Source organism: Pholis gunnellus (assembly GCF_910591455.1).
Source record: "Pholis gunnellus genome assembly, chromosome: 2".
Lineage (NCBI taxonomy): Eukaryota > Metazoa > Chordata > Actinopteri > Perciformes > Pholidae > Pholis > Pholis gunnellus.
The window spans coordinates 19,640,789-19,771,362 of NC_136536.1; the positions used below are offsets into that span (position 1 = coordinate 19,640,789).

Consider the following 130,574-nt stretch of genomic DNA (forward strand, 5'->3'; position numbering starts at 1 on the left):
ACACAGGGGCAGTGCTTTCAACACATCCTATACCTATCTGTCTGTCTGTTTTTTAAAATAAAGCTAAGTTCTGGTTGCTAATCCACCACCAACATCTGCTATTTCCTTACTGTACGCTGAAATGTGAGTGAATGAGTGTTGGTGGGTTTTCACTCTCTTACTCAAATCCATGTGTGCACACACTCCTCCATACAGTACTGTACAGTCACTATAGGGAAGGTGTCTCTTGCCAGTGATGTGTGGTTACAGAGCTGACTGTCCCACAGCAGAGGCTTGTTTATACAGCATAGCTGGGCCAGTTTCCTCCTACAGGTTTGAGATTTAAAGACTTGGCAGGAGCACACGCTGACTGAGACAGAAAATACACATCGACCGATGATTTTATTTGGACACATGCTTGTTCGGAGTGTATTTATCGACCATTTCGACTGCAACATGGGACTGTTTGGGAGACGACGGAAAAACAGATCCGGCACAAACAGTGCATCCCCAAATGCTGGGCTACAGCAGAGAGAAGAGCGCTCTCTCAGGAGCGGTTTTCATGCAAACCGTAGCTGATGAGGCTTTTGTCTTCCCCCATCACACCAAGCACCATACACACTTTGTTGTCCCGGCGGACGGCAAAGTGTTCCACGTCTCCAAGTAACGCCTTACCCCGCTGAGCATTATCCCCTCCTCTGAGCACTCTACCAAGACTGCTGGTGATAATGATCAAGTCATCTCTGTGCTGCAGTGAGGGCCCACCCTCAAACACTCAGCGCAGGAGGTAATTCCCCACTGATTTCTGGTCTCGAACTCGGGCACATCAGTTCATACAAATAAAGTATGGCGAAGTTAATATCGCTTGTCAACAAAAAGTTCCATTGCCAGCCTGTGTTGACCAAATGTCTGGGGACAGCGACTAATGACTGTTAAGGTACATAAATTATGTGACATAGATCATTAAACCATCAGGTTATATTAGATTTACTATACATGTAAAGAGTGTTTTGGATTCGTGCCTGCTGGCAGGAAAGAACATACAGTGCTGTAGTCAAATTGGTGGCACAGTCTGTTTTGGTTTGCAAATGAGACTGTTGTTGGCTTGAGGTAGCGGTTGTTGTACTGACATGAAAGTCATAAATTGAGGTTGTTATACCAACTTAAGAATCCCCTTTTTTAAAAGTTCCCAAACTTGTTCATGTCACAGGTTCACAGAAAGCCAAAGGTCTCATGTGTAATATGGATTTGAGATTTTATACTGTATATACTGGAGTATATACTGTGTGTGGAGAGATATGATTGGCAAAATATACTAGTATACAAAAGTAATTTGTTCCTAAATATTTAAATCAATTATTCCTGGTAAATGATAATGAACGTACCTTACAGAACCTATGGAGTTGTGTAGGCCACATATCAGAACCACTGGCTTAAACCAGGGCTGTATAGGAAGGCTGTTGTTCTAACCTACTTTGGCGTGAGAAATGCTCATTCTCGTGTCACATCTGATATTAACCCATACAAATACACAACGTTGTAGAATAAAAACACTGTGTTTTGGCAAGTAAACGTTATGTAGGTGTGTTGTTGGTGTTACCAAAAATGGCAGTATTTCCTGATCTGTTCGTCGCCGACCCTTCGCCGTGCGTTGTGACGCTGCCGTAACGTGGGGTTTCCCAGACCTGAGTGCAGGGTTACCGCGCCCATCTCTGCTGTTTGATGGCCGGAGGAAGAAGCGACTGAGAGCCTGGCGTGAAGGAAGAAAAAAAAAGAGGGACGACGACGGTGGGAAAGACGAGAAGGGATTTTCGCTTTGAGTTGGAATTTGCGTTGAGACGGAAGAACGCTCCAACGGGACCGTGCCACGTCTTTTCTGGGTGAACCTTACATCTCTGCGCCTCTGTGCCGGTGTGTCTCCCCCCTCGGCGGGTCAAAAACTGGGTTCTGGGAGTGCCGCTCCTCGGTAGCTTAACTCACGTTAGCTCAATCTTAGCGCCTGGGCGGAGAGAGGAGAGACGAGATTCCGCTGTTTCCAGTCAATGTGATATAAACAACGGATACCCTCGACTGAAAGCGGGTAAGGACGTGTATTGATATTTTACATTGCGCTTCAGGAAATGCATGAAGTGTCTGTGCAGTGTGCTAGCCTGTCGAGCGGGGAAGATGAACGAAAGGGGTTAAACCCGAGATAGTGGCTCCTACGTTAGAGCTAGCTGGGTTAGCCTGCTGCTAGCTAGAGAGTGGGTGGGGGTCACTGTTAAAGAAACTTAACGCACTGCGTTAACCCAGGTGTCCGTTCAGCAGGTTTAGCTGGTTTTATATCTGCTGCTTCTCTCCGGTAAGCTGGTGGCGTTAGTTAATGTACTAATGTAGATTAGAAGGTTAACGCTAGTTAAAGCTGGGTAGGTTAGCCAGCACCCCTCTGCAACGTCCGGGTATCTTTCTCCTTCTCTGAAGAGATATCGTTAAACTATTTGGCTTAAACTCTATCAGCGTTGCTTTAATGGTCCATTTATCCAAGCATTATACAAATTCGGGGTTCACTTAAGTCCTAATATTGAGCCCAATTACCCCCAACACATTGGGTCTGTACGTCGGCACACATTTCACACCGTTAACGTTACCCGGTGAGCTAAATGGTCGCACAGTTGCTGCTCAAGAGTATTGTTGACTAACCCGAGGCGAGCTGTGATAATCACATAGCTGCAACTTCTTGTACTTGCACAACTCAAACAAACGTGTACAGAGTTTGGCTTTACTTCCTCTCGTGTAGCATCGTGCAAATAACAACGAAGCGAGTCTAAATGTGGCTCCTTCACCACCACCACCCCCACTATCTCACAGCCAGTCCACACCAGCTAGCCAGCAGTGGCCACAGCCTACGTTTGCGTCCTGCTCCGGCTGATCTGTGATCTGTGCTTGTTCAGAACATGGCAGCCAGAACAATCTGCCCGTAACGTTATATATCAGTGAATACGATCGGTGTTGTAGTCTAGTGTCGCTTTCATGTACAACTCGTGCATTGAATGGTTCATATTTCTCTTTCTAAAAATATATATTTACACTGCGGCCTAATTTCTCAGTTGCAAACTCTCATTTTGACAAACTGTGTTTAAACGGGTTTGTTGACCGAGCAGCGTTTAATCCGGTGAATCGAAACCAACCCATCATGTATTATTATGGCTGCTGTGTGCCACAGCCAACGTTACACGTTAACACACGTTCAGTTACAGTCCGACGGAGGCACTGACAAGGAAACATCGTGTATGCGATTATGCACAAAGTATAAAACTAACAAGATATTTAGGTATATTATCGAGCGGAAACGCAGGTTTTAGGATCGCATTGAGGGAATGAGCGCCGCCGTGGAGCTGGTGGGGCAATAGCCATTTTAGTTTAGTGTTAAACCAAACGTCGGTGAGCGAACACACCGCTCGGTCTGAATGTGAACTTCTCACTTTAATGATGTGAAGACGAGATTGGCTGCTAGGTAATTGGATTTTGACAATCTGTTTATCTCGATCACGGGTCTGTTTGTTAGCAGCTACACCTACAGCCCCGCCGGGCCGCGCGGCTCCACGGCGGTCCAGGCTTGTAGCCCGGAACACGGGCACATTTCACCCACGACGAAGCACTAAATCACAGTTAAGCACAGCGGCGTGGGGCCGGTACAGTAGAAGAGACGAGAGGAGTGCGGAGATTTGTGCTTAGTGGCGACGTTAAATAATCCGAAAGAGGCTTTTAGCGACGAGTCAGACGTCGCAGGAAGTGGAGCTGAGCGCCTCCTCCAGATATACGTAACGTTAGCCTGACATGTTCAGATGTGGCTTCTAAATATCCGACTTCTACTCGACTACATGACATGTTCGGTGTTCGTTAACAGAGCTATTTGTATTTACTGGTTCACAAAGATGAATTCATTTCGCCAGTGTGCCCCCCCCCCCCCCCCCTCCGCCTCCTCGAATGAATGGGTTCCTGTATTCAGGGCCCAAGCAGCTGCAATGAACAAGATGGCGTTCAAAGCCTTTCTCATCGCCGCTTCTTCTCAGACGGGGAGAGACAGATGCCGAGCATCGGAGGGGTTCAGGCTTGGCAGACTAGATTTCTTTTGATTTCCTCCATCGTTAAAATAATGTGCCGAATGTATTTGTGTCGAAACGTGTTTAAAGCGGAGGGAGAGTCCTGCTCAGAGGGATCCGGTATGTGTGCACCTCAGAGCCAGGGCGACATGGTGGGGAAGGGCCGTGAACGTTAACGCCACGGAACATGGTCAATATTTTAATTATTTATTCGAAATAAACATTTGTTTTACTTATTTTGATATTAAGCTTAATGGCATGTTTTAGCATTTGTAACCACATCTCAGGGAAGTTGAACATATTTGTCTCAATCCTCACAGTTAAATGTGACTAAATAGATAAAAATAGATCTTTAATTGTGAATAAAATCTAGTGATTAAGATTCCGCTGAGCTTTAATTGCAGTGATCCCTCCGCATGTTTTGTCAAAACACGTGAAAACATAAATGTGACATTTAGTCAACTTTATTTTAAAAGAAAACAGTTTGTTGTGCTTTTTTCTGTGCCCTTGATCAGCCACATTCCTCCAATTCATAGTCTGTTCATAAGTATGTATTTCCTATGTTGGTTATGTAAGCAGGGCCACCCTTCAAGCAGAGGATCGGCGGTTCGATCTCAGGCTCCACTAGTTGCATGTTGATGTTTCCTTGAGCAAGACACTTAACCCCCAAAAGTGCTCCCGTATCTGTGCCTACAGTGTAGAATTGTGATAGAATCTGAATTGTAAGTCGCTTTGGATAAAAGCGTCCGCTAAATGACTGTAATCTAATGTAGTCTAATGTCTCTCTCTTCACCTCGGAATCCACTGTAAATATATTATGAAGCTTATACGTAGCACTGGACAGAGTGCATTTTTGATCAATGATCGGTTTGATTAGAGGGAAAACCTGTATGGACGCGTAAGAGCATCCAGTTATGTAACTAGGCGTTAAACATTGTTCCGTTTAATGTTAATCAGCTTTCGTGGCCGTAACCCAAACAATACGGGCACCCAGAATGCATTTGACAGTCTGTCTGGTGACCCTGGTGGACAGTGATGGCATAATCTACCAGCGTTTCTGAAAAGTCGTACCGATGTAAGCAACGATACAAGTGGTGTATGACCAGCTTATCTGAAAGCCTCGATGTCGGTAATGGGTCTGAAAGACATTTGTCGCTGGATTTGTACACAGCCGAGCTTCTCAGTAGGATGAGTGTCACCACAACATAATGACCATGTGTTTAAAACCCGAGTCATTGGCCTTTTGCGCTGGGCGCGGGGGGGGGGTCCTTTGTTTTTATCCCGCTGATGTGTATTTTCTCTTTTTAATCTGCGAGTGCAGGATATGAATAGGATTAAAATCTCTGGGGATTTCACTCGTTGGGATTATGTGGATTTGGGCAGTGATAGTGCTGATTTCACTTCACTTCTGATATGATGCTGCTTTCAACTATATGTCCACGAGGCATCTTTAAAAGTGGCTTTACCACATGGTAGCTTGTCCAAACTAAACTTAAAACTGCTCAGTGTGACAGACCGTGCTCATATCTTAGTTACATTCATTAGTTAAAGTCTCTTATATTTTACTGTGCGTAGCAGCACCATGTCATACCATTTTAAATAAATTGTCTGTTAACACCAGAACATTGGCGTCAGCCGATGTTAACCTAAGATGTGTTTCTCTTTTTTCTCCAGCAGATTGGGTCTAAATGCTGTTTAAGACTTTTTGTTTTCACTCTGTGTGCCGTGTTGGACGGTGCTCCGTAGGGCTGCAACCAACAACTATTTTTATATCGATAAATCTATATTATTGTACCGATTAGTCAAAATTCATGTCAAAAATTCATTTCCACTCCCCCCAAAAAATCTAAATTGACCATTCAATGTTATTTCGACAAACTGTATGTCATCACTACATCTTAAAGTGCAAAACTCAACTGTAGGGTCATTTTTGATGAACTGTGTATCACCGTATGTTGCTGCACAAAACAAAATGTAAACAGTGGTTTGCATATTAAAGTGCACAACTTAACTTAAAGGAGTGCCTCTCAGCAGTTCAACAAAATGTAATTCATATTTTCTATTAAAGCCCGTAACAAAAAAGTAAGTTCTGCAAAGTGGATGCTGGTGTCCCCAACTCAAATGTAGGAATCAAAGGTGTGTTAGACGTTGGGTGTGTGTTGTAATGAAGTGAACTTCAACATGTCCACGTGTTCTGTACTTAGTCTGGAAACTATTTCGAGCTGCGGAGAAGAGACGCTCACAAGGTGTCGATGTAGCAGGCACACACAAATAAGACTTTGCCAGAAAATTGCCAGACAGGGAAGCAGTGCCTCATTTGCTTTCCACCGCTGCAAAGGATGTGTGTCTTTAGGCAGAGGCTGTTCCCCAAACTACTTGAGAATCTGGGTTCTCACTGAAGGGCTGGTGGCGTTGTGCCTCATCCCCACCGTCCTTCTGGCTGGATGTTTCTTCTAAGTCCTACCAAAGCAGTGAGTCCAGCATAGATGCAGACCTGTGTCTGAAACCTGGGATCCAGGGGATGTAGGCCATCTCAACCTCCCACCATGTTGAGATTTCCTGTCCTGCACATGGGTGTTGTCAGAGGTGGTTTTCTGTGTGGACATTCTCAGTCCTATAATGAGTGCAGGTAGAGGGTCTCGTGACTCCCCACTGAGATAAACATGAGCACCCAAAGGGCTCGAGAGCTTGTTCTAGCTCCTCCAGCAGGCCTCACTGTTCAGGTTTGAGGTCTTTGCTCTTTATGTAACTTCTGGGTCTGACAGAGTTGCTTTAACGGACCACCTCTGCTCTAGCAGGCGGCTGATCATGTGGTGAGAGCTATTCCGTCTTCCGTCTTGAATTAGCTCGTGTTCAGGAATGCCTGTTTGTTTTTGTTTTGTTTTCAGCTTTGAGCTGGATTCTTCAGTGCTTGATTTACCACCAGTTGTAATGTGTGGCCAGCACAATTTCCAAACTTCTAAATTGTTGTTTCGATCCAGGATGCAATAATCATTGTGGTGTGTCGCTCTTCATGTAGCATAGTAGTTGAACTGTAGCTTCATTGATAAAATGTGGCTCGTCTCTGCATCAGTCGTTAATGATGCAGCCGACCAATGACTGGAGCCCAAAACGACTGACATCATGAAGCAGCAATTAGGCTACGTTATGATATCGAAGAATAACGTAAAACATCAGGTCGTTGTCATTGATGACGTCAACTAATCGCGGCAGCCCCAGTGCTGCATCAGGTGATACGCTTTCCTGTCTTTATTGCCGATGCTGTTCTGTACACTTTACAATGTACATCACCACTCTGTTTCGCTGCAGACTTTGTTTATCACAACCCTTTTTTTGATGGCGTTATCAAAGGTGTGGCTAAACAATAAGTAGCCAAATTGTCACCAAACCACTGACGTCCTGTTACCGAGTTTATCAACTACAGCTCTTTGCGTTTATGGTTGTGATTTTAGGTGCTCATACTTGAAGCACTTCGACAGCGTTGGTGCTAAGCTAACTCAACGCGTGGCTTCAGGGAAGTGGGCTGTATTTCATATAGACTAATGCCTTTTTTCGTATACTGTCACGATATCTCATATGATTGTATCACAATGTGATTGTTGGAAAGACAATGCATCCTAAGACGGAGAGGTTTGAAGTCGCTGCTGAAGTCGTTTTAGTTTGAAAACTTCAGGGTTTTATTCTGGATGGGCGGAGTCAGAGACCTTTTTAAAAGGGGTTTTCTTCTTGATTGTGTTATTAGTCACGATGTGTCTACTACTGGTGGCCTCTGCATTATGGCACTCATTACTTCACTCTTAGTTCTGGTGTTTTGTGGTTTAGCAATCAAAATCCTTTTCCTCTTCACTCACGGAGCTTCTCTCTGAACACAACTGAAACGGTTTCGTCAGGGGTGTTGCACATCCATCGTCAAATGTGGGGCTGAAGATTGTGTTGCTGTAGCTTTCTGTTGCTAGGTCGCCTTAGGCAGAAGCTGTCAAAGTTTATTGTTAAACGATCTGCTGGCAGCTGAGTTTGACCTGTATACCGTTGAGCTAATTATTAGTCTAGCTGTTTAAGTTATATTCACTTAACTCAACATCTGTTTAGCACACACACACACACACGTTATTTTGAACCGTAAGTACCAGTTGAAGGCTCAGGGCTCCAGTAAACTATTTTCCAAATCAAATTTTGGTGTATTGTTAAATGTGGTTAAATGTAGCACAGGGTGGAAATGCCAGTACACTCATAAAAACAGGAGGTCTGGCCCTCGACACCAGAAGGTGGAGTTTGCGTATTTCAGTGACGGGGTGATGATGCTGGAAAGGATCTCAACAGCAAAATCATAAACCAATACAATTCAAACTGACTGCACTGAGTGTCACATCTGATGATGCAGGTGGAGGAAGATTCTAGCTCTTTCCTGTCAGAGGAACTTTTTTGGAACTTGGGGGTCTTTACTTGCATTGCAACAAGAAGTCTTGTTTGAGATATGTCAAACACAAACCCAGAAGTTGTAAGAACTTGTACAAAGCATTTATTCACATAGTAGGCAAGAACTTGGGGACAGTAGATTCAACAGTGTCTAAAAGTGGACATTTCATATGTTTATTAACCCTCTCAACCCCAAAACCTGCCGGCGGGATAGAAAAGCATGTGTTCTTTAAAAAATTGCCAAAACCATAGCGTTTATCATAGTCAGACTGTCCTCCACATCATGTGTGATGAACACTTCCCTCTAATAACACAACCGAAACTAAGCTTAAAATTGTGATATTTCGTCAAAAACATTTAAAAAAACTTATTTAAAAATGTTGCCCAAAATAAACCGTTTGCTCAAAACAGATCCTGTAAAAAAACTAAATGTTGCACTCGTCAGCGCAACTTTGAAGCCATGATTCCTCCAGCTGACACCAGCTGTCACGTGACAAAGAATCTGTGAAAGTTCAACTGAACTGCAGGCTGCTGAACGCAGCGCATTGAGGAGAGAGAAGAGAGGAGAGGCTGTAAGAAGAGGTTGTACAAATGTGAATAGCTTCATGTATTAATTCATGTATTATCATCATTTTTTCAAACATTGGTAACACTTGTTGCAACTTGGAAACATTTTGGATATATAGATTCCATTGTTGCCAGTTCTTGTAAAAAGGAATTATCAAAGAAATGAAATTTGCGTTTTGCGTTTTTATGATTTATGACATTGTAACTGTGTTATCCTGAACAAAAGACATTTTTGAGTTCTCTGTACTTCTAGCCATGTTTGTGCGGTTTCCATTGAGGTGCAGGACTTATACATTGCAATTAAAACCAGGGCTACAGAGAGAAACATGTGACTGGAGCAAAAAAACACCCAGAAACTGCCCGGGGTTCAGAGGGTTGAAGTTAAAAACAAAGTTGTGGATCCACTTTGTGACTTATCTGACATGACATGTTAACCAATTGCAATTGCACATTGGGGCAGTGAATGACTGAGCATTCTCACTGGAGGCCAGAGACCATTGTGGCAAAGGAAGCCTGTAGCAATTTCTCCTTTTTGGGATCACAGACCTTTGAGAACAGAGCAGTTTAGATGTTGAATGGAGTTTACTAGCTTGCTGTTGAACAAACTCCACCAACACTAAACAATCGCATCTTTAACACATGATTTTTAGCGCAGACCACATGTGACCAGCCACATGTTTGCCCATATGATAAACATATTACAGTGCAGTGCACATGCCGGACCTGTTCAATTTGCAACAGTTGGAAACCATATCACAGCAAGGTGGCGGCAAGATCTGCCCATTAGGGCAAGGTATTGGTACTCCATACCCTTTTTTAAGGAATTGGAATAACCCAGTACAAAGTAGTATCAAAACTTCTCCAGTCAGATGATCCCTTTAGTGCCCAGATATAAGAACTAATTACCATTTGTACGCAGCAGCTACAATCCATACAGCGTGGATCGACTGCCTGCACACTGCTCTGAGCACAGATATGTCTGAGCAGGCGGCTAGCAGCTAATGGTGCTAACAGCGCTAATAACATCAACAGTGCTGACATTTTTTACCTGTGGGGGGACCGGAGATGGTCCCCACACCGTAGGTTTCAGCGGTAACCGCTATATGAACGTAGCGCAGTTCATCTGTGACTAGCTACTGGGACACACAGTGATCTTCCATTCACACGAAGTGTATCGAATGAAGCACTCTATTGGTATAACTCAAGGGTGTTGGCACTGGCATCATAATTGTTTTAACAATACTCAGCCCTGCTGCCAGATATTTACTCTGGTTACTTAAGTCCCAACCTATTTTTACAATACTTAAGTACATGTTTGCTTGTTGGTTTGTTTTGATTTCAGAAAAATCTTGGCATTAGTAGTTTGATTTAGGAATTATATGTTGCTTAGAGCTAATGTTAGTTAAACCGGTCATAATTCTCTCTCAAATATCTATTTTATGTTTCTGGGAAAACATAGCGTTTCGACAGGCAGCCGATCAAAAGGTGCATGTCTATGCTCTACCAGTCAGTTTCTGTCTCATTCCGCAAATTGAAACATTTGGGTGATGCCGTCTGAAATGAATAGTTTGGAGTGTCTCCATTGATATACCCGAATTCATTTGAACGATGTCGGCGTACAGTTTCACACAAATCGTTGTTTATGAGCTTGACTAGCCGGGCTAAGCGGACTAGCATGCTACAGCACTCCTACAACTAATAGGACTAAAACAACTGGTGCGCTGCCAACCCTTTAGTAGGCCTAAACGGCTGTTTGGGTTTCAGGGCGTATCTAAAATATGTTGCATGTTGATGTTTGATTGCACCAATCCTGTAACGAAAGGGTTTGGAATGAATACACATACTGTTGCATCGCTAATAGCCTGTCACCACTGGCCAAAAGGTCGTAGCCACTGTTTTGAATAGTCAAAGTGACAAAAGAGCAGCTTAGTGACCCACACACAGACCTGTCACCACTCAGACACCGTGTGGAACCTGCTGAAAGCCCATCACAAGCCCTAGCAGAGCTTTGCCTATGCACCTCTTTGAATAGAGACCAAGGTTTATTTACATTTTAGCCACGGGGAAAACGTGACCAATCCTGAGATAACGGTAACGGATGGCCAGTATTAGACTTTTCTTTTGTCTTTAAAGCAAGAAAGGCAATAGTCACTTGAGCAAAAGAGTGGGATGTAAGGCTGGATACCGCCACTGATTTCATGAATCGATTAGATTCCGATTCACAAGATTTCAATTCAGTATAGATTCGATGAGGGATGTTTCAGTTGCAACACCAATATTGCTTGGATATGAAAGATATTCTCAGAGAACTAATGCTGTAACTTGACCAAAGAACCCTCTAACCTTGTGCATTAATAGTATTAATGTTTACATTAAGAAACCTCGGTCTGAAAATGGCCGAGGCGGGGCTTAAGTGCAATCCAAATGTTTACAAATGACGTGGGACTCGTTGGTGTTACAGCAGCGTCATGTGTGCCAGCAGCCAGTAAGTATTTGAGCGACACAGAGAGACAACAATGCGCCCACAGCAGATCAGCTGTTGTTGAAGAAATTAGCTGTAAAGTTATATCGTGCTATTAAATGTACAGTGTCACACACTCACTGTACATTTGAACAGTGTGCGTGCTTGGCGGTGCCTTCAGTAGAGCAACTCCCAGCATAGTTTGATTCCACTAAGCTTCTTCTTCATGCATCTCCGGGAGAAAGGCTTCTTAAAAGATCGATCTCTGGGTTTTAATAAGTAGATATCTGATCATTCAAACGAAGATCGATTTGAATTGCAAAATGCAGCTCTAGTGGGCGAGCTGTCATGTGACTCTTCACACAGGCTTGTTCCTCTCTTGGAAGCTTGGAGAGAAAGCTCGGGGGGAGGGCTATGATTATTAATGCAATCAAAGGAGTGTGTTTTATGTTTTAAATAAAGTCATGCTTTTGGCTTTGGGCTAGCCTGACCTTCCTTTCCTCTTCTTTTTTCCCCCTCATCCTTTTGAATTTAACTCATTCATTTATCTGTATAAAAAGCTGGTTGTGCAACTGTCCGAAGCACAGACCATACCTTTGTTAATGTATGCGACTGCTTTTCATGATACTCGCAGAACGTCAGCCCACATTAGTGCGAGCCTGTCTGTGTGGCATGAGCCCGGCTGCTCACAGGATTGTATTACAGACCAGCTTATCCTGAATTATATTGTCAGATACTTGTTTTCATTTAGCTAATGTCTGCTATTTCTACCAACAATGCACCCTGTCTCGTAAGAGCACACCGCATCATGGAATGTTTCACTAATCAATCAATTAAACTCCACTGTCGGTCCCATTGATGTTATGTCCCCTATCGTCAGACGTTACCCGCAGTTGGCAGCCACATTGAGGGAGCCCACACAAAATTGTGCCCAGTTAAAGGGACAGTTCACACAAATTCCACGTCTAGCTTGAGGGATGTTTGCACAAAGGCCCAAACCTTTTTCAAGTCTGTGTATTTTAAGATGTTTATTTAACAAAGTTAAGATTTAATCTGCGAAAGTGTAAAGAATGTATGCATGACAGACGTACACAAACTTATGTTTCTTTTTATATTTGTATATTATGCATTCATACTTCAGAATTAGTCACCAATGCACCTAACCATGAGCTGATTAAACATTACATAAAGAGGCAAAATATATTATCATATGTTCAGTAACAGAAGCAAGGTTGCGGTGCTTGAACTTTTAGGTAAAGTGACTGTTGTTCAGGAAGGGTTTCACCATACACTTATTGCCCCTGGCTCCAAGTCCGCTGATGAGGAAAGGTTTTTGTGTCACGCATTCAGCTTCAGTGTGTGTGTCCTATGAAATGTTTCTTTTTCTAAAGCCCTCCTCATCTATGAGGCTTCAACTCACTGAAACTGTATCACATAAATTGAAAGATATTTAGTCAGTGCATGTGTCCTTCTTCTGGGCCCGTGTTTGTCCTGTCGGGATATTTCAGGGGCCAAAAGATGTCTTGCCACAAACGGCTGAAAAATGTAACTATCTTTCTGGTACGATTCCACTCAGAGTTCACACCAGAATGGAACGTAACACATTCACCCCAAAACTATTCAGGGCAACGGTAAAGGCTGCCTCTTCATGTTAGAAAATGCTGAACTGTACTGTTTCTTTTTCCACCCCTCAAATGAATTGTGCACCCAAATTCAGTGGAACATCGTGAACAGAACTGTGTCAGCTTATGCATACTCATTTGTAGCCCCGGGATTTTGCTCCACTTTCAACGGAGCAAAATGGGTTGTGGGGCCCGAGGCGATTCATTTTCATTTTCAGTTCAGCCATTCTTCTTAAGACCCATAAGGATTTGAAACCCACCTACTCCTCAGACTGTGGTTAAAGGAATAATCCACATTTAGTTGCCTGCTGTATGACATTAGGAGGAGTGGCCAGTACGTGTCACAGTGCTAATCATCACACTCTGCATTGTCAAACTTAGACGTGTTAAATTGCCTTCATGGTGATGCTGTTGTACAGACATTAAAAACAAACTATAGCCACCAGGGGCAAAGCTGATTAAATATTCCAGTTACTTCACTATAATTGTTGTACTGTCTCTACCTAAATGTTTGTTTTCAGCCTAGATGTACCCATGTAGTTGTGTTTTTGAAAATATTGCAGTAAACGTATATAAAGCAATAGTTTTGGATCGTCGATTAATGGTGTTTGAACTTTGGAACGGCATCATTAAAACATTTCACAAGATGTTCATTCATTGTGATGCTAGCCGTACAGGGAGAGTAAGATTTGACCTCCACCACGGTGCTGTAGAGGCCTCCTGTGTGTGTGTGTGTGTGTGTGTGTGTGTGTGTGTGTGTGTGTGTGTGTGTGTGTGTGTGTGTGTGTGTGTGTGTGTGTGTGTGGCAGAGAATGGAGAGAGGCTGGATGAGGCTTTTAAGAAATGTCCAGGAGCGATCCCCTTCTGTCTCCTTGTACTGCATCATCAGCTCCCTTGTTCCTGCCTTCTATGTGACCTGGTTGTGTTTCAGCTACATTTACCATGCACCACTTCCCCGCAGCACTTAGTTGGACTCCCACCCACCAACCAGACAAATGCACTTACAGTATCATCTCGCATCTGTTTTTGCACTAGTCAAAACTTTCAAAATTGGATCACTTTAAATGTAGTGAATGAGAACTGACAAGTTAATTCGTTTTATCTATTTATTACCTAGTTCTCTCATATTAAGGAACCAAATATGATCAGATTGTTTCTTTTCTACATCAACCAGCTTCACAGCACACATTTAGTGCAAGAAATGACAGCAAAAGTTCAGAGGTGTGGTCCCCCTAAAAAAAACAAGGAATGGATTGGGCATTATTAAGCCAAGACAGCCCATCACAAATAGATCAGGGCAGCTTCCGATGTACACTACTAGCTGTACATTTTGACGTTGCTTTGACTAGCTAGTCAGCGTCACTACTGGTTGGACTGGAGGCTTTTGAGCACAATATGGGCTAGCCTAACTCAAATTGAGAGGGCACAGCGGTGGGAGAATGCTTTTAAATAATGCTTTCTTCAGATGGATGGATGGAGAGAAGAAGAAGTGAGATGGTCTCTCTCCAGACAGAGTGCTTTTCTAAAAGCCTTTCCGGTTGCATCAAGAGCTGAAAGTGCAGTCTCATTGTAAGCCCGGTATAGGAGTGTTGGAGCTATTTGCCGTTTCACCATTCTGGCTTTGATGTAGGTACAATGATGAAAATTAACATTTTACAAAACAGCTTTTCATGGCTTTTATATTGGGTCGGAATGAGATCCAGTAACCTTGTTTGCTTTTGAGGTTTCTGTGCATATTGGCACCTTTGATGTCGTCTGTGTGGCAGAATTTATCACAACTGCAAATCCAAAATAAGCTCCAAAGAAACACCTTCTAATACGTGTCTGATAAAGTTATTGTTTCATTTCTATGTATGCTGCTCTTGAGTTATTGCTGTGACCAGCTCGTCTCCCTCCCACAGCCCGGCGTGACATCTACATTCTGTACACTCAGCTTCTAGCCATCAGTCAGTTTTGATTATTAGTTTACTAGTGTGGTGGGCTCGGCCTAATCTAAGCCAGACTGACCTAGTTTAGTGTGAAGTGCCAGCCGATCCTCTGGTGTTGGAGCACCACACACACACAGCGCCTCCTGCTGATCCACCGCCCTCCTTCCTGATTTCATCCCTCCCATTTGTCTGTTAGCATAAGCCTGCCTGTCAGGATGTCCTGTGCAACCTGCTATTGTAACGCAGCTGATTGCATAGCCCGGTTCGACAGCCTGGACGGACACCGACGAGTGCAATGGAAGTAGCAGAAACCACAGAGCGAGTGTATTTGTAAAGTGTGCGCGCTGTCGCCACATCCGCTGAATGTTTTGACAAAGGAAGAGAGAGAGAGAGAGAGAGAGAGAGAGAGAGAGAGAGAGAGACGAGCACAGCTAAGGAAACACCCTTAAAAAGGAAACGCCTGCTTCGAGAGGCTACGCTCTCGCACTAAGGTGGAGGCAGCATGCTGACACGGATGATCGGTAGCGGAGCACTGCCACAGCCAACTGCTGAAAGTCTCTCCACAGAAAACAGTCCAATGCATACCCATCTGTACCTCGTACAGCAGATCAGCCACAGCCTTAATGCCACTCTAACGCTCTAGAATATAAGATCCCACAGAGAAGTGAGTGAGTAGGAACGATCAGAAACGGGATGCGACCCTCATGAAGGCGAGGGGCAGGGCAGATAGTGTCCAAGCAGGAGGGTGTAAATTATTAAGCCCCCCCACCTTTCAAATACTACAGTACTGTGTGCTAAATACATGTCTGTCTCACAGCTGGGCGATATGTAAACAAGAACCATTGATTAGACTGGAAATATTGCAATAGTTTGTTGTAACGCCCCGTATACAGATCCTCTTCAGTAGTAGTAGTAGTAGTAGTGTCGCATTTATGTCACCTGGTGTACCCAGAGCACATGAATTAAAGCTTTGGGATGGTCCCAGGCTGGTATAGCAGTTATTACTCCATTAAATATCTTGCCTGTATCAGCCCTACTCACAATTCTTTGCCATCAATGATTCGGTCACTTACTAACTGCTTGACACATCTTACAATACAACAATACAATGCAGGCTTTAAGTCCATGGAAGACACATTTTGGGCTTAGTAGAAGGATATTATAGGGTCCCATATGTGTATTGTCAGCCTGCTCATTCTGCATTATAAGAGAGACACACAGTAGTCAGGACTTGTTTTTCATTACATGGTACGACAACATCTCTGAGTGTGAGTCTAACCTAAAAATACAGTGCAGCAACTTTAAAGTGGCTTTGTACTCGAGGGGCTAGTGATGACCTCGTGACTGACAACTATCATTTGCTTTTGTTTGCCGTACTCGTCTATCACGTCTCATACATCATTAGAATATTGCGACAGGAGTGGTTCATTTTTTTGAAAAGACAGTTTTTTTTAGTGCAGGCTTATTGTACTGGACTGCATTATGTTGTGCTGCATTTCCTTTGCTGACTGTCTGTACAATATGTACAGTGCTGTGTGCTGTACGTGCTCATTTGTACAGAGTATCTGGCTGAGTACCAGATGAGCAAAGCTATATTTTGGGAAGGCCAGAAAACACGGGGGCCAAGTAAGCGTAGGCCGTCTCTGCTCAGTCGTTGACGCTCAGAAGCAAACCGAGCCTCGCTCCTCTTCACCAAAGGGTTAATTAGCAGCTCCCCTCCCAATTGTCCTCTGCTTGTTCACTCTCATTAGTTTAATCTGCCTCTGTCCTCCAACTCGCCTCTCTTGCCTCTCTATCCTCTTGTGCACCAGAACATCTCACTGCCCACCCCACTCCTTAATGTCATCAGGGTGGAGCCTCTAGTCTTCCCCAAAAAACTACTGTCCAACCCATCATGAGATGTATATCCTTTCACACCTGTATTCATTTAGCCATCATTGTTTTTTTATTCAGATGTTTTAAGTGTTCTCGGTCTAGTTATCGGAGGTCTTTTGATGGTTATGGTGCTAATCAGCAGTGCAGTATGCGATTGGACAGATCGTCTGTTAAGTCTTGTTCTTTTCCACAACGCTGCACATTTATGGTTTCAGAACCTAAAAAGAGTCATTTAAAATGTTCTTTTTTTACTTTATATTTATTCCCATATTTAGATTTAACATTTAATGCAAGCTACTATTTTTAAAAAGGGTTAAACAATCTGAAATTCACAAATGCACTGCTCTTAATTTCCAGTCCTTTTATTTGAAATTCATTTTTGTAGAGATTAGTTTTCTCGTCCTGTGCCCCGTATCAGCAAACCTCTGATGAAGACGCCCAACCAGCCAACTGAAACGTCCGTGTGCTGTAGAAAATGAATGGCGCTCGCATGATCGCTGCTATTCAGGAAGGAGAAATACCAATGAAGTGTGCTCGTGTGTGGAGTCAAATTACACTTCCTCTCTCCTTGTCACTGTGTTGTGCTCGAGATGTCGGAGCTGATAGGAGTGGCTGGAAAATGTGAAGTCTGCTGCCCTCCTCCTCCCGTCCCCCCTCCTCCTCCCCCCTCCTCCCCCACCACCTCTCTAAAAATAGCTGGCAGAGAGAGAAGGCAGTGCAGTGGAGGCTGTATGTGTTGGGCTGCCAGTGGTTTCAACACTCCCACTACCAGCACAAGGGAGAAAGACTTCTCTAAATCACACCTCTGAGACTAATTGCCAGTAACGACTTGCCTCCTTATTATGTTTTCTTGTCGGTAGACGTTCTTTATTCTTAAAATCTCTACATTTCATCAATTAGACATGAACTTGCTTTTGGAAATGTTGCATTTTAGAGAATCTGTTATATTTGATCGACGAGTAAAGCAGAAATATATGCAATTCATTGATACAAAGGAAATTAACCTAATTTTGGATGAGCTTTTAAAGGACCAAACCGTGGAATGTTCTTGACGGGCTACATTGATCACCTGACCTCAGCCCAGCTGATCATGTGTTTCTCTTGTTTGAACCAGAAGTGAAGACAAAAAGTCCCTTAAATAAGAACAAAGTGAAGGATATCAAGCCTTCACTCGTGTAGAGGGATCGTAGACATCTCGCAGTTATTGATTCAGACTTTTTGCAACTAAATATATTTTTCATCTGCCTACAGCGCGGAGCACCGTCCTGCTTCTAACGGAGCTAATAACTAACCTACAGTGATTCTGTTCAGTTACATTTTGGTGCGTTTAAAACTGTAAAAATGTGTATTGATCATGAGTTTTGGGTTAGGGTAAATTACGTTGTTCAAATGTAATCTTGTAAAGTTTAGGTGAAGAACCTTGTGAAATACAGGAAGGAGACATTTTCACAGCAAAATAAAGAGGGAATTTTGACCTGTTTAACTTCTAACACTAGCTCTAAGCAGCTTATAATAATAATAATAATAATAATAATAATAATAATAATAATAATAATAATAATAATAATAATAATAATTTAATACTAGTGCCCCCCAAGAAATGTTTAATCACAGTATTTAAAGAAAATAGTTATTTCTCTAAAAAAAGGATAAACAATCAGATTTCTTTTCCTTTATCTTTTTAATATTCTTTTTCAAATCTCTGTTGATTTATTTATTAATAGGCCTACATTTTCCATTTTTAGGACAAGTAAGTTTGGCTATCGTGCTAGTAAAACATCTCAGCTACTTGTCCGAAGCTTAATGTCGAGCCTCGACCGCTTAAAGCCGGGACAACCAGCGCTTGCTTGCAGACCGAATGGATGCGGTTCACATGTTGTAGCTTCTCGTGTGACCATTCAGCAACGTTTAGCATTGCAGGACAACAGAGTGTTTACAACGTACACATTTGGACTCTAAAACATTCATACGTTTCAGTGTATGTGAATCACCCTAGCCTAGACTTCATCAATCGGTGGAACATATCCTCGGCCCAACACACCTTTTTGCACATGTTCAGGTGTTACCGTTGCTTTCAGACTCCATAACTCTGTTGACCAGTTGATGTCTTTTGTTGAAAAGGGCACCGGTAGGTTACATTACCTCTTAAATCAGTGGGATGTTACAGAGACGACAAGAACTAGCGTGTGATATTACCGTGAGATGTTTTTATCACCAAGATTACGGTAGATAAGGCGCCTTGCTTAGATGCAGACCCAGTTAGCGGCGCTGGCCAATCAGGTGACGGGAAGCTGCTGAGATGTCAGGGGCTTGAGGGATAAGGTGTTCATTCAGAAGGTCTCAACACTCCCCGAGACAAAGGACTCGTATCGAGACAGGGAGGTAAGCTGTGTTTGCAGAACTAATGGTGCTGTAGTTGGCTTGCATTTGACAGAAGGGCAGTGATGTTACTTTCGGTTTTCTATCAGGAAATTTAGTTTTGGAAAGAGTTGTGATTGTAGTTTATCCTAAAAATGAGTAAGAGGAGAGAGTATCAAAGGAAGACGGTTCCTGAACTTATTGTCACTGGATGGGGGTCACTGAAAATACCCATCATCCTGCAGTTAACCGTTCCAATGAACGTTGAAAGTTCGCTGACTTTCTGAGACTTCCACAGGCGCCTCTAGTAGTAATGGTGCTCACACTGCGTATTCCTTCAGTGACCAACACGCCAGAGTTCATAATGGTTCCAATAGTATCTTTCTTGTCTTCTTCCTACGGAGAGTGAAAGTGTCGGCGCTAAGAGTGTCAACCAGAGGATTGAGGTCAGCAGGATAGCCGCTGCTTTTAGGATCATCAGCAGGTTTTGTCTTAACCGGATTTGGCTGGAGGAGCTGAATCAACTGTGTCCCAGGATTACAGGGATGACATTGGAGGATGGTTTAGAGTCCAGAGGCCAGAGCGCTGACAGCCTCGTCAAACCTCGCCCGCCGTCCGAGCTCTTTGGGGTCCCAGTAGAGCCACCGAACCAGAGCTGGTCTCTTGTAGTGCCTCTCTGCTTCCTCCATATCTGGACTCCTAATCCTTGCTGCTTTTGCCAGTAAAGGGGTACGTGTTGCCCCCTTATAGCCGAGTGGGCTCTTTCATTAGTTTTTTGCCCTGGCTGTTGAGTAATGGTTATCAGCTGCTTAGTGTGGCCCAATCTCTGCCCCAGGGTTTGCTTATTGTTTGTGAGGGAAGAGAGAAGAAATTCAACGTCGCCTTCAAAAATGTTCTCTTAAGCCCAACGTAGCTGCCGAGTGCTTGTTGCTAGGTAACGGCTTGAAGCCGGCAAGGACGAGTCTCGTCTGGAAAGTGTTGGACAGTTGTGACTCCCTGTAACTTCTGTCTGGAGTCAGGAGACGCTATGTGATACTCTGCTGCATCCGGAGTACCAGAACTTCACAGTATAAATGACTTCATTGTGTATTTTGTTTATTACCACCTTCAGGAGATGAGCAGCATCTTGTGTGTATGTTGACCTTCTCGTTTCTTGTCTCCCCAGATCAGCAAGAGTCTAGGCGGCGGAGCGAAGCACACCATTAGCAGAGGAAAATGAGTGAACTGGATCAGCTACGCCAGGAGGCTGAGCAGCTCAAGAACCAGATCAGAGTAAGGCCTCCAAGTCCTCGAATCTGACTTTTTATTTTGTTCCTTTAGTTTACTAATCCACAGATGTCGCGCTAGAGACCGATATTTCAAACTGGTGTTTGATGAAAGCAGATCGTTCACCGAGAAGCTCCCTCTCCATGTTGACATTATAAATGTATGATTAATGCAACTTTATAGTCCGCTAAAGGTTTCTATTTGCATCATTGTAGTGAAATGCAGCCTAATGAGGTCTTAATTGCTGTGATGCAGAGTTTAAATGCCGGCATTTTTCTGACTGTTATTGCTCCATAATTGCATAATGAGATTTGTTTTATTTTTTAAATGGGTGCTATTATTGCTACAATGCACATCAGCTGATTATATATATATATATATACAATAAAATTATATATTTATTTTTTCATTTTGACACAGCGCATTGATTTAGTAATGAAGGAGCCTCAGAGCCCTCTGGCTTTGAACCACATTATAATATCAGTTTGTGACAGACGAGTACACGGGGTAGATTGTATTACTAGTACTGAAACTGTACTTTTTTTTTTTTGTACATTTTGTGCTATAAACACAATTTGGTTTATTGGGTGGTACTCAAAAAGTGTGGGTTGTTGTGTTTCAGGATGCCAGGAAAGCGTGTGCGGATGCTACCCTGTCTCAGGTGAGATATTTATATATATATATATATATGAATAATTATTAATGACATGATTTCCACTTTTTTAACTATGATATTGTCAAATGTACTAAAATCGGCGTTAATGTTTGAAACTCAAAGTGACTCTTTCTCTCATCTTCATCTTCTCAGATCACAGCTAACATCGACCCTGTTGGCAGAATTCAGATGCGCACTAGACGGACACTGAGGGGGCATCTGGCTAAAATCTATGCCATGCACTGGGGCACTGACTCAAGGTAATCTCATTCAACTCCGTTCTGTCCATTAACTAAATATGTCATCCTATCAGCCCCCCCCACCCCCCACCCCCCCTCGCTTAAATACAGGAAATGAGTATAAAAGCAAGCTTGACCGTCTTTGTGCTCATCCCTTCTCCCGAGGGTCCTCGTCAAACCACGACGTTCTACAATAGCTCTCTTGACATTTGTACAAAGCGATCTACCACATTAACATATACTCAGTGTTGCAAAAAGCAGGATGTTTGTGCACATGCACAATAGGTAATGCATTTTTTGTTGAATGCACATTGGGCACGCATCAGTCGCTCTATCTGTGAGTGTGTCTACTGTGTTGTGTGTGTGTGTGTGTGCTGTGTTTGTGTGCATTGGGGGTGGGGTATGTGGGTAGGGAAAATACTCAAAATGGAGTCAGCCTTTTGTTAGAGCTGTGTTGAGGCGAGATAGCCAAGGAAGATGAAGCAACACTCCGTTCTTCACATGGAACGCCTTTCCCCTAGAGGAGTCTCACCTGAGCAGCCAACAAGTTAATCACTGCGGTGCTGCTGTGCGTCAGTCCACAGAGAGACCGTTACAGAACCGCGATGTCACCTCATCATCCTTCCAGTCCTGTAGCTAAGAAGAAGTCTACCCCCGTGTTTGTTTGTTTCATCGGTTGATGTTTGACCTCCCGGAGGAGTTGGGGTGTTTATCAGACTACCTGCTGAGATTCAGCCGCCCAGAAAGAAGGTCACACGAAGATGTTGTGACCCGTAGTCTCAGCTCGGTCTGCTATTCTTAGCCCCGTGGAGACACTAGCATTCAGTCTGCGGTGGTCGGTTCCCAACAGTTTGAGAAAGAAGTTCAACTTCCCCTCGTAAGCCGTTAATGTATATTGAGTTAAATGTTCAGGGTTTTGTACTCTGATGTACCAAAAATCATTATCTTATAAATTGTTAAATGCCTGTAAAAGGCAAAGCTTTGTAGTTGTACTATTATAATTAAATAATAATGAAAAATGAACTGCTGATCATCTTGTTGGTTAAACCCCTTTACAAGCAACTTAATGCCAGCGTTTTATGAATCTCAGAAGAATCCCACAAGCAGGCTGTGGATGAATACAGGTGGAGAGCAAAGAGGCGGAACGCATCGACCCAAATGTAATCTGGGAACCCAAACGGTTCTTGTGTGGTCTTCACAAAACATTTATTTCTGGTCGGACAAAGTGAGCTATTTACTAACACTTGTGACAATAGTTGTTGGTTTTGGCGACATGAGCGGGAGGCTGGATGACGAGCATTGCACTCGATAACTTTGATCTACATGAAATCAGTGAGTCATAACTCGCATCCAACATGAAACGTTTTCTTCATAACAGCTAGTTTAGTTTGTTTGGCTTTGCTGATATAATACAGCATATTCACCTCGTGTTTCTCAGGTGTAGAATTAAGATCATTTTCCAATGAATGTTTATTTGAAGTACTCACTAAGAATGTGAAATTGTGGCTACATCTTATGATTTCCTTTCCTTTTGCTGCTATTCTCTTAAGCTAAGGCTGAGCGATATTTCAATATTTATCTTTCAACGGAGCCGTGTTGTGATGAACTCATTTATCAAGATACACAGTTACGTTGTCTAAATTCATAATGACAAGCACATTGATCATAATGCCACTTATGGGAACACCCACCCAGTGTAGTTTATATCAAACTAATGTATTAATGTGATTACTCTGTATTTATGTGCATGCATGTAAACAGTCAGTGTACAGCTGGAAATAATTATACATTTTTCACTATAATTTCAGTTGAAGCTGTTATGTTCAATTTGCGCACGAGAAAATACTCATAACTTTACATTTGTCAAGTATTTAATTCACACAGAACTATACAAAAATAGACTTCACCGTGAGGTTGTTTCATACAGACTATTTATTGACTCACCAGAAATCATGCTATATACTGTATATATGTATATATATCTATATCTATATCTATATCTCCAAATTTTGGCCATATAGCCCAACCCTAACTTGAGCAGAGCTCCAGCGGAGCACACGCTCCTCTGCTTGTGTTTGATTAAGTCACTCGACGGCATCACAGTTACTCAAACAGACCTGATGAGTAACGAGCAACACAAACTGATTGTGAATTCATAAATCAGGGCTTTTCCAAACATTGGGCGTCTGTTCCCAACCATGTTGTCAGAGCTCTGTTCTGACGAGAGAGCGAGCGCCTCATTGCATCATTGTCTCCCAGCTGAGACACACACACACACACACACACACACACACACACACACACACACACACACGTGCACTTTTACTCTCACGCTGGCATTGCAAAAAGAGAGCCTAATTTATAGTTAATACATGTTCCTGCTTTTGACATCATCTGATAATTTTAAAACCAGGAAGTTGATGCTCTGCTTTCAGACTATAATTCCCAGCACAGGCCCTTCTGTCCCTGGCTTATTATCAGCCGGCGTGTGCACATTCGAGCGCGGTAGTTAAGATTGGCGTAGTCCCAGCAGGCCTCGGTGTGTTCACTCCTTTTCCTGGTCCTGTGTGTTTTGGGACTGTCACTGTGGTTACTCTTGGATTCACCCCAGATAGCGGAGCACGGTCACAGACGTACCTGAGAGCCGTCTCTAGAATGCAAAACAGGGTTTGTAACGGTTCCTATTAGAATAACTGTGCTTCCCACACAGACTTTGCAGGTTTGTGTTTCTGAGGCACATGAAACATTGAAAGTAAATACGCGATCTTGAAAGTACTCGATGGTGTATTAGAATTCCACAGAAATGAGTCGCTGTGCCTCGGCTCTCTGCATCAGTCCGTGTTGGGATTAGCACTGTGCATTCTGTGGAATACTGTGTTGTTGATGCAGCAGCAGCTTTAAAAATAATGCCGTGACATATTTATCTGGTATACAGGTGCTGGATTAAAAGCTTTTATATTCATTACCTGCTTAAACTCCATGCAGCGTCGTGCATGTCCATCAGTCAGTCCACGTTTGTTTTAATTCACCGTTGTGGCTTTTGCAGTTTTTGTTCTCTGTTTCGAAGAAAGTTGAAGTATGGTCACAACAACATTTTATTTATATATTCAAACAGCTATACCTTGTGTCAGTGTCAATCACTGTTATTTGCATTACTGAAAGACAGAGATGACCGAAACTGAGTATCAATATATAACGAATATATACATGAACATATCCATCACAGAATTGGATAAAAGATGCCATTTTGGGATGTGATAAACTATTCAAGATGGGCAGTTGACTGGTCATTATGAATTATTCTGAACTTTAAACTATCTTCTCTTCCTCTTCGTCAGGCTTTTGGTCAGCGCCTCCCAGGATGGCAAGCTCATTATTTGGGACAGCTACACCACGAACAAGGTAACAAAAAAAAAACAACATTTCTAAAGAACTGAAACAATCTCAACGTGGTCATTCATTGTCTTTACCTGCTAATCAAAGCCTAAGCAATGCTCATTACTCCCCCTTCTCTGGAAGATACTTTCATTTAGGTTGACAAAGAGTGCCGAGTTCATAATAACATAATTCACGAGTGTTTGAGGGTGCCAAGTAATGCTATTTATAGTGTGTTGTGCCCTTGAAAGGTTAAGTTAATATTGCGGACCAACCTTGTCACATGTCTCTCTCTCCCTCTGTCTCTCCCTCTGTCTCTCCCTCTGTCTCTCCCTCTGTCTCTCGCTCTCCCATCCATCTGTCACTGCATGCAATCTAATATTGAATCTTCCTCGTCTCTTCCAGGTCCACGCCATCCCGCTGCGCTCCTCCTGGGTGATGACGTGCGCCTACGCCCCTTCTGGGAACTACGTTGCCTGTGGAGGCCTGGACAACATCTGCTCCATCTACAACCTGAAGACCCGCGAGGGAAACGTGCGCGTCAGCCGCGAGCTGGCCGGACACACAGGTAGGCCGGACACATCCGCTAACATGAACTCGTTTACCCATCAGTCCCAGGATGTTTTGAAGGTCAGATCCATCACTACAGATACATTTGGAACCTTCAGGAGCACTGAATTTCCATTCGCACCCAGCAGGCTTAGCTTAGCAGTGAAGCGACAGAGAAGTTTGCTTTCCACACTCAAGATTCAAATTGTCTCTTCATTTATGCGATGAGGAGATAATACCCAATAACCAAAGCCATTCTGTGATTGATGTCTGATATTGACGTAGTTTTAACCTCATGTACCGGTGTAAGCCCAGTCATATTCATGTCCCAGAGATTCCAGTCACATGTTGTCTTTCTCCATTAACAGGAGTTGTTCGAGCCGTGTCCCAGCTCAAACTAATGAAAGTGTTGAGCTCTTAGGCAAAGAGCATTCATCTGATCAGCGTCACATGATGCAGGAAGTGTGTCAGCATTTTAGTTCTAGTTCTTGCTATAGGGAACGCACACTCTGCCAGCGAGTAAAAGATGAATTGGGAAGAATTATGGAAGCCAGTCATGAACCGGGAGATACCCTCCAGCTTTCCTTTCTGTTCCTGGGAGTGAATTAGTCAATTCTTCTCCTCCACTTCCCAAACTCAGCCCACAATGAATTCTCTGAGGGTGTGATGATCATTTTGAATATAACTGCTTCCTCTGTGCAGACGCTAAAGAACTGAAGCCTCTACTTCTTAATGCTATGAAGAAGACAGTCTATCATGAATGAGTTGTTAAATCGGTGTGTTTGATTACTGTCAGGTTACCTGTCCTGCTGTCGCTTCCTGGATGACAACCAGATCGTCACCAGCTCTGGAGACACCACCTGGTGAGTTGTGATACTGCAGCCAATGCAACCCAATACTACACCAACACAAACTAGAGCCCGATACAAATCAATTTAATACAATTGAATAGTTGTAATAGAGTTGTATTTGTTTGTGTTGTATTGTAAGATGTTCCTACCCTCCACCCCTTTCTGGTTGTCAACACTGTATATGGAGACATTACAGCCGTCAATTTAAAACATTCTCAGTCAGTACAATCTATATACTGGTGAGATAAAAGCCAAGTCAACCTTACGCCGACAGACGTCGTACAGCTACCAGCATCACGTCGCGGGACGATCCGTTTCCTTCTTGAATGTTTGAACATTTCAAAGCGCTCTAGATGTTTTGTATTTTGCAGCTGTAATTTGACAGTGTGGTGTAAACCGGTATTAAACAGGCAAAGGTGCTAAATTATTAAATACTGTGGTATTGATAAACTGTGACGTTGTTTTATCTGTGCTAATTTATTATGAAGCTGCAGCCTATCTAGCTCTCTGCGTCATGGCTCTTCCACACACACACGCACACAGAGCGAAGTCGACAGGCAGCAGAGAGGCCGCCGTAGATTACATGAGTTGACAACAAGTAAACTCGTTACTGTCTGGGCAATAAGACCTTTGAGAGTAGAGGCCAATACTTACAGTACACAAACAGGTGTAAACGAGTAGAAAAGCGATATTTCAATCTGCTCGGTCAGCAGTTTATTATATATGTCTTATAGAAGCACAGTGCGCTAGCTCGGCTAATAGCTAATTGCTAAAACAAGCTGTCTGTATGTAGTCTAACTGTTTAGCATTGTTTGGCCACGTATCTTAAAATTTGGCAAATTCTTGTGAACGTATCTGCTGGCTGAGACAAAGCAGCCGTCCTCCGTCTACCGTCGGTAGCTGCAGGCAGTGATGACTGATGTCTGCGTTCATTCTTTCTAGACTCAACTCAATCTGGGTTGTCACCGATATTATCTATTTTATTGACATTGTAGATATTATTGTCTTTATATAGTGAATTTGGTGTTGTAAGCATTACTTTTGCTGCTCTAGAAACAAAATAAACACACAAGTAAATTCAAATCCTATCTTTTTCTAATAATATATTATTTCTTGCAGCGCTCTGTGGGACATTGAGACCGGTCAGCAGACGACTACCTTTGCCGGTCACACCGGTGATGTAATGAGTCTCTCTCTGGCGCCCGACACCAGGCTGTTTGTGTCTGGGGCCTGCGATGCCTCGGCCAAGCTCTGGGACATCAGAGAAGGAATGTGCCGACAGACCTTCACTGGCCACGAGTCGGACATCAACGCTATCTGCGTAAGGCTGCAGACGCAAACTCTCTTTTACATGTTACATACGAATCATAGGAGGGTGTCAGGTCTCAAATCTTTCTTGGCGTGTCCAAGGTCTATCCGAGCAAATCTCAGGTCCTTGAGGGCAGGTTCAATTCATGAACAAAATACAGTCATTTGAATATTTTATCCATCACTCAGAAGTAAAGGATGTATGCACAAAAGTATCAAGACAAAAAATCTCCCTTTGACCTTTTGTTGCAGTTCTTCCCTAATGGCAACGCCTTTGCCACGGGCTCAGACGACGCTACCTGCCGGCTGTTTGACCTGCGTGCCGACCAGGAGTTGATGGTTTACTCACACGACAACATCATCTGTGGGATCACCTCCGTGGCGTTCTCCAAAAGCGGCCGCCTACTGCTGGCCGGCTACGACGATTTCAACTGCAACGTCTGGGACACTTTGAAGGCCGACCGCGCAGGTAAGCCGCCACACAAGACGAGAGAGAAGAGCTGGAGGATCATGTTCTGATCAACTGATTTCAAAATATGTCATGAGTCAATGTGTCCAGGTCTGCTCCATTGAGCCGTCTGAATAACCAGCAGTAACTGTCAGTTTGGTGTCAGCCCCGGTCAGAAATGTGGAGAAGAGGTGTGGGAAGAAATTCACCATATCCGTCCCAGCTGTTGTTCACAACCACAGATTTTGTTTTTTAAAGTAAATTTGACGTTACAATTTAGCGGTAAACACAGACAGTAGATGAAGTTTAAACATAAGAAATGTGGAGAACTAATCTATAGCTCGGCTTTAGCTCTCCTGTTTGTTACACCTCTGTGCACCTGCTCAGTTACCTGAAGCATGTTGAGTGTGTATACTGAAGTTTGAATTACAGATTTATAAAACAGACTTTTTGTTGTATGGACCTTCACAGATTGAAAACGTACTAATTGGTTTGGCGTGGATCTGTCAAGACTCCCTTTAAAATGCCACATCAGAGAAACCGACCTCTCGTCTAATCGTGTCTTGAAACACACTTCATTTAAAAACTCAAAATCGAGCAGCAATTTATGCAAACTATCGGCTCGAAGTGGTCGTATAGCAGCAGCTGAGTGGCAGTGCTGACTCAGCAGTGTGTGTACTGGTAGTTCAGTTAGCTGTTAGCCAAACACACACAGCCAAAACAATAACTAGCTGCCCGTACTGCCCGGTGGCGGTTTAGAGTTGTGATGGAGGAGCCAGCAGGCAGTCAATGGCAGTACAGTCAATAAAAGATGTTTTTATATCTTTATGTGGAATATTAAACAGCTGAACAATGTCCTGTTAGAAACCACACCATGAAGGCAACAGAACATTTCCAAAACATAGTTATGAAAAGTTTACTGAGTATTATTACCAGTCAGGAGAAGCATAGAACGCTTTGAAGGCACTGAATCCAGCCGGCCAGCCAGAGGTTCAAGAACACCTGGTTGGAAGGGAGACGCTGTCATACAACAACGCCTGCCTGGCTGCTTCACAAGTTGAGCTTTAAAAAACTCGCATCTGGACTAGCGTTTGGAACACAGCGAAAGAAAGCAAAAGAGAAATAAGTTGTGATCATACTAAAGTTAGCTCTTTGGTCATCGCACTAAATGTTACACTAAACATCAAAGGCCAGGAGAAACCTGCAATGCTTGTGAAGGTTAACATGAATATAGAAAGAATCTTAGAGGGAAAACTTGCTGCCGCAAAATTCACAAGTGTAATGTAAAACAAGGACCGTAACATTTGTATTTCTATTAAATGTCACTTTTTACTTCTACTCCAATGTACATTTTACATTGCTTTTTTTAACCTTACAGATTCTTAAAAAATTAAACTGACTACTAAACTATGATGTAGTACATAAAGCGGTAAAAAGTGATAAACATTAAAGTGATGATATAATAACCACATCATTTATTCTGAAATGGGCCATTCTGCACGAGTACCTTTACTCTTGGTAGCTTTAAGTATATTTTGATCTTTAAACTCAAGTAGGCTAATATTTAGAATGCAGGACTTTTACTTGTAATTTTTACAATTTGCTATCTGAGTTGTTCTTCTTCAACTTCTTTCCAGTTTGATGTTAGCCGTTTGATATTGATGATAAGTCTAACCCTGAATAATGCCCTGAAACCTTCTTCACCTCGTTCCCCATCTTTCACTTTTAAGGAATCCCGTTTCCAGAACAGTCATTTAGAAATGATGAATTTACTGTTTTGTCACTTACACTATAAGTTAGTTCTGATCAGACAGGGCAGGTGTGTTTCCGTGTCTCAGCCTCTGGTGTCTCTGCAGGTGTCCTGGCTGGTCACGACAACCGGGTGAGCTGCTTGGGTGTGACCGACGACGGCATGGCCGTGGCAACAGGGTCCTGGGACAGCTTCCTCAAGATCTGGAACTAGAGTCTGAAGGTAAACGAAGGGCTGAGGAATGTTCAGTGATGTGTGAGAGTGAAAGGGGGGGGGGGGGGGTTGAACCTCATCTAGAGTTAGTATTGACTGCCATCTGGAGGTTGGGAATGAAGGTGCAACATATAAAACCAAGAGAGAAACCAAACATAATATCACATCAGCTGTTTTTAATCCTGTTAGATGTCTCTTTACTATGCCTGTTCTTGTTCGCATAGCTTCAAACGTGTCTTGTGATATTGTTTTGGACATTGAATTTTAACACAAACACGAGTGAAATGTAGTAAAGTTAGCAGTTTTTGTCTGATGAGCGATTACAAATATTCACACATGATCAACCCTGATCGTAATGATTTTACCGTACGGTGGCCAATGAGTCATTTAGCTGAATAATGATAATCATATATTTCTTCTTTGTTTGTCTCCAGATGGCGTCTGGACTCCAAAGTTGAGTGGAAGACCATTCCAACATCACAATGTTCAATTTTATTGCATATCCAATCTTTTCAAAAACACCATGATACTGACTCCAAACACCCCAAAAATCTATCAAGGGCAAAAATTCTCTCTCTCTCTCTATCTCTCCCTCTCTCTCCCCCCTTCTCATTTGAAAGAGCACAATTGTCTGTCACTCATTTAGCTACAAAAAAATAAAAAGCTTGAGGAATTTAGTGGAGGGGAAACTTGTGCATTCCTCCCATGACCATGGTCTGGTATTGTAGTAAGCCACCTCCAAGCTAACATGTCCTGCGTCCTCATTATACACAGGTCTGAGTGAAGGTTAGGACGTGACGGGGATCTAACTCTTACTAGCTTTTTGGCAATGTTTCTTTTTTTTTTTTTTTTTTTTTTTTTCTGTTAGAGAGAAGTAGATCAGCGAACTGTCAGTTAATGTTTAAAATGAGGATCAAAGCTTTGTTTTATTTCCTTGTCTTTACACATTTTAGAGAACGTTTTTAAGTTTAAAACTAGAAGAACCTCCAGATCACGTCATTTTAAATCCAGCTTTATCCCACTGGAGAACAAAGCGAGAGAATTGAGCTTCAACAGGGAGTCCTCAAGCCACTACTGGCCCTTCTGTATATTTAGTCCCATGATACTTTTACCGTTTCTTTTTTTCCAGTGTAGTCCACAAATCTTTGTTTGCACAAAAATTAAACTTTGCATATATAGAATAATGTCTAAAGGAAAAAAAAAGTTAACTAACCAAGCACATGCTGTTTATGATGATGAATGCTCGTTTTTAAAACGAAAAACAAACACAAAAAAAAACAAAAACCCGTTTTAACCATTCTTACACCTTTTTGTCTGGCGACAGTGTAGAATAATTAAATGAAGATTAACCCATCGGATCATAATCCACCCCGCCCCCCCTTTTTTTAATTCATTTTTTTCCCTCCTTTAATTTCGTTTGGTTCCCCCTGGTTTCTGTTGCCCGTGGTTGGGACCGGTGATGTGATTTGGTCGGGTAGGGAGTACCGCCACTTTAGCCCGGTTGCAATCCGGACGTTTCTCTTTTAACAGAGGTGCCCATTCCGTGCTTGGAAATGCAGTTACTACTCTGTGAATGACATGTTGTATAAATCAATGTTTGAAAATAATGATATTGAAACTTTTTAAGTTAAAAATGAAAAAAAAAAGGTTTTGGTTGTCTGCCATGGGTGGGTTATCTCTTAGAATCGCATGCTGTAGAATTGCTTAAAAAGGTGCATATGGAATTAAGTCCTTTGATGTTTTTCTTTAAGAAAATAACCTGTTGAATATATCAATACAATGGTATTTATATTTTTCTTTTCCTTTTTTTTTTCTTCCTTTTTGTTTTTGGCTACTCCGTGCATACATGATTCAACTAAAATGTCAAAGCTATGCACTTGAGAAGCAAACCCTGCAACATAAACGGTTACTTGGTCCATACTTGGGAGGGATTCCACAAATTAAGAAGTAACGTAAATGTTAAAATTGTACACACATGCATACGTACATTCATTCACCTAAACATACACAATCTCAAATGGAACAAATTGTCATTCCTTCTGTAGCAAACAAAATTCCACTTACAAAGAAAAACATTTTATAACAGGTTTTTTTCTGTCCTTTAATAAAAAATGAAAAAAAAAAATCTTGCAGCATCTGAATGGCAGAACTTTCTGTTGTTCCCTTCTCCTTGTAAACAGAGGCGCTCTTTCTTTAGCAGTAGTGACATTTTTTTCCATTCTGTTTTTTCTCTGCGACATTCTGTACAAAAAAAATGTGCTGTAATTGTGCGTTAGGCCTGGAGTTGGCAAAAAATAAAATGAAATAAAAAATATTAAAAATTAATTAAATTCCCTTTCCTTTTCTCTCTTTCTCCATCAAATAACTGTAGAGCTCTGCACCCCCACTCTTCCCTTTTCACCTTTTGTATTTAATTTTAAAGTCAGTCAGTGTACAACCGAAAGCTGGATGCAAGATAGAAACTATATTAAAATGTACTGTTATTTAAGATGTAATAAAAAGCAGTTTGAGATGACCTACTGTGTTGAGTGTGATTCACTTAGAGCGGTTACCACTGAAGCTAGAATGTTGCAGACTGTTTGGTTTCCCTGTAATTATGTTCAAGTCAAATAAACAATTTCTTATCCACTGTTGAATCAGCCTGGCTTCTCTGTACAGTCAGTTACTCTGCTACATGTGGTTTGTTCATCAGCCTCTACACGAAGTATAAAAGGACGCCTCACAGTCCAGTTTGTATTTAGAGTTATTGTGAGGATAGAAATTAAAACTGCAGACTGTGGCCATCAACTTGTGATGTGACAAATAAAGAAGCTGCATTACTGTGTGCACAACTTCAGAGATCTACGCGTCTCTTGGAAATACTACCTGATCTGTGTACACCCCCTATTGCACATAAGTACGAAATAGAATGAGGGATTTAATATTGATTTAGTGTGATTTTAACCATAATACAGTACTCTAATCAAAGATTCTGATTAAAGTTATTGTGAGGAATTTGAGAGTGCAAAATGATGAGAATTCTAATGAATATCACTGAACTGGGTTCATTATTCACCATTTGGAACCTTTATTGATGAATGGCTGATGGATTGCGTTCTTTTAAAAGGTGAAATACTTTTTTCCCCATCTGTCGTGTCTGTAAGGGGAAATAAATGTATTGTATCGCACTTTAAATTTAAAAAGCATTATTCCAAAGGTTTGGTACATGAATAAGCTAAATGAACAACCATGAAGTGGTAGATTTGTGTGCAATGAGTCAGACAGTGGCGCTATCACATTGTGGTTAACAGGTTGGGCCATAACTTCTTTACTGTATGGCCCACGTCCCCGAGTCAGATTCACATGGGCCAACAGGGGGCCAGCACTGGATTTTTGCCCCAGGGCCCCCAAGCAAGGTAATTCTGGCCATGCACCACAGTTAGACCACAATCAGTCTAATTGCATCATTGTTGAATCACTATTCACACAAACTGTAAAAAAGTTCCAATTGCCACTTTGGGATGATTTGACGTGTCGAACTTGTTCAAAATCACACATGGAGATGGATAGATGGAAGGGACTCAATTTGCTTTCCTTCATTTTAAATGTAGAATTATAAATTAACAATTGAGCAATGTATAGGCATTTAAATACATGAAAGCACAAGAGAAACAATAATAATAATAATCGTTGTAACAAACACGATGACTGTAGAAAAAACAATATAGTGCTTTACAAGCTCACTAACTAAGCCTGTGAAATGATATTTCTTTGTCGTAATGTAATTGCATAGTTAATTAGTTCCCTCTGATACAATCATAAAGCTATAAATACTGGTCTTCCTGACCCTTTGGTCGGTCTGGAGAAGTCGTCCAACACTACGTCAGCAAGGAGAGAGCCTGTGATTGGTCGGCCCGTATCAGGAAGTGATGAGCTGACTGTTGACAGGTCTCTTGCAAAGTAAGATGGTGTAACAGTGTTTTCTAATGAAATAATGGCGAGGCTTTGCTCCAACGGCAGTTTGCTGCGCTCCTAATTTGTGTCGTCCCTTGTAACGCTGTGGGTGAAAGGTATTGTTGGCAATAGAAGTGAACGCTTTGTGTTGAGCATGCCCAACTACTAGCTTAGCACGCTAACTAGCTTAACACTAGATTAGTTAGCTCACTGTTGAGTCTTCTGCCATCTGGAGCCGTCTCCATTCATCCGCTTAACAGCCATGAGTGTGGTGGCGGAGGTCTTGTTGTAGCGAGCGTTGATCAACCATTCGACATTTGGGATATTACTAACTTAGTAGGCTAACGTTAACCGTTAGCTAAGCTAGCTTTAGTGACAACGAGACTGCTTGTCTTACGCAGCCGCTTAATAATTATTAACCTGTATGTAGCTAAGTTACAGCTAGGTTAGCTAACCTATTTATCCAGCTGGTTAGTCACCGGTAACCTCACATGACGGAACTCTTAAAAACCTTTAATTTCTCAACTGACTTCATAAACTCTGCTATTGTGCTGCCACTTGACTTGCCGAACTTAAGAGTTTCTCCGCAAAAAAAAAAGAAATTGGGTAACGTCTCAACTTTATTTCGAGTTGCACAAGTTGAAGTGACCGGAAGTGATTTGACTCGTGCTTCATTAATACTTGATGTGCCTCTTCAGGGTACTTGCAGCCTGGCTGTCAGAGATGGACGGTGGAGAGGAGGTGCGAGTGGAAGCTGCCCCGCACTGCTGCTCCACCTGTGATGGAGGGGAGGTCGCCGGACGCAGCTTGACTCGACGCAGCAGGAAGACCCGCAGCCTGAGCACCTCCTCCGCCGGCTGCTCTTCCGACTACAGGTGGGTGTTGACCACGGGGCCCACACATATGTGATACGGGCATGGGTTGTCTTTTCCTGGTTTTAAAGTTATGTCATTTTCTGAACTTACCAGACTGTTCTAGCATTTCTGGTTACCTCTTAAAGTCAATGTTGTTTTTTTTAATGCGTTTTTGGCTAGAGGCCTGAAATAAGGTGTCTGCTTAATACAAGCTTAAGAGATTGTTACGTTTGGTTCTACAATATAGACTGTCATTAAATAACAGTTTTGAATTTTGAAGCTTTTGCGTGTCTTAAAAAAAGGCAGCTGCTAACAAGTAAGTAAATAAATATAACTAGTGCACGTCATCATGCTGACTACTTCACCTTTACAGCCTCATTGTTTATCCTCGCTCCTTGCAACCAGGTGTAGGTTGTTTACGGCCCATGTTCGCTGTTGTCAGCCGATTGCAGTCACTCACGCTTCACTCGTGTGGAACCGGCCGTCGGTGTCTCACTGGCCTTGTCTGAACTAAGCTTTGAGCAGCCATGCCTGGATTTGAAGCCTCTACATTTTGGTATTGTTGTTTATGATCTTTGTCTGTCAGTTTTGCATACTCTCTCACTTGTGTGAGCAGCAATTACAAGCAAAGGCTACATAAGTACAAACATTCATTCATTCATTCATTCATTCTTTCCTAGGTGTGGCTGGTCGCATGCAGAAAGGTTATTATGCAACAACACAATAACCTGTGGATGTTGCCAGGGCTTTGTTTTTTTTATATTTTGTCAATAGTGGATGAGGTTTCTTACAAGGAAGAGGGAAAAGACTTTCCTACCATGTCCTTAAAGTACCAACCAGGACTTTCCCAGGAAATGAAATGTCACTCGGAGGTAACATTTGTCCAAGATGTTGAAACGCACTCCCACGTGATGTTCATGACACTTGGCAGAAAGGTCGTTGTGATGGATTTATGTAAACAAATGGCTGTTTGGCTTTTGTAATAGGGAGGTGATTAATTTGCTTGAGCTACTTGAGCAGTGACTCATAAATACCAAACATGAGGGAAGTGGGTTGTCTTGGCTGAAAGGTGCTACGGATCCGAATCTAATTTTAGGTTAGAAGCCTGAAATAAAGTGAGATTATTAAGACAAGCGGATCGCAGGCTTCTCTCTGCTCTGATTTCTTTGGTCGTCACCCAAAAGAAGAAAGAATACTAAAAACATTGATTTTATCAGGATAGCTTTTGGTATAGACTCGAGCATGTTGACTGTCCCACATGTCGGCCTTTGTAGCTGCAGTTAAGGTTTTTATACTCTGGTGTTTCAAAACATTTTAAGACACCATCCTGGACTCTGATTTTTTTTTCCGCTATTTATTGATCAATTGAAAAAATGATCGTTAGATGAATCGGTAATTGCAGTGTCAGTGTGCGGGCTTGTTTGTCCTTTTTGTTGATGAGCGTGTAATCAATATTTGCATCAAGTCCAACTCCTAAACTGTCCGTTTTTACAGGAAACCTCTAAATATGTGGAAGCTGTTTCATGGGAACTTTAAAGCTGCATTAAAACCTTTTGATCCACTAACGGAGCAGGAGGACTCAGCAAACGGGGCGGCGTTATCGTCCCATCCTGTTTCTGGCCTCCTGACTAATTTCCAAAAAACAAAAGGGCTAAAAGAGGCTCAAAACTCCAGCGAGCTGTGACACGCATTCATTTCAGTGAGTGTTGATATGACAACATTGACGAATGCAGCTTAAAGAACCAGTAAACAGCAGATGGGGAATTCACAGAATCAGTCCGCTAAGAGGATTTGTTGGCTGAGCGAGCTGGAGAAGCGTGAAGGCGTCTGCAGTCGGGAGGCCATCGTCTTGTGGTGCTGCGTCACGGCTCAGTGTCACTGACCTTTCATCCCCCCCACCGACGCAATCGTATAGTTTTAACAAACATTTTCCAGCCGTCCCTTTGTCTATCTCTCGCTCCACTGCACACTCGCTACGCTTGCACTACGCACTGAGCTGTTCTTACGCTACGCCTTCCAGCACGTGTTTCCATCCAAACATTTTTATGTAAATGTGTTTTTTTTGTTTTGTTTTTTTAAACCCGGATGGAAGCGATAGCTGCAGCATAACTTTCCCCAGAGCTGTCAAAAAAACACTGCTGCAGCTGTAAGGGAGACTTTCGGCTATTAATCAAGAGAGACGTCATCTGTCATCATCTTGAGCTAAAATTAAAGGACCTGTCAAACAGCAGCAGTCAGTCAAGCGCTCTCTCTTTTTACTGACATTGGAAGCTTGTGCTCAGGTAGACACTTTATTTCCCCCATTGGAGCTCCTTTCCTATTGGTCGCCACATTTGTAACATTGTGGGATTCGCCGGTTCAACTGCTGGTGATTTACTGATACAGTGTTTGTGGTGCCGGTAGGACTGATTTCACAATGCACGATTACTATTTACCACCTGGGCCCCATTGTTCAGTACCAAAGGTCACAGGCAACATGTTTTCAATGTTGTGTAATACATTAGGGTGGAGTAGTGGCTCGCCACTGTGCGACCCGCAGGGTAAGAAATGATCTCGTATCTGCTGACGATGAATTAAATTTGGGAAATCCTCATGCTGACACCCTTTCTCTAAATGTCTCAGACTGTTACTGTGGCTTCATTTCTCCTTTTTCTTTAAACGAGGAAATGAAAGTGGAATTTATTTGATTAGAAAGCTTGCCTGAAGAGGCATTTAGACATGTAGGAGTTCTAGAGACGTCCATCAGCAACATGCACTGGGAATTTCACACTTATCTCAAATATCACAACTGAAACAAACTCGAACATGTACTTCTTCTTTTTACTGTTTGAAAAACAGCGTGTTTATTTCTTTAACAAGTTGTACAGATGTGTTTGCCTACTTTGTCGTCCTCTCTTCTAGGAGGCCTCAGTCGCTTCATGGACCAAGCCCTGTGACCACATTCGGCCCGAAGGCATGCATGCTGCAGAATCCACACACAGTGATGTAAGTCGCACAGAGCAAACGCTCTCCGCATCACAAGGAGTGTTTGTACTTGTTGTTCTAAAGTCAGTGTACAACTTTGCATAAGAGTGGCAGTTTAGTCTGTGTTGCACCCAAAACTGAAGAAAGCCACTTTGCTGTTGCTTTAAGATCTTGTTGGGGCAAAACCGTTGTGACGGTGGGAAAAGTTGAGTCTGAACTAAACTTTCTCCATACTACATAAATAAGTTTAAAAAAATTGTTTTATATTCCAACAGCTCTTGTTAAAAATACAATATATTTGGCATATAACACAGTGCCAGTGCAGACGCTGTTAAAGAACAAACTGCCTGTCAATTCATGGTTTGTTCATCTCTTCATGTAGCTTTAGCAACAAGCTTCCTCCCCATTTAAAACCAATGTGAAGTAATGTAACGTCTTTATTGTGTAAATACAAGTATTGAACCTCTGACTCGTTCCCTGTCGGTGCTCTGGTGCAGTTTGCTTAACGCTAAAAAAGATAAACGGACTCTCTTCTCCTTATTCACCTTTTTAAACTTGATCAAGAAAGAACATTCAGTTGTCAGCTTGAGTGGGGTTAAAGTTTACCGTTACCTGACCTCACAGTGGTGATGGAACACCGCGTGCTAGCTAACCACATTAGCAAGCACAAGTTTGCTTTGCTTAGTAAATATTGGTCACATCATTAAATCAGACGGCTTATCCAAAATATACAGGACCTGGAAATATAAAGACACAGACATCAAACACGCTGACGTGTTTACTTTTGTCTTGAATTGTACACAAATCTGTACAAACAGACCGAGCTTCTGAGCATTATTGAGGCGAAGTGACACCACTCTTACTTACATTATGAATTCATATACATTCTCCCTGTAGTAGTATTATTGTATAGTACACTGGTCTATATGGTACTGTATACTTCTCCTAAACTTGTTGTTTATGAGAAGCTTGTAACATCATGAGCCCAGTCTTGCACTTAAATGTCTTAATATCCTCTTGTGTAACTTCAGAGTTAGCAAAACTCCAAACATTCCACGCCATGTGTTGCATACGTGTTCTTGATCTGCTTGTTCCACTGCTCTATGGCGGTACTAATGCATCAAATAGTGTACATTTTCAGTGAATTCGGCATAATTTTGGTGGATTTTGAACAGTGTTTGGCAGGTTGTGGCTTTCACTAGAAAAAAAAAAAAGATCCATACTAATAATAGAGCTCAAGCTCGCTCACACGTCCCATCATTGTCTCTTTGCAAACGGGTCTTACTTTTGATATGATGCCAGGGAAAGTGATAGTGACATGTTTGACTTTGTTTTGGCTCTGCTCCAGCAGGACGATAATAATCCTAAATATTAAAAAAAGGCAACAACGGGGGAATGTCTGTCACCCGACCTCAATCGAACTGAGCGTGTGTCGACTTGCTGGAGACCAGACAGAAATCAAAAGGTCCCCAAAACCAGTAGAGCCACATACTGACAGAATTTTCCATTTTTATTATTAGCATTATTATTTAAAAAAAATTGTTTGTCCTAAAGTACGGTATCAAAAAAAGTATAGTTTTTGTATTGATGCCAAAACTCTGCTGTTGTATTGGCAGCACTGTTTAAATGTTATTTAAACAGAGTTTGGATTTTATTTGTTTAATTTTAGATCCATTTTCAATACACATGAATGTATCCATAATTATAACCATATGACATCAAACACGTTGTTGCAGAGCTATGACATTTGGAGTGCGTTGTCGCTAGCAGGTGTCCGTAATAACGTGTTCAGCGTTCATAAGTCCGCGTAATGAGTCTGCAGACGGAGCATGGACTCGTGATGTATTTACCCGTCAGACTGTTGGCCTCTTGACTCCCTCGGCTATATTAAGTTGCTCCCGGCACTGTTTGTTTTCAGCAGCAGTAATTGAAGGATTAGCTTCTTCAAAGCTGCTGGACGGGTTAAAAGTAGCAAAACCAGTCGATTCCTGAGCCTCTGTCAGTACGCTATGTTCCGCATTGTTTTCACCGTGTGTGTTTGTGGGTGTGGGTGGGTGGGTGTGTGTGTGTAATTATGGCAAAATTTGTCCTGGAGACGCCTACTATAGCGTGAATGACAACAGAGAGGGGGGTTCTGGGTACTTAGCCAGGTGTTGATACGTCTGTCTGTCTTTGGGCAGATTCTGTGACAGTGATGGTATCAGTCATGTAGCTGGGATTAAAATGAGGGCATAGTTTGAGGATGTGCTTGTCCGTCCGTCCGTCCGCCCCCCCCCCCCCCCCCCCCCCCCCCCCCCCGTCCCCCTTTTTAAAAACACACACTGTGCCAACCGACTGCACAGAGGTAATGCGTTCATTGCATAATAACAGAGCCAGTTGATAAGCACTTCCTCTTCCTGCAGGTCGTCAGGCATCGTTGTCTTTTCTTGGAAATGAGTCATAAAATAAAACATTTATTTTTTCTCAAGGAAACAAATAATCTGTTTATTTCTACTTATTGCTACTTTCATTTTGATGTTTTTTCCCTTTATCAAGGTTTTTTTTTCTTCTTTTTTAAAAAAATAAGTTGAAATGTAAACCCTAACTCGATACATCTTATCCAGTAATAGTGTTTATGTTATAGGTAGCATCTATCATCCTACGTCATCTTAGATCATTTAAATGATTATGTAATTAATTCTAAATATACAGAAGAAGAATTGTGGTTTGATAGACCTATTGGGTCATAGTACTTGCCACCACAGTGGATATACTAGTTTCAGGAACAGCTTTGTTGTGTTTCAGTAACTCACACCCGTCCTATCAGGAAACTCTTTCCCTGAACTGGGCGTGTTCAGCACAGCCGAGTGGGCTGAACCAAGATAAAGTCAATTTTAAGATGAGCGAGAGCCTTAACTCGGCAGCAGAATGCACCAGGAAGGTTTAGAGTTAAGTCCTCACTGGGACAGAAATAGCCCCAGTGGATCCAGTCCGAGGGCTTGTTAGCCGAGCACCCGGAGCCTCGACCACATGCGCATGGAGAGCGCCTCATCCTCGCTCAGCCTCTCAGACTGCCCGCTGGCTGATTCACAGCTTGACCGCCGAGAAGCCAACTGACTCTGTTCCTCCACGCCGCTTCGCCATGTGTGGCAATCGAGGAAGTCGTTGGAGGTAGACTGAGCCGTTCCGTCAGCGCGAGCCACCAGGACAGAGTCCCGGTCTCCAGCTGAACCCTGAAGCGGCAGCCCTTGTTGCATGTGTACAGCCATGAAGTTCAACCAGTGCGTGCCGCAGGACACTCCCGGCAACCTCGGCGAGAACAAAGTGTGGAAGTGGTGAGAGCAAGTTTCCCCCGCTGTCTCTTTGTCAACACAGAGGATGTGTTGGATTACTGCCAAACCAGATGATCAGAGCGCTGCGCTGCGCTGCGCTGCGCTGCGCTGCGCTGCCTGCGAGCTAATGGCAGCGTTAAAACTAATGTCACGCTCCAGTGGTTCCCACAGAGCGGAGAGCTAGTTTAGGCTTTGGCTTGAATGAATAAAGGAACATTTTCTATTTGTCTTGGAAGTCCAGGGTTGGACTGATGTGGCCTTTTGGAGGCCGATATGCCGTATCAAGGTTCAGCTGTACCCTGTCGAGCGGTGGTTGTAACACTTAAGAAGTGCCGATGTTTGCGTGTTATCGCAGGCTGGCCCTGTGTTTAGGACAGAGAGAGGTGTTGATGATGATGAATGAATGAAAGGGGAAGGTCAGGGTGTGGATGCTTTGAGGTGGACAGAGGAGAAGCTGTCCATGAATAGATCACCGCTTCAAATGCTAATGAAGTATTGCTTTTGTCTTCCTGTGTTTGTGTTGGGAAAACAGGCCTGCACAGCTTTCATTCTGCTTCAATCGGGCTCACTTAAATTAGGAAGTGGTTTATTGTATTCGTGCGTTTGTCTCCACCTGTGGTGCTTTTTTAGAAGTCTAACTGCCGCAGGGAGTTCACTCAATAACCTGTGCAGCCTGTCTCACACTCGTATCTACTGCCTGGTGAGTAATCTGTGGCAATTACAATAAGGCTGTAGTTAGTGGTGTTTGTTTTGATTTGACGTTTTGAGTCGATTCTGCTTTCTTGTTTTATTTGTTGGGACTGAAGGGGAACCTGCAGGATTACGAAGAACGCTGTCTTAGCATTTTAAGTACAGTAGCAGAGTCTGTTTCCACATGTGCGGCTGTTGACATTCTGCTGAAACCTGTTCGGCCGAGTAGAGATATCACAGCCAAAGAAACAAACAAACAAACCTGTACAGTAAATCCCCACTGGAAGGCTAATGTGAGGGCATCAGCTGGTATTCACAGTCAAACCGCCGAATCATGAACGTAGCATTGACGGCTCTCCAACCGCAGAGAAGCGTTTCGTGACCAGAGAGAACGAGCGTGGAGTGGAACTAAAGCTGAATGTTATGATGTTTTCTGATATAACGAAATCGGTTAGTTATGAATCCCCTCCGTCATTCTCTCGTTCGGTCTCAGCGACGGCCACTGATTGGTACAGCCGGTTCTAACCGGGCTGGAAACGGCAATTTTCCACACGTGATTGGTGTAAATGTTGTGTGAGGCAGACGCTAACTTACAAGCCGTCTAAAGCGGAGCTAATGGCTGACAAGTACAGCATTGAGTGTGTTTGGGTATGTGGGCATGTCTGTTTAACCATGCCTGCGAGCACTGAACAGTTGACTCTTTCACAGCACGGTAACATGTACGAGAGCAGCGCTCTAAGATTTAACGATACCAAAGTCTAGGATTTAGTCTAGTTAATCCTAGACTAGGATCCTTTGGATAGGAGCTTTATTTATCATATTTCCATGGTGTTTTTTTTTTTTATTATTAGTTTCATCCCTCTGGAGTTCATCCTCACAACTCGTGGCTCTTTGCTTGCCAACTCAGAATGCCTTGTGGTTTGAAGAGATATTTTCACCCTCCTTTTTATCTTCAAAACTCGTCCATTTCACAGCGTTTCCTTTTAGAAACACTGTGGGGGGGGGGGGGTTCCTGATTAACTGAAGCATCCTACTGTTCATCATAGTTAACAGATCCTACATCAGCCGCAGTCTGTGGGTTCAGCGCTCAGTTCTTTGCCCGTTCGGTCCGTCTTCTCCTCCTGAGGTCAAAGTTGTGTCTTTGTGTGTTCAGGCACATTCAAGACCCCGCCAGCCAACTGCTGACGTGGAACAAGCCACCGAAAAGTGTCCTTGTCATCAAGAAGATACGAGACGCCAGTCTGCTCCAGCCTTTCAAAGAGCTCTGCATATTCCTCACCCAGGTATGCCCACGTGTTCACCCACACTGCTTACTCTGGTAGTGATACGTCGCAGTATTTAAGGGCGGGAAGTTGGTAATGGATCAAAGGGGAACCAGTTTGTGGGATGCTGTCTTTCTTTCAAAGTCCTTGCTGGCAGTTGCTAATCTTGTTTTGTGTGTGTGTGTGTTGTAGGTGAAAGACTTGATTGTTTATGTGGAAAATAAGGTTCTGGAGGACCCGGCCATCTCGGACGATGAAAACTTTGGGGCCATTACTAAGAAATTCTGCACTTTCAGAGACGGTATGAAAACCAGTCGTCTTTGCTATGACAGTATGCACACTACATATATGAAAACAGTCAGGAGCTTAGATGAGATAATTAAAAGGTTTATTGTCTTCATATTTCCCAGATCTTGATGACATCTCCAATCGCATAGACTTCATCATCTGTCTTGGTGGAGATGGAACTTTGCTTTATGCGTCTTCGCTCTTCCAGGTATTCAGCCTCATTCCTCCTGTCACTTTAAAAACGCCCTTCATGTGCTCTTTACATTTACTGGTATGACACTACAGTGCTCTCCTTCCTTTGTTTATTTGTAGGAGAGCGTTCCACCAGTTATGGCCTTTCACCTGGGCTCCCTGGGATTCCTGACACCTTTCAAATTTGACACCTACCAGTCTCAGCTCACCCAAATTATTGAAGGTAGTGAGTGTTCTCCAACCTCTGTCTTTCTACACCTCTTTTTCTGTTTGCAGAACACGTGTTGTGCTCCAGTTTTCATAAACAAAAGACACTTCGTATATTTGTGTGTGTTGTGGACGTAGGTAATGCTGCCATCGTCCTGCGAAGTCGCTTGAAAGTCCAGGTGCTGAAGGAGAACTGCGAGAAGAAGGCCAGAGTTGACGAAAACTGCATCATCCTGACTAACGGGGACATTGAAAGCAGCCGGAAAGCCGTGGAGTATCAGGTAATATCTGCAGCCAATGGGGACCAACCAGCTAAGCCATGTGCTTACAGTATAATGACTCGCTTGACTTCTCCCCCCCGATGCTTTTCGGCGGGTAACAACATGTTGTTAAAGAACCCACAAACGTAAACACTGTCGTCAGCTCCATGACAAGAAATGCAGCTCTGACTGCAGGTATGAGGTTAATACTCAATAATAACACAGGTGTGAGAGGGTAGACCAGGTGCTGGTGGTGTTTATGACAAACTGGTGAACCTGTGACTGTGCGTTTCAGGTACTGAACGAGGTGGTGGTGGACAGAGGACCCTCCTCGTATCTCTCAAACGTCGACCTCTTCCTGGACGGACACCTCATCACCACAGTGCAGGGAGACGGTGAGCGGTGTTCAGTCGGGAAATGTGAATGCTTGCGTTGGGTTCGGTGTAGTTTGCGCCGTACTGCCACCATTTAACAATGGTAACTGAATTAGATCAGTGGTGAGCCGTACTCTGAGTGAAACCAGTCCGACAGCCCAAACAACACGCTCTGTAGCTGGAGAAACCTTTATTCTCCTTCACATTCCAGCAAGCATTGCATTTGATACAGCTGCATTTGAATTCTTTGACTCGCACAGAGAAGCTGCAGGTTGCAGGAGGTTCATGTAGCTTAATGATGACACATTTCATCCGCAATCCTAACTGCATGTAACAAATTCACATGGTGGGCTCATTTTGTATATTAGTTGTAACTAAATATACAAATGTATTCATCATGTGGGTTCATATAAAAAGAATAAGGCTCTGCACACGCTCTCATCGAATTCCATGTTCTGATGAAAATTGTCAACGTGGGAGCTCAACTACAACATTTAGCCTTTTTAACAATGTTATATAAAAGTATAATTTCTGTATTGTTGTTTTTAGAAAAACACACACTGTACATGTTTTTGCATGTGTTCACTTCCTGTTGGACTGTTCTAAATTAGTGCTAAAACAATTACTAGATTATTGCAAAGGTAATTGATATTCAGTCCATAGTTTCTCTGTATGATGAAAGAATTAAGAATTAATCTATTCATCAAAATGATAATGACAATAATTGTGGGTTGAGGTCCTAATCTAGTCTAGAGTTTAAGTGTGAGATTAAGATGCAGGCCCATGGGTGTATTTCTATTCTACATATAAATTTGTTTTTGTGCCATATTAAACCTACTTGACCTAGACGTAGTATCGTGCCTTAACCCTGTGTCTCTCTGTCCCCCTCAGGTGTGATAGTATCTACACCCACAGGTAGTACAGCGTATGCTGTGGCAGCAGGAGCCTCTATGATCCATCCCAACGTCCCAGCCATCATGATAACCCCCATCTGCCCTCACTCACTCTCCTTCAGACCCATCGTGGTGCCCGCCGGGGTGGAGCTCAAGGTAGCGACACGGAACAGTTTGAGTCACTTTAGGAAGTGGTTTGTTTTGCACTGTTTTTTTACCAAATATGGTGCATATGATATCAGCTGCAAGTGCTACTACAACAACCACTACATGAGCTTAAGTTACATTTTGATAAAGATTGTACACATCGGATTGTTTGACTGTATTTTGAATCAATTGTGCAAAGAGAGACGGGCAGGTTTTACAGGATGTAAATGATTAAAAAAGAGAGAGTATGTTTATTGAGGACAATAACACAACCTTTGTCCCTTCTGTGACTTTTCTGCACCTTTTGCTTGATTTTTCAGATAATGCTGTCACGTGACGCAAGAAACACAGCCTGGGTGTCATTTGATGGAAGAAAGAGACAAGAGATCTGCCACGGAGACAGGTTAGTCCGCATAACGAGCTGGTCATCGCACCTCAGACAATGAGAGAGGCGCTGAGTAAATGAAGCGCAACAAAAGCCCAGAGACGCCGCACCAGATAACGAGTTTAACACTCCCCTGCCTCCACCCTGCCCGGCTTTGTTACGTAACCGCATCAACCCGCTTAACGGGCGTGAGCCGAGGAGTTCACCACGCGTCAGATCCATGTTTTACCTTTAGGTAACTCGTTCAGAGATCACCGTCCTGGTTCTGCCATTGTTTTTGAGTCACTGAAGCAGACTTAGACAGATACCCAGTGTTGCATCAGGAGGAAGTTGCGTTACTGCATCTGATGTCAACATCTCCTCTTTTGTTTGTTCCATTGATTGCACGTACCTGGACTTCTCCTTCTTGTTCGGCCTGCAGCAATTGTGACATAAAACCTGATTCTTTTTTTTTTTTTATCCAGTATTACCATCACCACTTCCTGCTTCCCTGTTCCCTCCATCTGTTTCCGGGACCCGGTCAATGACTGGTTCGAGAGCCTGGCCCAGTGTTTGCACTGGAATGTGAGGAAGAAGCAGAACTACCTTAGCTCGGAGGACGAGGAGTTCTGAAGGCACCGGGTGGCATCTTCAAAGTCTCAAGGACTCCTTCGTCTTGGTTTTAGTTGTTTTGTCTTTTTTTTTTTTTTTGGGATAGTTTTCATCAAACTCCATTCAGAATCGCCTGTCGTAATAACGTTGCCCATAACATTGAGAATTGTATTAAAATTGCCAAAAACCTCAAATCACTATTGTAAAATTATATTTAATCGTACCTGTTTTTTCATAGTAACAGTTTTATTTATTTCATAAGGCCCTTTTTCAAAAGTCTGTCTTCACTCTTGGTGATAGTGGAGTTGTCACAGCCTCGTCATCCCTCAGTCAGTCACCCAAAATCCTCCCTACAAGCTTTACAACAGCTACCAAATTATGACCACTAGCTCGCGTTAGCTAGAGTAGAGCTTTGAGTCTCTTCCCTAACCCGATCGGGCCGGACCTGATCTGCCGGGTTCGGCTGTATTGTCTCAAAAATTCCATCTGGCTTGAATTCATGCCAGTGTCCCAGAGTTTTGTTTTGTTATTCAATGCAGACCTTACAGACAGTTTTTAGTCTCTGCTGAACATTCGGTAGGAGAAGACGACACGTATCGCAGATTGTGTCACAAATGTCTGTTACCCCACTGAAGAGACGCGCCCAATCATAGCTCGACACTAGAGCACCGACGACGCCAAAGTCATTTAGAATCAAACACCGAGCTGCAGCAGTCAAAGACACTCAAACGTCTACTTTCATTTGGCTCAACAAGGCTACAAATGCTACTTAGCTAGGCTAGCTTCTCTAGTAGGTTTGGATTATTACTCATCAAAGTGGAAATCCAGTGCTAACGGCAGCTGCTAGCTTAATTTACATAACTCTGCGGAGAGTGAAGGGAAGCTTATCTACAGTCTATTGGGTGAACGATGAGGAGGCGGGAGACTGGTGACAACGCCACTCTTGAATAATAACATTTTTAAATAAGTGTAATTTATAAAAAAAAATGCTAGTAAGACATATACAACAAACATTTGAAAAAGGGGAATTTTGAGATGAAACTAATAAAATCCTATGGAAATGAGGAAATAACCTTTCATAAAAAAATGTTTTTTAATAATACATTATTTTTCACAATATTGGACACTTGTTGCCTCATCAAGCTACTCAGAGAACCAGCAACGTGTGTATGTTGGAGGTATGCAGCATTAATAATTCTCTGCTCAGGTAATCCTTACTCCGCTATATCGTTGCATAGTTAATCGTTATTAATATCCTTTCAGTCTGTAGAATACCCCAGAAGATATGTCCTGTTCTAATGTGTAAGCACGTTAACATGGTGACTATTTGAATGGAGTTTGGCCCCACTATTGGTCCAGGATTGTCTTTGTGTGTTTTCCGTCTGCATTCCTGACAAACTGGCCTTTTGAAATCAAAAAGCAGTTTGAAGAGATGGTGTTTCGACTCGTAATCAGGAGGAAATGCAAGGCTTGCACTGAAGCTCTGAACGTCGGTTGTGAATGGCAGTTATTGCATTACTCTTGATGGTCTGCTTTGGCACTTTTTACTCTGCGAAACAGACCAGATGGACGGCAGGGACACAGCTACTACTTTATAAACGAGTTAGCTACTTCAGTAGAGGTTACAGATTTTCTTAAATATTCTAAAACATCTGTTAAATCAAACGTACCTGAATTATCTTAATCAAATCAGGAGAAACTGATGTAATATCATGAATTTATGACAAATGATGTCTTAAACACTTTGTTGGTGCATCTTTGGGGGGGGAGCAGATTTACAGTACATCTACTTGGCAATAGTGACCCAAATGTACAGACTGTGCCTTAAACACTGCTATCATTAATTTATAGAAATGTAATTTTTCAAGGTTTACATCATTGTGATGATGCGATTGCACACGTGTGATTTGTGCATTTCCATTGTAGCCACATGCTGACTGTTGTCTTTGCTGTCAGCTGCGCACGACACTTGAGTTATTTAGTATTCGTCACATAATCTCTGTTCTGCTGTCATGTAGTCGCTGCGTTGGATCACATGTCAACAATGCAAGATGATGATATTCATTCCAGTTCCCATTTCTTCAGTGTCTTTTTTTTTTAAATTTTTTATAAAATGCCGTTTAAGCCATAGCTGAACTCTGTGTAGGTTTTATAGACCAATGGCTGTGGGCTGTAGGTGATTGAAAGCTTTTCTCTGTGTACGTTTTTCAGACTTTCAGTTTGCTACAATTCTGCCACTGTGTAGTCTTTGCTGAAAAACGTGTGGCCTCCCGTACGTATCTGTTCGCGTATGTTTTTCTAGATGTTAAAATATATATATACATATACATACACACACACATACATACACGTTTATAAATTGGCTCAGCAAATTGTGTCTGATGGAAAACGTGGACGTGGTGTCACCTGTTGTTACTCAAGTGGACCAACTAAGCTCTGAAAGGCAATCATTCCTTTAACTCAGAGTATATGTATATATTGTATGTGATGCATTTTGTAAAGTCAATATGTTTATTAATCTGTTTACAATGCATCATTGCTGAAAATAAATCTATTTGATACTTTTTTTTACATTAATAAGCTCTATAATTAATTATTTTTGTCGACCAATAAGACTGTCGCAGTCTCGCTCTAATTTTTCAAAAGCTTGTAATATATCAGTATTTGTAGAACAGTGAAATACTTTTCCAGGACAACTTGAAATCTTTAATCCATGTGTCAAAACAGTAAAGGATGGTTTGTTTCCAGTGTTGGTCTGAACTGTAGAGCCCCACTAAACTCCAGTTCTGCAAAAGAAAAAAGGCTTTTACTTCTATTTTCTATGAAGCATTGTCAACTCTTCTCTCAAAGTGCTTTTCACTTTTGTAACTCTGACTCTTATATTTATGTATGTTTGTTTCTAATATGAATCTTGATATTTTTTTTTTCTTCCCAGAGCACTTTAATAAACAGAGAAATTGTAACTAGGAAGTGTGTATCCTCCTGTTTGCTCATCGTGCTTCACTCCTGAAACCAGTCCCTGGGTTCATGTTTGCTTTAAATCATGGAAATGTGGTGGAAGTCGTGCAATAGCCACTAAAAAGAGAAAGGACAAATAGTAACCTGGATGTAACTCCAGTTCTGTGAGTATGTACATAGCGAAGGGCATTTACATCCAAATAACTTTTTACTCTTCTTATTGAGCAACAAGCCAAAACATTAATCTTGTTTTGTTATTTTATTAAGAACCTTAAATGAAAAAAATACAACACTTGTGTAACAGTACTTGCGTGCTGCAGAAAGAGGTACAAATATTCCAGTGTCTCCCAAAGAAGTAGTCAAAACGATGCAGATTCCAGTTAGACAGTTACTATTTCAAAAAGCAAATTAAAGTTAGTCAACATCGGATGTAATTTACAGTAAAAAAGATATTTCAAGTTAAAAGCTGCTTTGATATCAAAGATGTTAAGACAAAATCGTTGGTGTCTACGAACGCCAATACATGTAACATGTTACAATACTGTAATAAAATAAAAAATAATCAGGCATGTTATGTAGATCCAGTTGTAATGCTTTACATCCTGTAGATAGGCCGACTGACAAACCAGTGTTGGCTAAAATGAAATAAAAACTAACGTAAACAGCACATCAGTAAAAAAAAAAAAGTCATCGACCGACTGATCATTTCGGTGGAGTTGACATTGAGCTCTGTATTTATCAGCACAGTGCTAAAGCTTCTTATAAGGCCCTCTGCATGAAGCTGTGTCCTTGGTCCACAACCACCGGCTGTGATATCACTTGCTGTGGGCAAACACTGCAACAAAAAAAAAGAAAGTACGGCTAATTACAACATTTTGGTCGTCTGCCGCTTTCTAGCCAACATAAACACGCTCAAGCGGAGTACAGTTGGACAAAACTTAGGTTTCTCCAAAACATAAAGAGGGTGAGTAGTTCATGATATTTAGAAATCTGTAACGCTTGGTTAATATTCCCCCTGGTCTTCTGCCCAGAGTAACGTTTGAAGGACTGAAACCAAGAAAAGAAGAGAAAAGCAATGCTGTACTCACTCCTCTCCCTCAGGCCTTGTCCAAAGCTGCGCACCAGCCTGATGAGGCCCCAGAGTAAAACCACTTTAATCACCAGTGAAATCAAAGCTCCGGTGACGGCGGCTGCCTCCAGGGTGTACGAGCCGTCATGGAACCATTTCATTACCACCTGTAGTTAAAGCAAACCATTTTTTCAGCAGTAATCCAGCGATGTCATACTCGTATAGCAGCTACAGATAAGATGCTTTATCGTCCCCTTGAGGAAATCTCTTCTATTTTGACTGAATCCCACGTGCACCATCTTGCTAAAATTGTCCCCAACAAATGCTCTAGTCACTCCTGTTTGAGTAACGTTTCCTAAAAAAGACATGGATGGATCTGTTTGTAAAAGCCAGTCCACCTACAGATTCAGAGAAATTTAAATATTGAATATTTGAAATCTGGTAAAAAATCTGTCAGCAGCTCACCGTGTACATCAGATAAACAGAGAAGGCTAGTTGAGGAAGGTTCTGCACCATGAAGACCCAGACTAAGACCTTGACTTCCTTTATAACCTGAAGAACAAAAAGATGTTACAACCACTAAATGCTTGTGAATTATACCATCTGTACTCTTAATGATTTAGAATGCATCATGCATGATGTTTTATTATCAGTTAGTGGCAGAGTTAGTCCCTCTGCGTGAACAGCAGTTTTACTAGTGAAGACAATGGATGAAGAGCGCTCACCGCAATAGCCCCAACAATGGCGGTCAGCAAGGCCCACCCCACTCCGACGCCCAGGATAATGCTGTTGGTAGCAGACATGGCTGGATCCACCGCCGTAATCAGGATACAAAGACACAACTGAAACAACAACTGTATGTCATGATTGAGCTCATTTGAAGAAATACTTGTCCATGAGTTTGTCTTTTTCACGTAGTTCTAAAATCACACACAGGCATTCTTTTGTACCAACAGATGTTCAATAAACACCTGATGAGAACCGTGTTGCAGAAAAGTCACACAGACCAGCTCCTTGAACAAAGGTAGCACCATTCAACCTGAAATGAATGCATGAGCATGAGCCAATGTGGGACTCAACCAGAAAACTAGCTCTGTAGCTATTCTCACTGACATCACTATTTTTAATCTGTCCATGGTAGTACGTGTATACATACACTGCATACCATATTGTGACACTTATTGTAAAATACTATGCTATGGCTTTTTTTTAATGACATTTTATGACAAAGAATACTGCACTATTTTTATGATTGTGTTTTAATATACTACACTACACTATTACTTTTTATGAATCTTTTCGACATATACTATGACTTTATGACTTTTTCGATATACTATACCAGGGGTGGCCAACCCGCGGCTCGCGAGCCGCATGCGGCTCTTTGCCCGGTTTCATGCGGCTCTTACGTTCATATCGAAGTTTGTATTTGTGTTTTTTTAATGTTCGTGTTCGCTTCGCTTGAGTTAAATACGGTATTTTCGTCAAACGCGCATGTGCGGCCACAGATTACGTTCCTCGTCGACCCATTTAACGCCGAGACGGACTGTTTGAAAGCCCCGCTTTAAGTAAAAATGTAAAAGTCGGACAATTTACAAATATCCGTTGTATCGCGCAAGGCGGAGCTCCTCCCCGATCCGCACGCGCCGCGCACACCTCCACCAGCGTATGTGACAGCAGCAGCAGCACCCCCCCCCCCCCCCCGCCGACAACCGGCCCTTTGGGGGCAACCATGATGCTGATGTGGCCCCAGAGCGACAATGAGTTTGACACCCCTGGTGTACACAATGTTCATTGTTGAAAATGACTGGCCTGTGGTCTTAGGAGTCAATTTCTGTCATTATCATATTGGTGTGTGACATTTACAATAAATCTGGCTGAGCAAAGGTATGTGTGTGTGTGAGGAAGGGATAGGGTGATGTTCATGTGTGCCCATGTGTATGATGTGGCTCTTTGCGGTAACACAGTAAAAAATGTGGCTCTTGGTCTCTGACTGGTTGGCCACCCCTGTACTATACTATGATTTTTAAAAACTTTTTCGGCAAGCTATATTATGACTTTTTCGACAGGTTATACTATGACCTTTCCACATGCTATACTATCGTTTTTTTCGACATGCTATCCTATGATTTTTTTTTACTTTTTCAACATGCTATAATATACTATGACTTTTTCGACATGTTACACTATGACTTTTTTATGAACTATTTTGAAATACTATGATTTTTTTGACATACTATACTATGACTTTTTTAAGACTCCTTTCGACATTCCATATTATGTCTTTTTTAAATGCTATACTTTGACTGAACGAATTTTTCAACATACTATACTATGACTTTTGTACGACTTTCGAAATGCTATGACTTTTTAATATCTTATTTCGAAATACTATATTATACATTTTTTGCTAGTTTTTTTTGACATTCTATACTAGGACTTTTTCCAATAAATTATGAATTTTTCACAACTTGTTTTGACATACTATACTATGAAATTATGACTTTATTCAACATCATATACTTGATTTTTTTGATGACTTTTCTCAATGTATTATACTATGAATTTTTCATACATACTATATGACAGTATTCTACGACTTGTAAGACTTTTGTCAACAGATTATAGTATGACTTTAACATAATATACTATACATTTTTTGTGACTTTGTTCGACATACTATGTATGACATCCTATGACTTTTACACATTCATAGTACATTGACTACGGATTCTTTTTTATGAATTTTCACCAACATACTATATTAGTACTTTTTCAATACAATCATGGCAGACAAATATTTATTTAAAAACAAAACTATACTATGACTTTTTCATGAAATGCCATTGCTTTTTTATGACATACTATACTTTAACTCTTTTGAATCATAATCAGCTTTATTGACCAGGTATGAGTACACACATCAGGACTGGAATAAATATTGAATGACTAACGTACCAGGTTGCTATTTATACATCAGGTCGTTGGATATGTACAGCATATGGACATACACATCAGTTTACAGTATATACACCTCACCTTATAGGCCTATTTGACAATTATATGTACATGTTACAAAAAACAGTATCTATTTAAACAACTGAATTTAAAATACAAAGTATAATTTAACTGATGCGTGACGACCTGTGGGAACACACTGTTCCTGTGTCTGGTTGTTTTGGCGAACAGTGCTCTGAACCTGGGACAGGTTGTGTCCAGGGTGTGATGGATCTGCAGTGATGCTAACAGCCCTTTTGTTGACTCTGAAGGTGTACAAGTCCTGAATGGAGGGCAGGAATGTAACAGTTCTGGTGTGCAGTCGTTGGTGTAGAAGGAGCAGAGCAGTGGGGAAAGCTCACATCCCTGGGAGGCACCGGTACTGATAATCTGGGAGCTGGATGTCATCTTCCCCAACTTTACCTGCTACATCCGGTCTGTCAAAAGATGTGTGATCCATTACAAGTGGGGGGGCTGGCACAGTAAGCTTGGTGGGTTTGGAGCAGAGGACTTCTGAGATTACGATGTTGAACGCCGACCTTAAATCCACAAACAGGATCCTTGCATATGTTCCCGGGGAGTCCAGCTGTTGCAGGATGTAGTGCAGTCCCATTGACTGCATCATCCACTGAGCTGTGAGCCGGGTAGGCAAACTACACGGTGTCCAGCAGAGGTCCTGTGATGTCCTTCAGGTGGGCCAACATCAGTCTCTCAAAGAAATGTTATGACCACAGACGTCAGGGCGACGGGCCCGTCGTCATTTAATCCTGTGATAATCCAGGTTTGATTCTGACTCACAACCCTTTTCTGCATATCATTCACTCTCACACCGTCTCCAGCTGCTCTACTAAAGACCATAAAAGCCTTAAATAATCTAAAAAAAACTGACATAGCATATGCAGACATATGTAGACAATCAGCACTAACAATTAAAACGTGACAACATAAATCATATGACATTACAGAAGACGGGTAAAAGTACTGACAGACAAAAAGCAAAGCAAACGGGAGCAGAGGGGGTAAGCATGCAGTGACTAGGTATCATTATATTTGGGCCAAATGAAATGTTTGGACTCATTACAGTCCTGCAAAAGCCAGAGAGAGATTTTTTTTTTTGTCAGAGCATTTGATTTATTGATTGTTGTCGGGATGTAAAGAGAATTTCAACAAATATAAAAATGTATCTGAAAACATTACGAACCCTAGCTTTAAACATTTATCTGAAAGAAGACGGTGTTAACCGGGGGAAGTGCTGATCCATTGAGATTTTTGAATATAAAAAACAAGCATTGTGAAATTTGATTTTTCCAGCAAAAGGAGACTATATATATATATATATATATATATATATGAAGTATATTACAGTGACGGTAGCCTTTAGGTTTATTATACAGGAACATGAGGGCTTTATATACACATTGTACAGGCTTGACTATTGTATCTGTGGTTAAGGGACCAAGAGGTTGTACAGTTGTACGCGAGGACATCATGGCATGGAAATCAATCTTAGCAGTTTAAAAAAAAATCTAAAATTGTTCCGTTGAATTTTGTTTTTGCAACAGCTTGCTTAACTTCTTGAAGCACAGAGTTGGAGTCTAAGATGACCCCGAGGTATTAGAAACCACTTGTAGCTGCTCACCTGATACATAAACAATGTTGTTGAGGAGCATCACTTGCGCTTTCTGTCGACTGTATTTTTACATTAAGATGAAAGCAAGAATCTGCAAGTCACTTTGCGACAGCCTCCATTAACCATCAAGTCTTTACAGTTTATATTTTTGAATCGTTCGCGTATATTTGGACATCAGCTCAAAAACATGCTGAAGGCAGATATTGATGTATAAGCTAAGAAGGAGCGGATATAAAATAAAACTATCACACACTGATTTCTGTTTGAGGGAAGACTTGAAGCTGCAGAAGAAAAATAAAGTGACATTGTTGTAAGGAGGATGTTGTGATAACCTGCGTCGAGGGCTTTTCTTATGCTAAGATGCACCACACAGACTTTTAGGCATTTGTAAGTTGCTATAGTATTACCCTTTGCTTCACCTTTAAAAATCAAGCTTTTCATTTTCAAATGTATTTAGTGACCATGATCCTCAACATAAATGTTTGATTGTCAGCATTGTAATTGCCGTTTTAAGAACACTCTTCTGTTCCTTCATTTCAATCCAATGAGGTGAAGAGCTGAGTCATTATACGACTTACTTGTCCTCTCTGGTTTGTTGCTACACACAGTACAACGTCAATTTATAGGTTTCCATTCCGCTTCATTTTCCCCAGTTCATGTTAAAAAATCACCAAATATAACAACCTTTTAATCCAAATGACATTGCCTTAGCAAGTCTTTAAAATGCTCAAACAGGATCATTTTAGCAGAGGGTGGCTGGTAAATTCCAGTAATGACCTATGAAGAAGCCACTTGACATGGGCTGCTGGTAGCGCAGGGTAAACACCATCCTAGCATCATTTACAGGGGGAAATATATATATGAGGTTTCTTTAACGGTGCAATTGCTGGGTTTTTAGGTGGTCTTTATCCAGTGTTTTTGTAATATATAGTATTTACCAACTGACTTGTTAGTTTTTTTTATTTTTCAAGGATCATTAATTGTCATTATGCAACACACGGATGGGCTTGATGGAGAGATACTGGGTAACACTCACTGGCACTGACGGTTGAAGGTTTCCCCAATGTCATGCGGATTCCACACATTGCCAGCAGCTGCTCCGGTTAGCCTCCCACTCCCCAGTTAGATCCACACCTAGCCAGCACTAGTCCCCGGCAGCCACCTTCTCAACGATGCAGTACGCCTGCTGCCAGACCGGTAACACCCCGGTCCCTTTAGTGACAAGCAGATGTGTTTTCCTCTCCAAGCGTTGGTCAAATGTAACTCGAACAGGTAACAGGAGCGAGGTTAGGCTGCCGATCCTTACTTCCGAGGGTAGCATCATGAAGAGGAAGTAGAACTGGAGTATTAGGCTGCTTTGCAAATTAAATGTTCGAGACCCGGAGTGCTGACGCTGGTTAACAGGTGTAGATCGTCCTGGGCATTGGTGAATGTCACCGAAAACTAACAAGGTATAGAGTTATCAATAGTATTTTAGTTCTTGAAATTCTTTTTTTATTACCGTAGTAGACAATCCCTCTGATTAAGAAGAGTCACAAGATCCCAGAAGTCAAAGCAGGTGAAGGGTGTGAATGTGGGTTTATTAAACGCAGGTTCATGTTGTCGGCCAGGTGATGGGACTCTACAGTGTGAGGGTAAGGTCCAGCAGGCCACACAGACGCAGCGTCGTTGGCTGAAGATCTGTTAGTCAGGTTTTCAGTGTAGCTCCTCTTTTCTTGGCCTGGTTGTACAAGATTCAAGTTTCTGTCGGCTTCATCTTTGGCTCGACAAAGCCGCCTTAGTTTTGCTGTAAACCAGGGTTGTTTGTTGTTTTCATGAGCACGCACACATTTCTTCACAAAAACTGTTGTACAATGTCACATTGTCAATGAGTTCATCCAGATCTGTAGCTGCAACATCAAAAACACACTAACCAGTGCAGTCAAAGCGGGCCTGTAACTCCAGCTTTGCCTCCTTGGTCCATCTCGTCACTCTGGACCACAGGCTGAGCAGGTTTGAATTTCTGCCTGCGAGTTGGGAGAGGATGAACCAGCCAATGATCAGAGTCCCAAGGCTGCACGGTGAACAGAGCAACAAGTGTCCTTTACTGTAGTGTGGCAATGATCCGGCGTGTAATTATCACTGGTGGGACATTTAATCTGTTGTCCGATATTCATGAAGTTCTTTGCTGAGGTTTGCTCTGTTAAAATTAGCTAGAACAATGAGCCAGGAGTCTGGGGTTTTTGTCCAACCGGGTGATGCAAAGCCTCGCTGACACACGCCTCAGGCGGGGTATAAACACCGGCCAGAACAAACGAGAACTGCTGCGGTGAATAAAACGGTTTGCCCCTGTGCTTTCCCCGATAGCTCCTTTACACTGTCCACTGTGAGCTATCGGAAGCCCGGCAGATGGAGCGAAGTGTCCAGGATGTGCTCACCAAACCAGGTCAGTTGCAGTGATGCAGAGGGCAGCGCCTCTGGAGGAGTCTGTGCTTGCTCTGTTGAGAAGCAGCAGCTCATCCACGTTGTTGGCCAAGGAGCAGAGGTTCACCACACGCATTGACGGAAGCTCAGTTCTAGATCCCCGCTGTCGCAGTTTAACAAGTGCTCTGGCCTGTTTCCATCCGTGTCTCCTGCTCATCTAGCAGAGAGCTGCTGCTGCTTTGACCTAAAACTTACTGGTTGGATGAAAAGGTTTGACAAGTTATTTGTCGGATGTCCCAGGTCAAGGAGGGATAGCTTTAAAAAAAAGCCCGCCCCCCGTTGCTGCACAGTTCGCTTCCTTATTTAGATTTTTTTTTAAAATATATATATATATATATTCGTAAATAGTTGCAACCATTGATAAGCACCTAATGAGGGTACAAAAAAGTCACATCATCCGCACTGTGGAGGCTGTCTATCACATTTCTGTAAAGAGGAATGCACATGAACCTGAGCCTGAAGGTCAAAGGTCACCATGGAGAAACACAGGTTCAGCAGGAAGTATTGCTCCTGGAGGCTGTCCAAGGCCCCGCCCACACGGAACGCCATCATGTTGGGCCTCTGGATGAGCAGCAAGGTGCAGAAGACCTGGATCACGCCGAAACACATGATGCACACGAAGCGAACCTGCGACAAACAGATCACAGCTGGTTAATCAATGTTGGTCGATTCTTAATCACATATATAAAATATCCTTTATGCAATTGTGATGAGGGATGACACTTAATACTACTACATTTGAGTCTGGATCAAAGTGATGGACTGACTGACGGACCAATTGTCATCCATAGTAATATTATTCAGGGCAGGGGTCAGTAACTAACTATGAGAGTGTGCAGATCACTAATCAGCAAACTATTTACTAAACAGGAGAAACTTGCACAGAACAATGACTTGACAGCGATATTCTCCCATCTGTACGTGTCATTATCGCTTTCTCACAAGCTACCATCAGTTCACTTTCACAAAATCAAGGCAATGATAAAAGGTAGATAATTCAGCATCAGCAAACATCAACAAACAGCGATACTATCCAGCCAGAGATATAAAGACACACACACACACACACACACACAGACACACACACACACACACAACAGAACTGACATCAAGTGCCGGAACAATGACTCCTTTCAACAGGATGAAAGCTATGAGGATCTCCTGTTATTCACCCTCATCATTAATAAAGTGAGATTATTAGCAGCAACTAGTATGAAACTAATCAAATTGCATCTTAATCTTTTACAGTGTTCTTAATGTTGACAAGTTCAGTTCCACTAATCATGATGTGTGCTGAAGGAATTCAGCTTCAATAGCAGCTGATTATAAATCCGTGTGCCCTGGGTTTTGCCTCTCAGGCCAAACGCCCAAGCTACCAGTGTGGTCTGTTCACTGATCAGGGTGTTTTAAATAGAAGTCAATGGTGTTGACAACTGGTTACAGCTGCTACTGAAAAAGGAAAAACAAAACGCCCTGATTTATACAGCTGTCCCCCCTATTATATATCAAACTGTCCAAGTCCAGAGGGAGTTTAAAGTCAACTCGTCTTTAGGACATAGTGACAGCCATTTATACAATCCCTTACAATTGATCTTGAATGTTGATGGGCTTAAAATGTTGAGTTTTTTTTATAATTTGTCTATATACTCTTTTTAATTATCTCTAAGAAAAAGACGCAGATTTGAATGATTGAAGAATTAGAAGCCCAATTGTAATTTCAATCAACAAATGTTTTAAATATTTATTTTCTCAAATGTTATTCTGTATTTCATGTCATGTTCATATTTTTAATATATTGGGGCCATGACTACATGTGTTCTCATTTAAACATGTTATATTGTGGATCCTAGATTGTTTTGTAAATCCTTAAGTCAAATCAATACATCAGTCAAATGAATAAGAAAGTAGGTCGTGAAAACATTTCAGTCTGCGACCTACCAGCAGCTCCTGCTTGAACCGTGACCCCAGCACGGCGAAGTTGACCACCGATCGAGCCATAACCAACGACACGCCGAGTGCAAACACCACCAGCTCCTGTCTGTTCTCCTGCAACACGCCCCGGCTGATGTAGTAGACGCAGAACGCTGCATGCATGGGACAGACGAGTCACTGTATTACAATAACGCTTTCTTCATGAAGCTAGTAGCTTTGTAGTTGAACTTTTACACTCTGTATATCTGAACGTAAAGCCATTATGATGCAGTGTTCATTCATGTTTTATACTAATTATGGTCCCGATACTGGAACTGCATTGGTTCCATTTGCTATATTCTTATGTTGGATGAAGGGCGGCAGGTGATAAATATTAACTATTTATTTATCTCTATGATCGTTTTTCTTTACCATTTAGTGTATATATGTAACATAATAAAAAGATTAGAAGCTACCAAAACTGTATTTGAAGTTTTCTTAACTTAATCTGATCAGCAGGAAAAGAAAGGTATTCATTTCTAATAATACATATGGCTGTATACATGGCTTTCTTCCTTGTGATGGAGTCATTGCACTCACATAATCCAACCAACTGGATGAGGGATACAGTGAAGTTGTCCTCCTCAGACGAGTCCCCCTGCGTGTAGATGCTGAACACCGTTAGGCCGAGCAGCACCAGCAGAGACGCTATGGTGAAGCAGAAGTAGAGCCTGAGCAGACATGACAGCTCTGACCAGGGCTTTATCTACAAGAGGGTGGAGATGGAGAGGTCAAAGAATGTGAAACAACAAAGTTTGAATTGACTTTAATGATTATTTAGATGACATTCAAACCCATCTTTACGCCCACACAATTCGTTTCAGTTTCCCTCCATTTCATGACACTTAAAATAAAACTTCCCTACTTTCAGAACTACTCATGCTTTAGCTTCTTTTATGTTGCAGCAGCTCACCGGTCCACATGGTGTCGCGACCAATTCCTGGTGTCTGGGCCTCAGGTTTGGAGACAGAAGATCTGGGCCTTCCTGGGGTCGCCCAGAAATCTGGTTGCCCAACAAAGGACTGCAGTGTAACAACAATGTAATAATTATACAGAGGTTCACATTGGGTACACAGAAGAGCAGTCCAGTAGAAAGCAGAAGGAGCACAAAGATCAAATACACCAGTTGGAAAGAGTAACGAGGGACAGGTGAAACCAATCAGGGCGGGCTAGGTAATTACACAGGCAGGCAGGACAAGTAGTGAAGCAGGTGAGTACTTAAAAATAAAACAAAGCAAAACATCAATAATAGTTGTGTCTGCAGCGCACAAGGATTTCAAGTTCTATTTGAAAAGTCCACACTGCTGACCGTCCCGGTGTCTTTAGGAGGGCCTTACCGAGCACGGCGGGGGGCCAACACAGCGAAGGTTTAGTCAGGAGAATCCTGAACGTGATCCTGCTGTGAAACCAGAGGGAATGTGGTTCTACCTAAGAGCCAGCTTCCCCATTAATGAGTTATAGAGTCATGTGAACAGTAATTAATGACAGACCCGTGCCTGAGCATGACGTCTGCAGCAGGTCTTTACAGGCATGGAATGCAGTTGACGTTTGCTGCTACAAGAAGTCACAACCAAACTCTTCTTTATTTTCCTGGAGTAAAGTTTGCAAAGTTTGTAAACGAAGTGAATTTACCATCGTGCTTCGTGAAGCAGCACTTTTATAATCCGCTTTGGGGGATTAATCACAATAACGTTGTTGTTTTTTTTGTGTAGGACCGAATTGAAAATATTACCAAAATAAATATGTGAATGAAATGGACAAACATTTTTTGAAAGTTTAAAAGTAACTAAATAACGTGATGAATGGCTACAAATCTATTAAATTCAAGCAGGAAGACCATAAATCTGTACATGTGTACTTTTCTATACGAGTTTTAACAGCCCGTCCACCTCAAAGACAGTCAACAGATGAACCACAGACATAAACACACACTTTATATAAAGCCTGTACGATTCAGTGAATTCACATTATCCGTTGTTTGATTAAAAATTTGATTAAGCGTAATGAAGGGTGTGGCGGGTTGAAGAGCTGATAAGCATAATTGCCACTACTGTTACCAGACATCTTTACAGAGTTTGCCATTACATTTCCTCGTGACGCAAACAGAAGAGAGACAGACAGAAGAGAGACACATGAACTGCAACAGTCTTCAAACTTCTCTACGGACCTTGTCTCGTCCATTTCCTTGTCAGCCTGTAGGAGCCGGATCTAACATTCCTTTTGCTGACTGCCAGAAAAATAACCGATTTTCAGTTTCATATTTGACACAAAAACAAAAAAAAATGTAAACAGGAACAAGAGCCCGTTGTATCACGAGTTCTTCTTCTGCTGCTTTACATTTGGCTGCATGGCGGCTGCTGCCCCCTGGAGGACAGAGAAGCTTTCTCTGGCTAGTGGAGTGATTGTTACTTAATTCCTTGTGGCATTTGTGATATTTTGTATGTTTATTTGACAAAATCAATTACTCCTTAACATGCTGCTGTTAAGTGTAGGGGTGAGCGAAGGGGTATTCAGTAGCTTGCAATCTGCAACTTCACCGCTAGATGCCGCTAAAGCCTACAAAGTGGACCTTTAATTTGACGCAATGGATTCACTGAAACGTGCAAAGTGAACGGCCAGGCCGATTTAAATGAACCTCGTAGCGTCTCTCACACCCCCGAAAACGATTGCAAAAAATGTCCAAATCTGTATCTGCAACATTTCTCTGGAAGGTAAATGTACAATGCTTTCCTCTGATGTAGAAGTACACAGTATGTATACAGATGATTTGCATATATTTCATGTGCTTTCGGGGCCTTTTATTTCGGGAGACAATGAGTTTGAATAATGACATAATTCAATATTTTTCTTATCTAAACATCATAATAAATCTATCGCTGTTTTGGGCCCTTCTAGTTGGGCCCCCCCAGGCCCAGGGTTCCTACCTTGCCCAGCAGTAAGGTCCACCCCTGGTGGTTTTTCCTGTACCAGAGTGTATTTCACTGATGTTTCTGACCAGGAGTAGCTGTGGGTCATGATCAGAGATGGGCAAAAATACATCAAAATGTATTTTGATACAAAATACAAAATACCCCCAAATAAATGTATTACAACAAAATACAAAATACAAAATACTGGTGCCAGAAAATGTAACAAAATACATGTATTTTGTATTTAAAATATAAGAAATACTTTTTTCTAGATTTTCTGTTTTCTCACAATTTGGTATAGCAGAGCATTCAGGTTTGGCTTATATAATGCACACAAAGCTCTGGTGAACCCCACAAAAAGGAAGAACAGTCACAGAATGTCAGTGTAACTAAGCAAAGCTATTGAAAGACAACAACTTGATTATGTATATATATATTTTTATTAATGGGACTTAACAGCCCATAAACTTTAGCTTTGTATCAACAAGAAAATATTCATCACATATGACATACAAGCTCCCAATCTCCCTCTTCCTATAGCTAGCTACTCGACTGATAAGTTAACTTGCTAAACACTGGCTATGCACTAGCCCAGGGGTGGCCAACCCGCGGCTCCCGAGCCGCATGCGGCTCTTTGCCCGGTTTCATGCGGCTCTTATGTTCATATCGAAGTTTGTATTTGTGTTTTTTTAATGTTCGTGTTCGCTTCGCTTGAGTTAAATACGGTATTTTCGTCAAACGCGCATGTTGCGGCCACAGATTACGTTCCTCGTCGACCCATTTAACGCCGAGACGGACTGTTTGAAAGCCCCGCTAGTCACAGATGAGGCTGCGGCTGAGTTGGAGATGATCGATCTTTGTGAGGAGGACCAACTCAAACCTTTAAGGGACGGGACCATTGAGTTCTGGAAAAGTGTGCCAATGAAAAAATACCCCAATGTCAAACGGGCTGCGCTTAAGATACTGTCAATGTTTGGGTCAACATACGTCTGCGAGTCTGTGTTTTCTACCCTGAAACACGTGAAATCAAAGCATCGATCTGTTCTGACTGACACCCATGTGAAAGAATTGCTTCGAGTGGCAACAACGGAATACAAGCCAGATTTGAAGAGGATTGTTCAAGGCAATGAATGCCAGAAGTCCCACTAAGTAACATGCATAGTAAAAGAAAAACACTATTGTAAATTATTATATTTTTGTTTGTGGACTTGGTTGAACTGAGAGTTTGTCTGTGTGAGACAGTGTACACAATGTTCATTGTTGAAAATGACTGGCCTGTGGTCTTAGGAGTCAATTTCTGTCATTATCATATTGGTGTGTGACATTTACAATAAATCTGGCTGAGCAAAGGTATGTGTGTGTGTGAGGAAGGGATAGGGTGATGTTCATGTGTGCCCATGTGTATGATGTGGCTCTTTGCGGTAACACAGTAAAAAATGTGGCTCTTGGTCTCTGACTGGTTGGCCACCCCTGCACTAGCCTATACAGCATGCTAGCATCATTAGCATGTTAGCATCGATTGCTAGCTTGATATTATAACCATCACCATGCATATATAATAGGCTATGTAGCCAGACCCAGCATAAGTTATACATCAAGCTAGTTGACATCTGTCACTCAGATACAATATTTAACTTAATCCGTTGAACTTGAAGATCTGAAGACTGAACTCGTGAACTGTTTTTTGATTTGTGGAGAAAGTATTTTGAGTATTTTAAATACAAAATTACTCCACTCTAAAGTATTTTGTTACAAATTACGTTAGATTTTGAATCGGCCCTATCAAATACAATTTACAAAATACTCAAAAGTAATTGAAATACATATTTCAAATACAAGTAATAGAAATACTGCCCATCTCTGGTCGTGATGCAACAGCTGTGTGTCATGGCAGGTGTTTTGCTATGGACCCATAGAAGCGCAGTGGTCAGTGGGAAGTTGTTTGTGTGAGCGGTTCAAGCAGCAACACCACAGGCCAAGCATTTGGCCCATTGTGAAGAGGCATGTTTTGAATGGACACCGCACTATTCAGGACAAATGCTACCAGCATGGAAGCTAACAGTAGCCTACCTGTATTCAACTCATAATAATCAATTGAATAAACAAATAATACATTTGAATGAATTCCAATAATCATGCAATAAATACCCTACTATCATTGCTCAGGTTTTCTCTGGTTTTTGACTGCACCATTTTAAAAAGATTTGTTGTCATTAATTTATTACAGGCGCTGAAGGGAAACTCCGACACCAATTTTGCACACAGAGATCAGTTTACAAGTCGTGGGCAGTGCTGTTAGTCTCCCTGTGAAAACAGCCGTATCATGTTGTATGCTGGCTCTGGGAGAACTTATTAAGTCTGGGAAAATATTGGCTTTGGAGATTTCAAATTATTAACAGACCTGTATTACAAACCAGGGGCACTGAGATTGAGAGACGTGGAGATTTACCAGGCAGGATCTAAATTATTATTAAAGGCAGGTCTATTATGACCCAAAGCAGACAGAATATCTTTTGTTGCCTTGCTTCGACCATTAAAAAAATGTATCTGTATCTTACAATCCCCACCTTTTTTGAAAGTGCAACCCTGAATCACTATTGTCCTTAAAATATTACTGATCATCAGTGTTTGCTGCCCTCCAGTGGTCACTTTGGAAAACTACTACTCCTCAAAAATGTTTTACAGTATTAATATTGGTAATTAATTATTTCATATAAATATAATAACAAATTAAATTGTTAACAATGTCATTATACCAAATTGAAAATAAAAAATAGCAACACTAGTATTCGTAAACTTAACAAGTCGTCTGGTCTAGTTAAATAATCTTAGTTGAGAAAATGAACCCACAAATTGAAATAGATTGTGGATGATCATTTCCCCTTTGTAGTCACAGTACGAAAGTACACCACAAATTAATAAGCCGATCGACAGATAGTAATGCTGATACTCATGCCATTAATGTCAGTTACAGGTTCAGTAGTGCAGCATAATGTATTATTATACAGCAGAACTACAATACACTATCTTGTGAATAGCATGGTGGCTTCTGGCAGTGGAGTCCACTGAAATACATGTATTTGTAATAATAACCTCCATACTAGTCACAGTTGGGAACTACAGATTTCATGCAGACTCTTTACATATTTGTGTTGTTTTACGTTTTCAAAAAATGCTATTTTTGATCTACAATTCAAATAATACATTTCAAAAAAACATCTATTTTGTCTCGTGGCAGCTGCAACAAGTGAAAGTGAGTCTTACCGGAAACGCAGCGAGTGTATCTTGCAAAAATAAAACCATATTCTTTTATTCTGGCAAAAGACACTCATTTACAGTCTAAAATATTTAACATTTACAGAGCAAAAACTGCCATTTGATGGGTTAGAACCCCCGCTAAACTTTACCCATGGGTTACCTAACACGGCCAAGTAAGCCAGTAATGTGTACTAAATATAATTCGCGTATTTCTGTCTTATTTTGAAAGGGTTTGCTTGAATTGTGTTGTTCTTTCGGATTAGCTTGACGCGGCGCATCGATTGTTAGTAGCCACGTCTCAAAGTCAGGTGCACACATTCTCGATATGGGTGACAGATAGATAGGTGATGTTTGTGTACAGGGGGTGTGGTGGTATATGGCGCGCAGCACGGCGGGCTCTGTAGCCGCCACTCATTTCGCTCCCATGCTACCGCACGAGACAGCGGCTAGCTAACGTCAATGGGCAACTTCCTCCTTTCACAACGCTCTCTGTTGTCTCGCTGACCGGCTGGGTTTTGCAATATTTCTCACTCCAAGTTGAAGCACCCAGAGTCTAAGAGGTAAGAGTTCTTTATATTTTGAGTTTGCATTTAAATCCTGATACATTGCGTCCTAGTTAATTCACCTACACGAAGTTTATAGGCTCTGTTGTTTCATTAGCATCAAAGCTCAGGTTTTCTTTTAAAGATACGGAACACTTCTGTGTGTGCATTGACAGTTAACGGTACACCAAGGAGCACAGTCCGTGTGACGTGTTTGGTTCGCGTGTTATTCTCGGTCTTCTTTCAGCAACACGCTCCGTTAAGTTTACGTTAGCTCAAACGACTGCTCACTTTAATATGAGCAGCTCTGTAATGCTGTAACTGTGCGCGTGTGTGCGCGCGCGCGCGCGTCTGTGAGAGAGACAAGATTACGAAATAGGGTTCAACATAGGTGTTTGTAGCATCAGTGTTGTAGTTTACAAATGTACAAAGTTATGCAATATTGACCCTTTACAATGCGTGCAGAATCAATGAAAGAAGTGAGAATGTTGACATAAGTAGTATCGTCATTCAGGAGACTCTTATACTACATTGTCAAGTACTCGCGAGACACGCAACACGGAGGCTCTCAAATTCAACACACGCCAAGCCAATAAAGTGAGGGATAACTATATTGAATAGAAACATGGACTAAAGACAAAGTATGTTAAATATATAAGTCAGTCAGACACAGCTAAACAACAAAGACAGGAGACAGACAGATTTAGGGAAGTTCAACACGGACAGTTATTGTGTTATTTAAATGGCTGTAGCAAGTGAATGGACAATCATTAATGTGAATGACACAGTATGATACCAACATGTGATGTTTACTAGTGTATGCACAGAGGATGATGATTTGTGTCTCTCACCTGACAGAAGACTTTTCAGCTTCTGCAGCAGAGGACCGGGGACACCGGGACTTAAAGCGTCGACCGCAAAGACTGACAGACTGATCAATCAGAAGATGGGCTAACGCTCAGAACTCTCATCGAACCCTCGCCTCCCGCTCTCTCTTCACTCACCTGTCGGAGGGGAGAGAGGGGGGAGTGGGCCCCTGGGGGCCCCACGGCCGGTAGGCGGGATGCCGGGCAGCAAGCAGACTGGCACGCTCCCGCTGTGGCGCCTGCTGTCGCCGCTCCGCACCCACCAGTCGCGGATGGTGGTGGCCCGCAGCGACAGCCTGTCGGGGGAGCAGATGCTGAAGCTCACGGTCACGGAGACGACGGTGATCGAGGCGGAGTCCGGGGTGTGGAACTGGCGCTCGCTGACCTACCTGGGCCTCTGGTACTTCTTCAGCTTCTGCACCCTGTTCCTCAACAAGTACATCCTGTCGCTGCTGGAGGGGGAGCCCAGCATGCTGGGTAAAGAAAAGGATACATATGCTTATGCTACTACTAGCTAGACTAAATAAGGCATGGAACTTTATTGTGACACAGAGTGGTACAGTCATGAGCCCCTGCTGAGCTGGGGGACGGGGGGGCTGGTGGTCTGGGGCTGGTTGATGGAGCTGTGGGGGATGGAGTCAGGACTGTCCCATTGTCTTTCGAATCTGCAGTAGAACTGGTTCAGCTCGTCTGTGAGGCGGAGGTCATTCATGGAGTGGGGGGGGGTTTTAGGCTTGTAGCTGGTGATCTGTCTGAGGCCTCTCCAGACAAAAGCAGAGTCACTTGCTGAGAGCTGGTGTTGCAGTTTCTCAGAATACAGTCGTTAAACCTGTATTTTGCCTCTTTGTACAAGTCCTTGTCCCCACTCCTAAATGCCTGATCCCATTGCAGCCTTAGCTGTCTGAGTTCTGCTGTAAACCAGGGTTTGTTGTTGTTGTAACTCACCCTGGTGCTTGTTGGAACACAGCTGTCCTCACAGAAGCTGATATATGAATGTAGCTCATTGGTTTTCCTCTAAAAATGATTTATTTCCAATACTACATTTTGTCATTTGTGCAAAATCTATTACGGTGCGTTACATTACATTTGATGACGATGTAACTTTGACATCAAATATTAGTATTTTAAATACATCAAATTGTTCACTATGATGGATTTTCTGAAATCACGTATTTGTATGTTGCTGCTGCTCCCCAGGGGCCATTCAGATGCTCTCCACCACCGTCATAGGCTTCCTAAAGATGTATGTGCCCTGTTGCCTGTACCAGCACAAGACCAGAACTGAGTACCCCACCAACTTCATCATGATCATGCTGTTTGTTGGGCTCATCAGGTGGGTCCTCTCTCTCTCTTGTCATGTAGCAAGTCATTTAAGTAATAAAGTAGTTTAGAGTTGCTAATAGATTTACAAATACTGACGCAATCACCATATTTTTTTAATTTCTTTATACAAAAAGTCCATTATTTGCGTCATCTTTATCTCCATTTGTCAGGTTCACTACAGTGGTTCTGGGCTTGGTGAGCCTGAAAAACGTGGCGGTGTCTTTCGCGGAGACGGTGAAGAGCTCGGCACCCATCTTCACTGTCATCATGTCCAGGCTGATCCTCGGGGAGTACACAGGTAGAGGACACACGGATGCACGTCTGTTTAACGGGTCGGGGTACCAGGGCATTAGGGGATCTTTGGTTTCTGATCTTTGGTTTTGGTCTCCACTCAGGATTTGTTGACGATAAGAAAAATAAAGTAAAACACCAGTCGTATACTTTTAATGTGACGTTTTCTGAATCTTACTTGTACAACATGTAACGTGTCAAGATGCACTGAAAGCATTGTCACACATAACTCGCTGTCGGCATCCAAACAGGTGAGAAAGAAATGGACAAGCGTCTTAACACCTGTCTCTGTGCAGACTCTTTAAGTAGAAGGCGGTTAGCTCCAAAGATGACTCATGACTCATGATGATGTATAAAACAGCAAATCTCACAAAATGGAGCTAACTTGAAAGCCGTTTGGAGTAAAACATTTTATTTCCCAACACTTCCGTCGGCCTGTTTGCAGTAATGCACGAAATATACGGTCCTACCTTTGGACTGCCACTTGGGACAAGCATATTCAGGTCAAAGGCTGCGTGTTGCTAAGCGTGATGACTCACCTCATCGTGTGTGTGTGCTGTTTGTCCTCCGATCTGCAGGGCTGTGGGTGAACCTGTCCCTGTTCCCTGTCATGGCAGGCCTGGCCCTCTGCACCGCCTCGGAGATAAGCTTCAACATGCTCGGCTTCTCTGCCGCTCTCTCCACCAACATCATGGACTGGTACTGCAGCGCTCGACGCAGCTATCCCACGGCAGTGCGATGCTTTCTCTAACCCCCCCCTCCCCCCCTTTTTTTTTTATGTCTGACTCCTCAGTTTGCAGAACGTGTTCTCCAAAAAACTGCTGAGTGGAGAAACGTACAAGTTCAGGTAAAAGACTGTGAACCCTCTGATTCACTACGGCACAATTGTTGAAGTGTGTGTGCAATCAAACTCTTGTTATAAAGACTTTCTTCAGCCCTGCAGAACTGCAGTTCTACACCAGTGCGGCGGCAGTCATCATGCTTATACCTGCCTGGGTGTTCCTCTTGGTAGGTCAACACATAATTGCTCCAGTTATTGCTGTGCTGAATTACTGCTCCAGTTAGGCGAGTGTATGTATAGTATATTGTCATTTGGGGCGTTCGTTTTCTTAAATAGAAAGCCATTTCTATCCGATGTTAAGCAAAACAAAAGCAATATTTACATAAGAAAACCGGCAGGGAGCCTGTAAAACAGATGTGTGGATAGTTTGTTAATTAAAAATACATTTTGTGACGTCTCTTTGTGTCCAGGACATCCCAGTCATCGGGAAGAATGGGCGGAGCTTCATCTTCAGCCAAGACATTATCCTGTTGCTGCTTTTGGACGGCGGCCTGTTCCACCTGCAGAGCGTCACTGCCTACGCTCTCATGGGACGGATTTCCCCAGTAACCTTCAGGTGGGAGGCGTTCATGACACGGCTTTTAATCTTCACCGAAGCCGTTGACAACCTTTTTGTCTCTTGTAGTCACTTGTGTCACCATTCCTTACCTTTGTCCCAACTAGCTCACACCAGCTGCAGGGTTAGGTGGTCTGTGCTCATTGGGTAACAACATGCTGCGTGCGCTTATTTTCCAGCCATGCATGCATGCTGCAAATCCTCAATTTCAGTTTATCTTAAAGGGGAACTGCACCAATTTTACACCTCAGTGTCTGTTTACTGGTATATATGCATTCATACCCTCTACACACAATACTGTGCCCACTCTGACCAATCTGTCCTATTTCCACTGAACTCTGACGTCATGATGAAAGTCACATTTTGTCATACAGACCTGTAACCAAATGGGCGTGAGCCCGACGTCTTCATCATGTTTCTCATAACCGATAACGATCTCGTCCAGGCCCTGGATTCTGATTCATTTGTAGTTAAGTTCATGCCGACAGTAAAAAAAAAACCCTGTCTCTTCCTCAGTGTCGCCAGCACTGTCAAACATGCCATGTCGGTTTGGCTGAGCATCATCGTGTTCAGCAACCAGATCAACTTCCTCAGCGCCATCGGCACCCTCTTCGTGTTCGTCGGCGTCTTTTTGTACAACAAGGCCCGGCAGAGGCAGAGGGCGACCTTCCAGGCCATGGCCGCCGAGCAGAACTACAAACCACTCCTGCAGGACGAGAACGTCCACGCCCCTCAGTCGCACTGAGGACGAGCAACTGGGGACTGAAACAATAATCCTTAATTGCTTTCCTGTGGCTGACTGGATATTTGTTTGTTCTTCACCGTGCACACATTCCAGTTGAAGAGGATCCACTTTTTGTTTTCTTTGTAGCAGGATACATTTAAGTGTCACTGTCATGTCTTCGAGCTTGAGGTAGAGTTTGGGAGACTTGACTTTGTCCCAAACCTGATGACGCTCCAACACATCTTTGATCCTTTGCTTTGGGTCAGTAAAAAGGGGGAAGCTCAGGGTGTCCTTCAGCTTTTTGAAGGCAGTGACTTCTGTCAGCCCCTCGGTCTTACGTTTGCGTTCCAGAGTGTGCTGGTTTATCTCTCATCTGTGGTTCAGCAGCTGCTTAATGTATAAATATTTTTAAATCATTGAAGCTGTAAGATTTTTATTCTATGTTTGTTTTTCCTACACTGTATCCTAAAATGTCAAATTGATCTCGACTGCATCTGAGTTGAGATGTGAATGGGGCGCTGGTGCCTGAGACGGGAGGCTTGTCTGACACATGTTTTTAAACGATGTGTGGAACATTTGAAAGCCACATACTGCATTCCAGGAATGCTCATCCTACAAGTGTGGCAGGTGTATGTAAGGGTTTATGTACTTACATTTATTTCTTTTGTAAACTGACTCCTCCCCCAGTGCATGCTGGGATAGCGGCCTTAGAGAATGAATGAATGGATCGATGAGGTGCTGTACATCACACATTCATAATCTTTTAGAAAAACGGTTTATTACAAGTTGGGTTTTTATTTTCGTAGCTCGGTCCATCGGCTATCAAACGGATTTAAACAGACCACCAAGTTCTTCACAAACTGAATAAATACTCGGATTGTCTGTTGAAAACATCCGTCACAGTCTACAAACCAACTTCCTGGATCAATGACCTACTGTACTTACTGTAGTAGTTTGCACTCAGTTTTCTTGTGCAATGAGGGATTGGAGGCGACGTCGCAAATGCGCTCACTTTAGTTTTTTTCACCCAAAATCGAGTAGATTTATTACCACAAAGAACCAGACCGTCAACATAACAAAGATAATCCCAACTTGTAATATACCAGTTTTCATAAAAAGCTAGGATCAAACCACTGTTCATGTATCCCAGTAGGAGTGTAAAACCTATACCACTCATGACAGTGTCATCTCTGTGAGCCCGCCTGTCGTCGTTGCTACTTTCTAACACCCATCGGCTGCTCGTGAACAGGTCCATGGTAAGTGGAGATCCCCATGCGTTTTCTCCACGTTGACACTTTGCCAAAACCAGTCGCACGGTGCCAATGATCTAATGTGCATATGAATCTTATTCTGACCCTCAAGTCTCCTGCTCTGCTGGTGAGCGCGTCCAGGCTTCTCTCCAGAATGTGTTGCTAGTAACTAACTAAATCCATCAGGCATCTGGTTGGACCAATCTGTGTTAATCTCGTCCGTCTGACAATCGCATCAGTTTGAGCATTTTAGTGATGTTCTACTTTTGCTGCAGTTTTTGTGCCTTGAGAAGCAATCTTTTTGTTGTTGTTGTGATGTGCTATGCTCATACTGTTTGAATGTGAACATGTGAGTTTTCTGACTTTCTGACACATTTAGGTTTTTTTTAAACTTAAAAACAAAAATGACTGTTTTGAGAATTAGTTTCTTGGAGAAGGGCTTATAAAACCCAAGCCTGGGCTTCGATTTGATATCGATACGAGGATGTAATTCTGTTTTTGATGGACACTGCAGAAAATTAAAAAATGTTTTCTCTACAGCACATTGTGTAAACATTTGCTTTGTATTTTCAGTTACAGCAATCTCGGGTTGCTTTGTTGATTTAGATACACACTAGTATTCTAATTATAACTCTCATATATCCAATTCATTTCTATGTTTGCAGATGTAAACGATACATTTTCATTCATTCTTCAACTTGGAAATTGTGTTTTCACTCACCACTCTTAAACCCGCAATGACCACTAAGAGGTAGCTGTAAATGCAAAGCACGGACATATTATCACCTGGAGAAGTGTGTATGAAGAACGTGGAGGACCTGTAGAAGCACTAAGGTTCAGTTAGAGTCATGTTTTTGGTCTCCAGGCAAATGCAAATCCAATATTTGCTCTCTGCCTATAAAGTCTCAGTATGCTCACTAACGAGTTGCTAACTGCGCTTACTGTTGAAGGGCTGTAGAGCTGAGGGAAACTGCAGCATCAGTTGAGGTTTTTTCTATTTTTCAGACTTTGTCACTACAAGTGACCCTTTATCACATAACCCAAAGTCATTTGACCTATTGTTAAGGTAATGCTGTAAACTATAGCAGCTCCACCCAACCCCGGGGCCGACTTCTAAGATCGGAACGGATACTGCCAACTCGACACTTCAAATCACAAGGAGACGGGACTGAACTGCTAATGCAAACAGCACAAACTGGTCAGGGAAAACAGGACCCCTAGACTGACCAAAAACATCTGGAGTGAAGTTTCACATCGCATGCAACAACTGCAAAAAACACGACATGAATGATCCAGGGCAGAGACTGGATGAACCCCGGAGACATCAACATCTGCTCTCTGAGAACAGCAGAACAATACCGGTAACCGATCTGACCTGAGAGCAACAGATGATGGATCTCATTTCCACACGCAAACAATGGCAAGAATACAGACCGCAATAGCAGTATGTTAAAATGACACGAAGGCTGTTAATCAACAATGAGTTGAGTCTTAACATCTGGAGACTTTGAATGCATTGTTGTCTTCCACCTATCTTTATTCACAGTTTATTTACGTGTGGGCCTTCAACTTTACTTGAATGACTCCATGGACCAGTCACCAATAATCATGTATATTCTTTGTGTTGTTTATTTATTATGAAATAATTCACTGTATGTGTGCATAAAAAGCTTTGTAATTAAATAAAACCTATGGTGAAAAACAAGTCTCTGTCCACAACGAGGTTATAGCATCACATGCTTTTTCAAAAACATGAGCAGCTTAACCAGCAGATCAAGTCTCAGGAGCCGAGGTATGTTCAGCTTTCAGACACTAGCTTCATAGTTGACCCATTTTCACGTTTAGAAATTCCAACAGTGAGTCAACACTCGTCATCGTAAAACTGTCAACAACTGAGACTGTTTCAACCGGTAATGTGAAGTAACCCTGAGAATATCCGACCTACAGTCAAATTGTGTTTGCATATTAAAATCTCCACACCTCGGGAAGATCTTTTTTTTGATTTTCAACGGCAAGGAGTGCCCCCATTCCCCGTCGAGAGTGAGGTCATCTCGTCGGTGGGCAGTACATCCTCATCAGACTCTCGTAGCTGAGGAACGTGACGGCGTTGACGGGGAAAGCCCTCAGGCTGTTCAGTAGAAGGCCTTTGAAGAAGACCCTCGCTCCCTCCTCTCTATAGCTCACTCTCATGCAGTGGAGGATCCCTGTGTACTCCCTGCCGCCGGCCCCCGACATCTGGAGCCGGGCTTTCACCACATCCATGGGCGTGGCGAAGGACCAGGTCACCACGCCCGCCATGCCCCCTGCCATCATTATCGCAAACGTACCTGAGCACAGAAACGTTAGTGAACAATGTGAATCCTGGAAGGTGTGCCTGTTTCTGAAAAATGACTTTAGATTCAAACATTACCCGGACATTTAGAATTGCTGAATGAAAACTAAAAACAAACTGTCTCCTGGATAGCAGTTAACAAAAAGCTCCATCCAGAGAAAGCTGGACTCACCAACGCTACATCATCCCTTTTTAAATTTGTTTTATCTGTTTCTTAAATATAGAAACCCACTTACACCTGGACAAGACAAAAACAGGTCAATTATGAGATAATACTGTAAGTCAAACGTATGCAAGACTAAATCAGATGCATGAGATACCGAGTCAATATTAAGTCTTGTTTAAATTATGACTTTTCCAAAACTATGTGCAAACTAAATCAATATCATGAGACACTATTTGAATTATGACGTATTATCTCTGGGGTTTTACTACTTAATTTAAAAATAGCATAGTATACATTTCTAGTAGTATTTCATAATTTTGACTTAAAGGAAAAAGTTGGGCTTACCATGTCATAATTTAGATTTTCCATTCATATTCCTTTATTATTTCCAACATTTCATTCATTCACTTTCCTGACACAATGACCCTCCATATTTCACACATGTAATGTTGCACTTTTCCCTCCGACACTGACCTGGCTCTTTGCCGCTCTTGGTCAGAGCCTTTCGAGTGACTTCGTAGGGCAGAAAGTAGAGTCCATAGCAGGGTATGTCCCTCAGGGCGATGGCCAGCCCTCCCCTGAACAGACCCTTGGGTCCTTCCTCTTTCAGGATGACGGTGACACAATGAACAGGTCCACGGTATCTTTTAACTGTTGTTTGACCCTGCAGACGCACCTTCACCAGGTCAATTGGTGCGTAAACACACACCTGAAAGCAGTTTGAGTGTTACTACATTCCAAATTATACGTGCTTAATAAAAAAAATTCTATTCAGTATTTAAGGTTTTATCTAAGGTTTTAGGACATAAGCTGGAGATATGCTTTCTTTTAACGGACAACAAATCCCATGAAAAGACTAAACAACAAACCAACAAACAGTTAAACAAGTTCTTCCTGTTGTAGCCAGATATTTGCTGACAATTACGTGTTTGTTAACCTGTCACACCAGTTCCAGCAGCAAATAGTCGATAGAGGCTAATTACATGTTATTGTCTGAAGTGTCCTGAAGTGAACTAATAACTCTGGTTACCTCCACTTTACTATGGTCACACAAACCCCTCATTGCAAAGGCAACAGCATGTGTTCCTCCTGCTTTTGTAGTTTTACGAGGAATTCACCAATTCATTCGAATGATTTTGGCGCCCGCTTGACTGACACTTCTGTCAATGACTAGGTGTGTTGACCACTATTTAATGATACTTCAACCTTACAGCCCAAGCATTAGGCTAAATCTCTACCCAAACACAATAAATATCTTAATGTACACGGTGGATTGCTGCAAGTTTCATGAACCCTTGGCCTCTCCTCAGTCGCCTGCGTCTGATCACATTCCTGACTCGGCTCTGACAAAAGCTTTTAGTTTTGTGGGATGTGATGAACATGGCAACCTCCAGGGGCCAGTAGCACATTACACTTGTCTCGTCTCCACACACAGAGATGGGCAGTATTTCTATTACTTGTAATTGAAATACGTATTTCAATTACTTTTGAGTATTTTGTAATTTGTATTTGATAGGGCCGATTAAAAATCTAACGTAATTTGTAACAAAATACTTTAGAGTGGAGTAATTTTGTATTTCAAATACTCAAAATACTTTCTCCATGAATCAAAAAACAGTTCACGAGTTCAGTCTTCAGATCTTCAAGTTCAACGGATTGTCTGTCAAGTAAAATATTGTATCTGAGTGACAGATGTCAACTAGCTTGATGTATAATTTATGTCTGGGTCTGGCTACATAGCCTATTGTATATACATGGTGATGGTTATAATATCAAGCTAGCGATCGATGCTAACATGCTAGCGATCGATGCTAATATGCTAATGACGCTAGCATGCTGTCTAGGCTAGTGCATAGCCAGTGTTTAGCAAGTTAACTTATATCTAACTGATACGAATTAATATGAGGATGTACTGTATGCGCTTATGTATCATGTACTATATATATGTGTATATACAACTAGGAGTTTGAATATGCGTGTGCAAATCTGTGTATGGGCATATCAGTATATGTATTATTCATAATCAGTAATTCAATCAATTGAAGCAATGAAAATAAATTGTGTGTGATTCTCTCTATTCTTATCATGAGTCCACCTTAATCATTTTCTACAATAATGATATGCTGTACTAATAATACATATAATTATGAGTGCTTTCAACCATCATGTAGTTGCAACCCAGCTATCAAGAGGACATGGGAGCGAGTAAAAAGTAAGCACTAAAACATTATTCAGAATGGTGAGTCAATATGAAGGCAAATCACTGTCAAATGAGATCCATGCGCGCGCGAAAATCAAACAGCCGCGCTGTTACTTTGACGAGCGCTTTTATATCACTCAGCGAGCAAAAGTCCGTCTCGCGCGAGCGAAAGTATATTTAAAAATGTTTGAAAATTATCATCCCACAAATATGAGTTGCTGTCAAGTGCACCTTTAAAATTTTAAAGTGATATTCAGAGATTATTGTTATTGGATTGTTATTGATTGTTATTGGGGTGGATATGTATAGATATGTTAATTTATTATAATCTTCTAATAAATTAAGTATATTAAGGGGTGAAGGGGTCAGTTTGTGTTTTCTTCAGGATTTAGTTTGGTTCATTTAAAATGATCAATATTAAATAACATTTACAATGCACCACCAGTAAACAACATTTTCCTTTATAATGTATCAAATCTGGAGTCGGTTGTTTTAAAACAGTTATGTGAATAGCTCTGAAATGTAATAGTGTAGTTAGTAATGTTAGCAGGTTGTAATTAAGTTATTTTTAAACCTTTGTTCTAATTCTAACTGATGTCAAAAGAATGACTGAAAATACAGGTGGATGGACCATAATAAAACCAACAATAACAACTTAAAGTTAAAAGGAATTTTATTCACAATGTAATACAGTTCAACATAACATGTAAATGTTTATAATATGTTAGAAAATGAACAAGTACATTCAGCATTTCACATCATAATACCGCGGGCACCGCTCCGCCGTCAGCAAATGTCATGGAAACGACGTGTATAGTAAAGTATGCTCATCTATTTTAATGTTGAAATGTTTACATTATTGTAAATTATGACGTGAAATGCCGAGCCGACAAGCTCCGCTCCGCCGAGTCTCCAATTTCAGATGCAAAGTGACAATCTGAGGTCCGCTGACCTTTTATAGCGCCGTGGTGGTGTCGTTTCCATGACATTTACTGAGGCGCGTCCATTGTCATACACCCCATAGCAACAGAGACTCTGTTTTTATTTAAAAATCTCATATTTGTTAATATATATATATATATATATACATATATCAAGGTTCAAGATCAAGGTTCAAGGTTCTTTATTTGCCATTTGCACATAGACCAACAGTCCAGGTACATTGGAATTATTTGTGCAGAGCTCTCTGGGTCAACATTAGAAGATAGTGAAGATAAAAGTAAGGATAAAAACACTTTATAAATAGTAGAAGGATATACAAGTATAAAAACACTATACATAATAAATAACATAATATGGAGAATGAGTACCGTATGGGAATATTGCACATTTTGAGAGGTGGAAGAAGGTTATGGTGGGGATATTGCACAGATAAGAATATTGCACCTTTTCATATATAATAATATTGCACATGTTAGGTGAGGTGAAGTAAAGTGGATTATTGTTTTACACATGTTTCAGCCTTTTTATTTTGCCATCATTCTGACTGTGGCAGGGAAGAAGCTGTTGAAAAAACGTGTTCTGTGGGTGATGATGCTGTCCGCTCTGCTGTGCCTCAAGTTATAGGTGCAGTGTTTGTGTCTGAGCAGAGAGTGAGCTGGGTGGAGTGATCTCTGATGATTCCCTCTGCTCTTTTCCGGCAGCGCTGCCCATACATTGAGTCCATGGAAGGAAGTGTTGTCCCTGTGATTCTCGCCGCTGTCTTTATGACTGCAGAGCCTTCCTCTCTGCCTGTGTGGTGTTGCCATACCAGACAGTGATGCCTGTGGTGAGGGTGCTCTCTACCAGTCCTCTGTAGGCCTGGGTGAGAGGGCGACGGCTCAGACCAGCTTTCCTGAGCAGCCTGATGAAATAAAGCCTTTTCTGGGCTTTCTTTACTGTGGCTGTGCTGTTAGGAGTCCAGCTCAGGTCCGAAGTAACCTGCATTCCCAAGAATCTGTAGCCGTCGGTCCTCTCCACCTCGGTCCCCTTGATGATAAGAGGCTAGAGGGGGAGGATTCTTCCTGAAGTCTATTATTATTTCTTTGGTTTTGTCTGTGTTGAGGATGAGGTTGTTCTCTTCTACGTAGACAAGAATGTTATTTACCAGGGTCCTGTACCCTGACTCGTCCCCTCTGTATATATATATATATATATATATATATATATATATATATATATATATATATATATTTGTGAGCTGTGGCCAGGTTTTAACACGTCAAGCACTTCTACATATCACAATTAGAAGAGCAATATACACTCTAAAAAGCACAACACAGCAAATGTGTAAACCATTCGCCGTCAAGTCAAGGCTCCGCTCCGCCGTCAACTGCCGACAGGCTCCGCCCCGCCCCGTCCCGCTCCGCCCCACCCTGCCCCGCTCCGCCGTCAAGTGCAGACAGGCTCGACGGGCTCCGCTCCGCCGTCTAGTCCGACAGGCATGCCGACAAGCTCCGCCGAGCCACAAGCTCCGCCTGGCACACAAGCTCCACTGAACCGACAGGCCTCTACCATTGCCAACAAACTCCCGAATCCGACAAACTCCGCCGATGCCGACAGGCTCCTCCGATGCCGACAGGCTCCGCCAATGCCGACAAGCTCCACCGAGCCGACAGTCTCAGGAGACTGTCGGATCGGCGGTGCTGCTCCGCCGAGGCTAACGCTCGGCAGAACCTGTCGGATTGGCAGAGCCGCTCGTCGGACGCTCGGCGGATACTGTCGGATCGGCGGTGCCGCTCCGCCGAGCCTGACGCTCGGCGGAACCTGTCGGATTGGTGGAGCTGCTCCGCCGAGCAGGCTCGGCGGAGCCATGAAGGCAAAGCTCCCGGCGTCAAGGCTCAAGCGGCCGCCGTCTAGGCTCAAGGCTTCACCGTCTACACTCAGGCTCCAGCGTCAAGGCACAAGGCTTCGCATTCAAGGCTCAGGGCTCCGCTCCGCCGTCGAGTCAAGGCTCCAGGCGATCCGCTCCGCCGTCAAGGCTCAAGGCTCCGCCGTCAAGGCTCCAGGCGATCCGCTCCGCCGTCAAGGCTCCAGGCGATCCGCTCCGCGGTCAAGGCTCCAGGCGATCCGCTCCGCCGTCAAGGCTCCAGGCGATCCGCTCCACCGTCAAGGCTCCAGGCGATCCGCTCCGCGGTCAAGGCTCAAGGCTCCGCCGTCAAGACTCAAGGCTCCCCGGCGTCAAGGCACAAGGCTTCGCCGTCATGGCTCAAGGCTCGGCTCCGCCGCCAAGGCTCAAGGCTCCGCTCCGCTCCGCTCCGCCGAGTCTCCAAGTTCAGATGCAAAGTGACAATCTGAGGTCCGCTGTTGACCTTGTATAGTGCCTTGGTGGCTTCGTTTCCATGACATTTACTGACGTATGCGCGTCCGTTGTCATGCACCCGATAGCAACAGAGACTCTGTTTTTATTTAAAAATAGATAGTTACACTGACATTCCGTGACTGTTCTTCCTTTTTGTGGGGTTCACCAGAGCTTTGTGTACATTATAGCCCAAACCTGAATGCTCTGCTATACCAAATTGTGAGAAAACAGAAAATCCAGAAAAAAGTATTTCCTATATTTTAAATACAAAATACATGTATTTTGTTACATTTTCTGGCACCAGTATTTTGTATTTTGTTGTAATACATTTATTTGGGGGTATTTTGTATTTTGTATCAAAATACATTTTGATGTATTTTTGCCCATCTCTGTCCACACACTATCTCAATTCTCCTGAAGGTGGGGAACACACAGGGCTAAGTGAAACTAGAACTAATTAGCTGTTATCTCTGTGAATAGAGAGATGTCCCACTGAAAAATGTCTGTTTCACAGCACTTGTGGCCCTGTGGAGCCCTAACAGTCATCACTACGTTACATATCTGCAGCAATGTTCCTGCAAAGGTGCTTTGGATGAACCCAGGCAGTGAACATCCGCCAGGTGTGTTCTTACCTGCATCATGCCCGAGAAACAGCCGGCAGTGAAGACCTGTGCAGCAGAGGCCGGTTTGCCCTGATCGCGGTCGCTGTGCTGGGACTGAGTGAGGTAATCTAAGGCATTACTGTAAGAGCCAAAGACAACAGAGTTGGTGATGCCGGTGGTCAGCACCGGAAATGCCATGCCCTTGAAGAATCCATGGAGCTGATATAATAATAAAGCATAATAAACAGATGAATAAGCACGCATCAATACTTTCTGTCATTTGTTTTCTGGCGGAGGCAGCTGCGTATGCAGTGATGTCATGGTGGAACAAATTTAAGAGGACATGACACCTACCCCTTCACTAGAGTATGTTTTAGACATACAGTGAATTATCCCCGTATACACAGACTGGGCCTGCAGGCGCACCTACAAATGAAACACAAGGTGTGAGCATGAATATAGATATTAATGCATCTGGTCATTTTTACAGATTTCAGTGTGTATAATATAGTTCATGCAACCTTCACAGTGTCTAATGGATGTCCAACTGCCAGTCCCAGTGCACCTACGATGACCAACGAAGATGTGTTATTTCTCCACATGAATAAAAAATACTGCGTTCAGTCAACAAATAAAGCATATAGTTTTTCTTACCGGAAATGCTCCCGGCTACGAATTCCATTAAAGGCATGTCTTGCAAAACTTCACAACCTGCAAACAACGTGTTTGTGGTGTTACAGATGTGATAACCTGAGGGTCCTGCTTTACAGCTGCTATAAAGGGAACCGACTTTGGACGGAATCCTGTTAAACTGTAAGAAACATGTAACACTGAATGTCTTTCCCCCCCACACAAGTAGTAGTACTATAACGATGTCACCGGAGGAGAGGATTTAGCATCATATGACAGGACGTTTCATTTTCCATAGGTTAATTCTCATTGACTTCACTTTAAACGTTATTGATTAGCGTTAGCCTGTCTAACGGTAAACATAACTACATTTCGCGTGCTTGAGACAGCTCGTCTACACATTATCATAGCATTATCATGCGAAAATAAATTTAAAATAGACTGCATTGCCTACCTTTGTAATTAGTCGGCTCGTTGTCAGAATACCGGTTCCCTCAGAATAATCCTGCTCAGTGTCAACCTCGTCGCCGTTTTCCCCTCAGTGTCAACGTCCATAAACGATCTTTGACTCTGTGGACTCTAAGCTACCGACATTTACATCAGCATTTCCTGTTTGACACGTGTGCCTTACATAATAAAGACCACCTTAGGGTCCAAACAAACAAGTGATCAGTTGATCTCTACAGTATAACAACAACATGCAATAATATGCCAGGTAGTTATGCACAGTAACAATTGAAAGTATGACATTCCAGACCATTCAAAAGTGCAATTCGAAGTGTAAAATGCTCTCAGTCGAATATTTTTGCAGCAAACCACTTGCAGAGTGAGAGATTACACAGGCTGTTAATAATCCTGTGGGACTATGGGATAGCCTACTTACCTTCAACTCAAATCTAGGCTTCTTTGTTGCATATTTCATTTCTTAAACACCTCGTCTTCCAGGTATGTGTGGTTTTATTTGGAAGGTGGAATCGCAAGATTTCCGCTCATTTTATTCCACTATGTTCGACCTTTGCTGCGTGGTTGAAGTCGTCTTGTATTCCAAAAGTTTAGCAAAATAATCGATGGATTTACTTGGCATATTTCTTTTATTATTTCTAATGAGTTGCACACCAAACACGCCGCATTAAGTCAACAGACACTGTGCGCAAATTTGCCGAGCCGCACGTTAATTGTTGACTGATGCGCTTTTTTCAAAGACGTGATATAGTACAGTCTACAGTGTGTAATTCATGAGTATTTTGACAGTGAGAAGCTTATTCCGTTGGCTTTGTATTTCAACACAATGTAGTTGAAATCAAACTAAGACTGTGAAGTTAGTGCTGCCAAGTCTCCTACATGGTGTGTGCGTCCAGGCTGTTTTAATCATTGTCAGTTTGATAATCATATCAGTTTGAGCATTTTAGTAATGTTCTACTTTTGCTGTAGTTTTTGTGCCTTTAGAAGCAATCTTTTAATGTGATGTGTTGTGCTCATACGGCATCTATTTTGAATGTGACCATATGGGTTGTCTAAAAACTAATTTAAAGACACACTAGTATTCTAATTATAACTATCATATATCCAATGTATTCTATGTTTGCAGATGTATTTTCATTCATTCATTCTTCACCTTGGAAATTGTTTTCACTCACCACTCTTAAACCCGCGCAATGACCACTAAGAGGTAAAACCACGGACATATTATCACCTGGAAACGTGTGTATGAAGAACGTGGAGGACCTGGAGAAGCACTAAGGTTCAGTTAGTCATGTTTTTGGTCTCCAGGCGAATGCGAGTCCAATATTTACTCTCTGCCTATAATGTCTCAATATGCTCACTAACTATAGTTGCTAACTGTGTCTACTGTTGAGGGGCTGTAGAGCTGAGGGAAACTGCAGAATCGGTTAAGGATTTGAAAACTAGAAATAATGACTAGAAATAAAAAAGGTCTGGGATTCACTGTCCAAGCAATAATCGCTTTCATTTAAAATGCAATGTGCTGGAGTGGAGTCTAAAAGTAGAATACAAAATGTGTCATTATCCAAATGCGCATGCATTCCTCTGTCTGTCAGTCTGTCTGTCGTTAAGAGCCCTGGACATCAGTTATAGAGTAATTTGGCACATTGAAAGTCGCTCTCAACCTTTAACTCTTCTCAGTATCCCGTGTTCACAAAACCAGTAACTTGAGTTATTGCACCACACTTTTGGATGGCATTATGGGGCATGGTGCTGCTGAATCCAAAACAAGCTTAAACCACGAGGAAACTATTTGTTGGATTAGGAAACAAATTGAATACCGTATTCCCGTTCAAATACAACGCAATAAGATACAAAGAAATAAAGTAATTATTCATATGTAGTGGAGAAGAGTTTAACATCTGACTTTAAAGGCTGTGCTGTAATCAAACATTCAATGTGCACTTCAGTAGCAACCGACAACTCGTATCCCGTTTCTAGCTTTTCACAAATATGTCCATAGCCGAAGGCGTACTTTGCGTTAACTGTTCTCAACAGGTTCAAACAAGCCACCAAGAAAGTAAGCCCAGACGTGTACGGCACAGCGACGTAATCACCAGTCGACGGTAGGAAACTTGTAAACAAATAATGACGTCAATAAAATGCGCTGCCAAGCTTTGAATACGGCTTGGTAACGGAGGAAAAGCCGCGGTTTCGGGCTGTGGAATTAATTATGTCCTCGGGTCGTTTTGAGGCATGCCTCTGCATTTTTAATGTTTTTCCGTAGTTCTTTGTGAAAACTGACATTCTACTCCGGCCCTCCTGTCGGTTGTCATCGTCAATCCAAGCGGCGACAAAAGAAGGATATCAACTAAAAACAGCCTCGAGAGAAGGAACGCTTGACGGACAACCGCTTTGCTAACGTTAGCTAGCTATACTATTAGCTATTCGTTTCACTTGGACAGTTTTTGAGATCGGAAACATGACAACTTTAACCAGGCAAGATCTCAATTTCGGACAAGGTGAGTCAACCACACAAGCCAACTGCACGACGCAGTCAGTCATCCGTCCTTTAGCGGTAGTTTATAGCCCCAATTGTGTTAAACGTTGCCTTGACAAAATTCAGTTGACAAATATTTGGCAATTCAATCTGATTTAGCCAAACTGAATCATGGCTACATGCTGTCCTATTACAGGTACATGCTGTCCTATTACAGGTACATGCTGTCCTATTACAGGTACATGCTGTCCTATTACAGGATGCTGTGCTATTACAGGTACATGCTGTCCTATTACAGGTACACAGTACACTGTCCTTTTCGGCATTGCATAAAACACAACTACTCTCATTATTTGAATCGTTTCTGTCAGATGCATTGAATGTGTTGTAACTCTGTAATGATCTATTGCACTTCTGGCCATCCTGATAGAGGGATCCCTCCTCTGTTGCTCTCTCTAAGGTTTCTCCCTTTTTAAAAAAAAAATCCCATTAAAGGTTTTGTTTGAGGGAGTTTTTCCTGTACAGATGTGAAGATCCTGTTACAGATGATGTCGTATGTGTACATATTTTAAAGATACAAACTATATTGAATTGAATAACGTCAGTTTATTTCTGTAGGTTCTTCCTTACTTGACGTCGCCCTGTGTTGCTTGAGACGTCATATCCGGGTGTTTGCATTGAGTTTGGTGTTTCTTTGTCTTTGTAGAAGAACAGATGACATGCATGGAGATGTAATTAACCCCTTGACTCCTCTCCTCCAGTGGTTGCTGACATCCTGTGTGAGTTCCTGGAGGTCGCTATTCACCTCATCCTGTATGTCCGTGAAGTTTATCCCTCGGGAATATTTCAGAAGAGGAAGAAATACAATGTACCTGTGCAGGTACAGATGAATAGATGTGCAACTATTGCATGCTCACACTGTTAGGTAGGCTCACCTATTTGTATCTGAAATATTTGGTCTTCAGTGTTTGGTGTGTTGATTTCCAGATGTCATGTCACCCAGAGCTGAATCAATATATCCAAGACACACTTCATTGTGTAAAGCCCCTCATTGAGAAGGTAAGTCATGACCTGATACTGACGTATATTTAAGAAACGTGACCGTCTCTCTTGTACGCGTACGCACTTCTGAAGTCTTTCATTTCCTTCCCAGAATGACGCAGAGAAGGTTGCGGTGGTCATCATGGACAAAGAGCATCATCCAGTAGAAAGATTTGTGTTTGAGATTTCCCAACCTCCACTACTGTCCATCAGGTTTTCCTCTTCTTCCTCTCCTTATATTATATACTACAAACGACGTGCTTATTTTGTCATACATTTCCAGGCTGATCTCTAACTACCTGTGGTTTTGTTGTTTCAGCTCCGACACATTACTGTCGCACGTGGAGCAGCTGCTGAGGGCGTTCATCCTGAAGATCAGCGTGTGCGATGCTGTTTTAAATAATAACCCACCAGGTAACGGATTACACAAAGAGATGCACATGACAGACGCACTCAAATATGTGTTCCCATCATTTTTATGAAGATTGTGAAAAATCATTTGCTCTAAATCCCTGACATGATTCAGCCCAATATCCAGTATTAGCAGCTAAAGAAATCAGTCTCTCCGACCAGTGGTTCCAAAAACCTTTTCAGTGATGCCCCTCTCTGTAAGACTAACTTTACAAACCTTTATATAACTTCGTGTACAGAAAGTTATGACACCAGATTGGCTAAATAAACGAAATCCCGGCGATAATGGACATTTTACTTGCAATGTCTATTAGAATATTAAATAGTGGCTTTGGTTGGCATTAAGGCCAATCTTGGCAAAAAAGGCAGGATTTGGGAGTCTGTGAGGTGTTGTTCAGGGTATTACATTCTCAGACACAGCCCTACAGTAGCAATAGCCCGACTGAAAATACACCAGGCTTATTGGACAAGCATGCAAGGAAATAAGTCCAGGGACTAGAGAATCAAATGTGTAATGACAATAGCTTTTAATGATGCATAACTTACAGTCCGGTAGGAATGGGTACGAATCATAGACTTACTTGTGACTTGTTGTGTGTCACAGGGTGTTCATTTACAGTACTGGTACATACTAGAGATGCTGCTACACGCAACATGGAGAAGGTTCAAGTGATCAAGGTGAGGTTCTAAAACGCCGCAAACCCACAGATCCAACGCGTGATGTGAAAACAGATTAGCCTGCTTTTGCGTCTTAATAGTATTGCAAGCAGTTCTAATTACTATGTAAACACTGAATAATGACATGCTTCTGTTGGGTCACATTTGTGCATTTCCCTCTCCAGGATTTTCCATGGATAGTTGCCGACGAGCAGGAGGTCCACATGCAGGAGCCAAGACTCATCCCACTGAAGACCATGACGTCTGACATAGTGAAAGTGAGCAGAAACATCCCACCCATCGATCCGCTTATCCGCTCAAAGACAAACACACGCACATAAGCGCGTGTGTGACGTCGTAATCTGCTAAACCTCACCTAAAGCAAAATCATTACGTCATGTAATCAATCTTCATTACGTCATGTTGAAATTCCTCCACTTGCACTTACTGATTATGATTGTTCTCTCTGTCTTTTAACAGATGCAGCTCTACGTGGAAGAGAGAGCCCAGAAAACGTAGGCCCGGGATGATGTTGAATCATCCGCAAAGTATATAACCCAGTCAATCAGAGCTGCCTGGAACCACCTGAGTTTTTGTTGAACACATGGGATCATCAAGAAAGATGTGGAGCGTGTGTGTGGGGGAGATGTGCGCAACATGCTGCAGCTAGCGTTGAGGGTTGGACAGATGCGACACACAGACATTTCATTAAGAATCACAGCTGGCCCAGATTGTTTGCTCTCCGCCTGTGATTCGATCGCATGCCATACAAATATGCATGAATACGGTTGTAATTTTATTGCCATGTATTGTGTTTGATTGCTTTAGTTTCCATGCAGATCTTTAGTACAACAGAATGATCCAAATGTAGCCGTTGCACCATGACAATAAAATTCCAGAGAAAAATTGAGTAGACCAGTGTCATCGGATATCAATTCAAATATCTACCACATCTACAAACCACAGGTATCAGTCATCCTTAAATGGGTTGTGTGTTCACTGTGAAACATTGTTTCTCTTTGTGGGGAAGTTGTTTTGCTAGAGGTTGTCTTTTCACGTCCACAGTGAGGTCAGAGATTTTTTTTTTTTTTCACCCACTATAATGTCACACCGAGTCAGCAGGTCTTTCATGGTGTCTACGGTATCGTCGGTCAGGGATGCAGTGTGAGGGTTTTGGGTGGCGCTCCTATGAAATCAAAGCGGATGTTTGTGTGTTTTCCCATGTTTGTGTGTTTTCCCATGCAACCAGTGGTATTGTTCTCCTCCATTGTTATGTGACAAATTCAAAGTTTTTTTTATGTTACTGCTGAAAACTATGAAAAGATGAAAAATGGAATTGAAATTAAAAAAGAAAAGATTTTTAAAGTACGACCACTATAAATCTCTGTGTTGGTGTGTATTAAAGCAAACGCTTTGTAGAATGACTCTTGGTGATTATCTAATTGTTCTATATGGAATAACCCTTAATGCAGATGTTTTAAAGTCTTCAGCACCAGCACTACACACACACACTAATAGTTTCAGACTGCCTTTCCTGATATCAGATTGTCCTGGTACAGCTGATTTAGTAACAAACATAAACAGCAATCCATCTCCAGAATGTTACATTAAGTTAAGATAAGCTAAAAATCTATAGGCATCCAAATAACTGCATTATGTTCAAAGTTCAGTCATTAGACGAGAGCTAATGTTTTCACAGTTCTCTCAAATTCGTCAAGAGCACATCGAACCTTACAGTGATCCTACAAGGTCACAGACGCTGTATTATTGTATCACTTCTTCTCTACATTGCCGTGACATTTATTAAGCAGACATTTTGCAGGTTCCATCATAGTTTGCTACAGTTGCCTGGTGGACTCTGAGGCTGCTCAGGCACAGCTGAAGTTGAGTTGTTTAGAAGTAAGCAGAATATAATGTTCGAGTCAAATCAGGCTCAGAGCTCTCTCTCTAGTAACCAGAGTGGTTTTGATGTGAAGAGTCTGGCCCAGTGACGGCTGTCTTTGGCTATCCAACCTGAATCCTGGACATGCAACTCCCTCGACATGAACACATGATGACAGATTAGAAGGCATCACAAGCTTATAAAGGTTGTTTTAAAAGCCAATTCTACATGAAATGAACCTTTCTTTTTTATATGTCCATTCATGTCCATTCATGTCCCAGTATATGGTTTAATCTCATCCACATCTTCCTACATTTTGTTCTTCGGTAGCATCAGAAAATCCTCTAACAATATGAAAGCTTTCAGTTTGATGGTTTGTGTCTCTTTGTCTCACCTCATCACAGCAGACTGCAATCATATTGCACGCTGCCGGCACTGTTGGAGTCCATGAGGGAAGTCCTTCCTCTCCTCAGAGGTTTATCTGCTGCCTGGAATCAACCGGTCACTCAACGCGTCACTGCTCAGCCTGGACACACAAACTGCTGTGACACACTGAAGATGAAGACAACACTACAGCATCTTGACTACAGTAAATACAAAGGAGAAACAGGAGAGTTGAGTATGGTATCAATGTGTGTAGTCATTTTGAAAATTAAAAATAATCTAATCTAATCTACTTTTAATACATCATAATGGCCTTGAAGTGTGAAATAAAGTAGTGTTTAATCAGTCCAGAGCTGAATCGGAACTGAAATAATCGGACTCAAAAGCAGTGATTTGATGATTGTCACCCAAAGAAGAAATCACTTTACATCCCCACATTCAATTGAACATAATTAGTACTCATGAATGTTAAACACTTAACCTGCCAAGAATACTTTGCTGCTCACTTTTAAAGGCACGGCTGAGACCGAGGGAGCCTGCTGCTTGGTATGAGACCTCGGTCGTATAGTTCACTGGTTGACTGAGTTCAACCTGTCATAAATCCACTGGTTCCACTCCAGCGTTTCTGCTTATATGATTCCTTCCCAGTGATAAAGGGCAATTTATGCTCTGTGGGGGTTTGCTCGTCTCTAGTTTCATCAGACCCTGTGTCGATAATGGACCTCAAAGCAAAAACACTGTCGATTTTCACGATACTCCCTCCCCCTGTATGAAAATGTGAATTGGTTGAATATTATAATATCACTTTGTTGTTTCATAGATTTTCTCTTTGGCTCTATAGCAATGCATTAAGCCCAGTGACCTTAACATGTCTCATATGGCACCTTGTGGTTTCTGTATGCGTTGACAGACACTGATCAGTGCAACAAACACTTTAGAGTTAACATGCATTCACAATGCAAAAGGAGCTGGAGAAGTAAATACAATTATTTCCAGTAACACTCATGTTGGCTCTGTGATATGCATTGGATAGTATTGCTACAGTGTTTGTATCATCTGTTAACAGGCGGCTTCAGAGCCTAGAGCTTACAGGAAGACTGTAGACAGGGCTTGTGTTGTTTTTGCTGCCCCCTCATGGACAGGCATCAAGCTTATGACTTTGCTCTAAACACCTGCTACACCTCTTCTAATATACCTGAAATATGAGCCCATGTATCTTTGTTTTTACTCTTATGATGTAACATTTTAAACACATTCACATTTTGCATATAGGATCAGGCAATGCATAGTAATTCTAAGTAACATGGGTTTCCTTGGTACTCCTATTGTAAGACATTTGGTTGACTTGCTGCATATATTGTACCTAAAGATATCGTTTGACCGAAAACTATATGAGTTCCATTTCATCCAAAGACGAGCATACTTCCTTTTTTTTTTAAATTGACCATCATAAACCCTTTCCACATTCCAATCCAAAGACTTATAGACTTTGCTTTACATATTTTTAAACTTAATACACTTGGTATTTAGATTTATAATTTATTATTGTATTGTTATTTGTTAATAATGTAGCTCTACGTGCATGTCTTTCCTAGAAGAGGGATCCTTCAAATGTCAGAGCTTTCTCCCTGTTCTTCCTGTTTTGTGTGTGCGTGTGTTAAATTGGCCTTCATCCAAATCAAATATCTAAACTATACTGATAATAAAGCCTTCTGTGATCAAAACAAAATATCTATGACACGAGCAATGCTTACATTGTAGCTTGCAGACAACTTGAGAGTGCAAACTAACACCTGCCGCCCTCTGTGTGAAGCGTTTCCCAAGGCGCAATAACCTCCACTATCTCGTTATGACTCAGGCGGCCCGAGGGCCTCTGCGCCACCGAAACTCCTGGCGACCTTTGGTACGAGGCACCGCACATTGCTCCTGCGTGAGCAAAGCTCAACGCTGAGGCAACAGAAATAAACAGTTGAGTTGAGCTGATACTCCACATATTTGGAACCCAATTTTGGAATATCCACAAATCATGGCTCCTTAGTGTGTGTGATTGCTAAAATCACATTTACATCCATGCAGTTTTCTAAACACCTGTGACATTTAAAAGTCAGAGGCAGCACGATGTTCTCCTTTATTACATCGCTTATTCCGACTTCCTACTTCCTACCAGAGTGGTTGACTCTCGATACAAATCCGGTGAATAGTTTCCTTCAAGGTGAGCTCCTCGTTTTCTCTCACGTCCACGTTGCTACAGTCTGTTTCTCAACTGTTTTGGTGGTTGGAGTGAGTCGTTGGCTGAACATTAGTATTATGTGACCTGCAGGACTGGTCGGTTCTTGTGGGATCTTGGTGCTGTGCTCCCTGATAAGACTGCACTTATTTCTAGAAGAAGAGAGGTGAGGAAATGACCCTATAACAGATGAGTGCATTAATGCGATGTTCATTTTTCATAACCTGGCTAGTTTGTCAAGTTGTTCACCATTCTCATCCAAAATACATTATCAGCGCTGGTGCAGAGACATTTTACTTTCATGTTTCTTTCTTGTATTGTTTCCCCACAACCCACAGTTGGAGTGAGAAAGATGACACATCAGGCCAGAGGACACCCAGTCATCAAAGCAGAGCGAACACAGGACTTGTTGGGACGCTCCAGTTCTTCTTTGTGACTGGGACGCTGGCTGTGGTGGGCTCCCGCGTTGCCTCCCTGGTGGTGCTAGAGTTTTGTCTTCGAGCCGTCTCTGGATTGGTTACAGCAGGACAAGTAAGGAAACCATTCATGTGATGAACAATATGCCTGATATACGCCCAACTACAGTATATCACCCTATTTGCTCAATGAACTCAGTTAACTTCTGGAATGTCTCACATCATGATGACTCATGACATCTATTATAACAGTCTTACACATCATCTGTTTGGATTCATCCATCGGTTTTTGTTCATAATGCTCCTTTATTCCCTCAGGAGTCGAAGAAATTTGTGCGGCAGCTGCTGGTTCAAAGCCAGTTCTCCCTCGGCTGTGCCTTAAGTTGCAGCTTGCACTTTCTCCACGAGGGGGCGTCCCAGCGCTGGCTATGCCTGCTCCTGGCCGCAGCGCTCAGCTGGTTCCTGGCGAGGCAGGCCGCGCTGCTGCTGCACCACGTCCTGTCTCTGTACAGGCTCCACAGCTCTCAGCGCTACTGCGGCACTTGCATCAGCCTCCTCACGTCGGGCCGCTGCCTGCTGCCCATGCTGTGCAGGACGATGGTCATTACGTTCTCCGTGGCGGTGGTGGCCGCCATCTCGATCATCAATCAACACTTCCTCTCTGCAACCGAGGCCCTCAGGTTTTGGACACCACTGACTATCTGCTACACACTGTTGGTTGTGTACATGCAGGGTGAGATAACATGTAAAAAAAAAAGAGAGATTGTGGTGCAACACTCATGAGACACTGATCAATCTGGCCCCAGAGTTATAGTACGGACCCCTTCTCAAGAAAACCATCATTAATTCATCAGTTGGACGCATCTCTCTGGATTGTCTGACCATTATTACATCTTTAATTTGAGCATCATGATGTTTGATAGACCTGTACTAAATTGTATACATTTACACCAAATATTCCCCTTATAATACTGCGTGTATTGTTCTGCAGAGGAGCAGCACCGCATGCCCGGCAGCCAGGTGGTCCTGAACACAGTGCTGGTGCGACTCGGTGGTTTAATGGTCCTGATGCTGACTGTTGGTCGTTGGGCTGACGTGCTCCACATCCTAATGTGTTTCCTGGGTGAGGCCAGCTGTCTAATCCCCACTAAGGATCTGCTAGATGCTGCATTATCACAGGTCAGTGATTCTCCCTGGAAGCGGCACACGGGGCCCGAAAGCACTTTCCGTCCACCGGGACCCCAAAAACTGGGGCAGAATATCAATGTGTTCGCTAGACTGGGTCCCAAGATGAGAATGAACTTCTCAAAACTTGCGTCCCAGGTGGAGAAGGTACAAGATCCCCAAGACAGATTCAGGTCAAAGTAGTATCTGACTCAGAATACTGAGCCTACTTTTCCTTTCACTGAGCTGTAGCCTGGTTAAAAAGTGTTGCACCTGTACATTTGCTTTAAAAAGGTGGGTTGAACATATCCAGCATATCAATAGGTTGATAAAATAGGTGTTAATAGGATTAACCTTAAAGACAACAATATACGATTGGAGCCAAGTTGAAACCCCACACGAATGTTCAATATAATATTGTTGGTACTAATATAATGTTTAATATTTTGGGTGAGTAATGATGGTTTTACTGTCATACTTGTACACACAGGAGGAAGAGGATTACACACGCTACACGAAAAGAGAGCATCAACGAAGACCACAGACACAAGAGAAGGAGCATCGGACATAGACACTCTGGGATTTCAACACCTCCTTTTAATGACACTAATACGCCCTATTAGGGCCACACCAACAATGAATACTTTTGTATTTATAATGTAATATTTTTTCATTTAAATGTCCAAGGAGCATATCACAGCAACTCCGAAATTAAATATCTGAAAAAAAGGTTATGTTTGTATGATCCACGGAATAATGTGCTTCATCTTCTTGTCTGTTCTTCTCTCATGAATCTGATTTTCTTGGTGATTGACAGCTCATCAACACTAACTCAGGTGATACATCTTCTGGATGTCACTAGGAGTCTGTGTTACATCTGGGATAAATCAATACTGTACTCGTTGGGAGATGTTGGCCAGTTACTCCTCATTGTTCCAGGCTACCGATAGATGACAGTCAAAATGAGACGGTCTTGTATTTGGGTATATGCTTTGTCACTATATTCAAGCCTTGCTGTCGAGCAACCGGCTGATTCTTATTAGCCCACTAATTGGTGTGATCAAAGGAGGATCAAGAATGTATTGCATTACCTTTAAAACAATAGAAGTGCCACGTTCTCTTCACGTTTAAAGAGCCTACCGTGACCACACAAAGACAGTCTACACAAATAAATGTAAAATACATATGTAGGCTACATTACACACATTGTGAATTTCACAGCGGGTTAATTCCATGAGACCGTCACACGCGGTTCACGTCTAGTTTTTCTTCTTTTTTTTATACAGTAAAACAAATACGTGTTAGTTTGGATACAATGCGAGCACTAAAAACACGTTTATCAAAGACGCCACCGCTCGTAATTTTCACCTGCTATGCGGGCACCGAAAGCTGGAAACGTGAAGAAATGCAGACATTAACGCCATTCCAAACAGCTTAGGCAACGGGTGAGTTTATTTTAATTACATTTTATTACAGTTAGCTCAATCTCAACACACCCTATGGGCCCTAACAAAAAATAAGGGGCTGTCATTACACTTTCTCTCCCGTGGCTGTGTACTTAAAAAAAGGGAAAGGCAAAATGGCTGACGACAACATTAGTGCTGTAAAGTCACACAAAATGGCGTTAGACAAAGAAAAGGATAGGTTACTTGGTTTCCTCTGAAATTAACTACCTCTAAAACACCTGCGGACAAGACGAGTCGCCGTCAACAACTCGCATTGGTGGACGTTGTTTTCATACACACTATATTCGCTTTATAGCACATTTTGAAGAGATGTTTGTAACTCGTGTTATCGCCATTTTTTTTCAACCAAGTCTTTGCTACATTATCTCAATAACACACACTGAAGCCTGGCCTGTTGTGACCATTTATAAGCACCCACGTCTCATTACATCCTCATTTTGACGCCGGTATATGCCCAATAGATGTGTCTTTATTGAGAGCTGTGGACTGACAGGAACATATTCCAAGAGATGGCTTTTGTTTTATCAGTCCCCGTCATTCCTTGTCAAAAAAGACAGACGTGTGAAATTACAGTGGGCACATTAGCCTGACGGTCCGGTTCCCAAGATAATCCAGGTCTGAGAATCACTGAAGCGGAAATTTAGTTTTGGTGTCTAGTCGATCCACCAAAATAGGAAATTGTACTCCCATAGGTTTATTAGATTTTGTAACTGAATACAGTTCCACATCAGGACGAGTTGAGTAGACACAGGGAGGACGTTCTCCACGAGCACCCGAGTACGGTGCAAATGCCCATTTGAAATGACTGTGTGGTGGTTGTTGTTGTTCAGCTCCTCAGTAGATTTCCAGACGTTTCTGTTCTCATCTGATAGGCACGCTGCACGCATGCGCGGAACGGTTGTGCGTGTCCCTTGTTACCGCATTTTAACGCAAGCGCACTTCTGCCTTTCCATGTGCGTGCTTAATATAGTAACAGAAGCAGAATAATGCCGTAGTGTAGTAACAGAGCTTCTCTGGAACAAACTTCAATTCAACAATCGTTTTTTTTCTATGTTGCATTCAGCTGGTGCAGAAATGTACTAAGAAGTAAATGAACTGAAACTCAGGTCACCATTTGATTCAGATGTAGACCCACAGATTATAGGTTAATAACGTTTACATTTTTTTTAATAATAAGCTACACAAGCATGTATCATAAAAACAGAGATAGTCTTTCAAAGAAAGATATTAAAAAAACAGTACCGCTTTTATTTACCCATCATTAATGTTTATCACCACTGGTCTTTTGTACCTTTGGACATGGACCTGATTGCTCATGTTACTTATTAGCTTAAAACAGAGCTCAGACCAGGTTTTTGACTGAAGTGCCATCATGCCATTTTGTAGCCCGCTACTGGCAGTAAAGTAGTAAATTAGTGAAAGCATTATTTGTCCCTATGGACTGCAGGTGCTACAAGCAAAGGGAATCAGACCAGTTACAAACCTCATTGTTATAAAGTAACATGCTTATGGATACATTTTGCTGTCTCATGCCTGTTACATTCCTCTCTTGCCCAATTCTGTGTTAAACTGTGGCAGGATTTTGGTTTGTGCATTGTTTGCCGTGCCATCATGTCAGCCAGCAAACACGTCTAAAGCGGGATTGTTTCATTTGTGGTACTTGTTTTTAACAATGCACTGCTCAATAACATTAAGGGGTTTCTTCTTCTGAAATAGATCAAGTCAACTCAAAGACACATCAAAGGCATTTGGTTTGACTGGATTGCTTTGTTTTTGCCACACATGTCAATCCCACAGCTGTCAAACCGTCCTATCTTTTGAGAATATCTTTTTAAATGATGTCTGATGCTTTATTTTTGGTTGGACTAATGGAAAAGCCTTACTCTTTATTTGCACTGATGTGCTCAGCAGTTCCATGTTTAATGGATGAATCAGTTGTGGTGATACACAAGTCACTGATTTCTTTCTCCCAAAAAATCAGGCTGCATATTTTGGGCATTTGAGCTCACTCTTTCAGTGTGCAGACTGTGGCAACTGGTTTGTTTAATTGACAGGTGACAAACTAAATGAAAAGAATGTCTCCCAAGTCTCCTAACACTTGTTTCCCTTTGGCTTGTTTGAACTGTATGTTTCCTGTTACATACATCTACGGGCCCAAAAGAGCAATTATTGAGAAGAAATCTCTTAAACATGGAAATAACGTTTCTAGACCGTAATCTCTTCTGTTGACAGAATCATGAGGCTGTTCCGTAACCTCAGAGCAATAACTGAGATAGTGAACTTTATACAGATCTTAACTTAACAGTATGTCACAGCACATTATCTCACTGAAGCTCATCACAGCCTCAAATGTTCTAATCATTAACATTCAGAATGACCCACAATTGGCTCTTAATGTCCTGCAGGCTTAAGTTTCCGGTTTATATGTCAAAATGTTCAACACAACCTTTTCAGACTCTTTAAATGAAGGGGAGTCAACTCACCAAGCCTTCATGTATGACCTGCATGTAATTTAGTCTTACCGATGTAAAATGTTAACAAGTGGTGACTAATCTGTTGGTAGTCCATCTATCTATTTTTCGAACAGCATGTTCTGTACAGATTCACAGGAGGCTGGAGTCCATCCCAGCACCAAGTACATACAGTAATTAATGGTATTTAGTCAGGGATAAATGATTGTCATACCTCAATCAACTACCAGTCTAAACAGAGCAATGCCTGACTGCCCCCTCTGCTACTGTCTTTTTTTTTTTTTTACCTGAGCCTATGACTCACCTGATAAATATAGGGTGCTGATGTTGCTGTGCATTGATACAAATATAAAATTGGTCTATTAACAAAACATTCTAAAAAAGAAAAAATCTAAATCGGGTTAATTTAGTGTGTTACTGTATGGAAAGAGCAAAACATTGCCGTACAAAACTAGCACTGATGGGATCCTCCTGCAGAGTCAAAGCCTCTCAGATGTCAAAGCACCTTCATTCAACCAGGGGTTTTCTCACGCATGCGCATGGGCGGGAGACTATCTCATCAGGGAGGGGGAAAAAAAGAAGTTCACACACATAGCCACGCCTGCGCGGTGTGCCTCTCATTACAAGCGAAGTTGCTGCATCTTTTTAGGAAGCTACATGCTTTCTTTCGACACCCAAAAGGTCGCATGGTGTCAGGGACGCGCCTAGTCACGGGAACAGTCCGGAGCGCGTTCACGAGGTGCAAGATCGCGCTTTAACAGTGAAGAGTATCTTAACAGCGTGTGGGGATCTAGCCTAATGGTTTACATTGGGTCACAACGACCAGTCAATGATTTGCGCCGAGTATTTTTTGTTTTTTTGTTTCTTGTCCGGCGTTTTTATTTTGCAAAGCTTTTCTATTTTGCACGGGAAGAAACTGACATAGCCAACTCATCTGTATGATAGGGGAGCAGGAGCACACAGTATGGTCCGGGAAACCAGACATTTATGGGTGGGAAATTTACCCGAAAATGTGCGAGAAGAGAAAATCATTGAGCACTTCAAGCGGTGAGTGGAAACACTAATGAAAGATGTGCTGTGTGTGTGTGTGTGTGTGTGTGTGTGTGAATTTTGTAATTTAACGACGAGTGCATGGCCAGCATCTTCCTCTCTCTCTCTGTGTCACATTTTACTGAAGTCGGGATGAAGCAGGAGGTTCCCCCTGTAGCAAAGTCCCATTCGGCAACCGCGCTGTCAGCTCCCCACAAGCACCAACGTTGTGCTGCGTTTCAGCTGAGATTAAAACCAAAACGGCTATAGCGCGCGTCAACCGACCTGCTGGCGGACATATGTTTTTTCTGTTTGTTAGAATTTTGACACGGGTACTAACTTGTATAGCTAGTGATAACTTTACATGTCCCTTTCAATGCTGTGCAGTTGTTCATTCGCCTCAGGTAACCGCTTGACTTTCCCCAGAAACCCATCTTTCACCTGGGCACCATGAAAATAAAACACATTGTTGTTGTTTTTTTTTCTACAACGCTAGCAGCACACAGTAAACAAACTTCAGGCTGCCTGGCGAGCTGCTAGCATCGTAACGAGCCATGCATTTCACAGTCGGCATCTTTGGCAGACAGCATGAAGTCTATCGCCGTGCGTGCGTGTGTGTGTGTGTGTGTGTGTGTGTGTGTGTGTGTGTGTGTAAACCGGGGACCCGGTGTTTTCACGCGATCCTCCGCGAGTTAGTCAGGTCAGCGCTTCCAACCAGACCTGTGCACAAAGTACAGCCAATTAGCACACTACGTACCCACTTCTCAGCGTGCACTGTAGCTGTTGCAAGAACCGGAATCTTTTTGTTTCCAAATGTCACACCAGTCAGTGAAAGCTAAAAGGTGACGCGACATCCACGCTGCAAACATTGTTGCAAATTGGCTGCGATCGAACGCAGCCAATTTGGTGGAGGTGGTGGGGGGTCCGCGTTAACTCGTATGCAACATCGTAACGTTATAGTAGCTACTCGTGTTTACTTTGTGTCCGGCGTATGAACACATAAATGGTTATCTTCGCTACATTATTACCGCGTTTGCCCCCCCCCCCACACACACACACAGCTGCTGACTTGCACAGCCCGCAGCGTGATCTGATTTGAAAGAAAATCAGCCAACACATCGATATCTTAATTACGATATTCTGATCGAGCCCTACTTGTGCTTTTTGTATGGAACAGATAAAACCCATGCACCATGTATGGGCTTTCGGCTCTTTGTTGTCATCTCCGGAGGGAGAGAAAAATGTAAATATGATTTTGTGTGTGTGTGTGTGGGGGGGGGGGGGCTGGCTATCACGGTTGTCTGCGCGCCCTCGCCTCTCTCTTCCCGGCTGTCAAGGAAATAGCAGCCCGCCTCTCCGTCCATATGCGCCGGAGACCAGACCGCTAAAAAACACCAGTCTACCTATAGGCTATGACCAACGTGTAGGCGTCGCCATATCGGGCGAAGGCTGCTAGAATCACCAACAGAAATCACACATGTCTGTTTAAACAAAATTGTAACCGAGAGGCACGTTAGTCTCTCATTATGTATAATATATAAATAAACGGATGATAACACATTTTCCTTGCGCTCTCTTCGGTCTTGTTATTTACGGTAGAGGGATGCAGTGAGTGCACTGCAAACATGGTCAGTGATTCATGCAGCCTCGCACAATAATGGGCTACCTATATGCCGTTTTATTTACATAAGCCCGTATGATGTGCGTAGCGTTATGTTTTTTTTTGGGGGGGGGGGGGGTGACTGGCAGCATGTTATTGCAATAGCGGATGGGGGGCGGCGGGGGAACTGAATCTGCGAGTCGCTTTCAGCACGCTGCCTCAGCTCCAGCGTTAACCCAGAGGTAGTCGGAGTGTGCAGGTGCATGACAGCCCAGTGTGTGATAGAAGTCATTGAAGATGGGGGACGGCAGAATGAGTAAGCAGTGTGAACAGCTTTTCTAAAATGGCGTCGGAGGCTGTTCAATGTTGGGAACTGGCATGCCAATAAATTTATGGGCACCCTACTGTCTGTCCGTCGGAGAATACAGTTTCTTCGGGGGGGGGGGGGGGCAACGCACAAAGATGATAGCAGGCTTTGTAACCCCAGACTGGGCTTGCACATTTGATGTAATTCACTTTCCATCAGTTAATATTAATAATAATTACAATAATAATAATAAAAACAGCAACAATAAAACAATATACCTTATTTTTTGTTAAGTTGGGGGCAAAAAAAAAGGTGGAATAATGTTCTAAATGTAGAATTGAATTAAAAGTAACTTGCTAATAATGCAACAGAAGAAGCTATATAGACATGCATAATGCATTTTGCATTTGAATTGAATTTTTTTAAACCCACACAAAGCAAATCGGTAAATGTCACGTCTCTCCTTTTTGTTCTGCCCAAACCTCATCCATGCGCTTTCCAGTAGCTATTATATTATGAGCGCCCCCCCCCCCCCCCCCCCCCCCCCCTTCCTGGACAACATGCTAATGTCAGAGAATATATACATTTGCTAATGTGCAATGTGCCAGTTGCTGGGTTACTGTTGCCTTGAAAGAAAGTACCACAGAGCAGAACATAAGGGAAGCAAAGCCACCATACCTCCCACCCCCCCCCCAGACACGCACACACACATTCTCTTTGACATCATTTAATAAAGTATAAAATAAAAAAATAAGGTGTCATCGTTTAGGAAACTGCATAATTTTTGCTGTTAATTAAAACTGAACACTGTTTAGAAATTCATAAACACTAAAACCCCATAATTGCAGTTCAAAACCGAGTGATCACCTCCATTGTTTCCATTGTTTTCTCCTCAGATATGGACGTGTGGAGAGTGTCAAGGTCCTGCCCAAGCGGGGTTCAGAAGGTGGAGTCGCAGCCTTTGTGGATTTTGTGGACATTAAGAGTGCTCAGAAGGCTCATAATGCTATCAACAAGATGGGGGACAGAGACCTGCGCACTGATTACAATGAACCAGGCACAATTCCTACTGCAGCCAGAGGGCTGGACGATAGTCTGTCCTTAGGCTCTCGTGCCCGGGATGTATCAGGGTTCACAAGGGCGGCAGGGGGGACCGTGTATGGGCCCCCCGCGTCGCTCCACAGCAGAGATGGACGCTATGAACGCAGACTAGACGGGTAAGTGGACAAAGTTTCTCTGAAGACGGGGGGAAACCGTGGTTTCTTACACCTTACCGCCAAGCATCTTCCCACCATCTATTCATTTACTTGTTTGGGGTGGAGGTGGGGGAGGGGGGGGCGTTCTCAGGTAGACCCGGATATATTCCATAAGCGATGAGAGCATGATTATACAAAAGTGTATCCATTACTTAAAGCAATAGTTTATTCTGTTGGGGATTATCTTTGTGATCTTAAAACATCTCTGTTTGTGAAAAATATGATGCAAAGATTGGATTCCGTAAAATTTCCCAGGATTATTGGAGATTGCTGGGGGGGCAGGGGGGGAGGGGGCAGGGGGGGGGACGAGACGAGAGAGTGGTCCAGCAGCCATCCCTGGGATTCCCCTAATCTGGAGTTACGCGCCCTGCTCGGTGGATTAATGTCACTCTTTTTCCTCATGTAACAAAACAACCAAGAGCACACATTATATGTAAAAAAAACAAAAAAAAACACCATTGTTTGGATTAGTCTAATTTGGTTTTCGATTATCGTGCACACCTCACGGAGGTGTTCACTTCTCTTGCGGGCTGGAGTCACGAGGATAACCTACACAGGATATTTATCCCTCTCTGTTGGATTAACGCTGGCCACACACCTTGAGGATAAGCTATCATGCTAAAGGTATGGGTTGCTTTCTTGGTTCTTTTGTTTTTTTTTGTTTTATTTGGAATCTTATCTAAAATCAGGGCATTACAATTTGAGTGCTGGGAGACCTCTACTGGTGATCTCAACTAAGTACAGACAACATAAACAGTGAGCAAATGACTTCTTTTATTTTTCTTTTTTTTCTTGCCTCATTTTTGTGGAGATTATTTTTACCTTTCGACGACTGAGACTTCCATATTTAACGAGGACCAACACGGACTATGTTTGGATCGTACAATTCAAAGAAGAACGCCGGAAATTGAGACTGAAAAGTAGCAGCTGGAGATAACCTACCTCATGTCTGTGGATTACCGGCTCCTTTCCTGAACGTGGAACTATAATTTAAACACGGATACAAACGCACAGAATCGGTGAACAAAGCTGCACCAATGAACTGCATTTCCCATCGACTCTGCTTCGGTTTGGACAGCAAAGGAGACTGACAACAGACATGAACACCCATGAGCTTCAGAACTGGTATGAATGTTCTTCCACCCTGGGAATGAATACGGTGCTGCTACGAACAAGAATCTGGATTACCATTAAGAGACATGTTCTTTATTCTTAATCTGTCACGGGCAGATTTCCCTCCCTCTGCGAAAGGAATTTGACGACTTTTCTACTGGGCACCAACGTGGAACACCCAGGACTTCACAAATTGAAGATGCAAGACTTCATTTTTTTTCCATCATTGCTGTTGGGGAATCCATTGTGCACTACTTTCTGAAGAGGGACTTATGGATATCATGTATTAATTTCACTGGACTCATTTTCCCCCTGCGTTTGGATCATACGAAACATCCTTCCCTGGATCCGTACATCGTTTTAATTAAAAGTGACACTCGTCTAAGTACAAGAGGACCCTTGCCCTGAAGATGAGGATTACATTTTCTCATGTGAACGATTTTGCTTCATATTTTTTCCCTCTCCACTCAACATTTTTGCCCATTTTTTTTTCTGCTCACAAAGTTCTATCTCCCTAGATTGTATTTGGAATAATAGGTCAAGTTACCACTCTCTCAAAAGGTTGGTATGTCCTGCCCTGTGTATTTTAGCTGTCCTCTCTAACCCCCTAGTTTGAACCCCTGTCTCTCTCCATTTCCCCCACTAACCGAAGTATCCGGCACATAGACTGCTACTACTGCCTGTGTGTCTATATGCCGAAATCTTAACCTTACCTTGTATTGTTTTCCTTTTCTCTTCCTCTGACCTGACCCCACCTTCAGCTCATGTCCTCCTCAGATAAAAAGACCCAGATCCACCATTTCAGCTGTTGTTCAAGGTTTTAAAAAAATAATATAACACAAGGACTGGGCTGTGGAAGATTCAATAGATTCGAAGACTCAAAGATTTGTCACATACTTATATTTACAATATGTGCTGTGGAAAGTGGGGGCGGGGCACTACAATAAGAATAAGAGTAGGAGTAAAAACAAAAAGTATTTTAAAAAAGAAGATAAAGGGATACAATTACAAAAAATAAAGAATATAAATATATTCATGCAGTGTGTACATTTTCTAACGTCTTGAGACAGAATGAAATAACTCTTGAATGAACCTTGAATCTTAGATTGCTTCTAATTCAAGCTTTGTCGAGGTCAGTTTAGGATTCTTTACTTGTCAGTATCTTATATGGTGAACATGATCAGTTGATTAAACAAGGAACAAAAGATTTTTTTTTATTTTATTTTTTTTATCAAGCAAAAATTCCAAACATTTGCACAATTTTCTGCTTTTCTGTGTTGTATATTTTCTAATTAAATATGTGAAGTTGGAAGTCTGGGCTTGTGGTTGGACAACTCAATTTTAAATGTGGCTTTAGGCTCTGGGGTGGGACAAACATGGACCAAAGCACTTTATATACTAAATGATTGATTGATTTAATTAAAAATAATAATCATGATATTCATCAATAATGATAATATTCATTAGTTCCAGCACCAGTATCTTTTGTTCCTGCCTCGCAGCTGCAGTTTTAAAATGTCCTCAGCTTCCTTTTTCTGGGACAAGAGAAGAATATGAATGCGGTATAACCTGTCACAGGGTGCAGATTCAACACTATTAAACTCCTGAGAAATATAACAAATTTAAGATTATTTCTTTGTATAATTTCACTCTTATTCGTGAGTCGGCCACAGTCCTTGTCAGGAAATGTGCAGAAAGAGAGACTACATCCACCCAAAGTCCCTGACTGGAGTTTAACGTCTCCATGTAGGGTTGGCCAATAACACGATAATTTCCCAACGGTCAGAGATTTTTCTCTACCATTTTATACCGTGCTATCTGTGCCTTCTTTAATTTCTGATTGCATTGGACTGTTGAGGGGAGCATTCCAAATCAATAAACCGGACTGATTCATGGCAGTGCTGTCTTCACAGGATGGTTGCTTCAGTTTGATGGATCACCTTAACTCGTAGTTTATTCACTGGATTAACCAAAATCCAGTTCTTCCAATTATTTGGTATATATATATATATATATATCTATCTCATGACATAAAGTGATAGAAGTCCAACCAAGGCTCTGTGGTTTGTGGTTTAGCCTCCAAGGACAACCGGGTGCTCCACAGCTGCACAGTTGAACTGTTAGGATATTTAACATTGAACTATGTATAAATAGTTTTGGAAATGTTGAATTGATATGCATGTATTGCCCCCACACGAGTCTCCCCGTAAGATGCCTTTTTAGCATGCTGCTGGAATGCATCCATATAATTATGCTGTTCCCGTAATCCCAAAACAGTTGATGTGTTCAGCATGCACCAGAGCAGACTAATAATCAAACACTGATGGAAAATCTGCCAAAAAAAAAAAAAAAAAGTCCAACTGAATTATTTTAAGCTCCATGAATAATGTAGAGCCTGTTTTGTGTAAAGTGAAATTGAAGGCTATCTATTGAGCAGTGAGCCTGCGCCACCAAATTAGCATTTTCGGGAGCATCTAGGGGTCAAGGTAATCCATCAATTTCACTGCAGACATCGTTATACCATAGATGTTATTCATGAATCCAGCAGACGGATGATTAAATCAAATGAGATGAAACAGAATTTGCCCCTGACCTGCTGTACTTTATGTATAGTGCAGTGAAATACAGACATAGTGCTAGCTCATCCAACCAATTTATCCTCAACATCCAGTAGACTATGTGCATCCCGTGCACTCTTTTGTTCTCGTGCCCCATGGCAAAGGCCTTTTGTTGGAAAGACTTAATGAATGACTTCCATTTATGAGCTAATACATTGAAGTTGTTCTTTGTCTATAGGTTACATTTATGGTAATGTTTTACACAGAGTATCCACACAACTTAGTGTTCAATTATTGTCACTTACCTTAGGCGTTGGGAGTCGCTGTGGACTTATATTTTTGCACGGTTAAAACAAAAACCTAAAACCTGTGTATCCTTGAAAGGGTTAAAAAAAGAAATGTTCAGCTTATCGGATGAATGAAGTCCATCAAAGTCCTCTCAAGGAAAGCCTGTGAATATGAGTAACACATTCTCAGTCAGTTGTAAAGGTCAGGTTGGGCATTTTAAGAAACTCATCTTATGGATCATTTACCAAAATGCCTTTCAGGGCATCAGTGATGCAGAGGAAGACGCTTGTGCCATATATCTTCAGAGAAATGGCAGCAGCCTCCTGTTGGCCCCTTGTATAACCCACATTAAAGCTCAGACGGGGACCCGTTTCCCCATCAACTGGTCATTTCCCACACCATCCGAAACAATTTGTAGTATTTCTGGTGAAATATCTTTGAAATATCTTTCAAAGTTGTAGCACAAGAAAGTTGGAAAAACTAAAAACATAACGTGAGGAAGGCTATACAAATTGATTACAAATGTTTGCTTGAGATTGAAAACAAAAAGCATTGTGGCCTCATTTTCACCACCAAAGGCTGCTGCTGACGTCTCCTTAAGGAGATAAACGGTTTCAGAAGTTTCCTCGTGTCTTTGATTTATGCTCACCGTTCTTTGTTGGCATAGACGGTTAAGCAGCATGCAACCCAGCAAGCAAAACATTTGCACAGACGGATCTATTCACTGACGTAATTAAAACATCTCTGATGGTCCAAATCAATCAAAGATCCAAAAGGTTTGGATGCCTTTATCAATTATCAGCAAGGGTAATGTGCAAATCCCATTTAGGGAATTGGCTTGATTACCTTCTTTGTCATCTGATATCATGAGCTGAACTTCTAGTTATGTTGTCAAGTTCTATAATACTTTATTCCTTTGTTTGGAGTTGGAAGTAGACATTGGCAGGACATCTTGGGGATGGGAGAAGGAGGAAGTGAGGGTCTTTAAATGTTGCCCTCACTACCTTCTAGGAAGTTGCAGTCAGATAATATGGGCATTAAAACACTAGTCCAACAAGATGCTGTGCACGTCGGTTGGTTTTACCAACCACGTTTACATGAGTTACTTAATGCTTTTCTACTTGGAAAGCTTTGATTTCTATGATTACATAGGCATAGATTATTAACAATGTATTCTTATAGAGTCACAGTAAAAACGCAACTCCTGGAATTAGTATTTTTGTACGATTTGAAAGTAACCTTTTCAAATTGTTTATGTATATTTAAAATCTCAAATGTACTGCGGGGAAGGTTTTTACCATTTCGACAGTTGAGGTTGACCGTTAACATCCGGCACCGTCTTCAATCTTAATATTTTTCCATCCTCTTGTTTGAAATGGACAAAAGAGTAAATCATAGAGGGTTTGTAAGTGTTGTTGAATTAAACCACAAACCGCTCCGTGTTGGAACATCACGGCTAATTTGCTGATTATAATTTCATCTGAATTCAAACAGTCGTAATTGCTGTCCTGTCCCGCTCATTACTGGGAGTTGGGTAATGTGACTGCTGTAATGATACAGCAGTCGTATTACCAAATTAAATTTGTGATTGCTTTATTCAGAACGAAGATGTTCGGGTCTGAGCAGAATGTCCTTAATGGCACCTTTTTCTAACGTCTTCGTAAAAGATGATTTGAAGACCTTTTTTTTTTCCAGGAGAACAAGTGGTGTTAAATTGTGTAACATTATAAACAAAGGGCTCGTCATGAGTCACATCCAAAAACCTTCAACAGAACCTCTCTGATAAATGATCAAATGTCTCAGAAAGTGGCTTTTGTTATAGTTACAAGACCAGAATGACATAACAATCTATAAAAGCATGAATCTCTCATGTTCTTTTTTTATTAAAAGAAATCTTTGTGCAAGTCTTATATCCTGTAATTATACTTTCAAATAATCTGCAGATTTCCATTCCTTTTAAACACTGAATGCATGCCTTTTTGCTAAAAAACAATCTCTTCCGGCCATCCTATGCTTATTGTATTTTCATTATAGTGTGTGCAGTCTACAGTACGATATAGTTATATATCTCTTTGATGCTTGAACTGATAAACCATTGACTTATAACACATCTGCATTCAAAGCAAAGCACTTTTAAACAGTACAAGTGTTGTGTGAACACCTCCAAGCTGATTCGTGAAAGACCCGACAGCCTCTTTGAGGCAGAAGGATCCGATACATTTCATCTCCGAGTCATATGCAGTTCAGACACGCTCGGTTGTCTCAACCAGTTCATCAATTGAATCCCCTTGTAGTTCAGTCTGTAGGCTGGAAAAGATCTCTTTAGATGCTTAGAAACTTCCCTTCTCCAAACACTTAAGTGCCCTGTCTTCCCATGTGTCTAATTAAGTAAAAACCCACCAGAGACACCTGATGATTCTGTTTGCCCAGTGTCTGATGCTAGCGGCTGTCTTGAATGTAACGGTAATATGATGTTCTGTCTTCCTGTTTTGTTAGGACGGCCGAAAGTCGGGATCGGGCGTACGATCACAGTGCCTATGGACACCACGAGCGTCCCGGTAGCAGTTTTGAACGCCAGCGGCACTATGAAACCGACTATTACCGGGATGCAAGAGAGAGGACTGTAAGCACAGCCGGGAGCGGGTCCGGCACCTCCAGCGGAAGTGTTCCAGCGGCGTCGTCGGGAGTCAGTGGACCTGTCGTCAGCGCTGTCGCTGGCAACGCGGGAACAGGAGGATCGGCAGGGGCCACGCCGGGAGGAAGCGGAGGGTCTACATCCAGCGTGGTCGGCTTCTTCCGCTCCCACAGCAGGAGCCCTTGTCGCTTTGAGACGCCAGAGCCTCGCTACGAGTCTCGTACCAGGGAACCCTTTACTTTGGCCAGCGTGGTTCACAGGGACCTTTACAGGGAGGACAGGGGTCGCCGCGGGGAGCGGCCGTACCGCCCCAGCCGTAGCCGGTCTCCGCACTCGACACACTCGCGAAATCCATCCCCTCAGAGACTGGCGAGTCAGGCTACCCGTCCTCCGCGCTCCCACAGTGGGTCAGGCTCCCACAGCCGCTCCTCCAGTTCAGACTCGGTCAGCAGTACCAGCAGCAGTACGAGTGGCAGGTGAGTGACGTTGTCAAGGTTTCTACCCCTGTGCGTGGCTGTTGTTTACCTTTATGTGCATCCCAGTCTTAAACAAGGGCTGGACAGAGCACAGAGTACTTTAAGAAAGAAATCTGCGCTCTGAATGCTGCTTCAAATGGTTGTAATTCTTCATTTCAAAGAATCTAACACTTGTTCAAGTACAAATTCTAAAGAGGAAAAATACCATCTATCTTTTGTTTTTAGGCTAAAACAGGATTAATGTCTCACATTCCCCTGGTAGTATTAAGTGTCTTTGCTTTTATACGACAATACAAACAATATGATATATTCATAGTTTCATGGTATGATTTTAATTTAGCGTTCCCAGTTTTCCTCACATTTACCCGAAAAACGTGTTCATGTGGAGCACTGAAGATTTTGCGAAGCAGGAAAATCATGAAAGCAATGTCACTGGTATGCGTTTTGTATCACTCAGCAAAATCAACACATCATAGGCTGTGACTTTTCTCAACCAAGGCCTGTACTAAGCATGGGCCCGGGGATTTCTTTGTCCAATCAACCAATCAAAAAATGACACATTGACATATTGACTAATATCTGATCGGTTGGTTTGGCCCAGCTTTTGAGCTTTTGCCTTCGTTAAACCGTCTTGCAAAAACAATATTGTTTTTTTACGCACATCAGACTGGTCCGTTATAACTCAATTTTCTGCATTTCTTTTAATAAGGGAGGCTCATCGTAGCTTTCTTTTTAGCTAAAGTAGCCTTAAGACACATTGTGGTGCAAAGCCTGTTGTGTAACATTAATTACGTAAACTATGTAACCATGTCCGAGGTGAGATGCATAGGAGTTATTGCTGAAATGGTGAGTTTACGATATAATTATACAAACGCATTCAGCAAATCATTGTAAATCATTTATTTTTCTGTCAGCGACTACCTGATGGCAAATAAAGCTCCATCTGTCTTTGTGGGGATGTGTGTTCATGTCGTGACGCTCTGAGGTAAAGCTTTCAGTTCTGATGAGCTATCGTTGTCTCATTTCACTGTGATCGGCTCAGCTGTTACAGAGCTATGAGACCAGTGGTGTGACTGGGAGAGAGGATTTAGAGTATTCTTTACGGGTAAATGAAGTGGGTTTTTCTTGTTGTAATCTCTCTGTAATAGCATCTTTTAGGACTCGATGCAATATCCCCAGCACATGTATATCGGCTGTATTGAACACTGCAACGGAGTTGTCGTTTTTTTAAAAGTAAAAACAAAATTTTTGCAGTCAAGCAAAGGCGTGCTTGTGGATTTTATTTCGACCACTGGTTAGCGGGGAGTATCAAGAACACTTTGTAGCTCAACTTCCCTCAATGCAGAGGCTGTGGTTTCTAACATTAACCGTTTCAAGATATCATATCTCCTAAAACCATGTCATGTCTGTTTCCTCAGCAGATACTGGATACGTTTTTTATTATTTTAAAATAGTGTCAATAAAGACAATAACAACATGGCCAAACTTCACGTTCATGGTTTACTGTTTTTCAGCATTTGAACTATGCTCCACCCATCAGGGGACACAGATTGCATAGGATTTCCAATTCAAAATTTGTAAACCTTTCAACCATTCTGTGTGCAAATTTCTTTATTCCCTTTTTGTATGAGTGAACTTTATACTCGTGAATCTTTCAAATGACAAATCTGCTTTTACAAGGTTGTTGACTGAGTAATTGATTGCTGGTAGGAGTCAGAGCCTGGAAAATGACCGTTGCTGCATGTAACAGCTGTAATGACACACATTTTGGGTTGTTCATTACCGCTTTGGATTAAGTTGAGCTCTACATGTCTGTCCACACAAACTGTGGCTGTCACTTTTGGTATGCCAGTGGATCTGGCCTCAGCTAAATTATCATGTTCAATTCAAAACGGAGCTATATTTGTTTTGCTACATTTGTTTATATTTGTGTCCAGGTTCTTGTGAATGTGTTGCTATTTATTAGTTGATTTGGGTTCTTGTTGAGTCGTAAAAAAGGTTGGGATAATCAAATTCAAGTGAGATCTGCAGTTTTAGAAACATAAGCGTGTCTGTCCACGGGATTTACTCCACTACATGAATGCACTTCACCCCCTCGCTCCAGTTGTTTATTTTCTGTATAACCGCATCACCTTTGGACACAAAAAGCAGAGTCGACAGCTCTGAGTGGCGTGTAGCGACACATGTGGTTTCAAGAGGTAGTGCTCTGTGGGGAATTTCAGGAGACGGCTGGTATATTTTTTTTCCGCTGCCTACCTCTCTGTGTGTGTGTGTGTGTGTGTGTGTGTGTGTGTGTGTGTGTGTGTGTGTGTGTGTGTGTGTGTGTGTGTGTGTGTGTGTGTGTGTGTGTGTGTGTGTGTGTGTGTGTGTGTGTGTGTGTGTGTGTGTGTGTGTGTGTGTGTGTAATGCCCCCCCCCCCCCACCCCTCCTCCGTGAGATCCAGTTGGAACTGGAAATTTCTGGCCAGTGCTGGCTGCCTGCCCACTCCCACAGGCCAGCCTCCGTCAGCAGCACTTCCGGGAGTGTCTGAGCACAGGAGGAGAAAGTGAGAGGGAAACAAACAGCAGAGGGCTTTGAAAGCCGAGACAGGCATGGGAACTGTTAGAGTAAAAAGGTGCCCAAGGCAGCCATGAATTTGCCACTGACGTGCAAATCCATCTTTTTATACTGATTACCAGATGATGATGATAAATTGGGGAGAAAGAAGGTGTTTTTCTCCTCTTCTTCTTCTCAGCAAGACGCATTCGCAGTGCATTGCATGATTATGCAAATGCATCACTATATATTACATTTTCAAATGTGTGCATACTATTGCCTGTTCAATACTATATATAATTTAATCCTCCTTCCTTTGCCTCGGATTGGTCAAAACAAACTCATTTTGTCACCGTTTGAGTCACAAAAATGACATTTTAACTGCTGTTCTTGTCATTGAAGTTTTCAACACATATCCAATCTATGAAGGATTTTTCAGAGGCAGAGCATTTTGCACTTACAGTGTTGCGCTGCAAAAGGATTAATCTGTATACAGTATAAATATTATAGCAATTCATGATTTTAATGAGGTAGAAATATCAATAACTTCAACATATATCAATAATAAGGCAAAGGCAACAACCAGTTACAGTAACAGAAACTGACAGACTGTGAAGCTTGCAACAACATCTAAGTCCATGTTTCTCTTTTGCTTCAGTGATTCCAGCAGTAGTTCAAGTGATGACTCCCCGGCGCGTTCAGTGCAATCTGCTGCTGTTCCAGCACCCTCAGCACTTCCTTTATCCTCCCTCGACAAGGATGAACCCCGTAAAAGCTTTGGTATCAAGGTCCAAAATCTTCCTGTGCGCTCTACAGGTTAGTTATAAGGTGCTCCTATGGTGCGCAACTACAAATAGCTTTTTTTATGCAGAAATAGTAGTGCATTGTATTTCTGTTTATCCCTCAAATATTGACACATTTTATGAAAAAATCAATTCTTTAGTATTTAATAACATGTTACTTTTTCAATAAATACACTTAATAAAACATTTGATTGGTTTACTACAGATACGAGCCTGAAGGATGGTTTGTTCCATGAATTTAAGAAACATGGAAAAGTCACATCTGTACAAATCCACGGAGCTTCAGAGGAGCGCTACGGACTTGTCTTTTTCCGCCAGCAAGAGGACCAAGAGAAAGCACTCGGAGCATCAAAGGGGAAGCTTTTTTTCGGCATGCAAATTGAGGTCACCGTCTGGAATGGCCCTGGTAAGTTCTGATCTTTTAACTATATTGCAGCACAAACATGAAACGTCAAAACGCACCAGGTTCGAATGGGCACTTGCTGTATTTTTCAGAGACTGAAAGTGAGAACGAGTTTCGGCCCTTGGACGAGAGGATAGACGAGTTTCATCCAAAGGCCACACGGACATTATTTATTGGAAACCTGGAGAAGTCCACCGCTTACCATGACCTGCTTAACATCTTTCAACGCTTTGGAGAAATAGTGGTAGGTTAATGCTGTGAAGTAGTTGGGAATATCTCCATATAGTCAGTGGTTACCATGCTGCATAGTTTGAGATGACCATGCTTAATGAAAGCCTCTTTCTTTTTTCATTATTGTGCAAAGGACATTGACATTAAGAAAGTGAATGGAGCCCCACAGTATGCCTTTCTACAATACTGCGACATTGCCAGTGTCTGTAAGGCTATAAAGAAGATGGATGGAGAGTACCTTGGTAACAATAGATTGAAGGTGAGATTTATCACGTTCATTTAATTTTACATTTTGCCTTAACTACCACATTATTGTCTTTCACAACCATACTAGTATTATTTATGAGCATGATTTATGTAAACTGTTCTTTAAGTTTTTGGACGTTGGATCAAATATTTGCAATCTTTTCATTTTATCCTTCCTTTTTCAGCTGGGCTTTGGAAAGAGTATGCCTACTACGTGTGTTTGGTTGGATGGATTGGCTTCAAACACAACTGAGCAGTTTCTTACTCGTCATTTCTGCCGCTATGGACATGTTGTCAAGGTAAGTCTGTTTTTTACCCCTTACAGTTGCCCATTGTTTACTTTCTGGCAACATGGGACTCTATTTCCCTCTGTTTTGCACAGGTTGTATTTGACAGAATGAAAGGAATGGCCCTTATCCTGTACAACAACATTGAATATGCACAAGCTGCTGTCAAAGACACAAAGGGATGGAAAATTGGGGGCAGTAAAATCAAGGTAAGTGGAAAAAAACGTTGCTCTCAAATTTTGCTCTGTAATGTTTTTGTGTTCTGAATGCCTGACATCTTGTGTCTTACTCTTGGTTTTTTTTTGTTCAGGTGGACTTTGCCAATCAGGAAAGTCAGATGGCGTTCTATCGTTCAATGCAGGCATCTGGGCAGGACATTCGAGACTTTTATGACATTCTCTCTGAAAGAAGGTTTGTGTAGTTTCCTTAAGGAATAATAATGTTGCCTTAATACTATCTAGTGTTAAACATTATTGATGCCAAAGTGTGAGGAAATGATCTCTTGGTTTTCGGTTTTATTTCTAGGGATGAACGACGACCTCCATATGAGTTTCAAGCAGAAAGACCGTATTACGAAAATGTACGAACACCAGGAACATTTACTGAAGATCCACGTCGCAAATACCCTGCCAGAAGTCGGGAGTTCTTTACAGAATGGGACCCATATCAGGGAGATTACTATGATCCACAATACTTTGAAGCCCCCAGTGAATATCGAGAATACAGAGCTGACCCTTATGAGCAGGACATTCGCAAATACAGCTATTTGCAACGAGAACGTGAACGAGAGAGGGAGCGCTTTGAAACAGATCGTGGACGTGATCATGGGCGGAGGACCATTGAGCGTAGCCAAAGCCCGTCTCACGTTGCCTCTCGTCGTCCTGCCAGTCCTACCGCATCTCCTTCGCTCTCTGAGAGGATACCAAGTGATTCAGATCGTCGTATTTGTTGCCGATCTTCTGAAAGAAGTGGTAGCTGCAGTTCAATCTCCCCACCCAGATTTGAAAAACTTGAAAAGGCACGCACTGAAAGGTATAATAAAACTGACAAACTTGAGATGGATCGAGTCTTTGAAGTTGAAAGAGGGAATTTGGTTGAAAAAGAGAAGCGGGCCGGGCGTAAAGATCGAGGGGACAAAGACAAAAGTGAGAAGCAGAGGCTTAAGAAGCTAAAAGTTGCATCACCCATTATACAAGCATGTGAGACGGAACTTGAACGAGATGGTAGCCCTGAGTCAGTCCTTCAAAGTAAAAGCAGTAAAATTCCAAAGGAAGGCTCGAGCAAAGGAAGGTTAGATCTTCTGCCTTGTGTTGTGCAATTAACGCGTGTTAAAGAAAAAGAAGGAAAATTGATTGGTCAATCTGTCCAAGAAAAACAAATACCGAGGGGTGGGAGTGACAGTCCTAGATTGGCATCACCTTCAGCTGACCAAAGGAGTCCTCCATTCTGCTCAGAACCATCAAAAACTGATATCTCTAAGCATGTAAAGGTACCCAGAGATAAAAATATGCACAGTTTAGTGGAGGTTATTGACAAGGATGCAAAAATCAAATCCAAAAAACATGGGAAATCTGAAATGGGATTTGACAGTTGTATTTCTGTAGATATTGACCGTCTGGCTGCAAGGAAAAGGCGTTTTGAAGACTCTGGGAAAACTGATAAACAGAAGAGAACTAGCGAGGAGGATGTTGGTAAACCTGGACTTCACAAACTATGGAACAATGCTAAAGAGACGGACTTGGATAAAAATCTTTTGATAAAAGGGGTGCATAAAAAGGAGCACCACAAGGATAAATGTGTCCGAATGGTTTCAGTTAGCAGTCCTAAAGATGGACGAGACTGTGAAATCAACTCTGTAGGCTTTTCTCTGGAGCAGCAGTCACGGCTAGGGGAGCTGCCTGAAGATTCTACAGATCAGTTGGACTCTCCCTACCGTAAAATGGATTTCGCAGGATCAAAAAGTGAAAACAGTTCCAGTCTCACAAAGATGTTAGATGATGACAGCTTTAATTTGGATGAATTAAAAGAACAAAAACAGGTTTTGTCTGAAAACGAACAAGGGAGAGAGAAATGCAGGGACTCAAATGACGGAGATGAACACAATGTGCACATTGACCAGAACATTTGCACAAAACAAATTGAACAGAGTAGATGGCTCCGACCTAAGCTTGGCGATCCTGATAAATTAGTCAAGTTTGAAAGCCCAGCAAGTACTGAGACTCATGACTTTGGAAAGGATTATATCATGCATGATGTTCCAAAATCAATTCAGGATATGGTCAATGATGAATGGTCTTCCAGTAAAAGAAAGAAAGTAGAGAATTTTGGCTTTGAAATAGTGACTGCAAAAAGACAGCACAACTTTCCAAGTTCCCAAAAGTTGAATGAAGACATTTATCAGAGTATAACATCCTCAATAGGACATGGTCACTTTTGTGCAAATGAGGATGATGACACTGCCCAGATTTCTGTGTCAGTTATAAACAAAGACAGAAAATCTCCAACAACAGACGAGAAGTTTTCACACACGGAGTCATTGAAAAACAGTTTGGGACTGACGCACTTTCACTCTTCTGACACTGAGCTCCCAAAGCTTAAGACAACCTTGCTTGGCTGTGATGAGGAATTGATGCACTGCTGGGAAAGAAGGATAAAGTCTGATTCACTTAGAATGGATATGACTTTCCCCAGTGATATTGCAAAACGTGAAACCATCCACAAACGCCTTGGCCAAGATTTGGAACCTGGAGAAGTGCAGTCTGATTCAGATGAGGACGGAGAAAACAAACACGTCTCTCCCAAGTCCAATAGTTCCTTGTCTTTTATCCTTAATGAACGTGACGAGAGGATGACAGACCTGAAGCTTTCAGGCTCATTGGAAAAGAACAAGTTTTATTCTTTTGCATTAGATAAAACTATAACTCCTGATACCAAAGCACTTCTTGAAAGAGCTAAGACACTGTATTCCTCCAGGGAAGATAATTGGTCCTTTCTCCCTTCACGTTTTCCAATCTCCCACAGCTGTTCAGATAAGGACAAGGTAGAGCTAGCACCTCGACCTATTCCTTCTTGGTATATGAAAAAAAAAAAGATTCGTACTGACTCTGTTGAAAAGCTGCATGATAAAAAGGAGGAACTTAAGCCACAGGACCAAGAACGACAAGACCTGTTTGCCTCTCGCTTCCTGCACAGCTCAATCTTTGAACAGGACTCCCGCCGTTTGCAGCATCTTGAACGTAAAGACCAAGATTCAGAAACTGGAGTTGGTAGGCCTTTTGCTAAGCCAGGTGCTACTGAGGCACAGCCTGAATCTGGAGTAGGTGACATGCCACAAGAGCCCATAGTGCTTTTCCATAGTCGGTTTTTGGAGCTTCAACAACAAAAGGACAAAGACCATTCTCCACCTGATTCTGAGAATGATTCGATAGTGGAGATTAAAAGGGATGAAGGGCAGAATAGTGATAATGTGCTGTCTGATAAGGAATCTGAGCCAGTACTGAAGGTTGATCACAAATCAGCTAGCCCCCCATTAACCATGTTAGTTTCCCCATTTGCTTTTTCCCCAAAAGAAATGTCTTCACCAGAAAAGAAAGAATTGTTAACTCCATCCTCAGATCAACCTGTTTCATTTGTCAATGAAGAAAAAGAAGAGCCAGTTTCTGAGGTATCTCCATCACATTCTTTTCCTATGGAAGACTTCAAGCCAGGTGCTCCTAAGCTCACCATAACCCCTCCAGTTGTGCTTTTGGGGCCAGAAAATGAAATGGAAATAAAAGCTGAGTTGATAGAACCCAAAACAAAAATTGGAGATCGTTTGGCAGTGGAACATAATCCTCTTGTGGAAGATAAGCCCCCCACTCCTGGTGCTTCCCTAAGGGGTTTAGAGAGGAAGACTGCAGAATTCACTTACTCTGACTATCCAAAGATTGAAGAAAAAACGGTAATTATTAAGATGGAACCTAAAATAGAAAATCAGGAAACAAAACACTCTGAGGAATCTCAGAAAACTGAGACAGATTGTGAGGCATGTATGCCAGAGCTAGAGGCTGAAATAAAACCATTACCAAATCGCAGACAACCCAAGAGTAAAAGGGCAAAACCACTGTCAGTATTGCGTACTTCCCAACCTTCTGAAATTGTTGCCACTGAGAAACCTGCAACACGAAAGAGTGAACGGATTGACCGAGAAAAACTCAAAAGGGCCTCATCTCCTCGGGCAGAAGTACCAAAAGTGTCTGTTGAGTCCAAAGCCACATCCAAGTCACCAATCCATGCATCAGATTCAGAGCAGAACCTTGATTCTAGTTTGATCCATGGCAGAACACGCCGCAGGAATGTAAGATCAGTCTATGCCACACTACATGAAGACGACCAAGCTGGTAAAGAAGTGGTTGAGTCAGCACGCTCCATGCGCAAACGTGTTGCCGATAAAGAACCAATACAGCAAGATGTTCCAATTCCACATACCAATGCAAGGCGAGGACGCCCACCTAAAAGAGGGGTCAAACGAGGTGAAGATGCATCGCCAGTTAAGGGGGATCAGCAGAAAATGATGGAAGAAGGCACAGAGGTCAAAGAGACCTCCACTACTGTAGAGGTTGTGAAAGCCTCTGAGGGATGGCGTTCACCCCGCACCCAGAAAGTGCAACAAACACAACTGACATCACCTGCTCCAGTTAACAAGAAAGGAGGTAGAATAGACAAACAGTCTGGTAGCACTACAGTGCTAGCTGAACAAGCTGATCTGGCAAGTCTTGATGAGTCAGAACTTAATCCCAAAGCTGATTCTGAATTGTTTGTGAAGTTATCAGAAAAGGTGGAAAACGAAAGCTCACAAGTGCACAGAAAGGAAAAAGAGTTAAAAGATTCTGGTGTAAGGAAATCTACTGATGGGGATATTGAAAAGGTAGACACCACCTCCTCTGAGAGTAGACAACAGCCTGAAAAGAATGTTAAAATGAAAACACCAAGGCTGAAAAGAAATACCAAGCAGGTCACTGAAGATAAATCACACAGTTTAAAAAATCTAGAGATCCGTGTAAGCGTTGATGATGTAAAAGGTTTACTACGTTCAGGGGATGATGAGCTTGATTCATTTGAAGCGCCCACCATTACGCAAACCAAGATAGTAGTAAAAGAGAATGAGGAAACAAAGATCATAGGCTTTCCAAAAGAATCAAAAGAACTTGACACACAGGATGAAGAAGACACCCTATCAGAGTCTGACCTCCCTTCTGATCCGGCAGCTCTCTTAGCACGGCAGATGGAACTAGAGCAGGCAGTTGAAAATATTGCCAAGCTTACTGTTGATCAACTTCCTCGACCATTTAAGGAACCACCTTCAGAGCAACCTGCCACATTGCCTCCTGTCATAGTGGAGCCAGAAGCTGAGGTTGAGGAGAAGCGAGCTAATCCTGCAAGCGAAACTGAACTGGCAGCTGCTATTGATTCCATTACAGCTGAAGAAACATGTGCAGATGCAGAAAGTTTCACAGCTCCTCCTACTTACACTGGTCTTATCCCTACCCCAGAATCATTGACATCTTCCTCCTCCAATGAGATTATGGATCCGGAAACACACATGGTGATCAACAATATTCTTGCTGCAGACTCAGATGATGGTCCTGTGACACCCACCCCAAAGGGGCTAATGGCAGAGTCTAAGGCAGCTGAGGATGCCCCTCTACTTGAAACACCCAAGAAACCAGGCAGAGTTAGAGCCAAAACCTTGAAGAAGTCGAGAAGTCGCAAAGGTGCAGCTAATAAGAAAGGGGATACTTCTGAAGAGGTTTCACAACCAGAGCCCTCCCCAGTCAAGTTACCAGAGTCTATCCCAGAAGACCCAAAAACCAACAATTCAAAAGCAGCCACTGTTACAGCTGGGGCTACTGCGGCAGCTTCTGTGGTCACTGCCGTTGCAACTTGTAGACGTGATGTTACAAGTGCTATAACTGTAGACACGCCCAAAGAGGCAGAACAGCCTGAAGTTGAACAGCCTGTACCCAAAGAATCTGCCTTTCATTCAGGCACAAGCAACATATCAAGTAGTAAAAAGCATCCCCAAGCAGAGGAGCCATCTACCCCTACTCTTGCCCCTACCCGCCCAAAACCTGTATCTCACTTCAGTGTACCCCTGCTGCGGCCTGCCAAAATTCTACTTTCGCCAGACTGGCCTCCTAGAACTGAAGAAAGTAGAATCTGTGTTGCTCCTTCGTGTCAAGTTACAGTGGTAACTCCTTCTCCACCAGCATCAATTGCACTTGCAACCCCTTCAACAAATCCCCCAATGCCTCCTGACACAAAGGCCTCGGATATTGACCCTAGTTCTAGTACCTTAAGAAAAATCCTAATGGAACCTAAATATGTTTCTGCTTCAAACAGCAATTCTATACCTACCACTATGGTGACCTCTGTACTGTCAGATCCTTCACGGATGTCAGAGAATGAAAATCCCTCTGATTTTTTGGGTTCAAGACAGTTACACCCTGAAGAGAGAGCACCTTTACCCCCCCAGCCTATACACCACAAACCCTTTCCACTGACAGAGTCCCAACAAAACTGTGGAGAGAAGATCCAGCATACAGTTATTTCTCCTGCTACCTCAGTAATAAGTCGAATTCCAATGCCTTATGATACAGAGGAAACTCCACGAATTTCTCTAAGCAACCGCAACATTGGCCTGTCTATTCCCAAGCAAAAATTTAGATCAAACTCTAATGAGAATAATCGCTACCATGGCATGGATATTGTAGAAGATGTGACTAGAGGGCGCTCTGTTGTTGAGACCACTCCCTACAGTACAGGCACCAGTTCTGGCCTAAGGGTCAATACATCAGAGGGTGTTGTTGTTTTGAGTTATTCTGGTCAGAAAACCGATGGACCTCATAGGATGAGAGCCAAAATTAGTCAAATCCCTCAAGCGAGTGCTGGTGATATAGAATTTCAGCAATCTGTCTCCAAATCTTCAATAAAGCAAGACCCACTCATCACATCATCCCAGTCCCCTACCCCAAAAGTAACCCCAACTCCCACAGCTTATGGGCACACAGGGGTTCTCTTGACAAGCCATTCTTATAACTCTCAACCTGTCATATCCAGTATGAAGCAGGAGGGTATGGGGTGTGACAAATCTGATGCCCCGTATCACACAGCGTCCCAGGGTGGCGTTGTAAAGATGTACCAACAGCCAGTTAGTTCTCCTCAAGTCTTGATGTACAACCAAGCTGTGATACAGCAGCAGCATGGCAAGAGAGGACTGGGGTCTGAACCTCTACCCAAAAAGATGGACATTGGGAAAGCTGTTCAGCAGTCTAACCGTAGCCCAGTCATGAGCCCACACCACCCATCACTATCTGGAACCCGCATGAGCCCCAGCCCTAGCATACCAACTGATCGGTCAGCTCTACACCTAAAGCAAGAACCCCATTCCCCACGAACAGCCGTTCACTCTCCTTCACACTTTGTCAAAGCCTGTCCCCCAAGCAGTTCTCCTAGAGGCACCTCTGTCGTTCTAGGTCACGGCATACCATCAATTTCCACATATCATTCTAGTATGCATCACCCGCACCCGGAACAGTCCTCCGTCATAATTCAACCTCACAGTGTCACTCAGGCAATGGCTCATGAAGCCAGAATGAACACCTCACCAATATCTGCGATAACCTATGGCAGGCGAGGTGACTCCCTGTCTTCTTCCCACCCAGGGCCTCCACAGCGCTCAAACACGCCTCAGCCTAATGTCATCCGAGATTTGGTACTGCAGTCCCATTCAAGTCCCAAGGGTTCAGTATCGGGTAGCGGTGGTAGCAGTATAAGTGAAGAAGACCCCAGACACTTTAACCAAGCCCTTAGTAGACCGTCTGTGCCCCAGCTGCAATCAGATGTAATGATGATTCACAGTGATCACCGAGGACTCCACCCAAGCATACGTATGGACCAGTACAGAGACATGCACCAGCGCATCCTCATGCACCAGCAACTGGGAGAGCAGGTCGCTGTAGAGGCAAGGCAGTCACGCACTTCAGAGACTGGAACGTCTTCAAGCAACATCTCTGGGCCTTCAAAGAGTCCTATAGTGGGAAAGACCATTGACCTTTCTGCAAAAGAATCTCTCAAACAACTAGAAGGAAAGATGATACATCCACCCTCCAATGAAAGTAGAATCAGGGGAGTCCATGCATCTTCTCCTGTCCTGGTGTCTCCTCACCCACATGGGGTTCAGCTGATGCATCCAGGAGGTGCAAGCTCCTTTCCAGTATATTGTGACATGCGAGGCTTTCCGTCCCAGTTTCCAGGGCATCCTTCATCGGGACATAACCTGGCTAACCAAGGCATTACATCTTCACAGGTCACTTGATATGCTTTTGTTATTTACATTTTGCAAATATTTCAGCATTTTATAATAATTGTATTTCATAGATCACGTACAAAATTTACATTACTCTTCTTATTTGGTATGTCTCTAAATCAGGTTCCTCCGGAGCCTGAGCTTGGTCACAGGGGTAAAATGTCTCAGTCCCATGTGGGAGGAAGTGGTTCCAAACCTGAAAGTTCCCATCTCCGCCTTGCTACCTCTACGGACCTCTCGCACATTTCCCGAATATCACGGGACACAGTTTCCCCCTCATACCAGTCTCCCATGACGTCCCCTATGAGTCTTACTCATAAGCCAGATCTATCTCTACAGAAAGGCCCTACAGCCTTCCTGCCAACACCTATGCCAGCAGTACCCCAATCAAGTTCTCTAAACCTCCGGCCTGATGCTAAGTTGGAACATTCGGGACATCATTCCGTTGACATGGTGCAGCTTATGACGGTAGGACGACAGATTGACCAGCAATGTCATCATATATGGAATATGTTTTCAAGACTATACCAAAGAGGAAATAGGTTTAAAACCCATTTTCTGTTTTTGTTGTACAGAAATATCCTATTGTATGGCAAGGCCTGTTGGCACTGAAGAACGACCAGGCTGCCGTCCAGTTGCACTTTGTTTCTGGCAACACCGTCTTGGCCCAGCGCTCCCTGCCGCCCACAGAGGGAGGTCCTCTACTACGTATTGTCCAGAGGATGAGGCTTGAGGCTTCCCAGTTGGACAGTGTGGCACGCAGAATGACTGTGAGTATTTTTAGTTTTTACTCCCTCTGAAATGTTGGGTGCTACATTTTGGATGAATTTATTTAACAAGATTGATTAAATAGAGATTTATTACAAATTCATTGATTTTCCGCCAATAACCTGATTAACACCCTGTGGGATGTGCTTTTATGTTTACATTTATGAAAAAGGCTTATCATTCATGGCAGGTGGACGATGACTACTGTTTGCTACTGGCTCTACCCTGTGGTCGAGACCAAGAAGATGTCCTTGGGCAAACCCAAGCCTTGAAAAGTGGCTTCATCACCTACCTGCAAGCCAAACAGGCAGCTGGCATTATCAATGTGCCCAACCCTGGCTCTAATCAGGTCTGTAGTCATTTCAACTTTCTCTACTTTACCTCTCTTTTTAAATTGTGCCTGTGTTTCAAACTCCTCAAGGTCATGTCTCATCATGTTATTTTCATTTTTTGATTCGCAGCCAGCTTATGTGGTGCAGATTTTCCCGCCGTGCGAATTCTCGGAGTGCCACCTTTCGCGCCTAGCCCCGGACCTTCTCAACAGCATCTCCAGCATTTCCCCTCACCTCATGATTGTCATTGCCTCTGTTTAATTACCTTCTTTTTTGCTGAACAAAGCCAACACCAGCCCCTTTGGAATTGCCCAGTTTTGTAAACTGGAATTGCCTCATATTTTTATGAGTTTGACTTTAAATAGAATTTTATTTAGCATGCACTCACCAATTCTCCACCAAGTCCTTAAGTCCCTCAATGACATCGAATTCCAAAAACTATACCTCTACAGAGAAGGATCTGAAGGGTCGAACAGGATTTTCGATGATCATTTCTGGTTTATCATTTCATTTTTGCCATTTTTGGAGGTGTTGTGCAGCATTTCCTAATTCATAGCACCTATAAAGCTATGAATTGAGGCCTTCCTGTGGGATATTTTTTACCTTCATAAAAGTGATTGTGATAATTTTTTTTAAAGACAAACAATATGGGAAGTCATTGCACTATGTTAAGGAAAAAATTGTGAACTCTGTACAGATTTGAGTATAAAAAGATACATGTCATGGAATTACTCTAGTGATCAGCCATGCTTGTGCAAGATGAAAGAAAATCATTGCCTGGAAAATGATCAAGGATCATTTCAGCCTGATCAATCATACTGCTTTTGCTCCTTCACCATCAGCCAACTTCTACACCATTTCCGGACTCGACTCTCCATCCCGAAGTGTTGCCTACCCCAGGAACTCGACAGGGGACGTTTAGAGTTGTACAGTTACACTCAATGCCTCAACAGGGGACTATATAAAGAATATTTAATTTGTTTATTTTTGTTTGCATCTTCTTTAAGCCTATTGTGGACAATTGTGAAACTGTAAATATTATAAATATTTAAAGACTGAAGCAATGTGGAGAGACCAAGTGAATTATTTTACAAGACTGATCATCAAATGTTTAATTTTGTTTTCGTTCTATTTGTTTTCCTTTGGGCAGGGGCAAGAATGGGAATGGTGTGAAGGATCTGTACATGATCCAGTAGTGATATTCAAGGACAAATATTTTTAAAAATTGATTCTGTGCCAAAATGTCTTTTGCAAACGCTCTGCACACGCAATGTATCTAAAACAAAAATTGATCAGAACCTATTTTCATATGTGACTTTGTATTTTGCCACTCTGACGGCAGACTTGATTCCTTTTTTTTTGGTATTGTTCATCAACCCAACTCTGTTACTACAGTGCTTTTACATTATGAAGTTGTATCCTCATTTTGAAGGAACCATTGTATTGTAGGGGTTGCATTTCTGTTCTATTCCTGTTCTCCTTCTCCCTGATATGGTCCTTTACTGCCCCCTCCTGTCTGAAAATCATCCTCTCACATATTAAGAACTGAATCCTGAGGTCATATAAGCCATGACTTCATAACAGATGTGCTATAGCATGCTTTATTTTCAAATCTTAAAGGGTAAACAGAAATCATAAGTAAAGAATGTGACTTAAACTTGATATCATGCCGCTATTGGATGTGTTGATCATCTGTTTCCATCCCTCCCCTTAACTGTGTTGAGCCAAGCTGTAAATACTAATGTCCTTAATCTGTGCTCTTGTGTATTTTTCCCCCCCGTCATAATTGTCTGTCTTCAGGGTCTTTTATGTTTGTTTTGTGCAACAAAACAAAAAGCAGTCTGAAAGAGACGGGCGATGAGGTGAAACCGATGCTGAAAGTAAAACCGTGCTTGTCAGTTTTGTGTTGTAAATATTTCTATGACTGCAAGCTGAATACTCTCATGGTTATGTTGAAGGCACTTATAATTTTTGATAAACAAATGAGAAGAAAATACAAAAAAAAAAAAAACTTAAAACGGTGATTAGTATGAAAACTGTCTTTTGATCAATCTTCATTTTGAGTGTATTTTGCTGTTCCTCCATGAGGACATTTTAAACTGTAAAATAAATGGTTGTTTAACTTACTTATGAAGATCATTAAATGGTCTGTCACTCTTGGTTTGTGTTTTTGTGACTTGCCTTGACTTTAACCTGAAGTTGTTTTGAAGCACTGACTGGTAAAGAAAGATTTATCCAGAATCTTGATTGTGGTTAGAGTGTCTAAGAATGAAGACTTGCATCGCTGTAATCTAAAATCTTAAAGTTAATCTGTTCATCGTCTGGAAGCCTCGAGTTTTGCAACAGTTTAAATGAAAAAAATATATATCATTGCTCATCAGAATCAGTGCTGCAGTCCATTCGGCAGTCAGAAGATGTCAGTATTTGCCTAACTACACTGCTGCGACACAAGTCAATTGTCATTTCAATTCACCGTGAAAATGAATTGTTCTTTGAAATGTGGGCTCTGCCTTCATCTTGATACGACTGCTTGTTCCCTGGAGCTTAGTATCTTCAAATTTGATCGTGTCAAAGGTAAATGTGCTTCCTTTGAAGCATAGAACCTTTCCTTAGACCTTAAAAATAACTACGCAGGTAAAACAATTGTCTTTGATTGACTTTGTAGACTGTTTTGTTTTTGCATTCAGCAAGACATTGTTTTAATTCTGGTCTGCTACAGGGGGAGTTATGTAGGATCTTTTATGGCTGAACATGTCTACTTAAAGTATTACGATGCATGGGTTTGCTGTCTCATGCGTATTGAATGCATACTCAATTCACCCTCAACTCTTCTATTCAATAATAATAGAATTGACATTAAAAAAATATGTAGATTACATCTACATATTCGAGTAACAGGTGTGCAGAAAGGAAAATATGAGCATTCAGGATCAAGCGCTGTCAATATTTATGAAATGCCAAAACTTGAACGTCAATGACAAATAATAAAAATGTTCTTGCTGCACATCTTTTTAGTGGTATTCAAATGGCTATGAAGCAAGACGAATGAGCACCATGGCTATCAACGCTGCAGTTATGGACTCAACCCTGAGGCAAACGGCTCCTTGGTTTCGAGCATTTTAAAACCATGGCTTAAACATGAGGGTTTCCGGCTGCACCAGTCCAATTCCAAGAGTAGACTAGCTGACAGATTCCCCAGCGGGAAGCCTTTGGGGATTTAGTGGTGATTGGAATTCTATTTGGAAACATTTGGTGGTCAAGGCTGCAGAATCTTTCCCTCATTGTATTCCTCAGAGTGTGATTCATTTCGTTCAAATGCAGGCAGCCTGTGAGAGACACCAACTTACTGTATTTAGTTTACGGTAAACGTCTCAATATTAGTCATCAAAAGACATTTATGAAACAAAACTACTGCTTGTAATGGATTATGGACAGTTATTTTCTATCTTCATCCCAGAAGGTCAGGACTTCCCATAAAAATAGGACGACACTGAGGAATACCAGCTGCAAAAGCATAAGATGGTGTTTGAGCAGCCAAAGGAGGGTAAAGAGGGCCTTAACCGTGCTTCGCTCATTTTCTCTCTCCTGTCATTAAGCCCACAGTAGAAAGAAAGAAGTGTGACCACTAGAAGAGGTGAGGCATAAGTGATTTATAGTGCCCCGACAGGCCAAGACTTGGAATTTTAATTGACGCCCTGTTCGCAGCGTGAGAAGAAGCAGATCACATTGGGACAGTGAAAAGGCGAGACAAGGAAGACTTGTGAAATTCAAGAAGATTTCCTGCACGTTGTTCTCCCTCCTTCTCCAGATTCGTAGTTCTTCGAAGATTAGAGGCTCTGCCTTTGAGCGATGAAGCGAAGACGAGGGGGAGCCCTGTGCCGCTGTCCTGAAAGTAGACATCATTCATATTTCTGAGCTCCTTTTTGAATTCCTTGCCACAAGAAGGCATTTCTAAAGTCCAATTTTAGCTAGAAAATGTAAAGAATGTTGAAAATTCAGAGGTCGGTTTTTCATACGCTGATAAGTGCTTGTTTTCTTGTTCGTGCCCTTTCGGCATTGAGCTCCCTGCATTCCATGCTGGTGTTTGGACAATATGTCTTTAAATGCGAGCAAAGAATAAACCTGGTAAAAGGGATACTTTGATTAAAAATACTGCTTACTTTGATCACATTGCTGCATAAGTCAGAGCGTTGGAATGAAGTTGTCCATGCTGCATCGACATAGTCATGGCGAGCGCTGGAAAGCCTTTGTAGACACGCACATGCACGTGCATGCTTTTGTCGAGGCATTTACCAGTTATCAAACCATTAATAAGGAAGCTTACACAAACAGTTGCTGAGAGTAACACAAAGGAAGCTCAACAGGTTTTAAAATGAACTTCTGCTGAACAGATGGTTGCCATGCTGCTTTTCTTGCCAGAAACCTACGACAACCTTAACCTTCATAACCAGAGGCACCAGTAATATCAAGGTATAAAAAGTCCTGAGGTGCTTCAGCAGCCTTTTTTTTTCCACAGAGTTGTGAGCTTGAAGCCTGACACGTGGTTGCAGTTGAAGATTTACAACTTGGAATATTTTGGCTCACCTCTGCCAACAACTGCACGGGAGAACTTTGATACAGCAGTGTTGTGATTTGTTCCAGGTATTAGACATTCGTGTGGACTCTTATGCGGACACCGACTCCCTCATGTGATAGTGAAATTGGTGCTTCTTTCAGCCTATAGTACAGCACATATACAACATGGTTTACTACTCGTGTTGCATATTGTCACTACTAGTATGATCTATTTTACTTCTATAGACCAGAAGATTGATACCCAATTTATCTCTGTGTTTTCTGCTGTCCAACAGGTTAGCATAACATTTGTGTATGCTAATTGTTTATGCTTTGCATTGTCTTAAAGGGACAACGTGATGGTTACTTTATTCAAAAGACACCTCTGAACCTGTTGGAATAGTTGAAGGAATTGGCAAAATGAACAATATTCAACAAAAAGGATCAACTTTGAACAGCACGTTTTTTGTTCGAAAATTAGCCAGCTAGCTTAGCTTATTGTGCTGCAGATTTTTAATACGTCTCCCAAAAGAAAATAATTCATTTTGTTTCATAAGAGCCAGATACAAATAGAAGATTAAATAATCTTAAATAATAAATAAAATAATAATAAAAGTTTCTGCTATCAGTTTTTCGGAAATAAAAAAGTGTAAAAGGGGTTTACTATCCGTATTCTAACAAAAATGAGTATCTGCTATTATAATTTAAACTCGTTGTGGTTCTAGGAAAGTTAAACCACAATTAAATTGTCATTCAAATGTCAACTTTCCAACTTTTAAGCTGTGATCTCAGCTGTCTATTTTGTTTTCACTATGTGGCCTTCTATAGTTTGCCACGTGGCTAGCCTCAGTCTGGGAAGCTGGAGGCATTTAACCCACAACCATCGCGGGCTTGTGGGAGATAATTATTTCTTTTCAGTTATTGCAAAAGGTTAAACGTGTTATGATTTCGAAAATTCTGGACCAGAACCCAGACATTCTGGTTTCCCTAAAGCTCTCCTGAATGCTAAAGCTTTTAGCAGTAAGCATGGATATTCCATTAAGAACACTTTATTTTGTGCGGTCTGTGAGATGATTTCGATGATGGTCCGTCCTCACATATTAGGCAAGGATATCTACAGGCCAAACTCCTAAAATGTTGTCGTCCCTTCTTTGGGAAGACAACATTTTAGGAGTTTGGTCTGGAGTGAGGGAGATGTCGTGTCCATTGGCGCCAGCAGTCCCAAAGACAACACGAGTCCTAATGTCAAAAGAGGAAACAGTGTTGCATTTTCAAATGAAACAACCACTCACACAAAGTAGACATGGCTGATTTGCATGTTAGCACGATAAGGTACTGGAATACAGAATGTGGTATTTCTTTATTGTGATAACGTGAGTGTTTGCTAATGATAAACGAAAATGATTTGAGTATGTTTGAGAGATAAAAAATTGCCTGGAGCCAGAGTGTAAATGCTTTCATACCAGAGCTTTAATGTGAACATAAACTGTCGAGGAAAAAAAGGACTGAGTCAGATAAATGCCATTTTAGAGCTAGACTGGAGCATTACAATCAGGGAAAACAAAAGGCAAAGGTCATGGAGATAAATACACACAGGTTTTATCAAGTCATTTTGGAAATTCTTACGAGGCGCTCTCAGTAAAATTCCCAATGATTTAGGAGTTTTTAAACACTCCTCAATGCACGACCTTCCATTCATCCTGTGACCCTGTAAATAAGTTGCCATGCAAACAACAGGACACATAGACGACTTATAATACCTGTCCACGTAAAGTGAGAATGCTTCTCAAGGCTGAATATGAAAGGTCAGCGTCAGGCAAACACCACTGAATGAAATGCAATGATCTATCAGATCAAGTGACTGATGGGTTCACAGTACACGTTAGGTGTGGACAGGCAATGCTACAGCAATATGGCCTCACCCTGGTGACTCAAGCGTCATAAACACAACAACTTCCTCTCAAATCATGGCTTGGTGTCCTAGTTGCAATCTTATATCCGCGATGCAACGTGTGAGCTTTCATATTCTATTTCTCACTTGCTTCCTTTTTGTGTTCCATTAGACAGACATAATATGTAAATGTGACTTATAAAGGTTTTTTTTATCTGTTCTGCATATTTTTGCATGCAAATACATTTTTTACTATTTAAATTGTTTCAAGTGTGCTAATATGCCAATAGCTTGTTTTGGTCTCTTGTACACTTGAGTGCTTTGATAAAAGATTCCATTTATGAGAAGCATGCTAGGTTACAAGTTGATGGATGTTTAGAATGGAAATTATATTGGGTTTTTTTTCCATTGACTTTCAGTCTGTTTAATGTCCGATTGTCTGAATTCACGTGTCTCTTGTCCCGTCAATGGACTTCTTTTGAGCAATGTCACGGCCTTCCCAGATCTCAGCATTAACGTTGCCCTCTCTTGTACTTAAACTTAATTCATGTTTACGTTCAGTGCTACTCAGCAAACACATTGTGTGTATCATTGAGGTCCCAAAAAGAAGTGATTAAAGCATTTCCTTCCTCATTTGCAAAGACGATTTTGAGATTTTTCTCAAAACATTTGAAACATGCGATCTTAACGATCACGTTCGCTTTTTATGCGCATTGCCACCATCAGTGGAATTGCATGAAACCTTAACAGAACCCAAATGCATTAGTGCAGACTGTTCTTTTTATGCTACACAAATGCATTAAAAAAAAAGAGAAACAGCACACATGTAGTAGTGTGTGTTAAATTAGCATTTTTTTAGTATGAGCACTATAATGGAACGCTATGGTCCATATATTACAGTAGGACTTTGAACTCTTCTTGTTCCATTCCCTCTTTCCCGGAGCGGCAGGGTTTGGGTCATGATCTGGCTCCGGGGAGATGCGAAGTTGATTTGTGGTTCTTTCACTTTTTAGGGATAATAAAAGACAGACTTGTTAGTTGTCCTCGTTCTTTTCACCCTCCATCTATTCTGGATTCAACCACTCTCCGCCTCCAGAAACCAATCTGTCAGTCAGTGTGAATAAGTGTGAGAGACTTCACATTGTGCCTCGGGTTGCTCGGCTGGCAAAACTGGAAACAGGTCACTTGAGGTGGGCGTAGGTTTGAAAACAGTGTGCTTGTGCCTGACTCATTCTGAAATAGGTTTCCAGAGGTAGGGTGGGGGAGTACAAAGAGCTATTATGCCAGTCAGGATGTGTTGATTGTTCAGCGCGCTCTGCCTGCACAGCGCTCAGAGAAAATGATGCGGTTGGAATTTTTTAAGACTGGAAAATGCAAAAGTGGAATTAAGGAAGAGATAATGCACAAAGGAAGGCATTTAACAAGAACAATCTGGATTCCTCTGGCGTGCTCTTTTCCATCGTGTGTTTGTGTTCGTTGGACAGCTAATTGTTCCGTCTCTGCTTAGCCGGTTTTTGAATCTTCTCTGTTAAGCATCCAGGGCACTAACAAAGTATAAGCTGTTTACAAGAATATCAGTACCGCCCCCTCAAACCTCAGCCATGTTATGATTTATGGAAATCTGTGGCCTCACCAGAGATTTTAGGCAGTTACCAAAGTCTAGTTTCACATAGATTTATGTCTTGGTGAGAGACTCTGTGGCCTTTTAAGTTAGAACACTGTGCCTCTGACAACAGTAATAGTTGGACATTTTGCAATCTTATAGAAAGTTGGTTAAACTTATTTGTATTTCACAGATTCAATTTATGTCCCTCTTATAAAATCACTTTTATATTTTCACCTCAACAATATGTATTACTGAGCACAGACCAAACCACCAATTTTCCATTTTAATCTACATTTCATCAGGTGAATACACACTCTTTTTGTTGCTTAAAGTGACCAGAAAAGAGCCGTGTAAACAAAGAAACACCACAGCTTTCATTTTATAAAGCAGACCATTTTGTCAGTAGTTAGGGATCTTTGTTGTCATAAAAGCCAGCAACAGGGGGTAACTTTGAAAAGTTTAAACGTCATTAAAAAGCCCGTCTCTGATGTGTTCTACAAAACAGGGGGGACATGAGAGGCTAAAGGTGCTCAATATGGAATTCAAAGCATATCTATTGCCTCCACATGGCTCTCAACATGGAAACAGCTCTGATACGGGGAAATGAAATCATGAAATCAGACTAAGAATTTGCACACTAGTATTTTTAACTTAGTTTGAAACGGCCATGATCTTAAATTGATGGGTTTTGCAATATAACATTTTCAATTGAGTGGGTTTGGCCTCAAAATAATGATTAAAACCATGTCAGCATTATCCATTTTTGATTTATTTAAAAGATCAAAATACTTAAAAAATTGAGTTTCACATTGAAATGAAACATATATCCAGGTTTATTTATGCCCGCAAAAGTTCTGTCAGCTATGTTACAGACAGAGAATCCCCCTGCAACTAAACGCTGGTTTGTCCTAAAACAATGTCACCAACATAATGTCTCTGTCAGTGGCCACAACTTTGAATACAGTCGGTTTGTATTTAAAAAATGTAATCTATAATAGTGCATTGTTAAGGAGTATAATATTTGACCATCATTTATGATGAGACTACCGTTGAAATCATGGATAGAAAATTGTCAACTATGTTACCTTTCAACTAAGT

The 130,574-nt window shown here is 42.2% G+C and overlaps 8 protein-coding genes across 13 annotated transcripts; 6 read left to right on the plus strand and 2 right to left on the minus strand.

Annotated features, from left to right (window-relative positions):
* Positions 1-1,698: 1,698 nt before the first annotated feature.
* Positions 1,699-32,457, plus strand: gnb1a (guanine nucleotide binding protein (G protein), beta polypeptide 1a). Its single transcript, XM_079168236.1, has 11 exons — positions 1,699-2,059; positions 20,454-20,560; positions 21,177-21,215; positions 21,363-21,469; positions 24,787-24,850; positions 25,229-25,391; positions 26,169-26,235; positions 27,343-27,544; positions 27,784-28,000; positions 29,836-29,951; positions 30,377-32,457. Exons 2-10 carry the CDS (start codon positions 20,504-20,506, stop codon positions 29,940-29,942), a joined length of 1,023 nt encoding a protein of 340 aa, XP_079024362.1. The 5' UTR covers positions 1,699-2,059; positions 20,454-20,503; the 3' UTR covers positions 29,943-29,951; positions 30,377-32,457.
* Positions 32,458-33,849: 1,392 nt separating this feature from the next.
* On the plus strand, positions 33,850-49,257 carry nadka (NAD kinase a). Of its 4 annotated transcripts, none has more exons than XM_079170893.1 (12): positions 33,850-33,881; positions 34,574-34,750; positions 37,631-37,714; positions 42,848-42,977; positions 43,149-43,257; positions 43,367-43,452; positions 43,557-43,659; positions 43,782-43,924; positions 44,199-44,298; positions 45,169-45,326; positions 45,638-45,720; positions 46,167-49,257. In XM_079170893.1, the coding sequence occupies exons 2-12, from the start codon at positions 34,599-34,601 to the stop codon at positions 46,312-46,314; spliced, it is 1,296 nt and encodes a 431-aa protein (XP_079027019.1). In that variant the 5' UTR covers positions 33,850-33,881; positions 34,574-34,598; the 3' UTR covers positions 46,315-49,257. The 4 variants fall into 4 exon arrangements, with proteins under 4 accessions (XP_079027019.1, XP_079027018.1, XP_079027020.1 ...); XM_079170892.1 differs by having other exon boundaries at positions 33,875-33,991; XM_079170894.1 differs by lacking the exon at positions 33,850-33,881 and adding an exon at positions 35,135-35,285 and having other exon boundaries at positions 34,616-34,750.
* A 245-nt stretch (positions 49,258-49,502) lies between these two features.
* LOC306712316 (uncharacterized protein) lies at positions 49,503-61,698 on the minus strand. Its single transcript, XM_079181548.1, has 9 exons — positions 61,549-61,698; positions 60,295-60,403; positions 59,922-60,087; positions 59,349-59,494; positions 57,861-58,037; positions 51,046-51,162; positions 50,786-50,872; positions 50,340-50,487; positions 49,503-50,086 (listed from the first exon to the last, which is right to left on the minus strand). The coding sequence occupies exons 1-9, from the start codon at positions 61,560-61,562 to the stop codon at positions 50,067-50,069; spliced, it is 984 nt and encodes a 327-aa protein (XP_079037674.1). The 5' UTR covers positions 61,563-61,698; the 3' UTR covers positions 49,503-50,066.
* A 4,145-nt stretch (positions 61,699-65,843) lies between these two features.
* Positions 65,844-72,483, plus strand: LOC306710170 (solute carrier family 35 member E2A). Of its 2 annotated transcripts, none has more exons than XM_079178574.1 (9): positions 65,844-66,108; positions 66,949-67,433; positions 68,154-68,289; positions 68,450-68,577; positions 69,149-69,269; positions 69,364-69,417; positions 69,506-69,578; positions 69,822-69,967; positions 70,484-72,483. In XM_079178574.1, exons 2-9 carry the CDS (start codon positions 67,154-67,156, stop codon positions 70,710-70,712), a joined length of 1,167 nt encoding a protein of 388 aa, XP_079034700.1. In that variant the 5' UTR covers positions 65,844-66,108; positions 66,949-67,153; the 3' UTR covers positions 70,713-72,483. The 2 variants fall into 2 exon arrangements, with proteins under 2 accessions (XP_079034700.1, XP_079034701.1); XM_079178575.1 differs by having other exon boundaries at positions 69,495-69,578; positions 70,484-70,619.
* A 1,504-nt stretch (positions 72,484-73,987) lies between these two features.
* slc25a45 (solute carrier family 25 member 45) lies at positions 73,988-81,725 on the minus strand (the record flags this gene model as incomplete). The annotated part of the gene is made up of 7 exons (XM_079167588.1): positions 81,606-81,725; positions 81,176-81,232; positions 81,043-81,086; positions 80,876-80,947; positions 80,552-80,740; positions 74,914-75,148; positions 73,988-74,268 (listed from the first exon to the last, which is right to left on the minus strand). The coding sequence occupies exons 2-7, from the start codon at positions 81,210-81,212 to the stop codon at positions 73,988-73,990; spliced, it is 858 nt and encodes a 285-aa protein (XP_079023714.1). The 5' UTR covers positions 81,213-81,232; positions 81,606-81,725.
* Positions 81,726-83,774: 2,049 nt separating this feature from the next.
* On the plus strand, positions 83,775-87,588 carry mad2l2 (mitotic arrest deficient 2 like 2). The gene is made up of 8 exons (XM_079179474.1): positions 83,775-84,114; positions 84,854-84,972; positions 85,080-85,151; positions 85,246-85,346; positions 85,453-85,547; positions 86,149-86,222; positions 86,387-86,479; positions 86,682-87,588. Exons 1-8 carry the CDS (start codon positions 84,075-84,077, stop codon positions 86,718-86,720), a joined length of 633 nt encoding a protein of 210 aa, XP_079035600.1. The 5' UTR covers positions 83,775-84,074; the 3' UTR covers positions 86,721-87,588.
* A 2,848-nt stretch (positions 87,589-90,436) lies between these two features.
* Positions 90,437-94,578, plus strand: tmem82 (transmembrane protein 82). Its single transcript, XM_079172572.1, has 6 exons — positions 90,437-90,679; positions 90,788-90,860; positions 91,033-91,225; positions 91,429-91,843; positions 92,102-92,289; positions 92,765-94,578. The coding sequence occupies exons 1-6, from the start codon at positions 90,586-90,588 to the stop codon at positions 92,843-92,845; spliced, it is 1,044 nt and encodes a 347-aa protein (XP_079028698.1). The 5' UTR covers positions 90,437-90,585; the 3' UTR covers positions 92,846-94,578.
* Positions 94,579-97,074: 2,496 nt separating this feature from the next.
* spen (spen family transcriptional repressor) lies at positions 97,075-123,545 on the plus strand. 2 transcript variants are annotated; one of them, XM_079171734.1, is made up of 15 exons: positions 97,075-97,258; positions 100,044-100,364; positions 106,859-107,473; positions 110,667-110,824; positions 111,017-111,217; positions 111,307-111,458; positions 111,579-111,704; positions 111,877-111,990; positions 112,074-112,187; positions 112,289-112,389; positions 112,504-120,325; positions 120,449-120,793; positions 120,901-121,095; positions 121,266-121,442; positions 121,555-123,545. In XM_079171734.1, the coding sequence occupies exons 1-15, from the start codon at positions 97,176-97,178 to the stop codon at positions 121,684-121,686; spliced, it is 10,656 nt and encodes a 3,551-aa protein (XP_079027860.1). In that variant the 5' UTR covers positions 97,075-97,175; the 3' UTR covers positions 121,687-123,545. The 2 variants fall into 2 exon arrangements, with proteins under 2 accessions (XP_079027860.1, XP_079027861.1); XM_079171735.1 differs by having other exon boundaries at positions 121,284-121,442.
* Positions 123,546-130,574: the final 7,029 nt, after the last annotated feature.

Bases quoted from the DNA above. Each gene is read 5' to 3' on its own strand.
- gnb1a (XM_079168236.1), top strand. From the start codon at position 20,504: ATGAGTGAACTGGATCAGCTACGCCAGGAGGCTGAGCAGCTCAAGAAC. The intron at 21,216-21,362 runs GTGAGATATTTA...TCATCTTCTCAG, and splicing joins CGGATGCTACCCTGTCTCAG to ATCACAGCTAACATCGACCC. The intron at 28,001-29,835 runs GTAAGCCGCCAC...GTGTCTCTGCAG, and splicing joins TTTGAAGGCCGACCGCGCAG to GTGTCCTGGCTGGTCACGAC.
- nadka (XM_079170893.1), top strand. From the start codon at position 34,599: ATGGACGGTGGAGAGGAGGTGCGAGTGGAAGCTGCCCCGCACTGCTGC. The intron at 43,453-43,556 runs GTATTCAGCCTC...GTTTATTTGTAG, and splicing joins ATGCGTCTTCGCTCTTCCAG to GAGAGCGTTCCACCAGTTAT. The intron at 45,327-45,637 runs GTAGCGACACGG...TTGATTTTTCAG, and splicing joins CCGCCGGGGTGGAGCTCAAG to ATAATGCTGTCACGTGACGC.
- LOC306712316 (XM_079181548.1), bottom strand. The intron at 60,088-60,294 runs GTGAGCTGCTGC...ACCCTCTTGTAG, and splicing joins TCGCGACACCATGTGGACCG to ATAAAGCCCTGGTCAGAGCT. The intron at 59,495-59,921 runs GTGAGTGCAATG...CCATGCATGCAG, and splicing joins CATCCAGTTGGTTGGATTAT to CGTTCTGCGTCTACTACATC.
- LOC306710170 (XM_079178574.1), top strand. From the start codon at position 67,154: ATGCCGGGCAGCAAGCAGACTGGCACGCTCCCGCTGTGGCGCCTGCTG. The intron at 67,434-68,153 runs GTAAAGAAAAGG...GCTGCTCCCCAG, and splicing joins GGGGGAGCCCAGCATGCTGG to GGGCCATTCAGATGCTCTCC. The intron at 69,418-69,505 runs GTAAAAGACTGT...GACTTTCTTCAG, and splicing joins GGAGAAACGTACAAGTTCAG to CCCTGCAGAACTGCAGTTCT.
- mad2l2 (XM_079179474.1), top strand. From the start codon at position 84,075: ATGACAACTTTAACCAGGCAAGATCTCAATTTCGGACAAG. The intron at 84,973-85,079 runs GTACAGATGAAT...GTTGATTTCCAG, and splicing joins AATACAATGTACCTGTGCAG to ATGTCATGTCACCCAGAGCT. The intron at 85,347-85,452 runs GTTTTCCTCTTC...TTGTTGTTTCAG, and splicing joins CCTCCACTACTGTCCATCAG to CTCCGACACATTACTGTCGC.
- tmem82 (XM_079172572.1), top strand. From the start codon at position 90,586: ATGTTCTCCTTTATTACATCGCTTATTCCGACTTCCTACTTCCTACCA. The intron at 91,226-91,428 runs GTAAGGAAACCA...TTATTCCCTCAG, and splicing joins GATTGGTTACAGCAGGACAA to GAGTCGAAGAAATTTGTGCG. The intron at 92,290-92,764 runs GTCAGTGATTCT...TTGTACACACAG, and splicing joins TAGATGCTGCATTATCACAG to GAGGAAGAGGATTACACACG.
- spen (XM_079171734.1), top strand. From the start codon at position 97,176: ATGGTCCGGGAAACCAGACATTTATGGGTGGGAAATTTACCCGAAAAT. The intron at 97,259-100,043 runs GTGAGTGGAAAC...TTTTCTCCTCAG, and splicing joins ATCATTGAGCACTTCAAGCG to ATATGGACGTGTGGAGAGTG. The intron at 111,705-111,876 runs GTGAGATTTATC...TTCCTTTTTCAG, and splicing joins TTGGTAACAATAGATTGAAG to CTGGGCTTTGGAAAGAGTAT.